Source organism: Lissotriton vulgaris, chromosome 9 (genome assembly GCF_964263255.1).
Source record: "Lissotriton vulgaris chromosome 9, aLisVul1.2, whole genome shotgun sequence".
Lineage (NCBI taxonomy): Eukaryota > Metazoa > Chordata > Amphibia > Caudata > Salamandridae > Lissotriton > Lissotriton vulgaris.
Genome location: NC_141697.1, coordinates 886,417,391 through 886,561,569, shown reverse-complemented (window position 1 = coordinate 886,561,569; position 144,179 = coordinate 886,417,391). Strand labels below are relative to the sequence as shown.

Genomic DNA, 144,179 nt, shown 5'->3' with positions numbered 1-144,179 from the left:
TTCGGCAGGTAAGTTATACCAGTAGTCAAAGACATAGGGGGAGTATCCTCAGCGTTACGATCTTGGGTATGGGTGGTGTGGAGATGACTCCTGGGTAGGCGTATTACTGTTGTCCAGAAGGATGCCTGAGTCACGATAAAGGATCAAAGGACTCAGAGGAATTTCAATTAGTTTGTATGGGGTTAGGGTGGGGTTAGTGACTGATTGAGATCTGTAATGATGGGTTTAGTCCTTGGGACTTCTGTGGGTTGTAGCGAAAGAGGATTGGGGGTAAGGTCGGATATGTAAATTGTTACCATGGCTATGTGGTTCAGCTGTGTTAGCCACTGGACTGGAGTGAGGTGGGAATGTGGTGAAGTATAGCAAGCGATTAGGGTTGACTCAGATCGCCTTGAAGGTGAATGCCTGTGGCATGACTGTTTATAGATGCCTTGAGAGGGGGAGGTGATATTCGTGGTTGCAACTTTTTTGATAAGGGGGAACATTTTCTCAAATAGCTCCAGGTTATGATCTGTGACTTGGTTGGTTGAGGATTGTCCCACTATTGTAGATGGATATGGTTGCTTCTGCTTTGTAGGCTGAAGAAAACAAGTTACTTACCTGTAACTTTGGTTCCCCAGTATTGGTAACTTTCATAGATTCCCATGCTTTGTATCATTCCCCGTCGTCGGACTGGGAGTCTCGGTAATAAAAAATATCATAGTAGTAGGTACAAAAGAGAAAGGAAAGGCCTAGGCCTCATTCCCTTTTGTAACATATCAGCCTCTTTTTGTAAAAGAGACCAAACTCTAGGCGTCAGCCAATCAGAAGAGCCTCACCCTTAGAACCTTCCTGAAGGAACCTCAGAGTCTCAGATTTTCGTAGCCGTAGAGTGCTAGACACCATACCTGCTGAAGGCTGAGCTTTCCCCGGGGAGGTGGGTGGGCGCATGGGAATCTATGAAAGTTACCAATACTGGGGAACCAAAGTTACAGGTAAGTAACTTGTTTTCTTGCCCCAGTATTGGAACTTTCATAGATTCCCATGCTTTGTATCAGAATAGCAAGCAGTAAAACATCATAAACACATTTTGTAAAGCAGTACATTATCACATTAGCAAGAAATTACAAAATGTGTCACCCATGGAAGGTGGGATAGAAAGGAAAGCTCACCCATCACTTGAAGAGGTTTCTCAGGACAGCTTGGCCCACAGCCGCATCATCCTGCTGCAAGGATTCTAAGCAATAATGCTTAGTGAACGTGTGTACGCTGCTCCAGGTAGCAGCCCTGCAGATGTCCTTGACATGTACCCCCGCAAAGAGGGCCGAAGAAGAAGCCACCGACCTTGTCGAGTGAGCGCGGATTTTGCCCACCAGAGGTTTTCCTGCTAACTGGTGGCAATGCAGAATGGCACTTGAAATCCATCTCGAGATCCCCTGTTTGGACAGAGGGAGACCCTTGTTTGGACCGCCGAAGGCAATGAATAATTGCGAAGATTTCCTAAAGTCCTTGGTGCGGTCTATGTAGAACTTTAGACATCGTTGCAAATCCAGAGTGTGCAATGTCTTTTCTGCTGGAGTGACTGGGTTCGGAAAAAACGTTTTAAGTATGACTGGTTCATTTAGATGAAAGTCAGTGGGGACTTTTGGAATGAACTTTGGGTTCGTCCTTAAGATGGTAGTGTTCTCTTTGAATTGCAAAAATGGTTCTTGGATAGTCAGGGCCTGTAGTTCCCCTACTCGCCTCGCTGACGTGAGGGCCAAGAGTAGAGCTAACTTCCACGATAAGAACTTTAGTTCTGAGCGGTGAATCGGCTCAAAAGGTCCTTTCATTAGCTGAGCCAGGACTGCGTTCAGATGCCACGTTGGAGGAGGAGATCGCACTGGTGGATAAACCCTGAACAGGCCTTTGAGGAACTGCTTGACAATTCTCGCAGACCACAAAGAAGGACCCGAGTCCGCCCTTCTGAATCTCGAAATCGCCGCTAAATGAACCTTGATGGTAGAATGGGACAGATTAGACTTAGCTAGCGAGAGCAGGTAAGGCAGGAGCTGATGAGGTTGTGACATGAAAGGATCAATCTTTTCTTTATTGCACCAAATACAAAATCTCTTCCACTTTAATCTGTATGTTTTGTTCGTGGACGGAGCCCTCGCCTGAGAGAGGATGTCTTTGACCTCCGTGGAAAGTGGGACATTCATGTATTCTCGCTGGTCAGGAGCCATGCGGTCAGGTGCAAAGACCTTGGGTCTGGATGCCAAACTTGTCCTCCGGACATTGCCAAGAGATCCGGAACGTCCTCTAGTGTTATCGGAGGTACCAGCGATAGCAGATGTAGTTCGGTGTACCAGAATTGTCTTGGCCATGCCGGGGCTATTAGGATGAGTCTGCATGGTTCCGTTTTCATCTTCCTGATGAGTCGAGGAAGCAGGGGGATCGGTGGGAATGCAAAGAGGAATCTCCCCGTCCAGGCTATCAACAGGGCATTGCCCAACGAGTCTTGGTGATGGAACCTGCTGGCGTAGGCTGGACACTTTCTGTTGGTTGGAGTTGCAAAAAGGTCCACCTCTGGTGTGCCCCATTGTTGAAAGATTAGATCCAGAACTTGTTGCTTCAGCTCCCACTCGTGAGTGACTGAGGTGAGTCTGCTCAGTCTGTCTGCGCCTTCGTTGAGCACTCCTGGTAAGTGCTCCGCCCTCAGAGAAATTCCGTGAAGAATCGTCCATTCCAGAATCTGCTGAGCCTCTCGTGACAAGGGAAGTGATCTGGTCCCTCCCTCCTTGTTCACATAATGCATAGCCGTGGTGTTGTCTGTCCTGACTAGCACCTGTGAACCCCGGAGACGTGGAAGAAAGGCTTGAAGGGCCAGCCTTATTGCTCTCAGCTCCAACAGGTTGATGTGTAGCTTTTGGTCGCTTGGGGACCAATTGCCGCTGACCTGCAGGTCCTGCATCACGGCTCCCCATCCCTTCAATGACGCATCCGTCGTCAGTACGTGAGGTGAAGGAACGCTTGCGAAGGATAGACCTCGGCATAAGTTTTGTTGATTTGACCACCAACGCACTGCATCTTTCATGTTTCGAGTGACCAGCACTTTGTCGTCGAACAATCCGTGCACTTGTTGCCACTGGAGGTCCAGTTGCTCCTGCAGGGGGCGCATCCGGAGCCTGCAGTGCGGGATCAGGGGGATACAGGATGACATTACCCCCAGCAGCGACTTGTAGCTGCGTACAGAAAGACACTTTTTTCTTTGAAGGTTTCCTGCTAGTGTCTGCAGTTTCTGGATTCTCTCTTGAGTCGGAAAGGCTTTGGAAAGCTGTGAATCCAGCATTGCTCCGAGGAACCGAGCTCTCTGTGACGGCAGCAGCGTGGACTTGTCTCTGTTCAAGGTGAGACCCAGATTGTGGAACAGAGTGGTGCAAGCCTGCACCGCGTCCTGCGCTAATGTTTCGGTTGGGGCCTTCAGTAACCAATCGTCCAGGTAAGGGAAGACCTGGAAGTGATGTTTTCGCAGGAATGCTGCGACAGGTGCCAGCACCTTCGTAAAAATCCTTGGAGCAGAGCGAAGGCCGAACGGCAAGACTCTGAATTGAAAATGGCTCTTGGCTACTGTGAAGCGCAGGAACCTTCTGTGCGCTGGGTGAATTGGGACATGGAAGTACGCGTCCTCCAGATCGAGTGTGGCCATATAATCCCCCGGGTTGATCATCTTCAAAACATCCTGCAGGGATACCATCCTGAAGGATAGGGAGATGAGATAGGCATTTAGCTCCCTGAGGTCGAGGATGGGACGCCATTTCTCTCGCGTTTTCCTCACCAGGAAGAACCTGGAGTAGAAGCCCTGGCCCCGTTGATTGGAGGGGACTGGTTCCACCGCTCCCTTGCGGAGCATCTGTTGAACCTCCAGTCGTAGGAGATGAAGATGACGCGATGGTATGGCTGATGGGGGTCTGGGTGGAGGGACTTCCGTAAACTCTAAAGTATGTCCTCGTTTGATTATGTTGAGCACCCAACGGTCCGATGTAATTTGGGACCAATTCAGAAGGAATTTTGACACCCTGCCTCCAACTGATGATCTCTTGGAGGAGGGAACAGTAGGCAGAGCCAGGAGGCCGCTATTGGCGTTTAGATGAGTCCCGTCCACGGGCAGCCTGCTTGCCCTTGTTGTATGGCCGTGTATAACCAGAAGACTGCCCCTGTCTCTGTTGGTAGGATTGGCGATTCGGTTGGTATCCAGAGCTGGTCGAAGAGTAGCGCTGTTGTTGGTATGCGCCTCTGTAAGTGCCACCTCTGCCTCTTGTGCCCCTAAAAGGAGTTTTGCGGTACTGGAGCGTTCCCAACGATCTAGCCGTCTCTGTGTCCTTTTTTATCTCCTGAAGTGTGTCGTCGATTAGTTTGCCGAAGAGTGCCTCGCCATCAAAAGGAAGATCCAGGACCTTATTTTGGATTTCTGGTCTAAACCACGTCGCTTTTAGCCACCCCTGGCGCCTTAACACTGCCGCTCCTGCCAAAGCTCTAAAGGACGTAGTGGCAATGTCCATGGCACAATCTATGATCTCCATGGAGACCGCTTCACCTTCTTGCAAGGTCTTCTTGGCTTCCAGCCCCGATTCTGGGGGAAGTTGATCCAAATAGGGAGCTATATCGCACCACAACTGGCGATAATATCGTCCCAGTATCGCCAAAGCATTGGCTGCGCGAACCAGAAGGCTAGCGATGGATGAAAATCTCTTGCCTGTGCTATCCAACCGACGTCCATCCTTATCAGGAGGGGCCGTTAAGGGTGCCGAAGGGTTCCGTGACTTCCTTTGCGCTGCCTGTGAGATTACAGAGTCCGGTCTGGGATGACCTGTCAGGGCAGCCGGTCCATCCTCCGGCGCTTTATACTTTTTGTCAAGGCGCGGTAGCACAGGGACTACCGTGGCTGGGTTCTTCATGGTCTTTAACCCTTCCTCCCATATATGGTCCACAATCGGAATGGACCTCGTAGACTTACGGTGAGTGTCTTTAAAGTCATACAAGAAACAATCCGTTGTTTGCGCAGGCAAGACCAACTTAAATCGGCCGGCTGCACGTTCCATCAGTTGGTGAAAACTACCAATGTCAGCAGGAGGAGAATCGCCTAGGTCCTGGTGTGGTGATGCCTGATCCGGGTGGACGTAATCATTGTATTCATCTCCATCCTGATCCGAGTCCGGACGATTATCGGAAGACACATCCGTGTCATTATTATGATCCCTATCCGGATCATCTGCTGGATCAGACGGAGTCTGGGGCAGTGGCCGCTGTGGTTGAAGAGGAGACTGCACCGGGTGCATAGGTGGGACAATTAAAGAGTGGTCCCTAACTGGAGTTGATGGAATAGATCTTCTCGGAGCTGGGCGCTCAGCCTTGGATTTATAGTCATGCAACATCTTGTGCAGGTCATGTAGGAAGGACGTCGGGACTGAAACCATGCCCTGTGATTCATATTCCCTTGGCTCATCAGTTTGTGGGTAGTAACCGCCACCCTGTTCATACGCTTCCTCCGAGTCAGTTTCTTGACTTTTAATGAGTAGTTGCGAAGGGCTATTCGCATAATCAAAGCCATCCTGACCGTCTCCCTCAGAGTCCTCCTGGTCTAGCAACAGTGTGGGAGGCAATGATGGCACTCTTCTTGGGGACGTCATTTCAGGCGTGATCCTCGTAAGAGAAATCGTTACCCTCCTTTCTGCAGCCAATATTGTAGGCTGCTCCGTCGGTGCCGGTGAAATCCTCGTCGACGAGATAGGAATGGAGGAAGTCGTCGTCGACGCCACCGACGACGAGCCCGCCGTCGATGTAGAAATCGTTGTCGTCGTTGAAGCACTCGTCGACGACATGACCGTCGTCGACACCACCGTCGACGGCGTCGTCGTCAATGTGCCCGTCGTCGACGATGTCGTCGTCGGTATCGCCGTCGTCGCCACCACCGTCGACGGCTTCTTCGTCGACGATGTCTTCACCTTCGTCGACGATGTCGTCGGCATACTGTCCGTCGACGCTGCAGTCGTCGAGGTCTTCTTCGACGACGACGGCGCCTTAGCCGTTGACGCTCCCGTCGACGAGCCCGTCGAGGGAACCAATTGGATCTTGGGCTTCATTTTCGTCGTCGACGGAGCCACCGTCGACGATGTCTTCGTCGTAGAGGACTTGGAACTCCTCTCAGAAGAATGTGAAGAGGGTTTCTTGAAGGCTGGGTCTGTCTTCTCACCCTTAGGAGGCGAAACCAATTCCGTCTTGCCCGACCCACTGCGGTGGGGGGAACCTCCTGAACCCCGGCCATCAGACTCACTGGGGGTCTTCCTTGAAGCCTTAGAGGGGCGCCCAGTAGAGGAAGAGGGGGAACCTCTACCCCTTTTCACTGACCTTTTAGAAGAAGCGCAGGACACTGATTCCTCCTCATCACTGGAAACTCCATGTTTCCTCTCCTTCTGCCTCTGCAACCATGTCAGAAGCCGTCCAGCACGATCTCTCAAGGTCTTGGTGGAGAGAGTGCGGCAAATTCGACAGTCCTCTGCCTTGTGATCAGGATACAGGCAGTAAATGCAATCCTTGTGTTTGTCTTCCACAAACAGCCTCTTCTTACCACAGGTGGAACAGGGTTTAAAAAGGGCTTTTTTCTTCTCAACTTCTGCCATCTTGATGAAGAAAGGTGTTTCCTGAAGAATCTGAAGAAAAATCTGTAGAAATATCTATATAAATGAGTTCAAAAGAGTAGAAATAGAGCAGAGCTCAATGGAGACTCCCTAGCACAACGTGCGGTAGAAAATCTGAGGCTCTGAGGTTCCTTCAGGAAGGTTCTAAGGGTGAGGCTCTTCTGATTGGCTGACGCCTAGAGTTTGGTCTCTTTTACAAAAAGAGGCTGATATGTTACAAAAGGGAATGAGGCCTAGGCCTTTCCTTTCTCTTTTGTACCTACTACTATGATATTTTTTATTACCGAGACTCCCAGTCCGACGACGGGGAATGATACAAAGCATGGGAATCTATGAAAGTTCCAATACTGGGGCAAGAGGGGGTTACGGATAATATTGAGCCATGGGTAGTTTTTCTGGTTGCAAATATCTGGAGAAGAGAAAGAAAGGCATTCCTCCACAGTGCCCTTCTTTTCGGATAGAGGTTGAGATCACATGTGATAGCACCTTTTTTATGCAGAAGTATGGATCGGAGATCAGGGTTTCAGGATAGGCTTTTAGAAGTCTGTGTATAAACTTCTTGACCACATTTTTAGTAAGGTTTGAGGGATAATTTATTTTCTAAACATGTTTGCCATATTTTACTAAGCTTGGGTCTATTGCTTTCCCTGGATCCATGACTGAAGGAGATGCGTAGGGCAGGTGTTTGAAGTTCTAGCGATTATATTCTGTTATCTGCTGATCCCCCTAATATATGGCATATGATTGCTGTCGTAACTTGCACGCCATATGTGTTCAATTCCAGAGAAAGCACATCAATCTAGCACAGGCCTATTGATGAAAATGAAAGATTACAGAAGTTTGGAGTGAGCACTTCGTCCTGTGGGTGGTGAGCTTGCACATAGACTAGAGGATATGTCTAAAGTGCTGCATCCAAACCTCAAGCAGTTACCAAATCTCTATCAAGTAACCACTGTACATTACTTTGACTTTGAATTGTGACACTTAGGACATCTGGCTTTGGACCACATCTCTGAACAACACTGATTCATGTACTGCATTAGGTGAAATGATCCCTTAATGCATAGGTCTTCAAACTGTGGGGCGCGCCTGCCTGGGGTGCGCCGCATCCCTTCAGGGGGGGCGCGCACTTCACACCACACTGTTGCTTCCAGGCGCAAGACGTGCCTCTCAGCCCGGGCTACTGCAGCTTCTGGGGGCTCGTCTGAGAGTGTCAAGAGTCACAGGTCTTTAACCCCTTCGATGCTCATGACGAGCTCAGCTCGTCATGCAGTACACTGGTCGCGTGCTCATGACGAGCTGAGCTCGTCATGAACAATGGGAATAAATCAGAAGTAGCACAGAGGGGGAATTGCTGCCGCACTGATGGTGTTAAAGGCCAGAGGCAGGCATGACGATTTCGGAGAGGGAGAGGGGGGGGCTAATTCTCATGGTCATGGAGATGCAGGGGCTCTAAAGTCTGGAAAACAACAAAGCCTCATTAACGCGTAAATGGGCTTTTAAAGACCTGTGAAGTACTTGGTGTGTCTGGCAGCTCCAAAACTGTCTGTGTGGATGCCCAGGAAGCTGCCTCAGCCGGGGCTGACACACACAACAAGTTGGGGGGGTTGGGGGAGAAGAGGAATGCTGAAGCCTTTTGAGCCCATGGGCGTTGTGCGCCTGGTAAAGACCATGGGGCTTATTTACAAGCCCTTGCGCCACTTTTTTGTCACTTTCAACATGGAAAAAGTGACGCAAAAATGTCGCAAGGGGCTTGTAAGCGTATTGACATACCTTTGTAAAATGATTAAAGAGGCTGTTTGTTTTCTGGTTTCAGTACTCCCTGTGCCCCCACTCTGCCTATTCCTTACATTTTACTTTTTACTGCCTTAATTTGAGAATGCATTTCATGAAAAGGAATATAAAGTAGGGTTACCAAAATAAAAATGCCAGCCATGTGCTGTTTAAAGAGCCTGCAAAGGCCTTGTCTTGACACTAAATAGGGTTATAAATAAAATAGTATGTATAATCCTTTGTAATGTGACGTTTCAATCTTTGTTCCCTTTAATTATAAGTCGTAGATCATTCCGGCAGTCTTAGAGCACAATTAGAAATGCTTTCTATGTACTTTTGCTGTTCCAAGTGTGCACCGATCAGTGCTGAAAATAGGCTTTAGGGGACTGCTTACTTTTGTACCTTCTGGGACATCAATATAATGAGCTGGCAACCCTAATCGCAAGACTGGAAGTTTATTGCAGGATGAGCACAATATTTATTTCCCCCACCCTCGATCCCTGGACCTAGCAATAGTTTAACCTATATCTGAAACCCTATGCCAGGCCTCAATAACATGCTGAGTAACTTCAACTGTGTCTGGGGATGCACCCTGCATTCAGACAACTCACTCCTCATTCTCGTCCTTCACTTTCACACTCACCCTGCACTCACTGGGATCACAATGTACTCACACTGATCACTATGCACTGAACCCACCCTCTCACCCTGTACTCACAGTGACCACACTGCACTTATGCCACCTCACCATGAACTTACACTTTTCTCCCTCCACCTACCCTGCGGTCACATGAGCATACCGCACACTCTGTACTCACAGTGATCACTCTGCTCTCACAATGCTCTTGCGCTGATTACCCTGTACCTCACCCTGCAGTCACACGAGTTCACCCTGTATCTCACCCTGCAGTCACACGAGCACACTACTCACCCTGCTCATGCAACACTTAACTCACCTGTCCCTCTCACGTGTGTGATCAGTGTTAGAGCCAGCCCTGGCTGGGAATCTTAGTCCCACACCGAATGTTCTGTCTAGTTGCACTCCATGTTGCTTCCCATGTCGGAAGTATGTTTCACTGCACTCTTACTTTATTTAATATTATTTGCCCTATACAACTTGGGCTCTGCAGGAGGGAATGGCCATCAATGATGCAGAGTACCAGCTTCCAGAACTTTTTTGTCAGGTGGTAGTGGCGGTGGGGGGGCTCGACGTGTAAAAAGGTTTAGATGGGGGGCTCGGCTGATTAAAGTTTGAAGACCTCTGCCTTAATGAGTATCATTAGGTTTGGCTTGGTTGCACGGCAGAGACTCACAGTGATCTTTATGAACGTTTTTCATAAAACCTCATGTAATCGGTCGAAGGCCTAAAAGGCTGCGCTTGCGCAGTCTTAGGCATGAGATTTAATGATTCTTAGTAGCGCAGAAGGTTCCGCCTCCATGCCCTCTCTCTCCTTCATTGGCTGGCTTCCTAAACGGAGGCCAGCCATTGGAGGAGAGAACGGTCACTTCAAACAAGCCCCGCCTTTTTCGGATTTGGGGGCGTGATTTTTTGCGTTCTTTAGACAGTGACGTTGTCTGTCACTCAGAACCACAAAACCACGCCCCCGAATCTGAAAAACACTGAAGCTGACTGCCGCCATTTTGGTTCCTTCGCAGTGAAGGTGAGCCGTTCCTCGCTGTCCTCCCTGATGGTTGCACTCGTGTTTTTCTTGGGTTTTTTAACTTTAGGGATTGCTAACGCCTTACATCTCAGACCGCATTCTTCCAGGCTTCAGGCAGGACCGAAGTGCAAACCAAAGCTGCTGAACTTCTCACCTTATACAAAGGATCAGATCGCGACCATTTTACAGGAGCGGCTGAAGCAGGTAAGGCTGTGTTCTGTAGTGGAGTTTCCTCCCATAACTCCCTCCCGTTCAACTGTACCCTCTCTTTGGGCCTGTCCTACCTCTGAGACCAACCCGGATTCTTCTTTGTGTTTCTAGGTGTCTGGCGTGCTCGACAACGCCGCTCTCCACTGCTACGGGCCCCGTCTCCGTGGAGGCCTCGCCGCGCCATGACCCTCTCACCGCCGGTGCCTGGCAGTGACTCACGTCTGCCCCACCACCGAAAGTTGAACAAATGGAGCTGGATAAAGACTTCCAATTATTTGCACGTAGGTGGAAAGTAAATAATACCCTTTAATGATTGCGGAAAGAAATCGCTGCCTTTTGGAAGATGAGCAGCGAATATCAAGTTACAGATGTTTGTGAATTGACCGTATACAATTGGAAATGCAGAAAGCATACGTTTCCGCCCGAGATGCATCTCTATTAATATGCGCGCAGCGTTGTCTGCCGGGGTAGCAGAACACAAGCATCCTGAGGTGCCTGCCCGCGGTGCCTGTCCGTGGTGCCTGTCCGTAGTGCCTTCTCGTGGTGCCTGCTCGCTGTGCCTGTCCGCGGTGTCTGCCCGCGGTGCCTGTCCATGGTGTCTGTCCATGGAGCGCAGGTGGCCCTGGTGATTTGAAAGGCTGCAAAACTCATCTTTTGCCTGTTTGCTTTGGAGACCAAACAATTGAGGTACATATGGTTTTGTTGTTATATACACAGTGAAGTGCACGGCGCTGGTAGTGATCGGCAGCTTCACACACGTTATAGAAGTCTGTGCACACACAGGACTGAAAGCTGTTGCCATCCTCAATTTAGCTTCAGATAATGGGTTCTGTGTTTGCAGGGGGAAAGCCGTTGGCATGTGGGCATTTTGAAATGGTTTATATCGCAGGCCCCAGGCCTTCCCCGAGTGTTCTGTTTCACTGAAAGTAAAGATGTGCTCAAAATGGCGAGTAGCTGGAATAATGTGTTTTTGATCCGGTGTTGTAATCGGTTACTATTCTACTATGTGTCGGGGTTGTTGTTGGCTTTAATCGGTAGTGGTCACTGTATATTTTAGGGCTGGTCACGCAAAAATATACTGCGCATGGCTGAACAGTCGTTTGTTGCGCTATGGGGACTTGTAATTTCTGCAGTGGCACCTCTTATTCTGGGTGGATCGTAGGTGTACGAGGTTGCTCGTGCTCAGTGCGCGTGGACAGATATGGAATGTGCAGAAGCTCTGCTGAAAGTGTGCCGAACTGGTATTAATGGGTGCTGAACGTGGTGGCGTAGTTCACTTGCCATGAAGGACTGTGCTGATGTTTTGGCTGCACGCCTGTCAGTTGGATTACTCCACGTGAGTAGTTGCCTGTTCAGTCAAGAGAGCTGATTTTTGGGTAGAAGGTATTGACATTTTTGTCATGTTGAAATGGGGATGGGTGAGGCGGTTATTGACCCAGACCCCAGTGAAAATGTGCAATTAGTATACTGCGTGATAGGTTTATTTGCATCTAGTAGTGCCTCACTTAAATGTCTTTTGGTGGCAATAAAATCAGAGCTAATTTCCGCTAGGTTTCAGTTCCAGAAAACTTTCATCTCGTGACTGTTTCAGTTTCATCATTTGGTTATTGACTGTCCATTGTGTGGCCAATAAGAATCAATTATTTCCATCCTAGATTTGGCAGCCTGTATGTACCCGAAGGGCCAAGTAGACATTTGCTTTCATGTGACTTTAATTAATTTGTTTATAGTTTTGTGATTTTTATTTATTTAAACTGGATTTGTCACTTATTTTTTGTGGTAGGAGAGCAGTTGAGATCGTCGAGTCGGATGGCCGAAGTCAGACGCTTCTGAAACCTCTCGTGGAATGTAAGTGATTCCCTCATGGCTGGTTGTTATTCCCCCCCCCCCCCCCGCCCGCTCAATCCCCCTTCCCATTGCTGACTGGAGCGGGGAAACGTGGTGGTTTCCTTGCCTCCTTCCTGCCCGGCTTTGCCAATGGTGTGTTCAAACACTAGCTGCAAAGCCACCTCCTGGGATGGTGAGTAACATTTGGCACCACGCTCTGGGGCCTGTGGACCATCAATTGAAAATCACACCCAAGCGCTGCCTGAGAGCCCTAATGATCTTTGCAGATGACTTGCTTTGGGTGTAAACAGCTGGGCCTACTCCAAACCAAGGTCGCTTCAGGGCTCGCTGCTGGTCCTTGGTATTGTAGGGGCGTCCTTCCCCTTTGCAGCTGCATCCTATAAATGGGCAGCATATCCTCATTTTGTGACCAGCCGAGTCTGCATTACTGAATGCATCTGCCAAATGTCTACGCTCGTTCGTTGTCCCGAGCAGCTGTCAAGCTGCAGTGCTCGGGAGGCCATGAATGACAGTCTGGATTGCACAGGATTTTGATCTCCTTGCATGCTTTGTGGTGCAGGTCCTGCCTACAGCTTTAATGGTGGAATTAGAGAATTATGTTTACCATCTTTAAAGCTGCTCAGATCTTTTGCACCTGTCCGGTACTGATTGGCATTGTAAAGAAGAACATCATTTATCCTCCGCTCTCCCTTTCTGTGCATTCTACACAAGTATGCAAATTTCTTCACATACTGATAACCTCTTAAATAAATCTAAACATGAGTCTTGATTTAGCATGCTCTCCTGTGAGAAGCAACAGTTGTAACACTACGGTTTGCTGTATGCAATCTCCTTTTAGAGAACTTTACATGTGGCTAAGAATTAACTTGTGTGCTGTATGTAGGTAGGACAAAAATACTGTTTCAGCATAAACCCTCGAATTTCATTTGGTGGTGTGGTAGATGTTCACACCAAAAGCTGTCCTGGATGTTACGGGTTATTTTATCTTGTTTGCTGCTGCTCGTAAGTGGCACTCCAGAGCCCACCAGTTGTTGTAGGGCAGTCTGTCCCTGGCATGTTGTCCTACAAAGAAAAGAGTCCCCGACTAAGTCTGCATGAAGACTAAGTTTCAATTCCCTGCAGTTGCATCTTTTGTGACGTAGAGCATACACTGATGCAACAGGCACATAAAGCGTGGGTGCTTACAGACTTATGTGATCGGCGGCAGCGTAGGCAGCCCCTGGATGTGACTGGCCAATGGTAACCAACTGAATGTCGATGCTTTTAAGGTGATACTGTACTAATATAGCGCAACTGTTGTAACTGAACCTTGTACTGTGCAGTATCCTCTGACAGGCTTTTGTACTCTTTCTTCTTGTGTTATTACTTTTAGGCAAATCGCCAACAAAGTCTCCGCAATTGTCTCAGGTTCCTAAACGAGTTAGTCTCCCCCAAATCTCTCGTGTGATCTCTGACGTCTATGGAGACCGAATTACTTCTGGTAACTCTGGGGGTGCAGACGATTCCTTCCCATTGCAACAGAAACTCCTCGTCTGCTCCCTGTTAATGATGACCCGACAGGCAAAAGTGAAGGAGGTGACCTTGGGAAAGGTAAGCAACCGTGTGTGATATGTGCAGTGATTGTGAACATCTAAAGTCTTACCATGTGGGCTTGCATGGATTTGGTTTCTCTAACTGACCGTCGGACATTCCAGTTAGATTTAGCAAGCACTTAATTTCTGTAGTTGTTGATTACGCTATTGGCATTGTAAATGACAATGCCATTTATTTATGATTTTAAAAAAAAGTCATGAGCAATGCCAATAGCTCTACCTTTAATAATGCCGAGACCATTGCATTGTAAATGCTTGTTAACCCTTGGGACGTGAATTGCTCTGATCTGAAGGTCTTTGGCCATTAGTCACTTCCAAATCATTTGAGCTTCAAGAGATAATATGTATTTTGTCGCTCCATGTTTGTTCAGGTAGCATATTGTTATGATATCACTCTGCACAAGCAAGGACTTTGGGTGTTATTTATTATTTGGCAGAGATAGTACTTTGCCACATGTGGCGGAGTTCACCGTTTACTAAACTGTTGGTTTGCCTGTTCTATTTACAGAGAGGAAAACCATCAAATTTCCTTCTGCAGGACCATGCTGACTTCGACCAGTGGTAACCTTACACTCAGAGTGCAATGGACTTTAGTCTAAGTTCCTACGGCATTTAGGAAAGTCATTGGCATACTTTTTTTCGCGTCCGGAAAAGCCTTCCAGTCCTGAACACAAAACAATAAGCGCGTGAACCACTGCATCCACTCAGCAAACTTCCATTGACTTTAGAGGAACTGCCACAACTGCAGCTTCTCTGAAGGCACAAATATCTCTGCCATGCAGAGTATACGCCTACACTGGCTTGGAGTTACAGAGACCAGCCTGCCAATTCCTAAATAACCCCTTTGTCCTAATTGCTGGGCAAAAAGACTTACGGGCCATGCAGGCTGCGGTATGACATCTCTTGAACTCCTAGATGAGCCATGTGTGCTCCCTAGCCCTTTAAAGATGCATCGTGATGATAGTCTGACTTAGAATGTATTGGTAAAAAGGAACCAGTTACCCAATATTCTTTGCCTTTGGTCACCACAGAAGTCACTGAATCTCAGGCTGAGTTATAATACGTCTGTGTTCCCAAGTTGTCTGAGTGTTGTTGCCATTGATCATTTAGGCCCTGATGAAGAGATATCAAGTGGAGCCAAGAATGAGGAAGATGCAAAAAGCAAAAGACCCTGCTAACGATAAGATCAGAAAAGCAGAGTATTCAGCATCACTCACATTTAGTGGATGGACTGCACTGGGATTGACATTGATTTTGCAGGCCCAGTCTGTTTAGAGGGACTAAAGTATTTTGGAAATGTAGCATATCGTCCTGGGGTTTTAAGACTTTGATCAACTTAGTCATATGTGAAGACACATTTTCTTGGTCTTCTCTGGTACGCTGCGATTACACAGACACAACTGAAGAATGTTCTTGGGGTGGATTTCAAACTGAACAGTGCATTGGACTGGTAGAGATATTTTCTCACAAAAACCTCATTAAACATTATGATTTTCTAATATTGGAATTTCCAAATATACATACTGAAGGTATGCAGAGCACATCCAGTACTCTAGATGGAGTTGAGGATTGGTCTGATGAGGTGCTAATATTCCCGTATTCTCGCTCTTTATGTATTTAATCACCAGCTTTAAGCTAAGCATGGTTCAGAATACATTCTTTGGTTCCATCTTTTGAAAGAAAATAAATCCGCTTTCCTTTTTGGGAAGGATGAAAACGTTTTGCAGCTTATTTCTCTAGAATGATGTTTCCTTTCTTCTGAGGCTTGTCCAGCTGTAATTAGCAAGTGTTCCTCGGTGGAATTGCTGGAGATTATATGAACTCAATTCCCAGCAATTTTGCACAATGTCCAATTGCAATCTGTTGCTTGTGATTTTTGCCACTCTTTGAGATGGTTTCTGGTACTTACCACTACCACAGTAGCTGACAGAAGAGGGAGAAGGACCGAGTTACTGTTTGCAAATGGCTGTCGTGTGGCTATAGATGGTTGCTGGCCTCCTCTCCTTTCTCTTGACTTCTTAAGTTGGTAATAATGTTTCTGATGCTACTGCTGGTATTGTTGTTGTCAATGAAGGGTTTGACCCTCTGTTTGGAAAAGGATGATCAAAGACTTTATTATGATGTTTAATTTTTTCTCTCTGCTCAAAGTCATAAGTGTTTCTAATTTTGTTTTCATTTGCTGCATTCCCTCATTAAAATGTGAACCAAACAGTGTGTTGCAAGAGAAGGTAGAGTTAAACATCCTTTGTTGACCTTTGGTTTTAAGGCCTGTAAGTCGAAGGCAGGAACCAAGCTGCATGGTAAAACAATTACATTAGCCATAACTTACCAGATCAGAAGAATCAGCATCAGCACATATTATATGCTATTACACCATCACTCCCTCATTAAAGACTTTTTGGAAGCCTATTTTATCGTAATAGGAAAGTTTCTTTGTGAAGTCTGCGTGAATGTATTAGGAATTGTTTCAGCATTGCAGGGTAGTAGCACGGGCAGCCTTCATGGCTGTTGCTAAAGTCCCAAAAGCTTTCCTCTACACCATATTCAACTTTTGACGCTCTTTCTTTAGAAGTAAACTGGAGACTGTAGATGTAACATGGTATTTACTTGTAGCTACATCTAGGATGTAGTCCGGTGGAGCTCAGACCAAAGAAACAGCAGCTTCTGCTCTGGGTAATTTATATTTCTTCAATAATCCAACTGGAGTAGGCTTAGTTGAAACATGAGTTGCAGGTTCCAATAAACCCAGCGCCAAAGGAAGTAATGATTGGTAGAAAGACCAATAATATAAGATTTTGAAGATGATGGAAGTTTATGCTGGTGGTGTCTATATTGGTATGGTAAACTTGGCTGCTGATCTGACAAGTACTTCAATAAATGTATTAATATCATTTGGACAACGACTGGAAGGTAGTGTTATGTAAGAGTAGGAGAGTAACTACAAACCAAAAAATATGAAGGACCTCTATAAGATCTAGTGTGAGATATTACATTTGAAGAATGCCTTATAGAATGCAGTGAAGAATGATGGTTTGCGAAGGACATGACCTTTGACTTTGAGAGCTTGATCATCTTAATACAATTCTCACTAGTGCTATTGGCAGTGGAAAAGTCACAGGTTGTAGTGTGGTTGTAGGCACAACAGGGTATATAGGAATAGAAGAGACAGGCACAGAAGATGCATGGTGGCTTTGAGATCTCATTCTCTCAAAGGCAGGGGATGAAGAGAAAGTTTTAACATATGTAAATACACAAGTTGGAAAATATGTTCTTGAGAGTCTTCTGCTCTGAAATCGTGGGCAATCTTTTTTCTTCAGCCTGTGCACCTGTGCTGCAGGTAAAGACACTTGCCCAAAGGCATGTCTTTCAACATCGAACGTGCTTTGACATCAACCTTTTTTAAAAAATATAAATGAACATGGGCCAAAATAGCATGTACTGGGCTGTCAAACTTAAAAAAAATTATTTTCATTTAAATTATATTTAAACAGTGCTTCAGGATACTGCACATGAGTGGCCAGTTAACAAACGAATTTTGATTATAAATGGAGAGCTCCTGAAGGAGAAAGAGAAGTACTGGATCCTCAAGACAGTTCAACATTTTCTCATAGAGCAATAAGAATTGACCGACCAGTGGAGGAGGAGCTATGCTAGCAAACAAGATGGTCGCGTAAGCTCCCGGCTCTGCAGACCTCCGACTCCTGCCAGATGATCCTGTCATTTATCCTGATTTTGCGCCCTGCCTCCGTGTGTATGAACCGAACTACAACTTAATGATGCAATCCCGAGATTTCTACTGGTTTGGTGGACGAAGTTACGTCGTGTGGCAGTTTGCGACCTAGACTAGCTTGGAAGCCGGGGTCTCGAGTTGAACAACATCGGCTGTTATCGTGGGACAGGGTCCGGTCTACCGAAGTGGAAGTTTTTTGGACCGAAGTTGACGGCGATTGGCTGAGTCAGTAACATCGCAGGAGGGGTGACGATGCACATCTGAAGCGGTAAGCGGGGTTCCTGGCCCGGTGGCTCGGTCTGGCCCCACCGGTGCTCGCTGGGTTGAGATCTCCGCCTGCGGTAGCTGAGTCCAGATTGATATTGAACCGATCGATAAGTCCCCCTCTACCGTTGTTCGTTCCACATTTATCTGTTCCCCCCGGGGAGACCGGGCTCTCTGGGGCTGTGAACATGACTGAGACCGGCCGAGGAGTGGTGGAGCGAACTGAGAGTGACCCGTCACTATGAACTGTGCTGGCAGCCATTGGGTCACTTCATGATCGTGTTGAAGCCCGCATCCACAAAATGATGGAGCGTTTGTCTGAAATCGGGCAGAGTGGACCGGACCCTACTCCACTACAAGCAATGAAACCACTCGGGACACCCAAGATGGCCACGTCGTTGGAAGAAGCAAACCCCGAACTGTGGGAAGTGTCGGAGCCTCAGACCAATGTTTTGGTTGATGGAAGCGTGCTCGATGCAGTGAATGGATTGTCTGGCCTACGATCGTTGCCGTTTAAGGAAGGACTGCTAGGTGCTCCCTTTCTAGAGTCTTTTGATGGGAACTGTTGTTGGTTGGAAACCGCGTCTCTCCCCCGTATATCGGTACCACTAAGATGGCGGACGAAACGAAGCTGGGAGTATTGTATTGTATTGTATTGTATATTGGATTTATATAGCTCTAAGCGCTTGCCTTGGGAACCCGTCCTGGCTTTTCCCTGTGAGATAGCCCCTACAGGGCATCCCCAAGGTGAAAGCCAGGCATCCCGCCGCGGGGGGGCCGTTGTGGAGAATAAGCAAGCTTAATGCCCAGAGTTGCAGAGTGTGAACCCATGATTAGGTCATGCACCGAAGCGAGAATTATCAAGTCCGTGGACATTTGAGCTCAAGACCCTGCCGCATCGGGAATTGAACCCTGGTCCCGGGTCTGACCTCTGCTTCAGGGTCTGCCTGCTCTAACCAGTGAGCCACACTTCTCCACAATGGCGAGGAGAGTTTCTGGACTTGATGGTGTTCTCAGTGTTTTCATCTCTCTGCTACATCTCGATTTGAACTTTGATACATATTTCTCAGGTTCTGACTATCCTGCAGAGCCGACAGTTTGTCCGGAAGGCGCTCGCACGTCTGATAGGATGGGTCAAAGATGAGACTGAGTGACTGGGTTTAGCATCGAGTCTTGCTGGACAAGGGGTTTGCTATCACGATGCGTTCGGGAGGTTGGGCGGTGTTTAAAGTTTCCTCTGTTGCGATACGTATATGCGGCTTAATAGACTTCTTGACCTTAGTTTGGGGATTCTTGGTTCTGGCGGGGAGGAGGGGGGACCGGGGGCACGTATGAATATGCCCTCCTCCACTTTCTCTTTCTACTTTTAGAACTTAGTTAGTTGGGGCGACAGGCACACTGCTAGTTGGGGTTAGGCAATAGCCATATGCAGGGGTGCAGGGTGGGGGGATGGGTTTTTTATTTTGTCTTTGGTTCTTGTTTTATGGTTTCTTTTTCTTCACTCTCTCTTCACTTTTCTTTAGAAGTATAGTTGGTGGAATATCCTGACTTCGATTGTCTTCTAATATCTGGTAATCATGCTTCTGTTATTATTCTGACTGTTTTGGGTAGACAAACTCTGAGGACTGGCGCTTAACGTGCATCATATATTGTACTATTGCGTATCCTGCTTCTCACACGTAAGCGTAGGCGTCTCAACTGTTTTTGCATTTGCTTGTATATATCCAGTTTTCTGCCTGTTTACCTCATTATTCCACCGGAATGTATGGTACCCGATATGTCTATTTCTTTTTTGTTTTTAAAATAATAAAAAGATTTACAAAAAAAGAATTGACCGACCAGTAAAGATGTGAAGAACTGATTTCCAGGAGTCAAACCCATGCTGTTTCCCTTTCTCCCTCTCTGGACTAAGGCCAGAAAAACTTAGTTTGTGAGGAGGTGATCGCTACTTGCCTGTGCAAATGCATCTACCAGGAGGCATGACCAACTATGATTGAGGAACTCAGCATAGCAGTGTGAAAAGGCTAATGTGTGTAACAGCCCAATACCAACAGTACAACGTCATTTGGCGTAGAAGAAGCCTATCACCTTCAACCGAATAATGAAAGGCATGTCTGCTTCAATCATGTGCCACTGGGAGCCTGTATCCTTCACTCATTGTTCTCCCTAATTTTGAGGTTTCTGCCACTTGAAACAGAAGGGGGATGGGAGCACGCTGCCTCACCTCCCAGCACAGTTTGCTCCTTAGCATTGTGGTAAATGCAGTTCACAGTCATTGCTTACTTGAATTTTAGCTGTAGTAGTTCACCAAAGTTGGTACAGGTTAGTGCTGTAAATCTCTACACACATGTGTTTCTGGATATTATCCTTCATCAGTAGAGATAACAAACTAAATTCATCTTGGGTTGCTGTGAAGGATGACACAGTCTCTCAGGTTTCAGTACCTCTCTGGTGCACAGGTGCATCTCTAAAAGCTCATCAGCTCAGTGACTCAAGGGAGCCTTTTCAAACAAAAGGAGGGTGGGAGCACACTGTCTCACCTCCCAGCACAGTTCGCTCCTTAGCATTATGGTAAATGCAGGTCACAGTGATTGCTTACTTAAATTTTAGCTGTAGTGGTTCACCAAAGTTGTTACAGGTTAGTGCTGTTAATCTCTAGACATGTGTTCCTGGATATTATCCTTCATCAGTAGAGATACAAAACAAAATGTATCTGGGGTTGCTGTGAAGGCTGCCACAGTCTCTCAGGTCTCAGTACTTCTCTCTGGCTCACATGTGCATTACCAAAAGCTCATCAGCTCAGAGCTCAAGGGAGCATTTTCAAACCAAAGGGGATGGGAGCACACTGTCTCACCTCCCAGCACAGTTCGCCCCTTAGCATTGTGGTAAATGCAGTTCACAGTAATTGCTTACTTGAATTTTAGCTGTAGTGGTTCACCAAAGTTGGTGCAGGTTAGTTCTGTAAATCTCTAGACACATGTGTTTCTGGATATTATCCTTCATCAGTAGAGAAAAAAACAAAATTTATCGGGGGTTGCTGTGAAGGCTGCAACAGTCTTTCAGGTCTCAGTACCTCTCTCTGGCACACAGGTGCATCTCTAAAAGCTCTACAGCTCAGTGGCTCAAGGGAACCTTTTCAAACCGAAGGGAGATGGGAGCACACTGCCTCACCTCCCAGCACACTTCACCCCTTAGCATTGTGGTAAATGCAGTTCACAGTGATTGCTTACTTGAATTTTAGCTGTAGTGGTTCACCAAAGTTGGTGCAGGTTAGTGCTGTAAATCTCTAGACATGTGTTTCTGGATATTATCTTTCATCAGTAGGGATAAAAAACAAAATTCATCTGGGGTTGCTCTGAAGGCTACCACTGTCTCTCAAGTCTCAGCACCTCTCTCTGGCGTACAGGTGCATCTCCAAAAGCTCGTCAGCTCAGAGGCTGAAGGGAGCCTTTTCAAACAGAAGGGGGATGAGAGTACACTGCCTCACCTCCCAGCACAGTTCACCCTTTAGCATTGTGGAAAAAGCAGTTCACAGTGATTGCTTACTTGAGTTTTAGCTGTAGTGGTTCACCAAAGTTGGTGCAAGCTAGTTCTGTAAATCTCTAGACACATGTGTTTCTGGATATCATCCTTCATCAATAGAGATAAACAACAAAATTAATCTGGTGAGCTCTTGGAGATGCGCCTGTGAGAGGTACTGAGACCTGAAAAGATTGTGGCAACTTGCTCAGCAACCGCAGATTATATTTGTTTTTATCTCTACTGATGAAGGATGATATCCAGAAACACATGTCTAGAGATTTACAGCACCAACCTGCACCAAATTTGGTGAACTACTTCAGTAAATATTCAAGTAAGCATCTACCATTAACTGCATTTACCATAATGCTAAGGGGTAAACTGTGCTGGGAGATGAAGCAGTGTGCTTCCACCCCTTTCCATTTCTTCCACTTCACTTTCTCACTTTGGGGGCGGGGAATAGAGGTGCTAGAGGCAGTTGCCATGATTCACCAAACACTGTAATTTTGTTCATAGCCACTGCTAACATACTCTTAGTTCATGTTTTGTTCATAGCCACTACTAGCATACTCTTAGTGCATGTTCCTGGAACTACGGGTGCCTGTATCATCATCAGAGCTCCTTGACCACAAAACAGGGCCCAAACCTGACCGTCATCAGTAAAGAGGTTTTCAGAGTAGCCCAAGCAATCTGAACAACTACAATGCTCAATGGATATTCCACAGGCTATTGAATTGTTCGACTCCAAATAAATCTGTCCCCTCTTTGGCCACAAGAAAAAATAATTGCATGAGGCATCACTAAAAGTCACCCAAATGAAACTGTTTTGTTTGCCAAGCTTAATAATTAGTTTATTTGAAAAGTTTTATATAGAGCGAATGTGACCCTATCACATTATAAGTAAATGGGGCATTAATATACAAATCTTTAAGCATAGTAAAAGTACATCCGGGATCAGAGAAAGAGGCAGAATTCTGATGATCCATACCAAAAATGGTTCATTAACAGGAGTTTGACTTTCTTCTTGAAGGAGGTAGTGGAGAGAGTCAGTCTTATTTCAGGTGGGAGAGAGTTCCAGATTCTGGGGCAATGCCAAAGAAAGCTCTGTTGTAGGTTTTCTTTCTGTTGATACATGGCTTTAGTGGTTCTAGAGGATCTAGAGCCCCCAGACAGCTCCAGCTTGTTGGCAAAGATAAATTGGGGTATTGAAATGCAAAGCTTTGTGCGTTATGCCTGTAATTTTTAGTTGAATTATTTCTTCATAAGGGAGACAGTTGATGGATTTCAGGTCAGGTGAGATGTGATTGAACCTTTTTGACCCCGTGATGAGTCTTGTCGCCGAGTTGAGTGAGGCCCTTAACGGGGCAATTGTCACTCTAGGCAGGCCTGAGGGAGGAGCGCTTTCATATTCCAGTCTGGAGATCACTAGGGTTTGCACGACTGACTTAAGTCACTTTGAGGAAAGAAAGGTTTTAGTTTTTGTAGTATGCTCCATTGTAGATTTACTCCTTTTTTGGTGGCCCTAATATGCTGCAGCATATTAAGGTTTTTGTTAAGGATTATTCCTAACGATCTTGTTGACTCAATGATTTGTGGGGAGAAATAAAATGTTGTTAATTGCTTCATTCAACAACTCATAGAGTGTATCAGGTTGGGTGGGGCGATAAGTAGGAATTCTGTTTTTTAGTGTTAAGTTTGATGTGAACCAATTTTGGATATTTTGAAGAATAGGATTGAGGGATCGGATTTTTTCAGGGGATGAGATTTTCAAGTACAATTGGATGTCGTCAGCGTAAAGATGATTATGAATGTTGGATGCCCGTAGCAATTCTGTTAGCGGTTCCATTAATAGGTTGAAGATAGTGGGGGTAGGAGAGGAGCCATGTGGGACCCCAAGTGTGACCGGCGCTGTCTTAGAAAGGGATTGATTTACCTTGACTTTTTGCGTACTGTTTTGCAGAAATTAAGTGAACCACTTTAAGACAGCTCCTTATATTTCCATCCTGTACTCTAGTAAATTGAGTAAGTAATCATGTTTTACTGAGTTAAAGGCCGGAGAGAAGTTTGAGAGGATTAGAAGACATGATTCGTTTCACTCCAGCATTTTTAGAGCATCGTCCACTATATGCATCAGGGCCGATTCAGTCCTGTGTACCGAGCGGAAACCAGACTAGAGCAAGTCAAAGAGGCCGAATTGGTCAATGTGGTTACAAAGTTGAACATGAACACATTTTTCAAGAACCTTAGCCCGTGTCGGGATGGTACAAATGGGGTGAAAATTGTTAAGGTTGGTTGGATCAGCCATTGTTTTTTTTTAAAATAGGGGTGACATATCCATATTTTATCCTGACGTAGTGAAGCATTTACAATCCCAGTCCAGAGTGGGAGAATAGAGATTTTGATATCATTGAAGAGGGTAGTGGTAAAGGGATCCCTAAAGTGATTTGAGGGTTTCAAGTCTGTACGCATTTTAAGAATTGTATTTTGCTCAATTGTTTCAAACGAACTCCAGAAGGCATTGGTTTTGAGAATGCATTCTGGAAGGTGCGCAAGATCACTTATACCAGTAGAGTGATTCTGGTGTTTAGTGATTGATGACGTTGATGTAGTGAAGTCTTAAGGTTAGCTTTCTGGTTATTAGCCTTTACTAGGAAGAAGGAGGCACATTCTTTACTGTTGGCAGTGGACTGGGTCCATTTGGGGCGAGATTGGGTAGGCCCTTAGATGGCTGCTTGACCAGGTCAAATAGTTGTTTTGGGCAATTTTTGGCTTGGTCCGGTTGGTTTCTGAAGAAATGCGCTTTGGCATTTATGAAGCTTTGTGATAAGTATTCGTGAGAGATCTTAGCTGTACGAGGTATTCCAAAGTTGGAGAGGCTTCCCACTTTCACTCAGCTAATAAGAGGTTGCGTCTTTCAGTATTGAGGCTATCATTGTATCATGGTTGTGAGTGTTTTGTGGGCAGTCTTTTTAGTTGAAATGGTGCGATTGAATCAAGAATATGCTTTATGGAGGTAGTATAGTGGTCCATGAGCTCTTGTACATCTACCAAATTTTCAGGGGTTATTATGATTTTATCACTGAGTGATGCCAGTTCAGTGGGATCGATGTTTCTCAAATTTCTTTTCCAAATTGTTGGTTTGAGTACTTGTGTGGTAGATGTTCTCAACAGAATAGTGATGTGGAAGCTGACCTGATGATGGTAAGACCAATCACAAGGGAAGATAGATTCCAATTGGGATGAGTTATCTTTTGCGATGATAAGATCTAGTATCTCCTCCTTGTCATGTGTGGGGCTATCACAAATTTGTACCTAGTTAAGATCAGTAAGTAAAGATTTGAGGCTATTGACTATAGGGTCATTCAGGGTGCTCCAGTTAAAATAAAAGTCTGTAAGGAAGATTTGAGTGCCATGTTGACCCTTGTTTGTTGTGATGATATCCATGATTTGTTCTATGAGGCAAGATTACCTGGTGGATGACAGAACGTGTGTAGTTTGCATAGGGGATTATTGGTGCAGGCAATTTCGATACATAGATATTCACATAATGCAAGAGCAGGGGACTGTAACTGTTTAACTACAAGGCTGTTAAGGTGAATACTAGCAATGCCACCCCCTAATCTTATAGGTCTATGTAGTCTGATGATATCGTAATTAGGAGGGACAAGAATGTCGAGGGCAGGACCCGGGGACACCTATAGCCAAGTTTCTGTCAAGATCAGAAGGTCTAGATACTTTGCTAGGATGAGATTTTCGAAGTCCACAGCGTGTCTAACCGCTGATCTACAATTGAAAAGAATGCATTAAAGAAAGGATTTAGGGATATCCTAAGAGGTCCGGGTAAGTGTAACTCTCCTGAGGTTATGCTTATTTATCATTCTATGATTCGGTTTTACTTCTCGGTGGGGGTTTGCAGAAATTGATTGGATTTGACTCTGATTGACAATTCTTTCATGGTGAAGAGAGTTGTAAGAAAATAGGAGTGATTCAATATCATAATCCGATAATGAGTTTTAATTTGATCTACAGGGTCTAGAGCAGAGGTCTTCAAACTTTTTGATGCCGAGACCCCCCTGTCAAAAAATGTTAGGCATAAGGACCCCCTCCGACAAAAAAATTCTAGAACTTGGTACTCATCATCATCGACAACCAAAAGCGCCCCCAATTACCACGGCAAATCATTTTACAGTGGGGAAATAGTATTAAACAGTGTTTAGCAAATCAAAGGTCAGTGCCCCTAGAAGTTCCCCCTCTATGCAGGCCAGACATTCAGTACAGTGGGAGGCTTAGTGTCTGGAAGGAGAATGGCACCCATTGTGAACACGTGTTCCCATGCATTTGGTGCAGGTGGAGGACAACATGTTGCACGGTCAGACTGGTTAAACTGAGCCTTTGCCTTGGAAATACCTTTGCAGGGTGAGGGTCAGAAGAGAGGTTGTGAAAGGTTGCAAAACACACTTGTCTAGAGATGGAAGCAAAAAGACACACGTTGTTTCTTTTTTGTGGGTGGAGTTCATTGTACCCAGAGGCCGGTAATCTAACAGACAGGTAAACTAGATCATTAAAGATCACACAGGCAGTCGGCAAGGAGCTGAGTGGCCTCCAAATTAGCACACAGAACCCATAAAGAATTAGTGGTGAATTAGTATAGTGAAAAAGGAAAGTAATTTGGAGTGGTGGATATGGTATTATATATTTGGATTGAGAAGGATAGTGGAGAGATGTTTTGGAGCTCATAGCAGTAGTAGGAGGCTTAGGGTGAGTAAAAAGGAGACAGAGGGGGAAGAGTCAGAGGGCAGGGTTTAGAAAGGCTTGTTTGGGGGGAGGGAACAGAATAGCAGAAGAGGTATGAAAAAGCTAAGAATTAACTAAATGGACATTTCAAGACTTAGTGCTTGGTCACGTTTGCTGAGTAATGCTTTGATTTTACTCATGAGAAGAAACTTATGCATTGAAACTGTAGTTGTATCTACATGGTTGACTAAATGTTCTGGCATATTCTTATGTTTTGCTGTATTACCACGAATATTACTTCCATTGCTTGTCATTTATAGACTCTTTCTTAATACATTTGAACTGCACAATTTAAATTACTCCATGTTTTGGAATCTTGTTTCTTTGCAAAAAACATGAAAAAGCCTAATTTTGTAATTACAAATGTCATAATTTTTCTAATGTGTATAGCACCAATATCTTTAAAATACATTTATTTTCAGGACACAATGATCTGTTTCTAGCCACAGCTGAAATTCAGAAGGCTATTTAGGTTTCCATGAGCCCATATTCACAGATCTAGTGATTAGCGCAGTTATAAACCACAACCAATGCCCTCCTTCAGGTGGAATCTATAAGTGGGTAGAACAACCTATGAATATTCTGACTGCATCAGGTGTTAGATCAAAACCTAGACAGTTGGTCCTGTATATATAAGAACCTGCTAATAGATTAGAACTGGGAACGTACATAGAATGTGGATTCAGTCTACATAGCCTTGACATCAGTGACATGAATTTGTGATCTCCTGTTTACATGTATGAAGATATGCAAGGATATTATAGATCAGCCATTGGCCGCATGTTTCTGCAATTTGCATCATGCACTGTTTTAAGAGTGTGATCACAAGCTCCATTCCAAATTGCAGAGTTAATTTCAAGGACTGCTTCCTTTTCCTGTGCCTTTAGAATTTTCTCTTGTCACTGCAACATTTGCACTAATATTTCATTGCACATCCTATTGAATTTAATATACGCTATTTTTCCTATTTAAAAAAACACTGCTACATGTAATAAAAAAAACCTGAGGCGGTATTGTGGCCACCAGTCTCATATATTGCGATTTTGGGAATATTTTCTATTTAGACCTTTTTGACAAAAAATGATGTCCTCAGATGAACTCTCCCAGACCAGTTTTAAATGATTCCACCACATGATACATTTTTTTGTACTACAAAAATCACTACATCAAGTAAGGTGCAATCATGGATGCTTTACACATGAACAAATAACCATCGCTTTTTTGGGGGAAAGTGTGGCAACTATAGTTGTTGGCCAGAAACATCATATTAATCTGCTGCTAAATAATAAAAGCGGAAAGAACACAGAAAATAAACATTTATATGTCACAAAAATGAATCTGTAACTGCAGCTACAAAAACAGAAAGTACACCAAAAATAAACACCATTCCACCGTCATAAAAATTAGCCTTTTTCCTGTTCCCCCCACCCCCCCCCCCCACCCACCCACCCACCTCAATCAAGGAAACCGATAAGAAAGAATCTGTGTGTGTTTTTTTGCGTGCATGCTAGACAGTTTCAGTGTATGTCTGCAGCTGAAAAGCCAGGACCTGGGGGATGAGAAGGGGGCTTAACTAATTATTCCTGGAAGCTTCGGGTTGCCATGGAAACCGGCCTGGAAGGAGATCCTAATGCCGAGGCAGCAATGAGCCACGGAGATGAGTTGAAAAAAAGAACTCGAGGTGAAAGCAGCACCCGCCAAGAAAGACAACTGGATCCAGTGAAAGGCAGCAGAACTCCGTGAAAATCCAGCCTGCATTATGAAAGCGCTGGTCCATGTACAAAGTTCGCGGGCATTTCCTTTTTTTTTTTTTTTTTTAATATATTTTTATTTTTCCCCCTTTTTCTTGTTAACTTGCACATTAGATTACAAAACAAATCAAAACTGAACATTTTTACATTTTACAGAGTATCACTGGTTTGACGCTTTTCAAATCAAAGACAAAATAAACATACATTTATAACACCAAATCGTATAGCAGAAAAACCTAGCCTTAAGTCTCCATCACTTACTATGCCATCCTCCCTTTCCATATGTTTATTGGTTCCCAAATTTTCAACCCCAGTCTCCTTCCCCTCTTCCCCTTCCGAGCATATATAGCTCTCTCAAGATTATAACTAGCTAGCAAATTTGATAGCCATACCTGTAAGTCAGGGGGTACCTTGTCCAACCATACTCTTGCAATTATTAATCTCAGTACTGACATTGCCACAAACATAAACTCCTTATAAACCAATCCAACTTGATTATCTACTCCAAACAGGATCATCCTAGGCGTTAGTTTAACTCTTATATCAAGAGTGCTATTAGTAAAATCTTCTATACTTTGAATCAAGGTATATAACTGAGGGCAAGTAGCAAACATATGGATAATGTCAGCAGCTGCTGCATTACACCGTGGACAAGTAACTCCAGTGGACCCTCCCCACTTAGCTAGCCTCGCTGGGGTGTAATAGAGTGAGTATAGCGTCTTATAATGTTGCGATTGCAAGGGTCCAGAGCGCAGGATGGTACATCCCAAATTTAAAGAATCTTGAAAACTTCCTGCATCCTCTCCCAACTTTCCAGCCCACTTAGTGCTAACTTTCTCCAGATCATCCAGCTTTCCTTTAGTTAGTATTGCATAGAAAGATCTAATTGTGCAATCCCCTCCTGTTTTTATCTTTTCCAAAAGATCATTTTTATTAAACCCCTCCCTGCCGCCTTTCTTGTGCAATAAAAAACTCCGTACCTGCAGGTATTTAAAGAAGTCCTTTCTCTCAATCCCATATTTAGCACAGAGATCTATGAACTGGATTACCCCATCCCCATCTATTATATCCCCAATCTGTTCTATCCCTTTCTGCATCCATCCCAACATTGTTAAGTCACCAAAAATTTCCATCGGAAAGGAACAGTTCTTGTAGAGCCTTATATACCTATTATATCTGCCCATTCCCATTCTTTTAAGAAATGTATTCCATATTCTAGTTGCTGCCATCATGGTCTTAAACCTTGTTCTTTTATAATATCCAAATTCTACTCTATTTAACAAGTTATTTTCTGCCTCTGCCCCCAATATAATGGCATACACTTCCGTAGACAATGTCCCAGCCCTTGCACCACTTCCTCCACCCCCAATTATTCCCTGCATGTATTGTAATGCAGCAGCCATCTGATACATCCGAAAGTCAGGGGCTCCCCATCCCCCTCTCTCTCTCGGTAGAGTCATGTACCTATACGCTCTACGGGTCTTTCCATGTGCCCAGATAAATCTGTTCAGAGTCCTTTCTATTAAATTAAACCATCTGGCTTCAAAAATTAATGGAATAGTGCGAAAAAAATATAGAAATTTTGGTAAAATTAACATTTTAACAACATTTGTACATCCCATAAGGGAAAGGTGCAGGTTATTCATTCTTTCAAGGTCTTTCTTAACTTTGCCTATTAGGGGATCCAAATTTAACTCTACAACTTTTTCCAAATTTGCGGTTAGTGTTACTCCTAAATATACTGCTGAGTCAACCACCCTAGTATCCACACACGGTGTATATCTATTTTTAATAATCTGGGTCTTAGTTCTATTTAAGCTATACCCTGATAGTTTCCCAAATTTCTGAGCCTCTAACTCTATCTCCTTTATAGCTAGAGTAGGGTTCGGAGTTAAAATTGCCACGTCGTCTGCGTAGGCTAAGGACTTTACCACATTTTCATTTCTTTTCATTGGAGGTATCCTTACGTTCTCCTCCAACCTACGTAGCAGGGGTTCCAGATATAGTGCGAACAATAGGGGAGAGGAAGGACATCCCTGTCTGGTCCCCCTAGCTATTTTTACTACATCTGAAAGCCCACCATTCACCCTTATCCTCGCTGCCGGATTCTTATATAATACCTGGATCGCTTTTATAAAGGATTCACCCAACCCACACCATCTCATTACACACCAAAGGTATTTCCAATCCACCCTATCGAATGCCTTCTCGGCATCGAGAAAAAGTGCTGCTACCGGATCTCCAAGTATTTCTGCGTGGTCAAATACTGTAATTACAGTTCTTACATGTTGCGTAGTCCCTTTCCCAGGTATGAAGCCATGCTGGATAGGGGTCACTAACTGCTCAATCACTCCTGCAAGTCTCTTCGCTAGAATCTTAGAATATATCTTAATATCCGAATTCATTAATGTTATTGGTCTGTATGATCCTGGCGTTTCTGGTGGCTTTCCTTTTTTCAAAATTACTATTATATTAGCCCCCCCCCATGACTCTGGGCTAGTGTCTCCTACCTGTGCTTGTTGTATAATTATGCACATGTCTGCTAATAGTTCATTTTTGAAAGTCTGATAAAATTCTAGCGGAATTTGGTCTGGCCCTGTAGCTTTACCTTTCGGCAGGCTGTCTAGAGCTTCCTCCACCTCTCCTAACAGTATTGGACTTTCCAGTGTTTCTTTATCCTCTTCTGAGATCGCCGAAGGGGATATGTTATCTAAATACTCCTCAATCTCCCCCAGGCTTGATGCCTCTTCTGGGGTATATAAATCTGCATAGAATTTCCTAAATACCTCTCTTACTGCATCTGTCTCCATAACCAAATTTCCCTGTATATCCCGTATTTCCTTTACTCCTGCTTCGGCTGCTCTCTGCCTAGTTCTGACTGCCAACACCCGCCCTACCTTTTCACTAAGCTCATATGTCTTTTCTTTGTTGGATAGAAACTTATCTACCGCCTGCCTAGCCAGACCTTCCACTGCCTCTGCTTTTAATGCTATTATTTTAAACAGACATTCCTCCAAAGGACTATTATCCCTTATTAACCTGCTTAGATTCTCCTCCTCCCTTAATAATTTGTGCTCTACCAATTCTCTCCTTACCCTTTCTCTTTTTTGTCTACTCAACACAAAGCTCAGTGTTTCACCCCTTATTCCTGCTTTAAATGTATCCCAGACTACTCCTACACCTGCCGTCCCCCTATTAGTATCCCAAAACCCTTTAATCCATTTTGACATGTGCTCCTTATATGCAATATCCCTTAAAAGTCCCCTCTCAAACGTCCATTGTGCAGTCGATCTTTGTAGGCAGTTATTTTCGATGGTAAGTATTACTGGACTATGATCTGAGACCACCCTTGGGAGTTTCTCAATCTGTGCCCCCGGTAGCAGACTACTAGTTATAAGAAAATAGTCCAGCCTAACCAATATTTTATGAGGGGCCGAGAAAAAGGTACTTCCATCAAGATGCGGGTGTAGCTTTATCCACGGATCAATCAAAGAATTATTCCTAACCATGTCCGCCAATGCCCTGAACACCTTCCTTTTCCTTCCTCTATAAATTGCATCTATCTGTGTAAATGAACTTTCTAGATCATGCAAATTGAAATCACCACAACAGATTATGGGTTCAGGCCACTGCGCCAGCTCCACATCAAGAAACTGAAATACCTCAGGATCATCTTCAGTGGATCCGTAGATAGTGGCTAATGTTATTTTCTGTCCCCGAAAGGAAATTTCCGCTATAGCCCACCTTCCCCATTTATCCTCCTTCTTTTTCCCCACTACCATATCCCTGTGTTTGCCCAAAATTGCCACTCCTCTAGTCCTAGTTTCTTGTTTAGAACTGGCCAATACCCTGAACCCAAGTTGTTCCATTAGGTACATCCTACTCGCCTCAATATGGGTTTCCTGCATACATATCAAGTCCAACCGCAAAGTTTTTAAATATGCAGCTACCTTCATTCTCTTATTCAAATCGTTTAGACCGCACACATTAATTGATGCTATCCTACATACCATTGCATTGACAAGTGTATATACCAGCTAAAACAGTCAATCCTTGTCAGCCTCAAACCACTCTGTGTATCTCCTCTATCTCCCACCACCATATCAATGTGCAAAATCATAAGTAACCAACTGTTATTCTCCCCCCCCACCCCCCCCCCCCTCCCCTACCGCCCCTGCTTTGCTCACCCCCCCCCATCCCCCCCCCCTTCACAGGCAAATAGGTCAGCCGACCTATGTGTGCCCGCCTTGTGTTGCGCAAATCGCTTCCCTCTCTCATCCAGCTATTTACTTTTTCATGTCACCCACTGATCCTTTTATATCCTATGCTCCCCCGGGCACTTATGCTCCCTTTTGTTTCTTCATTTCCTCTAGAAAGATTCCTGCTTTGATTTCTGAGTTAAACATCCAGGTTTTCCCTCTGACAATTACCTTCAATCTAGCAGGGTAGAGTAAATACGCCTCAGAACCAAGAGCCTGAAATGGTGCAATCAGTTGCCTCATCTTCCACCTCCTCTCTACAGTAAAATGACAAAAGTCGGGCCTGGCAAAAAAGGTACTATTCTCAAAAGTTCTCCTACTCTCTGGCCTTGCTTTGGCTAAGATTTCTTCCCTAAGCAGAAAATTCCCAACATAGACTAATATAGCCCTTGGCTGATTTTTTTGCCCACCTCTTCCTGCTCCCCCTACTTCTCCCCCCCTCCTTAATACAAAGGGGAACCTGTGTGCTCTTTGTATCTCTGTTTCCCACTGCCACTGAGACTCTGGGAATGCGCCCCTCAAAAGATTTATCACAAACTGCCTAACATCCTGCCCCTCAACCCCTTCCTCCACACCCAAAAGGCGGACATTGTTCCTTCTCTGCCGATTCTCAAAATCCTCCATCTTCCAGCGCATATCCTCCGTCATTTTCTCATGCTCAGTCTTAAACGTTTGCCAACTCCCCACGTCGTCCTCAAGCTTCCCTGTCCGCTCCTCCACCTCTGTGACTCTGTCAACCAGCTCATCGTACAGTTTATTAACCTTCCTTAGGCTATTCTGTATTTTCTTTGATGCCTGCCTTGCTCTGCGACTTTCTGTTCTTGCTTCGTGTTGCATCTGCCTTAGCGTTGAGAATAAAGTCTGGAAAGGGTCTTGTGGGGGAGGTAGATTGCCACTTGTGGTTCTCTCAGCTTTATTAGCATGCATATCTTCCTCCTGGTACACTTGGGAGGTTGCTGAATAATCCCATAGGAGACGTTTCTCTACTTTAGTGTGTTTCCTCTTTTTCATAGTAGACTCTTTACCAGAGGTGCTTATGCCTGACTCTGTGCCTTCGTCTTCCTCTGTACTTGACTCTGCCGATGACAGTGACTCAGAGTCTTCGTTTACAGAAAAGAACTCTCCCTCTCCTTCTAGGGATGTACATTCTCCCCCATGGGGCTGCTTAGTTACATTAGTCCCCTCCTCAAGGCTTGTTTTTGTGGAGCTTACTATACTTTCTCTGCTCCCCCAGGAACCAGTCACTTTACGGGACTCATTAATTTCTTTCTCTACCTGCATTAACGCTCCCAGCATATCTGCTGTAGTGTCTCCCCTGGCGTTTGTATTCTCTTTTCCAGCTTTCCCAGTTTTGCCACTGACTTTCGCCCCTTTACCTCTGTCTTCCGCTGGCATTTCATCCTCAGCGTGAGCTCCTGCATGTTCACCGTCCGTCTGCGGTGTTACAGCCTTCTGTGCCTCTCTCCGCGCTGCCTCGGCCCGTTGCCTAGCAACCAGCTTCGCGTCTTCCGCGTTTGAGTCAGTTGCGTCCTCGAGGACGTTTCCTGCAGCAGCCACAACATCGGGAGTATCGGCGTCCTGGTTTTGGGAGATGCTCGGGTTTCCTGCATCTACAGACTCTGATGCTGGCTCCAAGGATTTTCCCGCTAACATCTCTGCCACGGTGGGTTGGCGCATAACGATGTCCCGAGCCTTCTGCTCGTCTCCCTTCGCCGGCTGTGAGATGCTTTTACCCGCCATGCTAATTATTTTACCGATCATATTCGGTTTCCGCATTTCACTCTTCTTGCTTTTCTCTGCTGGCGGCGGAATTAGTTTCCTGATCGCTCCTGTACTCCTTGCTGGCAGGGGATCCCCTTTCCCACTACCAGCTCCCCCTGTCTTCGGAGTATCAGGGGGTTTTCTTGTTCTGTCATTTGCCGTTTCTTTTTCTTTATTGGCCATACGTGTAGGTGGTTTAGGAGCCATATGCCAATACCTTTTACTGAAGTGCAGCAGTCCTTCCTTCAGCAGTCTCCAGACCTGCCCAATCCGTAGCAGCTCCTTCTTAAGTAGTAATCTTTCAAACCAGCAGCGCCCGGTCTCCATTAGGTCCTTTCTTCATGGGTGGCATAGAATTATCTTCATTCCATTCTCAGAGAGAAGGAGAGTGCGACCTCTCAGCACAGCAGCCCGGCGGCCATCTTGCCTTCGCGGGCATTTCCTGGTGAGCTGCTGCAGTCTCTCTGATTGGAGGACAGGCATTGATGACGTAGCCACATTATGATTTGCCTATTTTGCCCTGTTCTCCAATCTGAGAGACTCCTGGGATGTAATTATTTCGAATACAAAACGAAACGAAAACGTTTTGGATTCGAAGCAGCAGTGAGGCAGGTGAATGCGCGACCCCCTGCCAATGACTCCACGCCCCCCCTGGGGGTCGCGCCCCATAGATTGAAGACCTATGGTCTAGAGGATGAGTTGGGGGAGGGACATGTTTTCCAACTCCACCCTGGGCTATTCGAGATTGCTTTTATGGATGTCTGTTATGACTCCAAATTAAGCTATATATGACTATGATAGGAAGGGTGTGGGGAGAGTGGGAGTTGTAGAAGGGGGGAGAGTGAGTTGTTCACAGTCAGGAAAAGTCTAACTGAATTTCTTACTTATCCCTTCTATGGTAATCACCTTAATGGTAAGATGTATAAGACTATGTAAGTCTTACTTCATTTGATGTCATGTTTGTATGATCTCATTCATCCTGTTCACTAGTATAATGTGTGAGGGTGGAGTGTAGGTTGAAGTAAGGGGAGACAGGGAGCTGGGGGTTGGATTCTGTGTTCGGCAGGTAAGTTATACCAGTAGTCAAAGACGTAGGGGGAGTATCCTCAGCGTTACGATCTTGGGTATGGGTGGTGTGGAGATGACTCCTGGGTAGGCGTATTACTGTTGTCCAGAAGGATGCCTGAGTCACGATAAAGGATCAAAGGACTCAGAGGACTTTCAATTATTTTGTATGGGGTTAGGGTGGGGTCAGTGACTGATTGAGATCTGTAATGATGGGTTTAGTCCTTGGGACTTCTGTGGGTTGTAGCGAAAGAGGATTCGGGGTAAGGTCGGATATGTAAATTGTTACCATGGCTATGTGGTTCAGCTGTGTTAGCCACTGGACTGGAGTGAGGTGGGAATGTGGTGAAGTATAGCAAGCGATTAGGGTTGACTCAGATCGCCTTGAAGGTGAATGCCTGTGGCATGACTGTTTATAGATGCCTTGAGAGGGGGAGGTGATATTCGTGGTTGCAACTTTTTTGATAAGGGGGAACATTTTCTCAAATAGCTCCAGGTTATGATCTGTGACTTGGTTGGTTGAGGATTGTCCCACTATTGTAGATGGATATGGTTGCTTCTGCTTTGTAGGCTGAAGAGGGGGTTACGGATAATATTGAGCCATGGGTAGTTTTTCTGGTTGCAAATATCTGGAGAAGAGAAAGAAAGGCATTCCTCCACAGTGCCCTTCTTTTCGGATAGAGGTTGAGATCACATGTGATAGCACCTTTGTTATGCAGAAGTATGGATCGGAGATCAGGGTTTCAGGATAGGCTTTTAGAAGTCTGTGTATAAACTTCTTGGCCACATTTTTAGTAAGGTTTGAGGGATAATTTATTTTCTAAACATGTTTGCCATATTTTACTAAGCTTGGGTCTATTGCTTTCCCTGGATCCATGACTGAAGGAGATGCGTAGGGCAGGTGTTTGAAGTTCTAGCGATTATATTCTGTTATCTGCTGATCCCCCTAATATATGGCATATGATTGCTGTCGTAACTTGCACGCCATATGTGTTCAATTCCAGAGAAAGCACATCAATCTAGCACAGGCCTATTGATGAAAATGAAAGATTACAGAACTTTGGAGTGAGCACTTCGTCCTGTGGGTGGTGAGCTTGCACATAGACTAGAGGATATGTCTAAAGTGCTGCATCCAAACCTCAAGCAGTTACCAAATCTCTATCAAGTAACCACTGTACATTACTTTGACTTTGAATTGTGACACTTAAGACATCTTGCTTTGGACCACATCTCTGAACAACACTGATTCATGTACTGCATTAGGTGAAATGATCCCTTAATGCATAGGTCTTCAAACTGTGGGGCGCGCCCGCCTGGGGTGCGCCGCATCCCTTCAGGGGGGGCGCGCACTTCACACCACACTGTTGCTTCCAGGCGCAAGACGTGCCTCTCAGCCCGGGCTACTGCAGCTTCTGGGGGCTCGTCTGAGAGTGTCAAGAGTCACAGGTCTTTAACCCCTTCGATGCTCATGACGAGCTCAGCTCGTCATGCAGTACACTGGTCGCGTGCTCATGACGAGCTGAGCTCGTCATGAACAATGGGAATAAATCAGAAGTAGCACAGAGGGGGAATTGCTGCAGCACTGATGGTGTTAAAGGCCAGAGGCAGGCATGACGATTTCGGAGAGGGAGAGGGGGGGCTAATTCTCATGGTCATGGAGATGCAGGGGCTCTAAAGTCTGGAAAACAACAAAGCCTCATTAACGCGTAAATGGGCTTTTAAAGACCTGTGAAGTACTCGGTGTGTCTGGCAGCTCCAAAACTGTCTGTGTGGATGCCCAGGAAGCTGCCTCAGCCGGGGCTGACACACACAACAAGTTGGGGGGGTTGGGGGAGAAGAGGAATGCTGAAGCCTTTTGAGCCCATGGGCGTTGTGCGCCTGGTAAAGACCATGGGGCTTATTTACAAGCCCTTGCGCCACTTTTTTGTCACTTTCAACATGGAAAAAGTGATGCAAAAATGGCGCAAGGGGCTTGTAAGCGTATTGACATACCTTTGTAAAATGATTAAAGAGGCTGTTTGTTTTCTGGTTTCAGTACTCCCTGTGCCCCCACTCTGCCTATTCCTTACATTTTACTTTTTACTGCCTTAATTTGAGAATGCATTTCATGAAAAGGAATATAAAGTAGGGTTACCAAAATAAAAATGCCAGCCATGTGCTGTTTAAAGAGCCTGCAAAGGCCTTGTCTTGACACTAAATAGGGTTATAAATAAAATAGTATGTATAATCCTTTGTAATGTGACGTTTCAATCTTTGTTCCCTTTAATTATAAGTCGTAGATCATTCCGGCAGTCTTAGAGCACAATTAGAAATGCTTTCTATGTACTTTTGCTGTTCCAAGTGTGCACCGATCAGTGCTGAAAATAGGCTTTAGGGGACTGCTTACTTTTGTACCTTCTGGGACATCAATATAATGAGCTGGCAACCCTAATCGCAAGACTGGAAGTTTATTGCAGGATGAGCACAATATTTATTTCCCCCACCCTCGATCCCTGGACCTAGCAATAGTTTAACTTATATCTGAAACCCTATGCCAGGCCTCAATAACATGCTGAGTAACTTCAACTGTGTCTGGGGATGCACCCTGCATTCAGACAACTCACTCCTCATTCTCGTCCTTCACTTTCACACTCACCCTGCACTCACTGGGATCACAATGTACTCACACTGATCACTATGCACTGAACCCACCCTCTCACCCTGTACTCACAGTGACCACACTGCACTTATGCCACCTCACCATGAACTTACACTTTTCTCCCTCCACCTACCCTGCGGTCACATGAGCATACCGCACACTCTGTACTCACAGTGATCACTCTGCTCTCACAATGCTCTTGCGCTGATTACCCTGTACCTCACCCTGCAGTCACACGAGTTCACCCTGTACCTCACCCTGCAGTCACACGAGCACACTACTCACCCTGCTCATGCGACACTTAACTCACCTGTCCCTCTCACGTGTGTGATCAGTGTTAGAGCCAGCCCTGGCTGGGAATCTTAGTCCCACCCCAAATGTTCTGTCTAGTTGCGCTGCATGTTGCTTCCCATGTCGGAAGTATGTTTCACTGCACTCTTACTTTATTTAATATTATTTGCCCTATACAACTTGGGCTCTGCAGGAGGGAATGGCCATCAATGAAGCAGAGTACCAGCTTCCAGAACTTTTTTGTCAGGTGGTAGTGGCGGTGGGGGGGCTCGACGTGTAAAAAGGTTTAGATGGAGGGGGCTCGGCTGACTAAAGTTTGAAGACCTCTGCCTTAATGAGTATCATTAGGTTTGGCTTGGTTGCACGGCAGAGACTCACAGTGATCTTTATGAACGTTTTTCATAAAACCTCATGTAATCGGTATTTCTTGTGCTTAGGAGCTAAGCTACTGTTTGGAGTTGGATCTCTAGCTAAGAAGGCAGCAGACATCTGGTTTGTTTTCAGTGCTTCCTAATTATGTGTGTAGAGGTCCATGATTATTCGTTTTGAAAGCCTTTTTTTAGGCAAAAGTAATGAACGGACTAAAAATTAACCTTAATAACTGTTGCCACTGTGAATATTCCATTCTGAGTGTCTAGCTCTAACTTTTCACAACCCCCTTGGATAAGCATTGGCTGCTCCACAAGGTACCACTGGGGAGTCGAGAGCTAAAGCATATTGAGTTTCAGCAAAGTGGTATTGCGGCATCAACTGACAAGTGATAAACAACCTCAACTGTTACAATACAGGCACAGTGATCAGGTCCCAAGAAAGGGTCCTGCAAATTACACTTATCTTTACTTCAATTTTTAAGGTAGCACACAGATGTACAGAAGCAGTATGGTTCCATTACCAAACATGTTTTTGAATTTAAAAAAACCCAAAAGGTAATAAATACACAGCCTTAGTCCTGGTATTTACAGATTGACAGCTTTGTTCCACTATACCTTACACATGAGGCGATCGTGTAGCCTTTTAAACAGAATACCAAAGGTCAAAACTGGAATATATCTTAGATCTCAGTGTATAGAAAACAAGGACTATAAAAGATGAAAGCTTACACATGCCCAACAAGGTAGACAGGTTCTTTACAAGGAGTGTGCAGGGAAGGCCAGAAAATATTAGCATTGGCAATGCCAATAGGACTGGCTTTAATGGAATGTTGTATGGTAATGTGAATCAATAATATTAATTAGCATGAGAATGGATATATATATATGTGTGGAAGCAAATAAATGTAGAACAATACTGGTTTAGGTTTAAATGTCAGGTGACAGTTGCACTGTCATGCCAGACCCAAACATCCAAGTAGGATATAGACTGCCATCCTTCTATCGTGAAAGGGGCACGGTGGCAGCTTCCTCCCGGATCGTTGTGTGTGGCTCGCTGGCTCCTAGGTGCCGCTGCTCAGTGCGCTGACCGCCAAAAAGCGAACTCTTAATTTGGTGAAAGTCATTTTAAAAGCTGATTTAATAGCGAACTTTTATCTTGTGGAAGTATTTTTAAAAAAAAGCTGATTTAGTTAATCATTCCTGGGGCGACTTGCAGTGTGTGCTGTTTACTGTGCATTCCCACTCGGTGGGGGTGTGAGGAATTGCTGGACACTTTTACTGGGGGCATTACATACTTACCCAGCGTGAGGTCTGTGCTCAGCCTTCTGTCCTTCCCGCCCGGGTCCGACGCGGTAGTTTACCGTTGCGTGGAGGGCGGGGTAGGTAGAGCCAGATACTTCCGCATTCCGCGGTTAGCGGTCTAGTGGTGGAGAGCTCCAGTATAAAACCATCATGCCTCAGCGTCCGCGCAGCGGGCGCGCCGGCGGCGCACCGACGGCGCGCCATAGTCAAGCCCGTCTGCGCCCGTCCGCGGCCAGTCGGGGCACGGGGACAGAACCCCTGGTGGATTCCAGGTAGTATTGCATTACACTAGGCAGGAACTGCTGGATATTTGTGTGGAAGTAGAGAGCTGCTGCAGGCACTCGGTGAATTTGGGAAAGCTGGAAGGCTATAAGGGCTGTAGACTCTACCCATTTACCATGAATCCCTCATTGAAGGCAAGGGGTGCTGAGCAGATTCTCAGTTGTGCTATGATCAACTGCAGATCCTTAAGAAAACATAAAAGGGAGATCTATTATTTTCTGGAGGATAGTCGAGTGGGAATCTTTTTTCTAACCGAGACCTGGCTCGATGAGGAGTCGGGCTCAGAGATTCTGGAAGCACTCCCAAGTGGCTACTCAATTTGTAGAGTGGATAGGGCTAAAGGGAGGGGAGGAGGGAGCGCTGTGATCCATAAGCAGAATATCCAGTGTAATATGGAATTAGCTGAGATCGCTAACTGCTTTTTTTGATAACAGTAGATAATAACTGTGTGATTAAAAGATATCTAGTTTATCGTCCTCCTTGAGGAGCCTCAGATTTTGTAGCTAGCCTTGTTCAAAGTCTCACACAGCCTGCGCTCAGATATGAAAAGCTGCTACTGTTGGGTGATTTGAACCTGCATTTCGAAGATGTGTCTGACAGGACAGCTCAGGGGCTCCGTCGGGAGCTGACAATTCTGCAGCTTGCCATTAAGTCTGAGCTCCCAACACACCAACTGGGCCACCTCTTAAATCCAATCTTTGGTAATTGGGATAACATTAGCATTGAACCCCGCTACCAGTAATATAGTCTGACCATTTTCTTATCCCCTTCCGGGTTAGCGGTTTTAAGGGAGGAAGTACCAGAGGAGACGGAAAGTAAGAACAGACAAAGGAAGTGGGCAGGATTCTCCTTTGGGAAATTTGAAAGGGCATTGATTCAGGGGGGGTTCTCTGAGGGAAGGCAATGTTGACTTAGCATGTGAAGCACTTGACAAGGGCATTATGGAATATAAATCTAGTCTTAAAGATTAACATGTTCTGAATCGGAAAACGCGTACCTCTTATTATACAGCGAGAATAGAGACAGCGGACAGCTCAGTGAAAGAGATGTTCCTTGCCTATAAAGAGATATCCTCACTATCCACGATTGAAGCGCCTACAGGTGGCTCTGTGGCTTCCTGTAATCAAATAGCCGAATTCTTTGCCAATAAGGTGGACCTAGCAGAGACTGAGGTGCAGATTTACAAGCCCCTTGCGCCTCTTTTGCACCGCTGTTGCGTCACTTTTGTGACGCAGCGGCGGCGCAAAAGATGCGCCATGTTGCGGGCTATTTACAACGTGACGCATCTGGGAGATGCGTCACGTTGTAAAGCCCTGCGCCTTAAGGAGGTATTCTGGTGCACGGGGGGCGTTGCGGCACAGGAACGCCTCCTAAAAGTGGCTGAGTGAAATCTACAAGATTTCACTCAGTCACTTTTGGGCCAATGCTACGTCAAAACCCTGCGCCTGCTTGAAGCTGGCGTAAGGCTTGACGCAGCATTAGTAGAATGGGCCCCCAGAGCATTGCTGGAGCTGCGTCGCACATGCGACGCAACTCCAGCAATGCGATACCTTTACGGTACAGATGCGTGACACATCTGTGCCGGTTTTGCCCCATGGTGCGCTGCATTGTAAATGCGGCGCATCATGGGTGGCAGAGGCATGGCGCACAATTACTGGTGCATCCCTGCTGATATGCAGGGATGTGCCAGTAATTGTAAATATTCCCCTGAATTTCTGACCAGGTTTGGGGTGCCAGCAGATGATATGCTGAACAAAATAGCTCTCAGCATAAAATCGGGTTCTCCCAAAGACCCTGCACCTGCTAGAATTTTGCGTGGGGGCAGTAAGATTCTGGTACCCTTTATGAGCCATGTGCTTGAGCTCTCATTCGGCTCAGGCAAGGTTCCTAAAACCTGGAAGGAGGCAGTGGTGCTCCCTTTAAAGAAAAAACCAAACATTAGCATAGAACGTCTTAATAATTTGAGACCGATTTCCCTCTTACCCTACTTTTCTAAGATTGCTGAGAAGGCGGTAAATGTACAGCTGACTACTCACATCGAAAAGAATAAACTGTTCCACCCCACACAATTGGGCTTTAGGGATGACCACTCCACGGAGTCTGCCTTACTTTTCTCTACAGAAAGCCTCCGGAGACATGTGGATGGAGGGCAGACAGCGGCACTTATTCTTTTGGACTTAAGTGCCGCTTTTGACACTGTGGCACATCACACCTTGCTGCAGTGTCTTAGTAGAGGGGGAGTGGTAGGCTTGGCGTCGAAATCGTTGGAGTCTTTTCTTCAAGAACGTAGCTTCCAAGTGGCTCAGGGGCCCTTTCGCTCAGATGCCATCGCCCTGAAGCAGGGGGTACCCCAGGGGTTGAGCCTCAGCCCTACTCTCTTCAATCTGTATGTGGCACAGTTGGCCACGGTCACTGGAAAATATGGTGCGGAGATGGTAACATACGCTGACGACACTCAGCTGGTTGTGGCTTTGACACAGCCAGCTGAGAGCGTGCAACTTTGCATCGTGCCTTCAAGAACTGGCGGTCTGGATGGCTGATAACTGCCACAGACTTAACGGTGATAAAACCGAGGTACTGATTGTGGGGAAAACTCCCTCCATCTGGACGTCGGCATGGTGGCCTCAGACTCTGGGGCCTATCCCTGTACCTAGTGATCAGGTGAGGAATCTTGGGGTCTGGATTGATTCCAGGATCTCGTTTGACTACCATACCAGCCGTGTGGCGGGCGCATGTTTTGGTATCCCAAGGGCCTCAGAAAGATTCTGGATCTACTTCCTTTAACAGCTAGGAAGTCATTGGTCCACGCTCTGGTTACCTCCAGATTAGATTATGGCAATGCCCTCTATCTGGGGGCGAACGTGAGATGTCTGAAAAGGCTGCAGCGGATTCAAAATGCGGCGGCAGGGCTGGACCTGGGGCTGCCTAGGAGAGCGTCTTCTCTTAGGGCTTTGGAGGCGTTACACTGGCTGCCTGTCACGAAACGGGTAGAGTTCAAGAGTCCCTCACTTTCTTCGAAATCTGTTAGTGCCACACATCCCGACGCGGCAATTGAGATCAAGTGGGGCGGGTCTTGTACAGGTACCCAAGGTCAAAAGAGCCAGAATGGGGGGGAGGTCATTCAGGTTCCTGGCTGCCCGACTGTGGAATGGATTGCCCAGTAAGCGGCACTTGGAAACCTCGGAAACGGCGTTTCGCAAAGAATTAAAAACTTACCTCCTCCCAAAAGGATGCCTTTAGAGTCAGAGCAGGTGGTGCTGTGCCGCCTAGGGTTGCATGTGAGTTTACATACTATGGCGGGGACACACTGTTAGTGTAACCAGGCGCTTTAGAAATTCAGTTTACTTACTTACTTACTTACTATCTGTTCTGCTGCCAGATAAAAACATCATAAATTATCAAGTACCAAAAACACTTTAAGAGCATTCAAGGGCACGTGTGTGCCCCTTGAAATATCAAGTTCAGGCAGAAAGATAAATAAGCAAAATGATTACAGCTGTGTGGATTTTGTTTGTGGAAACACACATCTTCTGCCCAATCAAAAAGTTTACACCAGGCTCCCAACATGTGGGCAGAGCCAAATCCCCTCTCTTGTGATGACCACATCATTGTCTGACGACAGCTGTGCTGTCAAGCCATACCACAAAAATGGAAAATGCAGGATACCATAAGAAATACAAAGACAATGTAGGTATGAGCAACAGAGGAAAAATATTGGGGAGTCAGTGGGTGCAGAAAGAGGCCAACAGAAGCATGTTATTTTGCAGTCAAAAATATTCTGGGACACTGTCATATAGCTAGGACATCCCATAGTATAATATTCAAAAGCTGAACAAGCTGTTGCTATGTTCAAGTGAAGAGCAGTGACTATTCTTCAGTGCAATATTCCCTATTTATTTGGTAGTCACAAATGACTCACAACTTGAAAAGACCTTCAACAGATGTGGACCATGAACATTGGAGGCCACAAATCAGGGATGCCCAACCAGCGGCCAGGAGGACTGGATTCACTCCAGATTTTCAGGCTTACCATCGACCATCTAAAAGACTTCCATCTACATGCACTGAATGAAAATCTGCCATGGTTTTGGCCCTCTTGGATCAATGGTGGATACAATTTCCATAAATCAATGCAAAGCTTAAATGATATCTTCCCATAGAAATTATCAGAGAAGTGTAATGAACTCGTGTATAGTGCTTTCCATGAAGCCTGCTTTTCCTTATAAATGCTTTGACTCAGAACCTAGAATATTTTTCACAGCTTGACCTTGCAAGCACCCAGCAACTGGCATTCGTGTAGCTCGACAGTCCATAAAATATTAGCCAGTCCGAAACAGTCACTGTACATTTAAATTAATTTTGCTTTATTAATAATAGGAAACAGTTAGTCCCCATGTACTGACTGCAGGTCATAGTAATCCAGGCAGAACTTTGTGCCTGCCACCAGTGATCCAGCGAGTTTGAGAGTGGAGACCCAAGAGGGCTCAATTAAATAGTTCTTCGAGGAGGTCAACCTGTATGGAAGAACAGAGTGCATACAATGAAAAGTGGAAAACAATTCTCCAAGATGGTCTTCATGAGAAAAGCTAATTTTATATATACACATCTATTCATGTAGACTCTTAACCATGCCTATTTTTAGCAGAAATGTACTAAAAGAAAAATGTTACTTACCTTTAGTAATAATATTTCCAAGTAAATACGTAAACTTCCAGCAGATTCCTCACCTCTGACTATCTTTTCTTGAGTCAGACTGGTCTGGAAAACTGTTGTAGGTGTCAAATAAATAACAGGAATCAGAGTATAAGTTGGTTGGTGTGTTTATTCACAGAGCAACGAGCCATGTTTATTCACAGAGCAACGAGCCACCGCACCATACACTGGCACAGGGAAACACCAACTGGCAATTTACAGAACTAGAACATCATAAGCCCCATGACAACAGGGAAGTTCCAAAGCAGGAACATAATAAGCACTAGCAAATACAACAAAAACCTTTTCCCATGAATAGCTCTCCATTGTTGATAGTCACTGCCATGTGGCTTCAACTGTGACACTGCATGCCGGACGTGACCTCACAGTACATTAGAGACCAACTGGCTACAGTTTCTGCCACTTTTCCCTCCTCACATTTCCGAAATGCAGAGAGGAACCTAGAGGGAATTATCAAAAATGACAATGACAGCATATAACTTGCCTGCATACCTTCGCATCTTAATATGCACATCCCAAACGTATCAGGAGATGAAAGTGTGATTTGTAGGAAGTCTATGTGTTCACCAGAAATATTTTTACTCCAAGTAAGTAACTTTTTCATACATATTCCAGCTGATTGCTAATATTTTGAATGAGCTTCAAAGCAATACCTCCTTTGGAGAAGGGATTGAGTAGTACCGGTTAACCAAGGAGGTCATGCAAAACAGACTTTGTAAAATATCTGTTTTTGCGTGCTTGGTCAACGAGGCAGTAATGTTTACCAAAAGTATGTAAGGATGGCCACCAGGCAAATGTCAACCAATAGAATGCCTCTGATGACATCCATGGAAGCAGCCAAGGCCACAATAATGGGTACAAATGTTCCCCAGAGGATCTTTCTTGGCTAGCACATAACATATCTTTATAAAGAAGATGACCCAACACAATATGGTGCATTTGATTACCGCGTTGCCCTTCTTAGTTCCAGCAAAGTCCACAAAGAGCTGATCAACCACTTTGTACAGTCAAGTTGATATAATAAGATTCCACACACCTAGGGTCCAATATATCCAGCTGCACGCCCTCTTTGGTAGTACGAGGAGGAGGGAAGAAGGATGGAAGAGTAATGGACTGCGTATATATTTTTTGTCTTATGTGTCTATACGCATCTCTCTACATTTATCACTTGTTTGCAGTGTAATCACCCGAGTACCAAGCTCTAAATTTTAATTAAACACTAACTCACCTTTATCGTTGCAAGAAAGTCTTAGTACAATATTTTAATTTGAATATGTAAAGTTTGGGCCTGGTTTAAAGGTTAGTGAGCAGAGTAGAGTCTGTTAGGGTGGTGGGGAACGTCACCTCCGTCCCCCTAACGGACTACGGATTGCCAAATTGAGGGATGATCGTCGACACTGCAGTCATCTCTGTAACATTAAAGGGAACTGCTGTCACAATAGTTCTTTTAAATGTACTGAATGTTTGGTGGATTGCCATGCACATTCTGAACAGGAAGCATTTTTAAAATATAATGGATAATGGTACAGGAACCAAGCATGAGCCAACCACACCTTGCTAGCACCAAGAGGTGGGGTAAGACTCACGGATCAATTGCTGGGGAGGGGTATACTGAAATAGGAGTTCTAACTTCAGGCCCAAAGTCATAAATGTCAAGATTTATTAGAACATCAACACCTGCATTTACCAGTGATCGCTGAAAAAAGTCAAGGCCAATATTCAAACCAGCAGTATAAAACAATTAGGCCAAACCGCAGATAGCTATGAAGGCTACAGCAAAAAAAAGATTGGCACATCAGTCAATAGTGTTGCGTGGGGCTGCAGGGACTGTGGCTAAGGCACTTATGGGACTCCTTAGAAAGCACCTTAGGCACAGTAAGGCTTCAGGGCAGGAAGAGAAAAGCTTGGATAAGAAGACATGTCTCAAGAATAACCTTGCCTGGCAACAATATTATTGGTGGGTTACTCTTGCTACACTCAGTTTGCACCGACGTTCCATCTTTGCACTTTTCTTGTTTCAGCCCTGGGTTGTTTATACATTTAGGGCTTTGCTGTTTCTTTCTCTACTGCTGCAGCTTCTTTCCTCAGCACCTCCTTGGCGGTGGTTGCCTTGCTGCTTCTGTTCGGCCAAGTTCATTTCAACATTGTGAATCCTCTTGTCAATGTACCGGCATTCTCAGGTAACTGGGGTTACCAGTTACTGAACTACCACAACTATGTCACGTATGAATTACCTTAACCAATTTCTGTTATCTTTATAACTAATTGCCCTCCATTCTCCAGGAGGATGACAAAACCTACACATCCTGGATGACTGTCTGCTATCACCATTCTTGAAGGCAGCAGCTGCAGCTGCCTATCTCTCTCCTACGTCTTCCTTACCCCTCTACCTCTCAAGTCGTCCCTTGGCCCTGAGATGGAAACGCATTTTAGACCACCCCAAGGAAAGAAAGTAGGATTCTCGTCTGCTGTTCAGAGACACCCTTGATCTACACTTAAACCTGGCAACAATAAGGTACACAGGGAGGCATTATAGGATTTGGTATATTGCGGAGAACTCATACCACCATACAGTTAGACAGACATCTATAAGTTATAAAATGTAACCTCATAGGTTAGGTAAGTGTGATTGTTGCAAAGTCATCCTGTGCCCTGGGCACCCCCCAACTTTTTGCTGACTGATACTGGTGGTAACTGACTCTGACTGACCCTGAGCTCTGTCTGACCATGCCCAGGGCCAGTGCTATGCTGAAAGAGACACATTAGAATACAGTTAAACACCTACACACACTAGGGTACCCAATGGTATGGTGGGGTACCCCTGTGATTGGCATGACCTACCCTATAGGCCCCTAGCATATAATAGGGCAGGGGGATTGAAACTACCTAGAAGTCCCTAGGTACCCTAGGGCATGGAAGTTTAGAGACCAGCAGCTCTTTTTGCACTTGCATGTGTGCACTGCTGACTCCTGAGGTCAGTTTAAAAGAAGCCCTGGGTACCCAAACCCGACTTTAGGGCACTTAAAATGGATAACCTAGAAAGTTTTGGCATATTAGGAACACCCAGTGTCTCCCCTAGGTGTCACAGGGGTGGGGGGGCAGATATGTATAAGGTACATCTTTATAAAATGATTTTTATATGCCCTAGGTTAAGTGAAATTTTACATTTCACTCCCAAAATTGTGGTAAAGTGCTGCTCAAATTCGACTGTGATGCTAGGAGCACTGTGGAGGGAGTATCTGCAATATATCTACAGATTCAGAACCCCTAAAGTCTCCCTTAGTTGCACATGGGGTGGGGTTCCTGTAGATATAGGAAAAGTACTTACAAAATAAGTCCTGGTGCTGGAAAAATGTCCCAAGTCATTTTTCCCATTGCAAATCCCCTGTTACATAGGTTAACATGGTAGGACGTTATTGATGAATAACTCTTGATAGGAGAGAGCTAGAAATGCCATTAAAAGACTTCCCAGAATGGTATTAATAAATCCAAAAATATCATATAGTTGAATTTCTCCAAAAGTGTACACACAAGAAGTTATAAGACTTTCTTGTTTGTACGTCCAAATTCAGCCTTCCAGTGGTCTGCCCTGATTGGTCAGAGATAGGTGGATTCACCAGGTTGCCTTATGGAGGTGATAAAGAGCTCCTGAGGTTAACGAGCTCTGCTGGCGGAGCGGTGTGCTGCTCCATAGGAATGACATGCCAGGGGAGTAGTAGTAAACTATGTTATTCAAAGAGGAGAGCAGAGAACAGTGTCATTTACAATTTAGAACTTCCCACCTTAGGTAGGTGGTAAGATTAAGGAAGGTATGAGTAAATGTGAGGGAGAGTCTAATTAAATTAGCCATTCTAGCTGGAAAATCAGCCATTATGAATTTGGAAGATTTGATGCACTCTGGACCAAAATAATGCCATACTCTACAGGATGTGGTCATATATTGGAGGAGTTACCCTGCTCCCATTGGTCAGAAGTGAACTCCTGCTTGACCCTGCAAACTTGGAATAAGTATCTGAGTGGGCCGGGCCCTCCAGGTCTGCTGCTTGAAACTTACTGAAGCAAGAAGTGCCCTGTTTAGAAGTTTTGTTGTGCAAAGATTTCTAAGACCTGACCTCTGAATACTGCACCATCTGCAACTACAGCCCCGTGGATTATCTTGTGGAAAAAGAACTAAAGAGTGGACTCCCTGAAAAGCTACAGGTTAAAAGAGCTCATCTGGAACATCACTAACTAAATCTACATCCTTGGAGAACAATCAGTGGATTTGTAAGGGTTTTGTACCAGTGGATTGTGGGAACTGAAGTCCTCAACTTTCAAGGATCATCTTGGAGGTTCCAGACCCTTGGAGTGGGTTTGAGACACTGTGACCCCTTGAAGCACTTCAGGAAGAAGTTCAAGAAGTTTGGAGAACTTTGGACCAACTTTGAAAAAAAGCTCCATAGAGGGACTGACTCCACCTGGCTAGTCAGTACGCCTGCCTTCAACCGCGAGCCGGCCAAGCCAACCAGGTTTGTCCCGCTAAAAGCTCCATCGCTCCAACTTCCAGAGATTGACCGAATCTGAAGCCGGTGAACCCTCACCGGATCCAGCATCAAGAGACCCCGCGAGAAAAAGCTCCAGAAAAGTTTCTAACTCTGCTCGTAGAAATGGTGACCAGGAGCAACTGTGAGAGCCAAGCCGCCTGCCTTCCATCTCGTGCCAGCCAGGATTCCTGGGTTGCCCCACTGAAGCGATCTTGAGAAATTTTCTAAGTCTGCTCCAGGGTAGTTGACCGGGACCTCGTCACAAGTCAAGCCAGGGAACCCTCACCAAATCCAGATTGGCTGGGAGCTTCGAGGGGCCTCGAGGAGAAAAGCTCCAGAAAAGTTTCTAAGTGTGAAGGTAGAAACTAAGCCGCTTAGGGCTCCATCGCGGCTGGCCTGAAACTTTGACTTTGGCCCTGTGTATCGCGGCCAGGTATCACAATATAGTGCTATAATCTTCTAAGTGTTATATGTTATTACATCTTTGAAAATTCATATCTCCGGTTCTCTACATTGGATTTATGTTGTTTTTGTGTCATTTTAAAGATAAAAATATCCACTAGTGTTATAAATTGGTGTTGGATTTTTATTATGTGTTGTTTCTTAAATATCTACTGAAATGGTGTTTTTAAATGCTTTACATACCTGTCTTTGAAGTTAAGCTTGTCTGCTCGCAGCCATGTTACCAAGGGTTGAGCATAGGAATAATTTTCTAAGACCTATGCTGAGTCCTATCATGTGTTAGTGGCCTTATTGCCAGTGACAGACCAACATTTTCCCCTACCAATAATCCACTTTCCAACAGTGATGAAATATGAGTATGGCTTATCTAAACATTTCCTACATTTTTATTATTGCTGAGCTATTCATAGTAGTTACAACCATGCTAATACTCATGAATTATACACAAACAGTGTTTAAAAATTAATGTGTAAATGTACGGGTTTCGGGGCTGGGTTCTGTATATAACACCTGGAGAAGACAGAATCTCTGAGATGTTTGTATAACTGCAAATTCCCCCTCCCCACTGCCAGACAATAATTCAACAGGGGAGGAGTGAAAGGACACCCCTACTTCTTATTGCCCCAAAAAAGGTCGTAGATACCTTTCGGGTATTAGATAACCTACCAGGACTAACCAAAATACATTGAGGGGAACATAACAAACCACTGATACTCTCATTAAATATTCCCAAGTGAACTACTGTTGCTTAATAGGATGATTATGCAAGGCACCTGGAGTTTATTGTCTCATTTTTAACAAATGAAACTGAAAGCATCTCCCATGGAACCATTCGGAGGGAAGGGTATGGCACAAAACCAAGAACACTTCCTGTTCTGGACAGTGGCAAAAATATTAATTTATTGAAACCCCAATCTGGGGAAGATTATCTCTGTACCTACAAGGTATAGTTCCCATTTGTAACTGTTTAGTGAGAAGAGACTGAGAGCATCCACACTCATGTTAAGAGAACCTTAGAGAGATGCCACTGAGCCAACTGCCACAGGCAAATCGGCTCCCAAAGCATCCACACCTCACAATGCCCTATCTCTTGACATCATCAATAGAGGTAGCATTGTCTGACTGAATCTGAATGGCACTCCCTGAGATGGATGGGGAAAATGCCTTAATGGCAAGGCGGACTGCCTGTTGTTCCAGCACATTTATGTGCAAATGCTGCTCTGGTGCAAACCAAAAGACTCGCAATATGATGTCACCCAGATGGGTACTCCGACCTAGTGGAGAGGTCTATATGAAAATGGCTTGAGTAGGAAGAATGGAGTATTGGACAAGCCTGGCCACCAGTGCAGATCCAGACGAGCTAATTTGGAACATACATCGGTAACTGAATTTAGAGATTCACTTGATACTAGAACCATTGTATTTGTTATCGGAACCACAAATTGAGAACTTTCATCCGCCATCTAGCATGTGATACCAGCAGGATGCATAAGGTCAAGCAGATGGAAGGTGTGTAGAACCTGAATACATGTCTGATTCACAAACAGCAGACTCAACTCATGAATATCAAAGATCCGAGGAAAAGCAAAAGCCTTCATGTCTGTTGTGTCCATCATCATTCTTAGAAATGTTAATCTCTGCCTTTGAGTGAGATGAGACTGTGGGTATTGATAGTAAAAGCCACATTGGTGACAAGAGTCACTGTGTGGCTAATTTGTATTGGTGAGTACCAGTGGGCTCTACCAGCACTTATTTTAGGGGACCGTCACTCCTACAGATGGTGTTCCGTAATGTGGGTGCATTCAAACTTTTTTCCTGGGATAGGTTAGGCTCCCAGGCATTTCATTCCACACAGCACACCATCTGGCAGTACTGCACTGCAATGGGGCCCGGTAGAAACACAGTGGTAGTCTGCTCCATGTATCTATAGGTCTAGCAGGAGCCCCCTCCTCCGAGCATTTTTTGTTGCCTGCTCTGCCTGCCTCGATCGGCATTTTACACGGGCTGGGAGTCTGGAACCCAGCAACCTACGCCTAGATTATGCAAGAGGTTTGTAAAGGCAATTTCTGATTTTAATTTGTTCTGTTCTATGTTGGAAAAAGGAAGTGAACCACTTAAGAACAGCTCCGTCAAAGCCAAAATGGTCTTTGAGTATGTTGGGTAGGGCAGCATGGTTAACAGTATCAAAGGCAGGGGAGAGGTCAAGAAGAATGAAAAGGGAGGATTCACCTTTGTCTAGGGAGCGATGGATGTCGTCAGTGATGTTGAGCATGGCTGTTTCAGTGCTACAGCCCTTTCAAAAACCTGATAGTGAGGCATCTAAGAGGTTGAATGAGTTGATGTGATTGCCCGGCTGGCGCAGGGCGCATTTTTCCAGGGCCTTAGATAAGAAAGGAAGGTTAGAGATAGGGCTTAGGTTATTTAAGTCATTGGGGTCAGCTGTAGCGTTTTTGATGATGAGGGTAACTTGGCCTAGTCGGAGGGATGCAGGAACCATACCAGTGGCAAGGGAGGAGTTGATGATAGAGGTCCAATATGGGGCGATGATGTGTTTTAGTTCTTGAACTAGATCGGCCGGGATAGGATCTCTCGAATGTGAGGATGGTTTCAACTTGGAGATGATGCTAAGGATATCACTTTCTGAGACAGGACAAAAGTTATTCCAAGAAGCATTGTTCTTTCGCAGGGGGACAGTGTGGTGAGGCATCGAGGGGGTGACAGCGAAGGCGAGTTGAGCAGAGTCCGAGGGAGGGATAGGAATGGCAGGAGATACGGGGAGAATGTTATGGAGGGGAGGTAGGTTATGTGGGGGGGTGGTACGGCGAAGGATAGGTCAATCTTGGTGATTTTGTCTAAGAAGAAGCTAGCGATTTCTTCAAATCTTTCAACCATAGCGGAAAGTTTAGGGGGGACTGAGGTAGTTTGGTTTTTAACAATGTTAAATAGTTCTCTACGTCGATTTTTTGCCCTGGTCAAGTAGTGAACGGAAGAAGGATGCTTTTTCATTAAAGATACATTTTTTTGTAGTTGGCCCTAGCGGCTCTGAAGAGGGCAAGATTTGAGGGGAGGGCTGTTGCCTCCAAGTTCGCTCAGTCTGTCTGAGGGCTCGCCTCTCATTGTTAAGGTCGGAATTGAACCAGGATTTGGATGGTTTGCTTTTTTGTAGTTTGAGTTTGGCTGGGGCCATTTGGTCAAGGACCTCAGCAATGGATCTGTTGTAATGTTCAGTAAGGTCATTAGTGCTGTGGGAGAGAGGAGTATGTCGTAGGTGGGCTTTGATTTTAGTCCCCAGCTCACCCGGGGGGATAAGGTGAAGATTTCTGGTTAGTTTCATTTGTTTAGTTATATTAGAGGAGGGGGGCGGGCATGGAGCTGTTGATCGTGAAGAGGATTAGGTGGTGATCGGACCAGTCAATGGGGATAATGTTGGAGAGAACAGCCAGGTCCTTGCTGGTGCTAACAGCATCAAGGGTGGCACCTTTGTCGTGTGTTGGAGATTTGCAAAGTTGCTTCAAGTTGCTGATATCAAATAGGTCATTAATAAGGTTGATCGAGGGGTCGTCAGTTTTATTCCAGTGGAGGTTGAAGTCCCCAAGAAAGAGGTTACTAGAGTTGGTAACCACTGATTGGATAAGACGACAGACAATTCTTCAACAAAGGAGAGAGGGTCACCAGGGGGATGGTAAATATTATGTAGACGAATCGGGGGTAAGCCCTGAACAGTGAGTTCAGAACCAAGATATTCAAAAGTAGCCAGGCCAGGGTGCAGAACAGGTGTGAGTAGGAGTTCATCTTTATGAATCATGGCAAGGCCCCCGCCATTTTTAATAAGCCTGTCTTTTCTGAGGATGGAGTAACCAGGGGGTGAGAGCAGGTCCAGGATTGATGCGGAGTGGTCATTGAGCCATGTTTCCGTCAAAAAGGCGATGTCAATGCTTTCACTGAGGATGGTCTCGGCGATTTCAGTTGCATGGCAGGAGGGTGAACGGCAGTTGACCAGCATGCAGTTGAGGGGTTTGGGGTCAGTCATTTTTGTGGGGGAACAGGAGTGGATAGTGGTGAGTTGTTGCAAAGGTCTGGGCGATGCAGGGGAGGATAAGGTCCTACTTGTTTCTAGGATCACAGGGATAGATGAATGTGGTGGGAGAGAATTTGTGGTCTGCATGGAGGCAAGGTAGTTTATATTGAGGCCAGGAATAACAGGGGGGAGATGGTTCTGTAAGTGGGGTGGTATTGGTGAGCATTTACTGCATGGCGACTCGGGTGAGGAGTTATAGATAGGGGGAGTAGTCCCTTGGATGTGGGGTGCAGGGTTCGTAGGTATGATGTCATGGGGATAGGTGTGACTGGAAGGATTCTTTGTGGAGAGGGAGTTTAAATTTTTGAGGGAGGAGAGTTCTAACACGAGGGTTGTGAGGTGGAGTTCTATATTTAGGAGAGTAATGGGGAGAGAGGGTAGGAGATCATGTGGGGGGGAGGAAATGGTCCCAGTTGATAAGAAATGGTGGATTGGGGTGTGTGATCAGGGGGAAATCAGGTGGAGGGAAGAGAGGAGTGTTAAGGTTGCAAGGAGGCAGTGGTGTAGGAGGGTGTGAGATGGAAATCCCAGGAGTCAATTGACAGAAATGAGAGGAGAGGGGGCATGAGGGGACTGCTGGGGGCTGTTAGCTAAATAATGGGTGGGATGGGTGATGGGAGATGGGATTGGAGTTATTAATGGAGCTGTTGGGGGGTCAAGGGGTTGAGTTAGATGGCGATGAGGAAGGCTTTCCTCCTGCACTGCAGGTGTACAACAAGCCCGAGAAGAACGATCTGCAACTGTGCAGTTGATCTGCTGCACTGGCCCTACTTGTACATGCAACTAGACATGCCTAAACCATGATGGCCTGTATTAGAGTCAGTTCCCGATTCCCAAAATGTGCCTACGCAGGCCCTGGATCCTTGACGTACACCAGCTGAGCACCTGTTAAGAAGAAATGTGAACTCTTTAAGTTTTGTGCTCTGCTGCCCACAACGGCCTTCAATGCGAAGCTCCAGTGAAGCAGACTCTTCGCGCTACACCGACCACCAGTAACAACCTCAACGTGAGATCTGCACTTCATGCTACAGCAAACTCAGCCAGCAACGATCACCAATACAAAGCTCCAGCAACGACCGTCTGCTACGCCCGACCGGATCTTCTCATAACAGTATTGACTGTCCGCAGTATTCGCCCATCTCTTCATGGCTTCCTCCACCTCAAATGGAACTGCTTGTGCTGAACTTTAACAAAGTAACTTTTTCAGCTGGTCTGACCTGGCCCCTGTATCCAGCCCACACTCCATCGTGGTAGGCCTGAATTGGTGAATTCCCCCCTTTTAACAAAACCAGATTACTGCAATTAGCGCTTTGTGCTTTTAGATGCTCTGTCTACTTAAACTTTTTACATTTAATATCTCCGGTTCTACTGATCGGATTTTTGTCATTCTGATATAATTTTAATTAGTAATTTCACCCTAGTGTGCTACAGTGCATTGGGATTTTTCATGTGTTGTTTTTTTACTTTATCACTGTGTGTCTGCTGCAGTAATATTTTACACTTTGCCTCTAAGTTAAGCCATACTGCTTTTGAACCAGTCTGCCAGAGGGTTAAGGACAGGTCACTGTACTCATTTTTGTGGTTTACCTTGACAGGGACTGTGGTAGGTTACCTGAGTGGGGCTTCCACCCTTCTCACACAATCAGCCAATTTCTTACACAAACCAACCTAGAATGAATAGAAGCGACTTCTGACTTGTTGCACTCTTGTTAGAAATTGTCAGAATGGGATAGCTGTGTCCAGAAACAAGGAAGCAGTAATGTAAGTCCAAAACAGTGTTTTTTGTTCTGCTTTAGGGCTCTGGTGCTGCAACCCTCTGAAATTCCTACATCTTTTCTGCAAAAAAAATGGATTTATTTAGAAATATGATCTATGGGGTGGATTTATCAAAATGAAACACAACAGCGCAGCAAGACACCTTGCTGCAGTGTGTGACAGGGAGAGGGCAGGAATGCTCCATATTTAATAGTTTTTGTCACATACTTGTCCTCTTCTTGCACTGTTGCACATGTGCTACCCAGTGCTAAGGCAGGGGTTCCTGCATTGCAGGCAGAATTGTTTTTTTGCAGGAAGGGACACCTTCCTACACACAAACAGTCCTTTGAGGCTAATTCCTCTATGTGTGCTGCAGAATGCAGTCCATATAGAAAGAGGAAAAAATTAGAAGAAATAAACAATGTTTTCCTTGTTGGGCCCTCCTGGGAAGGCGTAGTACTTTGACGTATTCCCAAGTCTACTGTTATATCTGGGAATAGCCCAAAATCCAAGGGTGGATGAATCGGAACACCCACTTCCACCCATGGAACACCTCCCTGGGGCAGAGTAACACAGAGCAGCAGCTTGTGCAGCCTTGCGTAACTCCAGATTTACCAATCCACACAGGGCCACACAAGGTGGCCTTGAATGACTTGGTATATCTCATTCTATGTTTTGCGCCACCCAGCTTCCCTTTACATGTGACGCCAGTGTGAGTTACTTATAGTACCTGTCAGTGGGCGGGCCACTCTGTAGAGCACACAGAGCAATAGTCATGTATTAGAGTTGCAACTGAAATTCTGTGTAAATGTGTGTGTAGGGGGTACACAGTTGTCAAAATACTAACAAGGCGAAAGTAAAAGAAAATAAAGTGATTGCATGTGCAGTGTATATTTTGGGGTGGTGAAGTGAAGAAGATAGGAAGAAGTGCATTCAGGGGAGAGTGAAAAGGAAGTACTGAAGAGGAAATAGTTATGTAGATGGGTGAGATGTGGTGAAAAAAATGGCATACATGTCTAACATAAAGTGTAGTTAACTGAAGGCTAATACTTCTTTCACAGACCTCAATAACATTCAATTCATAGTCCACAATTTCAGGACTGAAACAATCTACATGTTCATTATTTACACCAAAATGATTGTTGTTACTCATTTATCTTAAACAGCTAACAATAGTTGACAAAGCCAGTAGTCCTGGCAGGTTTTAGTTGTATCTCAGTTATTGTGTTATATATCTGGATGCAGGTACAGGAAACTCAGTAAAAAAACAAAATACTGGTAGGGTGGCACACTGTGGGAATCACAAAAATGTAGTTTACGTATTTAGGCCATGCCTCTTTTAGAGACCTCCAATTTATTCATCTTACTTAAAGCCCTGTCTATATGACTGATTACATTCAGCAATTGTGGGAGCTTCCTCAAGTCTGGTTAGACTATGTTGTTGTAAAGTGATGCTACACGCAGTGCAAGACACTGGACAAGCACACACTTTAAAGGGCTTTAAGTTGTTGCTTTGTACAGTTTGCACATATATAAATGCTGTAAGATATGGGACTGTTTTAATGTGTTTACATATTTCAAGACTGCACGTTCACAACTTCTTTACAAACCTTGTTTTCTCACTAAGAGCCAGATGTAGGTAATCCCAGATTACCGATTCTTAAATACCGAATCATACGGATTCGGTATTTAAGAACTGGCGATCGGGATGTAGGTAATTTTACCAATTTAATTACCGAATCGGTATGATTCGGTAATTACCGAATCGGTATTTACCGATTCGGTAATTGCCATTCATTCCTATGGGCCTGGGGCCCATAGGAATGAATGGCAATTACCGAATCGGTAAATACCGACTCGGTAATTGGGGGAAACATTGAGGGGTGGCAGGGTGTCACTTTACCACCCTGTTGCACCCCTCAATTGTGCATGGGTGCACATGTTGCAGACATACATGCTCTTAGGGCATGTATGTCTGCAACATTGCACTGTTTAAAAAGCAAAAGAAATGTTTTTTAAAGGATTTTCATTATTTACCACCAACTTCTAGTTGGTGGTAAATAACGACTTCTGAAACCCCTGTAGCACTGATTTAAGTGCTACCTACATGTCAAAATACAGATTCGGTAATTTTACAGAGTCGGTATTTTACTGAATCGGTAAAATTACCGAATCTGTATTTTAACATGCCCCTACATCCCAAAATCAAAATACCGGTCGATAACAGCCGAAATCGGCCGTTACCGACCGGTATTTGCCTTCCTACATCTGGCCCCTAATTCGAATATTAAAATTAGAATTCTAATGCACCATTTGCCAATCTTCTTAAGAAAAAAATCGGAGGGAGAACGCCCCCAAATCCCACGTTTCTCCATCAAGATTGCTTGTTTCACTTGCCAAATAAAAGTCATGTCCAACTTTTACACCCCACCACTTTCAAATGTCACCAGATGCCACTGGTCCAAACAATGTATTTTCAGGCTTAGAGCGTCGCATAAGTAATGCAAAAAAGAGAAGTAGGAACCCTGGGTAGCTCTCACGTGGGAACCCTTGGTAGTTCCCTGAAACCTGCAAACTAGCAAGGAACCCCTACATTGGCACTGACTGAGAAACCATTTGATAAAGTGGGATAGATATACTTACTGCATGAGTTAAGAAAATATCTTTGGTCCAAACTACAACAAAAGGATATAAATACCAATACTGAACCATATGGCATCGGTGTACACTAACTACAAAATATCAAACATGTGTCTTCGAAACCCTTGGAAGAATGCTTCCTTGATCAGCGAGTGGTACAGAGAGATAGATCACATGATGCCTGATTATGAGTCAGGCAGAATAGAATTACCTCTTGTAATTCTGCTATGTCTGCTTCCATGTGGTTGGTTTTTCCATACCTAGCTTATTCAGAGGCCAAGTCTCATTCCTGTTTCTCTTTACTGATGGCCTCTGCTAGAAAATACTTTGGCCTTTATTTACTTACTTCCCCGCGCCCGTCTTTCACACCTCATCCCACCCATAGGCACACACATACTTGTACTTGGTGCTCAGACCAGATAGTAAATGTATGTATCCAGTGACACCCCATGGATTGGCAAATTCTGTGTGAGTTTTATGGCTGGATACATCGTCCCCACATAGTAATTCCCCTTTTCAATGGGCTTTACTCATAGTTTCATGGTACTGGGGTGACATCACCGCAAGGTAATTGTAAAATCACATGTGATGTACCATTTCCCAAGTACCATGCAACTCATAATCGGGGTCATAGTCTTGTTTTATGTGGAAAATGTGTTAACAGACAAGGCACGCAGGCAGAACGGTGACACTGCTTCTGTTAATAGTGGAGTCATTTGGTGCAATCTCCAGCGTGAAAATAAATTGGGGCAAATCTTTATTACTTGCACTAAGTGACAGGCCAACAGGTTTCATCCCACAGCTCCTCCTCAGGTGGGAAACAAAGACTTTTAATTATTGTGAGGAGCACACACTGTACTAAATTAAGCCAAATTCTTAACATATAGAGACTGGTGGCTAGCTTGAAAAAGTTGCAGGACTTTAGGATGAAACTATCACTGACTTTGAAGAGCAGAGTATTGTGTAAAATGGCAGTCCTCCCCCGACGTGTGTGTGCGTGTTCCATGGATGCACATACCAATATCCCAAGACACTTTTTAAAGATCTAGATATACTGTTAATACATTTTTTCTAAGTGGTTACTAGTCTTGGCGGCAAAAGGGGACAGTGAAGTCAAGGACAAGGAAGTTGGACTATTACATAGCAGTGCAGTTACAATTTACAACGGTTGGTTTGCTGTGGGAAATGGGATTGAAGGCAAATAACTGGCTGCATTACAGGTTTCCTCCTATCTGGCCTAATTGGGAAGTACCATTCCTTGTGCAGTTAGGGTCTTAATGGTGGCACCAACTATCACAAAAATAAAAAGAGGAAAAAGAAAAAATATATAAAAAAGGCAACCCTCTTATGCTGAAACGGCCATGTTATGAAGACTATGGTTCTGATTTGAAGGATGGCGGTCTTTACTCTGTTGGAATGGGTGACAAAGGACATTACTCCCACCACACTGATGGACAGAAGACTGCCATATTTGAGTTCACCACTGGCCCGTCAGTGATTTCTGTACCTTTACACAAACCTTTATGTCACTGCGTTTCTCTCAAAGCTCTACAAGTTTGGTGAACGGCCACCATCTGCTGCCAAACATTTTTGTTTTTCCGAAATTCACTCCCAAAGAGGAGTATGTTTCTAAAAAAAAAATCCTAATCAGTCCCAAACCCTGGAAGTTTTCCATCAAGGTTTAGGGGTCTTTATTTTGTTTTCCGTCCGTGACCACCTGTTTTTTTCATGGCCGACAATAAAAAAAGACATGAGACTGTCTACATAAAATACGGTGGGCAGTCTGATATCCTTACTCTGAGGCCCCTTCTCCAACTCGATGAAAGGTAGGAGTAGTACGAAATTGGGGGATCTATTTATAAATATTACATTTATATCATTTGTGGAATCATAATTATAACATTCTTCACAAGCAATTGATACAGTGCAACAGAATGCTCAAAGCAACCAACGGTGCCTGCGACACATTCCCTGGCTGTCACCAGACGTCTGAAACACGAATGTCTGACATAATATCGAAAGACAGAATATCGACATGCAAAAATATCGGAGCAAAAATATCGACAGCAAAAATATCGGAATCCTATCTTCATTAAGGTAAGTACAAAAATATCGAAAAAATAATATCGAAGTACAAAAATATCGGAATCAAAAATATCGTTTTTTTAAATGTATTTAATAATAATGTAAAAATAATATTTAAATACATATAATTTTACAAGTATTAAATAAAAATATTAAAACAAAATTAAAACTAATACATATACATTTAAAATAAATAAAACACTTAAAAATTTAAAGTAATTTTAATTTTTTTCATCTAATTTATTTGATGTAATGTAATATTTTTTTGTTTTTACCCTGTACGCCTGTACCCCAAAAACCCAAAACTGACCCTGAACCCTAAAAATATCCCTGTACCCCAAAAACCCAAAACTGACCCTAAACCCTAAAAATACCCCTTTACTCAAAAACTGAAAACTGACCCTGAACCCTAAAAATACCCCTTTACCCAAAAACTGAAAACTGACCCTAAACTCTAAAAATACCCCTTTACCCAAAAACTGAAAACTGACCCTGAACCCTAAAAATACCCCTTTACCCAAAAACTGAAAACTGACCCTAAACCCTAAAAATACCCCTTTACCCAAAAACTGAAAACTGACCCTGAACCCTAAAAATACCCCTTTACCCAAAAACTGAAAACTGACCCTGAACCCTAAAAATACCCCTTTACCCAAAAACTGAAAACTGACCCTAAACCCTAAAAATACCCCTTTACCCAAAAACTGAAAACTGACCCTGAACCCTAAAAATACCCCTTTACCCAAAAACTGAAAACTGACCCTAAACCCTAAAAATACCCCTTTACCCAGAAACTGAAAACTGACCCTGAACCCTAAAAATACCCCTTTACCCAAAAACTGAAAACTGACCCCAAACCCTAAAAATACCCCTTTACCCAAAAACTGAAAACTGACCCTGAACCCTAAAAATACCCCTTTACCCATGAACTGAAAACTGACCCAGAACCCTAAAAATACCCCTTTACCCAAAAACTGAAAACTGACCCTGAACCCTAAAAATATCCCTGTACCCCAAAAACCCAAAACTGACCCTAAACCCTAAAAATACCCCTTTACCCAAAAACTGAAAACTGACCCTGAACCCTAAAAATATCCCTGTACCCCAAAAACCCAAAACTGACCCTAAACCCTAAAAATACCCCTTTACCCAAAAACTGAAAACTGACCCTGAACCCTAAAAATACCCCTTTACCCAAAAAACTGAAAACTGACCCTAAACCCTAAAAATACCCCTTTACCCAAAAACTGAAAACTGACCCTGAACCCTAAAAATACACCTTTACCCATGAACTGAAAACTGACCCAGAACCCTAAAAATACCCCTTTACCCAAAAACTGAAAACTGACATTGAACCCTAAAAATACCTCTTTATCCAAAAACTGAAAACTGACCCTGAACCCTAAAAATACCCCTTTACCCAAAAACTGAAAACTGACCCTAAACCCTAAAAATACCCCTTTACCCAAAAACTGAAAACTGACCCTGAACCCTAAAAATACCCCTTTACCCAAAAACTGAAAACTGACCCTGAACCCTAAAAATACCCCTTTACCCAAAAACTGAAAACTGACCCTAAACCCTAAAAATACCCCTTTACCCAAAAACTGAAAACTGACCCTGAACCCTAAAAATACCCCTTTACCCAAAAACTGAAAACTGACCCTGAACCCTAAAAATACCCCTTTACCCGAAAACTGAAAACTGACCCTAAACCCTAAAAATACCCCTTTACCCAAAAACTGAAAACTGACCCTGAACCCTAAAAATACCCCTTTACCCAAAAACTGAAAACTGACCCTAAACCCTAAAAATACCCCTTTACCCAAAAACTGAAAACTGACCCTGAACCCTAAAAATACCCCTTTACCCAAAAACTGAAAACTGACCGTAAACCCTAAAAATACCCCTTTACCCAAAAACTGAAAACTGACCCTAAACCCTAAAAATACCCCTTTACCCAAAAACTGAAAAGTGACCCTGAACCCTAAAAATACCCCTTTACCCAAAAACTGAAAACTGACCCTGAACCCTAAAAATATCCCTGTACCCCAAAAACCCAAAACTGACCCTAAACCCTAAAAATACCCCTTTACCCAAAAACTGAAAACTGACCCTGAACCCTAAAAATACCCCTTTACCCAAAAACTGAAAACTGACCCTAAACCCTAAAAATACCCCTTTACCCAAAAACTGAAAACTGACCCTGAACCCTAAAAATACCCCTTTACCCAAAAACTGAAAACTGACCCTAAACCCTAAAAATACCCCTTTACCCAAAAACTGAAAACTGACCCTGAACCCTAAAAATACCCCTTTACCCATGAACTGAAAACTGACCCAGAACCCTAAAAATACCCCTTTACCCAAAAACTGAAAACTGACATTGAACCCTAAAAATACCTCTTTACCCAAAAACTGAAAACTGACCCTGAACCCTAAAAATACCCCTTTACCGAAAAACTGAAAACTGACCCTAAACCCTAAAAATACCCCTTTACCCAAAAACTGAAAACTGACCCTGAACCCTAAAAATACCCCTTTACCCAAAAACTGAAAACTGACCCTAAACCCTAAAAATACCCCTTTACCCAAAAACTGAAAACTGACCCTGAACCCTAAAAATGCCCCTTTACCCATGAACTGAAAACTGACCCAGAACCCTAAAAATACCCCTTTACCCAAAAACTGAAAACTGACCCTGAACCCTAAAAATACCCCTTTACCCAAAAACTGAAAACTGACCCTGAACCCTAAAAATACCCCTTTACCCATGAACTGAAAACTGACCCTGAACCCTAAAAATACCCCTGTACCCAAAATTAATTAATATTATTTATTACCAATTAATTATTAATTAACAATAACAATAAATTAAATATAGTAGCACATTTGCTGTAATTATTTAATTTAATAATTAATATTATTTTGCCCAATTAATTAATTAAGAATAACAATAAATTATATATAAAAAAATTACTATAATTAATGTAATAAAATAATCATTAATAATTAATTACCAACTAATTAATAATTATAAATATGTAAAAAATTATAATAATTAATTAACTAATTAATATAAATTAATTACCAATTAATTATTAATTAAAATATGTACAAACATATATCAATTAATTAATTATTATTAAATTACTTCCCACCCTATTCCCCTATAAACCCATAACCCGCTACAGAACATATTTATCAATTAATCAATTAATTAAAAATAATTAAAAATTAATTCTCAATTAATTAATTAATAATTCCTACTAATTAATAATTAATTTAACATAATTAAATTACTTCCCACCCTATTCCCCTATAAACCCACAACCCGCTACAGTAGTAAGAGACAATATTTAATTAAATTACATTAAAAATAAATAATAAAACATAATAAATACAATATAATATACACTAAATTTATTTAAAAATTGATATTAGTAACATCAAAGTTATTAATTTCGATATTGTTAACATCGATATTTACAACTTCGATATTACTGATATCATACCAATATCGATATTTAGACTGTCGATATTACTTACCTTCGATATTTTTGTATATCGATATTTAAACTTCGATATTTTGGTATATCGATATTTAAAACTCGATATTTTGTCTGTGTACCCTGAAACACAGTAGGGTTAGTCGAGAAAAGGGGAAGGGTGTAGTATCAAGATTGTATGTAATGACACTGTCAAAACCAAGTGATGTTCAACGCCACAGATGAGATGGATCACAGGGGGTGAGAGGTACTGCCAGATCGGGAATGGTCCAAATTATTTAAACAAATAACAAAAGCAACCAGGAACACGAGATTTAAACAGATTCGATCCAATGTCCAGTACTGAACCTACATCACAGCCACCATGCACAAAATAAACCAGAAGACTAGTAGCATATGGGTTACTTAATGCCAAAATGTCAAACCCATACAGGGACATACATAAGCATGGTATGTAACTATCTTACAGATAGTGATTGCTGTAAGAAAATCATTAATACAATATCAACAAACACTGGAATGCCCATATGGAAAACTGTTGTCAACTAATAGTAAAATTAAAACAATGCAGTGAAAATGAAAATCACACCAGTAGGAAGGTGCATGGACATAAAATGAAAGAGCCTTCACCTACTGGTGGTCATGGATTGACTGAGGTATTTGGAAGACTGGGTGAGGGGTAAGGTAATGTTCAGGTAAACGATGAGAGAGAATCACAAACTACAGAAAGACTTGAGAGACCGAAAGAAGTTTAAGTTGGCCATGCTACTCACATAGTACATAGACCCACCATGGTCCATGACCCCCAATAATAAGCGATAAATAGAAACTATTAAAACATAATGGAGTGGGAGAAGGGTTAGAACATACTTATGGGAGAAGGATTATATACAGACATTGGCAATGCTGTATGACATAAAACCTGCATTTCCTTGTTTGTTCTTATTTTTCATAGATGGTTGTTTCTTTCTAAGCCACAACTGTTTTTTCATTGTTTTTAAAGTACTGTTTTTCTTTTCATACATATGTGTCAGAGCCCTTTAAAGGGCACATTACAGGCAGGGACTACTGTGTGAATTAGGCTGTTTATCCTGGAGGCCATCCTACTATGGACCGGCAAACTTGGCCAAGCACAACCGTTTCTGCACTTGAATATCAAGATAGAGAAGGCAGTCAGACACAAGCTTCTTTTGGAGGTAGTGTTGGCGGCAAGAGCTTAGAACTTAATCAGTCACGACACAATATTTTAATATCCAGAGCCATACTTTGCTTTTACATCTGTGTGCTGTAATACTTTTGCTTTAAGCAAAAAAATACAACATAATTCCGTATGTAAGTTATACAGGTTTACCAAAGTTGCAACCTAACAGTGAGGCACTACATCTCCCTCCTTCCTGTTAATCATCTCCCCCTCCATAGGGTCAGGTGCTCCCCTAACAATGTCTCTACCCCTCTGTGGGATTAAACAACATTAGTCTCAGGTGTATATGCCTCAAAACGGTATCACTGTTTCTCTAACCATTGTTTTACACATAGTCTCAGGAGGGTATGTCAGGGTCGCCTGTGAGCCTGAGTCTCTTGTCCATTTGTGTAGGCTAATTCCCGTGGGGTTTCTGTGTTTGTTTGCAGTGATTCAGGCTTTGTGGAGGACGCGACAGGTCACACACACACACTCCCATGGCTCTTCTTCCAGAGGAAGCTACTCTTTTCAGTACCAGGTTTGCAGATCAGGAAGAGGGAGTTGTAGAGAAATGGCAAGCACAGCAGCATCTGTCCTTGGCAGCATGGTTCTACAGGGCAGCTGCAGTGTGGTGCTATTCAATAGCAGTTCAAGCAACTGACTGAGTTTCTTGCAAAGATGACTGCTAAAATCTGCTGCATACAGGCTGATCTGAATCCCCCCCTGCCATTCTGCCTTGCCAAGCTGCTACTTTCAGTGGTAGCAGTATCCCGTCTCTTGAGCCCATGCTAGACTGTAGGACTATACGCTAGTTAACCGACTTGGTACTGTTTACCCATGAACTGCACAAAAGACACCAGGAGGCCCCCTTTACAGCACGGGCATTTCTGGGATCGCTCTCATGAGTCATCAGGTTCCTCTGGGCCTCCTCAGGCCCGAAGCACAATGGGGTTCTTCTTGTGGACAGCTTCTTCTACTACAGCGCCAGAGACACTTTTTCCCTCGATCACCAGGCATACAGTGAGGTGTCTAGGCTCTATTGGTAGACCCTCAGCTCATTCAGCATAAAGTATTGACTTCAGGGGATGCCCCCTCACCTCAGAGAAAACACCAGCCCTGGATGCACAGAATCTCTCCTGAGCACCCCGTTCCATGGCCAAGAACAAATTGGACCTAGAACAAGATGTTATGGTTTAGATCCCATGTTTACACATATTTTATAGACATGGGGTGTGGCTACACTATCTCAAGCTTCAGAAACAGTCTGGGGTTGTTATTTTTGAATTGTCATTTCCAGGCTGCTCTCCAGACACAACCTTTGTGCACAGTGGTGGCTCACACAGCAGAGAGCAATGAGGAGGCTCCAAACAAAGGCATCCACAACAAGGGTACAGTGAAGTGAAAACACTGCATCTGGCTGCCATTAGCCAGTTTTTGTGGAGTAGTAATCATTTTCTGTGGGCTATGTGGGCAGGCCTGCAGAGGTGGTCTTTGTGTGGCATTTAGGGAGGCGAGAAGTCTGAAGTTCGTCCTTCATGGGGACAACTTGTTTTTGGTGGGCCACTAGATGCTGGTTTATATTGTTCTAGGTCTATGTGTTTTATCTTTTCTGAGTGTTTCTTTTTTAGAGGGTAAATAATCCACATTGCTTTTCATGTGTGTTGTGGTATTCGTTTTTTAAATTCTGGTAAAGACAACTTTCATTGTTACCATAGTTCATGCCAACAACACAACAAAGCCAACAGTTCTCATCATTCACTGTCTTTACTCAACCTTTTGCCTTGCCAGTGGTTTTTGCTGACGCTGTTCCACATCAGCAGAAAAAACAGCATCTTCAAAAATATGAAAAAGCTGCTTCATCATGATGACACATTCACACAAATGTATCACCAGGCATTTGTTGTGATGCAGCTACCTTGTTTTTCAACATTTGTGAGGATTTGGGTATATTATATGGTATGGTTGTGAGACTTGCAAAAACTGTCTTGGGTTCAGTCAGACTTGCTTGCAGAACCTCTAGCTCAACCCTTGGTAGCTGTGGCTTTGAGCAGTAAGGCTTAAATAAAAGAACTAGTGTGAAGCATTTGACAGCACCAAACAGAATAAGACAGTCACACAAATCCAACACCATTTTATAAAAAAAGATTCGATTTTTATGAAGTTTTAGAGTTCAAGATGAAAAAAAATCAGTGGAGGGTTCCAGAGATATCGATTTTTAAAGAAAATATAAAAGTCAGTTGAATGGCAAAAAAGCCTGGGAAATTGTACCGTTTGTAAACTTTTGAAAAGTTTATAAGAGTTGTATTTAGCTACTCCGGCCCAATTGGGGCAACCAAATCCGACAGGGAGAACATCAGGGGGGACAACAAAGGAGGATTTGGACAGTTACCTGGCCTCCAAAGCGTTCTCCAGTCCACTTCTGAACTTTACTGCAGGACCACCATAGATTCAATTGAGTGATCCTGATGCTGCAGATGCAGGAGATGGAGGATGCTCAAGGATGCTCCAGATGCTTTGCGGTTGACAGGGATGTCTTTGCGATTACTGCTGGAATCACGTGGGGTGACTTTGGCCACAGAAGTTGGGGTCCCTTTGAGTCCTCTTTGAGCAAGCAAAAGGCCACCTGCTGCTGGGCTACCGGTTTCTGTTCACAGTGGTCCAAGAAGTATCTTTTGCTGGAGGCTGGTGTCCCTCTTGGGCGACCAATCTGGAGTCAGGCAAACTCTCGGGCCCAGCGGGGTCAGGTGCAACTTTTGGCTATGGCGGATCGGTCTCTTGGGGCACCCAGCGGCGGTTAGTTGGTACTGACTTTCAGAAATGGATTACTTCAGTTTGATTGTCCTGGTGCTGGTTCCACCGGGTCAGAGGACTGACCTTTGTAGTCACTTCTTTGGTCTGGGGTTTAGGGTGACTTTTCCTAAAGCCAGGTCCCATAGGCACAGTCCTCATTTTGGTAGCCCAAGGTGTGGCAGGTGCAGTCCGGCAGGTAGTGCAGCCTCTCTTTGCCAACCCCAGGGGTCAGCAGGGCAGCACTTCTTCAGTTTTTACTCCTGCTCCGTCGGGATATGAGTTTCAGGGTGCCATATTTATTCCCAGGAAGTGCCCTGGGGGATGATGCAGTCATTAGCCAATAAGCTACCAGGATCCCTCCTATTTTGTAATCATGTCTGGCTATATGGAGGCTATATGGAGGATCTAGCAATCCCAGAGTGCACTATTCTGCCCTCTCTCAAGATGTTTTAACACTTCCCCCACCCTAGTGGGCTACACATCCATGGGAAACCGGTTTGGGCAGTGGTCTCCCCCCTCTGTTCCTCTCACCAGCCTGTCTGGCTAAATAAAGGGACAACCTACCAGGAGTGTGATCGTCATTTGCCCACCAGAGGGGGCTTCGCCTTTGAGGCTCACCTGTGATTTATTTATTTACAGGGTTTATAGAGTGCTTTGTCACTGACTGGCATCCTGACGCTAGCCACTAAAATGGAGAGACATGAAAGCTAGAAGTTTGAAATAGCCGTAGAACATGGAAGTTAACAGATCAAAAAATCAGTGTCAAGACCAAAACTCAAGTTACTTAAGAAAAAGCCAGGCCATAAGGGGATTCCTTAACTGCAATAGATCAGTTGAGGACCTCAGCAAAGCTGGGAGTTGATTCCAGAGATTAGCTGCCCTGACCATGGCGACTTGATTTCCTAAATATCAGGTTAGCTGAAGAAGAGTGAAGAGATATTCTGTGGATGTATCTTCTTAGCCCCTTTTGTAATGGAACTCGACCAACACCCTGAGTGACTTCCTCCAGCGGGAGCTTAACACCGCTCCCTGTAGAAGGCTGCTATTGTTCCTGAGACTGGGAGTAATTCACACTACACCCAAAGAAGGCAGAAATCTGTCTGATGGCCAGTGACCGTATGAGGCCACTGGACAAACTAGGTCACAGAGTGCCTACTTTCTAAAAGTTGTGTTTCCATTAAAAGTGGCTTTAAATTGACGTGGGCATCAATTCAAAGTTTAATGCCACGATTAATTTGATACGCAGAAATACTCATCTTAGTATTCCCTTTGTTAGCATGGCTGAATGGTCAGCTGGTAACTCTGTGGTAACCAATGGGGCTACTAACTCTTCACTCCAAAATCAACAATTTGGGATCTTTGTTGATAGGCTATATATGAAAAAAATACACTCTCCACTTATTAATGTACAGCTCCCTGCCTTAAGGCCGTACACCTTTCTTATGGAAGAAAATATATTGCTAAGAGAAGTGGGGGCTTTGTCATTATTTTGAACTTTGTTGATAGGCTATATATGAAAAAAATACACTGTCCACTTATTAATGTACACCTCCCTGCCTTAAGGCCGTACACCTTTCTTATGGAAGAAAATATATTGCTAAGAGAAGTGGGGGCTTTGTCATTATTTTGAACTAGTAGTTTTAACTGCCCTTCACTTCTACAGTGGCAGGCTGGGAGCCATTTTGTACTTTGTCACAAAACAAGGTTGCACACATAGTGCTACAGCCCTGGGTTGACACTGCCTTACATAACCAGGGTACCATATACTAGGGACTTATAAATAAGTCAGTCTCTGCCAATTGGGAATACCCAATTCAACATACACTTTGTAATGAATTAGAACACTGACACTGAGGTCTGGTTAGCAGGCCTCAGTGTGCTCTCAGAGTCGAAAAACCAGCAGCATCAGTCCAAAACTGTGGGGGTGAACATGCAAAAAAGAGGCATTTCCTTACGAAAATTAATTTACAGTTCCTGGACAGCAGACGCCAATTTCCCTATTCAAACTACTGGTCAGCATAGACTGTGCTCACGTCCATGGAGCATGCAGATCACTCTACTCTATCTTCCTCACTGGATGGACCCTTACATTCTAGGGTTGACTCACCCAAGACAAGAACAATAGTTACTTACCTGTAATCTGTGGTTCTCCAGCATTGGTGTCTTTCATAGATTCACATGCCTGAATCATTCCCCGTCGTCAGAGTGGGAGTCTCATGGTATATAAAAAGCAGTAATATGCAATAATATCCTTAGGAAAACTTGGTAATAACCAACCAGGAAGTTAAGTAGCCCAAGCTACAAGAGTAAAAACTATCCTAGTCATTTTGTATAGTCCAAACTGCAGCCAATCAGGCGACAGCACCCACCAGAATGTTCTCCCTAGAGGCTCAGGCTCTCAGATTTTCTCGTACAGGAGTGAAGCTAAAAACATCCTAGCCTAAGAGCCTCTGAGGGGAGGTGGGCTTGTTGCATGTGAATCTATGAAATGCAAAAACTATGAAAGACACCAATGCTGGAGAACCACAGATTACAGGTAAGTAACTATTGTTCTTCTCCAGTACTAGGGTGTCTTTCATAGAATCACTTGCCTGAATCAGAGTAGATAGCAGTACCAAAATAATGCTTGGAAGACGCTATTTGTAACATCTGTTTGTACATATCAAAAATATACATTCACATACTACAATGCCAACATTTATGTATGCATGAAAAAACTTGCAATCACATGAGAAAGCACTCAATATTAGGCATGGAATAAGCATCTGGAAAGCAGTACAGAGGAGGAGGGAACCGAGGCTCACCTTATCTGAAAAGTTTACGTTGAACCGCTTGACCCACTGACGTATAAGTCTCGCTGGCAGCATCCAAACAATAATGTTTGGTGAAAGTATGTCTGCTGGACCAAGTCGCTGCTCTGCAGATTTGCTGAAGAGGAACTCCAGCGAAGAGAGCAGTCGAGGAAGAAACAGCTCTTGTAGAGTGAGCTCTTGGAGTTATCTGTAAAAGCCTTCCCGCTTGTATATGGCAAAAGTCAATAGCTGCAGATATCCATCTAGCTATGGTTTGTTCAGACACTGCTTGTCCTTGTCGCATCTTTTCATAGATTACAAACAGTTGATCGGATTTGCGGATGGCAGCTGTCCTTTGCAAATAGAATTTTAAGCATCTTCTGATGTCAAGGGTATGCAAAGCCCTCTCCACAGGGGATTGTGGATTAGGAAAGAATGTCTTTAAGATGACTGGTTTGTTCAGGTGGAAATCCGAAGGCACTTTAGGCATAAACTTTGGGTTTGTACGGAGCACCACCAAATTGGACGTGAATTGTAAGAAAGACGAATTGACAGTGAAAGCTTGAACATCACTGACTCTGCTAGATGAAGTCAATGCCAGCAAAAGAGAAACCTTCCATGTTAGGAATTTAAAATCCACTCTGTGAATTGGCTTAAATGGATGGCGCATGAGCTGCGCTAACACTACATTAAGATGCCACGATGGAGGCGGACGACGTATAGGAGGAAACATTCTGAATAGTCCCTTAAAGAACTGCTGTATTATTCTTGAAGAATATAGAGAAGTGGACCCATTCTGATGTTATCTTGAAATAGCTGCCAGAAAGACCTTCAAGGTTGCATGAGATAAACCTGATCTAGCTAGGTGTAAGAAAAAAGGCAATATCTGATCCGGAGTTGCCTGAAAAGGGTGAATCCCAGCAGATTGACACCAAATGCAGAATATTTTCCATTTATGTCTGTATGTCTTTATTATTGCAGGAGCTTGTGCGTTAGCTAGTACCTCCTTACAATCCGGAGAGATATTCAGATGTGCGAATTAAAGGTGTTCAGGCACCAAGCTGCTAATTTTAGAGAGGCCAGATCCGGATGGCAAATCTGACCATTCTGAATTGAGAGGAGATTCGGTATTGGTTGAAACTGTATTTGATCGCACTCTGAGAGGAGAAGTTCGGTGAACCAGTACTGGTGAGGCCACCTGGGAGCGATGGGAATCAGGCGACACAGCTCTCTCTTCATCTTCCGGAGAACTCTGGGAACCAACAGTGTCAGAGGAAAAGCGTAAGCATATATTTGAGACCAGTTGATCGAAAAAGCATTCCCCTGAGAGTCTCTGTGGGTATGCCAGCTTGCAAAGAACAGGCATTTGCTGTTCTTCTTGGTCGCATATAGGTCAAGATCGGGATGAGCCCACTGCTGGAAGATTCGATCCGCTGTTGCTTGATGGAGCTCCCATTCGTGGGTGGACACCGTTGATCTGCTGAGGGTGTCCGCCAGCACATTTGCAATTCCCGGCACATGAACAGCCAAGAAGTTGATCCTGTGATGTATCACCCACGCCCATATCTCCTGGGCTTCCTGAGATAGAAGATCCAACCTCGTTCCTCCCTGTTTGTTTAAGTAGTGCATACTTGTAGTATTGTCTGTGCGCACCAATACTGTGGCTCCTTGAATTATTGGATGAAAAGACTTGATGGCTAAGAAGATGGCTCTTAGCTCTCGCAGATTGATGTGCCAGGCCTTTTGTTGAGGGCTCCATCTCCCGCTGACTTTCAGCCCTTGAAGATGTGCTCCCCAACCGTCGAGAGATAGGTCTGTGGTGATTGTGTAACTCGGCGCGTCTTGAAGGAACGCGCACCCCTTCTGTAGATTTTTGTCTTGGATCCACCAGAGAAAAGCCTTTTGTATTCGAGGAGTGATGTGAATGAGATCTTTGAGTGAACCGGAGACTTGCAGCCATTGAAGGTTGAGTTCTTCCTGCAGAGGCCTCATTCTGAGGCAGCAATTTGGTATCAATGGAATGCAAGAAGAAGCCATTCCCAGAAAAGATTTGAACTGTCGGACTGAAACTGACCTTTTTGATAGTAACATCTGAGCCATGTCTTGTATCCTTTCTTGCCTCTGCTCTGATATGAAAGCTCGGACCAGTTGTGTGTCCAAGGTTGCTCTCAAGAACGTTTGTCTTTGGGAAGGAACAAGGTGTGACTTGCTGAGATTGATAGAGAGTCCCAACGACTGGAAGAGAGACAGACGTACGTAGATGTTCGTTTTTGAGAAGGAACTCGCCTTGATAAGGCAATCGTCCAAGTAAGGAAATATTTGAACTCCCTCCAGCCGGAGGTATGCAGCTACCGGAGATAGGACCTTTGTAAACACTCTGGGTGCCGACCGTGGTCCAAAGGGGAGGACCCTGAACTGAAAATCCCTGCCAGCCACTCTGAAACGCAGGAACCTCCTGTGACGAGGTTAAATGGGAACGTGGAAATACGCATCTTGAAGGTCCAGGGTGGCCATGTATTCCCCTGCTGAGAGAAGATACAGTATTTCCTGAAGCGACGTCATCCGAAACGATAGCTTCTTCAAATACTTGTTGAGGGAACGAAGGTCTAGAATTGGACGCCATTCTCTGGATTTTTTCCTTATGAGAAAGAATCTTGAATAGAATCCTGTTTCTCTCTGCCCTTGAGGGACTTTTTCGATTGCTCATTTTTGTAACATCAGATTGATTTGGGAAAACAGCTCTTTGAGGTGAGCTGGAGGTGGACCTTTTCGGAGGGACGTTTGGGGGACATTTTTCGAATTTGAGAGCATGGCCTCTGGTCACAATGTCTAGGACCCACCTGTCCGACATTATTGAGGACCAGTTTGAGTAAAATTTTGGGATTCTCCCTCCAATTTTTACATGGGATTGTGGCATTAGCGGTGGCAGGTGGTGACACTCATTGTCTTTTATTGGAATCTTTTACACGGTAGGCAGTCTTTTTCTTATTCTGGGAATAGGTGGTGTTGCGCTGGCCATAAGGTTGGTAACGTTGGGACTGGTAGCGCTGGTTCCCTTGATAAGATATGTAGGAAGATTGTTGGCCATAACCTCCTCTATTTGAGGATGATCCACGTCCTCTCGCACCCCGAAAGGGTGGCTTTCGAAACTGCAAGGTGCCAAGGGATCTGGCTGTTTCAGTGTACTTCTTAATTGTTTGTAAGGCTTCTTCTACCTGTGGGCCAAATAAAAACTCCCAATCGAAGGGCATGTCTAGAACTTTAGCTTGCACCTCTTGACGGAACGAAGTCGCCTTAAGCCAGCCCTGTCGTCTTAGGACAGCAGCCCCCGCAAGCTGTCAGAACCCTGTAGAATATGAATGAGGAAGGGTGTTGCACTCAAGTTAAAATGCGTGTTCTCAGTATTTCGACGATACGTGTGCTGTACCAGATTAGTGCCTGCCTACTATGTGAAACAATGTATAAGGCCTAGTGTTGTGAGTCACTAGGACTCTGGTACGCACAACAAATTCAAATTTTTCTTTTATACCATTCAATTTATTTTGAATCAATGTCTCTAGACCATCAAATGTGTAGCATTCACATATTATTTATCATACATTTCTTTTCGTGGAACAATAATATAACTCATGTTAATTGGTGCATATAAGTAACAAAAGCAACATTTAAACGACAGTCCAAATTAACAGAAAAGAAAAAACCCAATGCATTTCGGGGCTTGAGTTGCCCCTTCGTCGGGGGTCTAAAGAAAAGAAATACAAACAAGGAGGGCGTTATTCGATTATTTTGGAACGTTAGATATTGATCTTACATATATTATTATATTAAGCTGCTGCTTACCTAAAAAACGTGGACTGTTATACAGCCTATGTGGGATGGGTTTTACCTATTATACAAGTTCTGAAACATCAAAACAAAATGAATATTCATATTAAGTCATATGCACAATCTGCTAAGCTTACAGAGTGTTTGGAGGCTTATAGCCAAAACAAATTTAGGTTACCTGTGCTATAAACAGTATATCATCTGTGAATGGGAAAAAAGCAAAGCCTTAGTTATTTAACGAAATGTTGGAAATTTTTAAAGCCAAGAAACACCTGGCTTGGATATTTATTGAGGGCTCACCTGTATTATGCGGATTTCGTAAAATTAGACGGCAACCTGTTTAAAATAAATTGCTTCTATCACTAAGTTGTTACGTTTAGATATAGTACAAAAGAAGCGGTAAAGTTTAATGTAGCATAACGCCATTACCTGCGAGTCTACTTGAAGGAACGTCGATCTCGCTATCGTTCCCGTGTTTGATTCTACAATGGTAAATAAACGGAGCTTGTAAGCACTGCCTTATTATTATTTAAGATCTCTGAAGATATACAAAGTCATTATTCGGCTTACCGTTCGAGGAACGAAAAAACTCTGCTACGGAAAAGTTAACCGCCGCCTTCTTCACCAGCAAGCTCCGGTGTTTGCTTATAGTCCTATGCCTATTTTAACTATTGGACCTCCAGTAGTAAACAGAGATAACAGGCTAAGGTTTACTACATCCGTTTTTTTTCTTTCTACCATGATAAGCTTTATTTATTTAGTAGCCTCTCACACGAGTTACTTAGTATCATTGCTGACATGTTGAAGCGAATGGACGAAATGAAACAGAATATTCATTGCGTGCCTAACAATAACATAAATGGCTCATTACACGATCGTGTTAGTATATTTCTAAACGAAAAAGAGTATTTAAACAGATGAATGTATTCTGACTGATGCTTTAATGCACCACGTGTGTAGATTCACTGTGTCCGTTTTTTTCTTTAAACAGCAGTAAGCTTAATTTATTTACCGGCGTCGAACAACAAAATTCTTCATTTCTTTACTCTCGTATTTTTAATTTGAACAGGATATTATTTTTCCATGCGCATGATATTAACCTACATGACTCCAAATACGATCTCAAAAATATGTATATGGACGACAAAATGATATTTGGTCCGAAATATATGTTTTATGTTCTGACTCGGACTTTTTAATAGCGCTTCTTTTATAGAATAAGCACTAAATATTCGAAGAGTCAAACATTATTCCTTTTCAATTAGGACCACATGATTCAGATTCTATTTTGCTGTCGCTGGATATGTGAAAACGTCAAGTTTTGAGAAAAAGATGTTGAAACACCAGCTATTGAATAAGCTTTAAATGAATGGCGAATCAATCGATATGCGTTTCTTAACTTAGACATCTAATCTAGTGGTTGAATGTTATGTAGTATGATTCGGGCCATAATACTGTTTGAATAATGAAAATTAAAAGTGAACTGTGGCTTGAATCCATATGTATTTCGAACAAATTAACTTAATTTATCCTGCCTATTTACAATCTATTCAATAGTATTGAATCCCTGTGGTTCAGAAAACCTGCCTATTTACAATCTACCCAGTAGTGCTGAATACACAACCGTGTATATGTATCATTTTTCATCATCAATCCAACTTTAAACAATACATATTCTGAATTCCTGGGAGAGGGAGTGTGTATAACCTCTGTGTGTAGAACCCTGATGTAGTTGAATTTTTCAATTTTTACAGGAAGCATGTCATTTCAAGTTTGTCATTTAATCCAAAAGGGATCATTGTCTGTAGTTTCCGAATCCAGTAGGTTTCTCTTTGCAGTAATATCTTTGCATTGTCTATTCCTAGTCTCTGTGGTACAAGTTCTATGACTTGAAAACGTAGCTGTGCTATATTGTGATTTTTCTCAATCCAATGCTGCGACAATGGGGACGTTAAGCTTTTATTGCGTATGCGGCTTTTGTGTTCGGAAAGTCTAATTTTTATCTTCCTGTCCGTTTTGCCAATATATAGTAGCCCACATGGGCATTTTATAGAGTAGACCACATGCTCTGCCTCACAATTCGTAGAATGTCTTAGCATTATTTTTTCTCCAGTGCGTGGATGTTGTAAGGTGTTCCCAATGATTACATTGTTACAGTTTTCAGCATCACAGTTCATGAGGATCAAGCGTATATCTTCTGACACAGAGCAATGTGACAAAAGTCTGGATGATCAAAAGCAGAGATATCTCGACAGGGGTTATCCGAAAAAACTGCTAGAAGCGCATCTAGAAAAAATCAAAACAATACCAAGAGCGGAACTCCTTAAAAAAATACCAAAAACTTCTACCACTAGAATGGTGTTTGTTTCTAAGTATTCAACTGCATCAAGGGATATAAAGAGAACAATATCTAGGAGATGGGAGATTCTGCTGGCAGAAAAAGACTTTGGAACGTTGTTTAAAGAACGACCATTGTTCGCATATAAGAGAGCCCAAAATCTTAAGGAGTTACTCAGTAAACCCTCAGCATTGCAACAGGAACAGGTCTACAAAGGAACCATGAGGTGTTACAACTGTAAAAACTGTAACAATGTAATCATTGGGAACACCTTACAACATCCACGCACTGGAGAAAAAATAATGCTAAGACATTCTACGAATTGTGACGCAGAGCATGTGGTCTACTCTATAAAATGCCCATGTGGGCTACTATATATTGGCAAAACGGACAGGAAGATAAAAATTAGACTTTCCGAACACAAAAGCCGCATACGCAATAAAAGCTTAACGTCCCCATTGTCGCAGCATTGGATTGAGAAAAATCACAATATAGCACAGCTACGTTTTCAAGTCATAGAACTTGTACCACAGAGACTAGGAATGGACAATGCAAAGATATTACTGCAAAGAGAAACCTACTGGATTCGGAAACTACAGACAATGATCCCTTTTGGATTAAATGACAAACTTGAAATGACATGCTTCCTGTAAAAATTGAAAAATTCAACTACATCAGGGTTCTACACACAGAGGTTATACACACTCCCTCTACCAGGAATTCAGAATATGTATTGTTTATAGTTGGATTGATGATGAAAAATGATACATATACACGGTTGTGTATTCAGCACTACTGGGTCAATACTATTGAATAGATTGTAAATAGGCAGGATAAATTAAGTTAATTTGTTTGAAATACATATGGATTCAAGCCACTGTTCACTTTTCATTTTCATTATTCAAACAGTATTATGGCCCGAATCATACTACATAACATTCAACCACTAGATTAGATGTCTAAGTTAAGAAACGCATATCGATTGATTCGCCATTCATTTAAAGCTTATTCAATAGCTGGTGTTTCAACATCTTTTTCGCAAAACTTGACGTTTTCACATATCCAGCGACAGCAAAATAGAATCTGAATCATGTGGTCCTAATTGAAAAGGAATAATGTTTGACTCTTCGAATATTTAGTGCTTATTCTATAAAAGAAGCGCTATTAAAAAGTCCGAGTCAGAACATAAAACATATATTTCGGACCAAATATCATTTTGTCGTCCATATACATATTTTTGAGATCGTATTTGGAGTCATGTAGGTTAATATCATGCGCATGGAAAAATAATATCCTGTTCAAATTAAAAATACGAGAGTAAAGAAATGAAGAATTTTGTTGTTCGACGCCGGTAAATAAATTAAGCTTACTGCTGTTTAAAGAAAAAAACGGACACAGTGAATCTACACACGTGGTGCATTAAAGCATCAGTCAGAATACATTCATCTGTTTAAATACTCTTTTTCGTTTAGAAATATACTAACACAATCGTGTAATGAGCCATTTATGTTATTGTTAGGCACGCAATGAATATTCTGTTTCATTTCGTCCATTCGCTTCAACATGTCAGCAATGATACTAAGTAACTCGTGTGAGAGGCTACTAAATAAATAAAGCTTATCATGGTAGAAAGAAAAAAAACGGATGTAGTAAACCTTAGCCTGTTATCTCTGTTTACTACTGGAGGTCCAATAGTTAAAATAGGCATACGACTATAAGCAAACACCGGAGCTTGCTGGTGAAGAAGGCGGCGGTTAACTTTTCCGTAGCAGAGTTTTTTCGTTCCTCGAACGGTAAGCCGAATAATGACTTTGTATATCTTCAGAGATCTTAAATAATAATAAGGCAGTGCTTACAAGCTCCGTTTATTTACCATTGTAGAATCAAACACGGGAACAATAGCGAGATCGACGTTCCTTCAAGTAGACTCGCAGGTAATGGCGTTATGCTACATTAAACTTTACCGCTTCTTTTGTACTATATCTAAACGTAACAACTTAGTGATAGAAGCAATTTATTTTAAACAGGTTGCCGTCTAATTTTACGAAATCCGCATAATACAGGTGAGCCCTCAATAAATATCCAAGCCAGGTGTTTCTTGGCTTTAAAAATTTCCAACATTTCGTTAAATAACTAAGGCTTTGCTTTTTTCCCATTCACAGATGATATACTGTTTATAGCACAGGTAACCTAAATTTGTTTTGGCTATAAGCCTCCAAACACTCTGTAAGCTTAGCAGATTGTGCATATGACTTAATATGAATATTCGTTTTGTTTTGATGTTTCAGAACTTGTATAATAGGTAAAACACATCCCACATAGGCTGTATAACAGTCCACGTTTTTTAGGTAAGCAGCAGCTTAATATAATAATATATGTAAGATCAATATCTAACGTTCCAAAATAATCGAATAACGCCCTCCTTGTTTGTATTTCTTTTCTTTAGACCCCCGACGAAGGGGCAACTCAAGCCCCGAAATGCATTGGGTTTTTTCTTTTCTGTTAATTTGGACTGTCGTTTAAATGTTGCTTTTGTTACTTATATGCACCAATTAACATGAGTTATATTATTGTTCCACGAAAAGAAATGTATGATAAATAATATGTGAATGCTACACATTTGATGGTCTAGAGACATTGATTCAAAATAAATTGAATGTTATAAAAGAAAAATTTGAATTTGTTGTGCGTACCAGAGTCCTAGTGACTCACAACACTAGGCCATATACATTATTAGAACCCTGTAGAAGCCACATCCACTGCGCAGTCTATAATCTCGGCTGAGATTCTCTCTCTTTCCTGCAGAATCTTTAGAGCTTCCGATTTCACAGGTTCTGGAAGCATGTCAATGTACGGTGAGATGTCCGACCACATTTGCCGGTCGTACCGACCCAGAATGGCCAAAGAGTTGGCCGCACGAACCGTTGTCGCTGCCATCGTAGATACTCGCTTTCCAATAGAATCTAGACGCCTGCCGTCCCTATCAGGCGGGGCTGTAATCGGTGACGAAGGATTCCTGGACCGTTTTTGTGCAGCCTGTGCCATCACCGAATCTGTCCTTGGATGACTTATAAGGCAAGTTGGTGTTTTTTCAGTTGCCTTATACTTCTTATCTATACGTGGCAGTGCTGGCGGGATAGATGCAGGAGTAGACATCACTTTAAGACATTCTTTCCATATGAAATCAATAATTGGAATTGTCCGAATCTGTTTCCTTGGCTGGTCCTTGAAGTCATAGAGGGAACATTCCTCCTTCGCAGTTTCCATAGGAATAAGGAAACTTTGTGTTGCTCTCTCCATGAGAAGGTGAAAACCTCCAATGTCTACTGGAGGCAAATCGACAGTAATCGGAGGTGAAGGAGAAGGCGTCTGGATCTGATAGTCATCCCACTCTGACATCAAGGATCTGTCAGCAACTTCACCTTCCTCTCTTTCTTCATCCTCCGATGAATGTCTTTCCTCATGCTGATGAGAAGCTACTGGCGAAGGAGGCCTTGGAGATCTGAATTCAGAAGTGGAAGCCTGTACCTCAGGTGTAGGAGGTACCAAATCCGCTGAGTCAGATGGCGGGAAACGCCGGTAATAATCTTATAACATATGTTGGAGATTAGTAAACAACGCCACAGGCATCTGGGCTGTTGGAACACTAGTGACGGGTGATGTCACCTTTTCAGTCGAAGGTTGATCCTCCTGATCGTCTTCTTGATATTTGATGAGCAGCTCTGAAGGACTTGTTGCTGCTCTAAACCTACCATCCAATACAGAGTCATCATCGCTATCCTCTGAGTCCAGTAATTTTTCAGGAACCTGTAAAGGCACCGTACGAGGTGACAGGTGTAGTGGAGATAAAGGTTCCAGACCAGAACCAGGCTTCTGTAACAAGGAAGGCTTTGCCGTAGACGGCGTAGAAGTAAAGGCCGTAGATGGTGACCAAACTTGAATTGTCGTACATGAAGACAGTTTTGGCGTCGACGGAGGAACCGTCGACGAGCGGCCGGATAGGTCCAGAAGATAATAACGCTGATGATGGCGCCATCGACGATAAAGTCTTTGTTGACGATTTGGCCGTCTAAGATGCAAGTTTCGTCGACGAGCTCATCAACAACGCGAAGGCCGTTGTCGATGATGAAGTGACTGTCTACGGTGGTGTCGACGATGGAGCCGTCGTCAACTGAACTTTCTTAGACTTGGACGTCGACAGGGCGCCGACGATAACAGATGTAGATTCCTTCATCGACGAGATAGGCTTCACTGAGACAAAGACCAACGTCGACGGAGGAGACGCCGACGACATGATCATCTCAGGTTTAGGTGAAGAAAAGGTTACCGTAGATGTAGAAGTTGTGTCGACGGAGAACTTCTTCGACGAAGGGGTCGTCGACGGTGTTGTCAACAACAGGGTCTTCTTCTGAGGCAAAGTGTTTTCAGAAGTTGGTTTTTGAGGTAAAACTTTAGTGGATCTTCTCGGGGCGTGGATGGCAAAGGTTTGCTCTTACCAGGGGGAGTAGCCTTAGAAGAGGAAGGCCTCTCTGACCCCTTAGATGGTTGCTGTCTCTTCACAACCTTGGCCCCAGGAGAAGTTAATACCCCCTCAGCGGCTCTCTTCCTAGAAGTTACAGTAGACCCAGAGGCAATACTGCCTACCTCAGAGAGTGGGGTATCTTGATCCTTGACCTTCTGTAGCCACAGAAGTAAGCGGCCCTCTCTGTCCCTGAGGGTTTTTTGAGGGAAGGTCCTACAAATCTGGCAGTCCTTCACTTGATGGTCTGGATACGGCAATAAATGCATTTCTTGTGGGGATCTTCTGAGAAAAGCCGGAGCTTACCACAAGAATCACAAGGCCTGAATGGAGATTTCTTTGAGGAAGACATCCTAAAATCAAGAAATCTTGAAGAAATTTGAGAAGAACTGAGCAGAGCTCAGGGAGACTCCCTTCACACGATGTGCGGTAGAAAATCTAAGCCTCTGGGGAGAACATTCTGGTGGGTGTAGTCACCTGATTGGCTGCAGTTTGGACTATACAAAATGACTAGGATAGTCATGAGTGTGGAAGTTTTTACTCTTGTAGCTTGGGCTACTTTACTTCCTGGTTGGTTATTACCAAGTTTTTCTAAGGATATTATTGCATATTATTGCTTTTTATATACTGTGAGACTCCCACTCCAACGACGGGGAATGATTCAGGCATGCGAATCTATGAAAGACACCCTAATACTGGAGAATCATAATTCCTGTAGGATTATCAGGCTCCTTCCTTTTCTCAAGAAGTCAGTTTGGTTTCCATGGGCTTCTGGATTGGAGAATAATTTCATCCTTTCAGCTAAGCCTCCAGGGGATGTCCCCTCACCTCTGGGAAGCAGTGTGTCAGACAGGCAGCAGCTCTATTTGCACAGCAGTCCTGTGAGTACTCTGCAGAGTACTACATTCCTTGGTCAAAGAGATCTTGGAACTGAAACAACAAGTAAGTCTGCAGCTCCTACTTTTATAGTCAAAGCAGACAGGGATGTGGATTCTCAATCTGAACTTTCAGAATTGACTTTCAGTAGTTCTTTTTTCATATGGCCTCTCCAGGTGGTTCGCCAGATACAGGCTTTGCAGAATGATGCACATCCAAGATATGTGATCTCCAGCCTGGAGTACACAGGAAAGAGGCACAAAGAGGTGTGAGCTTTCTGGATATAATTATACTCAGCTTCACTGAACAGTAATAATGAAAGAGAAAAAATAAAGACCTCATCTGAAAGTACTTTCTTACCCCAAACAACACAGACTGCAGTCCCACTCTTCATCCTCACCATATAACAGGGGCAGTTTTCAGGAAAAGTACTCAGCTGCTCCTCTCAACACAAAGGACCTTATCAAATTTTTACATGAACTCTGTCTCCTCTTTCCCCATAGAAGTGTCTAGGTAGCCTCCCTCCATCTTCAGGAATGTCAACAATACACAGCTATTGTCTCTTTCATCTTGTGCACAGGAATAGGCCAAGGGCTTCTGAAATGGAACTCATACACACAACGCATGTACCACAAAGGCTGTATACATACACATTCATAACATAAACCTGAGATGTTAGTGCTAGGATCTGGGTTAGAACTTTACATGAGCAGACCTGTAGGCCCCCACTCTAGAAACATAGATAAAACGGTCTGGTTACCGTTCTTGATTCACAAAGAACACAATACTTACCTTTGGTAACACATTATCTGGTAGAGACAATATCTAGCTGCAGATTCCTTACCTTTAAATTCCCCAGGCAACAGGCTGGATCCGAAAACGTTTGTGTGAGCTGTACGCCTGCGCACTGTCGGGTGGCTCTATTTGGCTCCATGTGACGTGGTCATCATCATTAGCTTCGTTGATGACATTTGCGTCACCTATATAGGCACCACCATGGCAAGTGGACGACAGCAATTTTTCTTTAGCAGAAGCTCAGAGCAGTGAAGTGACTGACTTTAGTGTGTCATAACTAGGGTCTTGAAAAAAAAGAACAACCTTAACCCTAACAAATGAGTCCGCAGAGTGGGGAGGCATGTGTGTGTCTGTAAGGAATCTGCAACTAAATATTGTCTCTACCAGATAATGTATTACTAAAGGTAAGAAACTTGTTAATCTGATAGAGACTTTTAGAGGCAGATTCCTTACCTTTGAATAGAAACCTAAGCCATACCATCCTGGGGTTGGGCTGTGGACAGATTTCTTACATTAAGAAGTCCTGCAGAACCAAACGGGCAAAATGTCTGTTCCTGCGGACATGAATATTAAGGCAGTAGTGCATGGCAAACGTGTGCAAATATGCCCACATTGCTGCCCAACAGATATCCAGGCCTGGGACACTGCAAGGCAACGCTGTGGTCACAGCCCTTCCCTTGGTGGAATGAACTTGCAAGCCCTTAGAGAGCTGCTTTTTAGCCAGGGCATAGCAGACCTTAATGCAGAGACAGACCTAGCAAGAAATGGTCCATTTCTGTACTGCCAACCTTTTTTTAGCCTCCACGTAACCCACAAACAGTTGGTCGTCCACCTGGAACTCTTTTGTGTGGTCAAGGTAGAACGACAATGCCCTTTTTGGGTAAAGATGGTGGAGACGTTCCTCCGCCTTAGAGGGATGTGGGGGAGCAAAAAAGGTGGATAGTGTGACAATTTGACCCAGATGGAAAGGAATCACCACTTTTTGTAAAAATGATGTTCGGTTGAGAAGCACCACCTTGTCAACAAATGTCATCAGGTAAGGAGGCTTGCTTGACAATGCCTGTAACGGACTCACCCTCCGGGCAGATGTTATCACCACCTGAAAGGCTGTCTTGATGGTAAGAAGCCAAAGGGGACAATTGTGCAAAGGTTCAAAAGGAGTGCACATAAGAAATGTGAGAACTAAATTAAGGTCCCTCTGTGGCATGACAAAGGGCATGGGTAAAAACGTATTTACAAGTCCTTTTAAGAATCTATTTGCAATAGGACAGTTAAACATGGAGAATTGGTCCGGCAGCCGCAAGAAAGTGGACAAAGCAGAAAGATAACTCTTTAGAGTACCCAACGCAGAGCTCTGCTCGGCAAGGGTAAGAAGGAAAAGAAGTATAGTAGATGCAGAGGCAGAAAGAGAGTCAATTGACCTTTCTGTATAATATATATATTTTATTGCCAAATGGCAGGCATATACCATTTTAGTGAAGGGTCACCTGGCTGACGAAATAACATTACAAACTTCTGGAGGAAGGTGGAAAGCTATCAACTGTCGCAGCTCAATCTCCACACATGGAGGTGGAGAGTTGAAAGGTTCGGGAGGAGGACCTGCTTGTGGCAATACCACATGGCATTTGTGTTGTCAATGAACATCTACACTAACTTCCTCTTGACAGAGAGAAGAAAAGCTTATAATGCCAACCGGATCGCCTGAAGCTCCAACAATTTGCTGTTAAGCCCGTTCCCGCCGGAGACCAGTGTACCTCTAATCTCCCACATGGCCGCCCCATCCTAGGAGTGACGCATGTGTTACTACTGTGAGATCTGGTTGGGGAAGAGAGAAGGGTTTCTACCGCACGTTGTGCTAAGAGAGTCTCCTCTGAGCTCTGCTCAGATTTTTCTTCACACCCGGTTTCCAGAGTTCTTTGATATCCTATCCTGTTTCTTCTGTGACTGCTGATACTATCATGGCTGACACACCAAAAAAGGGTCTTTTTGGATCCTGTGGTTCATGTGGAAAGAAAGGGCTACATGTTGATGACCAGCATAAAGACTGCCTATATTGCCTGTATCCGGACAATTCTTCTAAAGACTGCAAGGTATGCCGTACTTTTTCCACTAAAAGCCTGAAAGACCGTGAAGGACGCCTTTTAATCTGGCTCCAGATGCTGAAAGACAGGGACCACCTTGAATCTTCTGAGGAAAGTGAAGGTTCTTCAGTCTCTTCAAGATCTTCGCTAAAGAGACCAAGGGTGGCTTCTCCTAGCCCTACTGCTCCTCCTCAAAAGAAGACATCAAAGAAGTCTTCAGAGGTTCTATCCAAGGCAACTTCTGTGAAGGTTTCCTCTCGGGAAGTTCATGCCTTCAAAAAGCCTCCTTTAACACTGTCGACGACTGCATAGTCGACGACATCTTCATCATCGAGAAAAGCTGTGTCTACTGCTTCACATGTATCTACATCGACGACGACTGTTTCTACGGCGACGGCATCGTCGTCGTTATCCTCGTCGACGACTACGACCCCATCGTCGACGGCAGGTAAGACTTTGTCGTTGACGATAGCCATCAAGAAAACACCGTCGATGTCGAAGACACCGTCGACGCTGACCTCGCCGACGACAGGATCGGCGATGACCTCGACGACAAAGCCAATACCGTCGACGTCGGCACCATCGACAAAAACATTGTCGCCGAAGGGCTTGTCGACGAAGGCACGGTCAACGAAGATACCGTCGACGAAGACATCGTCGACGACAAGGATGTCTCTACCGTTGACGGCGGCCCCGTCGACGATGACTTCACCTTCTACAACACCCATCGACGTTCCACCGTCAACGACCGTGCCGTCGGGGGCCTCGTCGACGACCTCGTCGACGATGATGGATTCTGGCCTTCAAACCACATGTGTACGCCTAAGAATCACGAAAAAGGCACTTACGCCGGCTTTAACTTCGCCAAGCAGAGTTCAACCACTGCCTCCAGCATGTCTTCTTCAAGAGGAGGATTCAGATGAAGGGGACATGTTTCAGACGGCAACAAGTCCTTCGGAACTTAATGTAAAATGCCAAAGTTCGGATGAAGATGAGGATCAGGAGGAGGAATATCATCCGACACCTTGACCTATGGTTTGCCTGCCAGCCTCTTTATTTACTGACTTAAGGTACCTCATTCAAGACTACAAGCAGAGGGTTTCCAGAGTAACCTGCTCCACCACCTACCACACTATCTCCTTCACCAAGACCACGGCCTCCAGCTTTAAATATTCAGCCTGAGAGGTTTGATCTGCCACATCCTTCGACTTCTGATGAGGAAGAGGAAGAACAGCAGGAAGAGGGAAAACTGCAAGATGCCCAATCTATGCATGATGACTGGAATGACTATGTCATTCCCTCTCCCACGTCTCCAGTGCCTGCGCCCTCAGATTCTCCACCAGACGACATTGGAGGGTTCCATAACGTAGTTGAGAGGGCGGCTCAACGTTTTAAAATAGCAATGGTCTCTGAAGAACAAGACTGTTTCTTGTATGATTTTAAAGAACCTCTCAAAAAAGCAGTGAGATCAATACCCATTATTGATTATTTATGGACTCAGGGTGTTACAGTCATACAGAACCCTTCCTCCGTACCTCCGGTGGTTCCTCGATTGGATAAAAAGTATAGAGCACCTGATACTGCACCGGCTTGTTTGATAGGACTCCCCAAACCGGACTCAGGGGTGGGGCAGGCGACACAGAAGAATTCCAGAAATCCTTCTGCCCCATTATCGGCACCTCCGGATAAGGAAGGCAGGAGGTTAGACAACATTGGGAAGAGGTTCTCCTCAATGTCTGCAATGATGGTGAAGGCAGTCCTGCCAAGCTTCACGCAACAGGTGTGACGCTCACGCATTCAAGTGCAGTGATCCGCATTTACCGCACTGAAATGCATTGTCACGCATTTTCCACCTGTGCCAGGGCGCTCCTGTGCCCGGGCTCTGAGCCTCTCTCTGCTGTTCTGAGAGAGGTGCTGCTCAGCCCGGGTCGAGTGCCTAAACAGTTAATCAGACTGCCGCAGCTCTCAGCTCTGTAGTGGCTGAGAGCGGCGCGCTACAATGTATCAGTCTCTGCCAGCCTGGAGCTGCCTGGTCCGACTCCTGTTGCCCTGGAAAGTAGATCAGAGCTGTCAATCACCGTGTGGCCGGGATTAAATCCGGATGTGCCGGCCGCGGTAGTGCAGGTCACGTCCGGAGGAACAGGAAGAAGTGCAGAAGCGGCGCGGGGATTAGAAAGTGCAGGCTGCAGACGCTTTCTCTCTCAGCTTTGGCCCCCCCGCCGCGGCCGCCTGCGCCCGGCCCCGCTAAAACACTGCAGCTGCGGCAAGCTGCAGCCAGCTGCACCAATGTCACCTCCTGGCAACTCAGCTGAGCCCACGAGTCAGCTCTCTGGCCAACAGGGGACTGTGAGTGCAGCCACGCCGGGCCCCGGGGGCCTGGCCGGCGGCGGCCGAGGGGTACAGTCAGTCGTGGGAGCGTCGAGGAGAGTGGACAGAGCTGAGAAGCCTCCTGGATGAAGACAGGAGCCGGCACCACTGGCAGTGTGTCAGAGTCAGGGCCAGTGCACATGATCGTGGGCCGCCGGGGGTCATCATAGGCAGCCGCAGGCAGCAGCAGGTCGACACTTCACTAACAAGTGTCAGTCACTGTCAGTGTCCAAGCTGCGCACGCGGCGCCGGCCGGTGTCACTGGGTTTAAATTATGTTATGCGTCACGCCGACAGTTACCCCGGGGTGTCAGAGCGCTTCACAATAGGAACAGACAGTACTGATACATGAGGAGAAAATTATTTATGAGACAACACATTACAAAAACCAAACGTAAAGTTACATGAGGCAAAAGTGACAATCGTGAGCAAACAAAATACAAGAGATAGCAAACGGTGCATTACAGGAAGAAAGAACAAACGCTACATAGGCAATGGTGGCACTGATGCAAGTGTCTAAAGCAAACAATATGTAGGAGGTAGCAACCAGTGTGTTAGAAGACAAAAGTGAAACTCCGCAACTTAAGAGCTCAGAGCTGTTAACTTCTTATTGTAGCCGCTTGCCTATGACGACTCAGACTCCTCGAGGCCCAGACCAGGGGTCCCCATCTTGTTGCTAAGCAATGACACCTGTTTTAACTTCTGCTCACAGATCCTGGGGCATGGACGGTCTCAGACACCACATGAGAGAGGCCTTGGGGTCAAGTTTCTAAGCAATAGCCCGGCCGCATGATCATTTAAAGTGAGGAGGAGAGGCCCTACCTGCCCCCACCAGCACAACGCAGATAGCCGCCCAGGCAGGTTCGCTTTCAGTTCAGCCTGCCCAGCCTCTCTCACATCCTGTTTAAGCTGGTGGGTCAACTCCCACCACATGAGAGACTCGAGGCCCTGAAGTGATGGTGCATGACCATGCTTCAACTGCTGCATCATTAGGAAGGAGGAGCCAGAGGCCTTACCCTTTCCTTACAGTACAGTCATGTTACAGGAGGGAGCACTAGGGTTAGTGCCCTTCCATTTCTGGTGCTCTGCAGCAGTTTCAAGAACTTCTTGGAGTTTCTTGTTGCTCATATGGCTGTAATTTCTGATATTTAGAAGTTTCCCTAATCTTTATTGGATTATTTCAGCTCCCGAGAAAGTGTCACTCATAGTTGTTGAAATGTCACTCATAATTTCACTGAAATTATGAAAATGTCACACATGGCAATCTGAAACCTTGTCAGCTATGTGAAGGCAGCCAATGCCTTAGCGCTCTTGGGACACTACAATAGACAATTATGGGCGAATATAGCTCCATATCTATCGGAATTACCATATACATCCAAAGAGGAGGTAAAGAAAATTTTACTAGAGGGTGAAACCTCAGCGTCAGAAATATTAGACTCTGCGATGGATATCGCTACAACTGGTTTCCGACGGCTGGCTGGAGCAGCAGTCTTGCGATGGCAAGGGTGGCTAAGAGCAACTTCCTTTCGTCCCGAGGTGCCAATGAAAATATTGGATATGCCCTATGATGGCCAATCGCTCTTCGGCTCCAAAATTGATGAAGCGCTACGGAATATAAAGAAGGACACGGACACTGCTAGGTCTCTGGGTACTCTCCAGTACAAGAACCAGTCCTTTCGTGGGTCTAGAGGAAGAGGACAGTCCTCTTATAGAAGAAACTATCAATAAAGGTCTTCATACTCTTCAGGCCAGAGTCGACCCCAATATCCGCAACGCCAGCAACTTGGACAACAATCTTCTTATGGCCAGTCGCCCCTTCGTGGTAAAGGACAGTGGAAAAACAATGGGCGTAGAGAATGACATGTCTCTTCAGCCAGTCCCAGATTCGTTTCCCTCATCAAAAATTGCAGGAAGGATTTCCCATTTCTTAACAAATTGGAGAAAGATTACCACGGACCGTTGGGTCCTTCAATTGATTCAATTCGGCCATTCTCTGGAATTCACGCTTCTTCCACCGCTAACTCCTCCCCGCCCAATGAATCACAAAAATCTACGGCTGCTTCTCTGAGAAGTCTCTCTTATGCTCCAGAAAGGAGCAATAGAAAAGGTACCTCCGTCTCAACAAGGAAGGGGATTTTACTCTAGCTTCTTTCTAATTTGGAAAAAAGAGAAGAAGTGGAGACCAATTTTGGAACTCAGGGCCTCCAACAAATTCCTGAAGAAACAGTTGTTTAGCATAGTGACGATCCAGGAGGTCTTACAACTGCTGGAAGAGGAAGATTTTGTGAAGTCCCTGGACCTTCAGGATGCTTACTTTCATATCCCGATTCACAGAAATCACAAAAAATATTTAAGGTTTGCAGTGGCAGACCGACATTTTCAATTTTGCGTCCTGCCCTTCGGGCTCAAGAATGCACCTCGCATCTTCACGAAATGTCTTTCCCCAGTTGCTGCATTTCTCAGGCAGCGCCATCATCAAGTCTTTCCGTATCTGGACGACTGGCTGATCAAGGCTCCATCTTTAGAAGGCGTGTCCAGGTCTTCCACGCTTGTCTGCAACTTTTCAATCATTTAGGACTCACACTCAATCGGGAGAAATCAGTCCTTCTACCTTCTCAGCGCATCAATTTCCTAGGTGCAACTCTCGACAAACGACTAAAGAAAGCCTTCCCATCTCAAGAGAGAAAGAACACGTTTTTAACACTGGCTATGCTCGTGACTTCAAAGAAGACCTTTACAGTCCGACTTTTCAAATCCCTTCTGGGAATGATGTCGTCATGTATCCTCTTGTACCTCACTGCAGGCTACACATGCGCCCCCTCCAGGAGGCACTCACAAAACAATGGGTCCAATGCACAGGGTCTTTCGACGATCGCATAAAGGTCACTCCTCAAATGGTCAAGGCCCTTCAAAGGTGGATATTGGTTCGAAACCTATCTCAAGGCTTACCATTCCTGGTTTCGGCTACACCACATGTCATCACGACAGACACCTCCTTGGAAGGTTGGGGAGCTTTGCTCCAAGAGCTACAGATAAGCGGGAAGTGGCCCCCCTCAGAAAAGGGGCTCCATATCAGTCTCCTGGAACTACGAGCAGTCTTCCTTGCCCTGCAAGCTTTCCTTCCAAGAATCAAAAATTCCCTAGTGCTCCCCTGTACAGAACACTATGACGATGCACTACCTCAGCAAACAAGGATGGACTCGCTCAATGACACTCTCCCACGAATCTCGGAAAATTTGGAACTGGGTAATCGGACACAAAATACATCTCTTCGGGCAGAGTATGTTCCAGGCATGGACAATGTGCTCGCCGATTCACTAAGCAGACAGAGAACAACGTCTCACGAGTGGGAACTGGATCAAGGAATCCTCAATCAAATTTTCTCAAGATGGGGTACACTTCAGATCGACCTGTTCGCCACAAGGTCCAACAACAAATGCCCACACTTCGCAAGTTGGCATCCCCAGAAAGGGTCCCTAGGGAATGTATTTTCGATCGCATGGTGCAACATCTTTGCGTACCTACCTAGATGCGTCACTTTGTAAATATGGCGCAACAAGGCGCATTTTTTATGCCACTTGTGCGTCACAAAAAGTGACGCACCAGCGGCGTAAAAGTGACGCACAGCCTCATAAATGAGGCCCAAGGTATACATCCTTTCTCTTCCTCTCCGGAACAAATATTGCCTTATCTTCTCCATCTGGCGAACTCAGGCCTGGCTCATGCGTCCATCAGCGTCCATTTCGCGGCAATATCCCGTTACAGAAGATCTCCTACTGGCCCTTCTCTGTGGTCTACCAGATTGGTCAAACAGTTTTTAAAAGGACTCTACAGGACCTTTCCCCCTGTGAGAATTTTGCCACCTACCTGACACCTCAACACAGTCCTTAACCAGCTTATAAAGCATCCCTTTGAACCGGTACACAGGGCTGACCTGAAATACCTTTCTTGGAAGACAGCCCTTCTACTTACTCTCACCTCCGCAAGACGGGTGAGTGAGCTTCAAGCTTTATCAATACAAGAGCCTTTCCTGCAATTCAAGCAGGATAGAGTAATCTTGTGGACAAACCCAAAGTTTATTCCAAAAGTCCCGTCGGACTTCCATCTCAACGAGCCGGTGGTCTTACGCTCTTTCTTCCCGAATCCCACGACAGCAGCGGAAAGGTCGTTGCACTCTCTAGATCTTAAGCGCTGCCTTAAATTCTATATTGAAAAGACAAAAACCTTCAGTAAGTCTCATCAGCTATTTGTAGCTTACAGTAGGCCCAAGAAGGGCTTCCACTCACCAAACAAAGTATTTCCCGCTGGATTTCGGCAGCTATTTCATTTTGTCATGAACAGGCAGGGCAACCCCTGCAATCTAAAGTGAGAGCCCACTCTACCAGGGCAATATCTACATCCATGGCGCTTTTTGCAGGAGTGCCGGTTATAGACATTTGTAGAGCGGCAACATGGAAGTCGCCACATACCTTCAGTAGGCATTACTGCCTGGATACAGAACTCATGAAAGATGCTGCAGTGGGACAAGCAGTACTCTGTCATCTGTTTCAGTAGAGCTGAGTCTTCTTTTCATCCCTCCATCCTTCTCATGTATGCACATTTCTCAGTTGTATAATTTGGTGGTATTTCTTGCTTGCGAATGCATGTTTCCATTAGTCGTTTGATATGTTGTTATCTAATGACTTGTATATCCTATACCATCCGAAATGTGCTGTGTTCATTGCTTGCTACTCTGATTCAGGCATGTGAATCTATGAAAGACACCCCTAATACTGGATAATAAATGCATTACTTATCTGTAACTGCAGTTATCCAGTATTGGTGTCTTTCATAGATTCACATGCAACGCTCTAGCCTCCCCTGGAAGGGCTCACCTACTTCTCTCAGTAATACGCCTACTTAGCGTTGTGCGTACGAAAATCTGAGGGACTGAGGCTCCTTCCAGGAGGGTTCTAGAGGGAGGTGACAGCTGATTGGCTCTTTTCTAGAGTTTGGTCCTTTTTACAAAAGGACAGGGATAGGTTACTAATGTGAGGCCTTTAGGCCTATTTATCTATATGTCTATGGGACATTACTTTATTTATATACCGGGGAGTCCCATTCCGACGACGGGGAAGGATTCAGACATGTGAATCTATGAAAGACATCCCTAAAACTGGATGACAACACTGTGTCCAGAACAGCTCCAATGAAAGGGAGCATCTGAGAATGAATCGGTGTGACTTTGGCACATTTCTAGACAACCTCGGCGAATGCAAGAGGTTTGCTGTAGTCTGGAAATGGGAAACAACAGCTTGGGGTGAGGATGCCTTCAACAACCAGTTTTGATTTTAGAGGCAGACTGAAATCCCCAACCTGCGCAGATGAGCTGCTACCACCACCATCACCTTGGTGAACACCTGAGGCTCACTGGTAAGGCCAGAAGGTAGCACTGTAACTGAAAGTGCTTGTGGCCTACCTTGAATCGCAGGAAATGTCTGTGGCCTGGCAGGATGGGGATGTGAAAATATGCTTCCTGCAAGTCCAATGCTGCCATCCAGTCTGCATGGTCTAGGGCAGACAAAACCTGAGCCAACATGAGCATCTTGAACTTCTCCTTTTTGAGGAAGAGTGTGACGGTCCGAAGATCTAAAATGGGTAGCAACCATTTGTTCTTTTTCAGAATCAGAAAGAAGTTGCAATAGCAACCACTTCCTACTTCTGAAATCGGAACCCTCTCTATGGCTCCCTTGGCCAGAAGACCTTTAACTTCCTCTGGGAGTAAAGTTATATGATTATACTCAATCAGCCATTCTTGAATTCGTGGAATAGAAGGAGGAAAAGAAAGGCAAGGCAGAGAATGGTCACCCTAAATGATCTGAAAGACACATTTGTCCGATGTTATGGACGTGCAGCGAAGGAGATTGTGATGAATTCTCCCTCCAACTGGAGTGGAATGGTCTTGCATTCTCAAACTAGGAGTTATTGGAGGCTGCAGCTGCTGATGGCTGGGTGACCGACACCAACTGGCTACCATTCCGAGTTCGAAATGAGCCACCTCCACATGCTCGCACAACTTGGGGAGTCTGTGCAGCACGGTGACTGGGGCACAGTTGACACGGTTGAAAACCCCTGCCATTGCCATGAAAGGGGCAAAAACTAGACTGGCCACAAGATGTAACTGAGAGGCCCAAGGATCAGGCCGTAGCATGAGAATTCTTGAAGCACTCCAAGGACAAGTCAGACTTCTCACTAAAGAGACGAGATCCTTCAAAGGGCCTTTCCATGGGATTAACCTGGACATCACCCAAGAAGGAAGATGTTCTGAGCCAGGCGTGGCATTGTAAGGCCACCTTTGACTAAACCGCTCTGCACAGTGAGTCCGTTGAGTCTAAGCCACACCTAATGGTGAATTTTGAAGCATCTCTCCCATCCTTAACTGCCTGGGAGAATACTGCCCGGGTCTCCTCTGGTCCAGCACTTGCACAAACATCTCCCAAATGTTGTAGGAGAAATGCCCCATTAAGCATGCAGTATTGACCAACTGCAATGCCATGCTGATAGAAGAAAACATTTTCTTTGCAAGTATGTCCAGTCTCCTGTATTCTCTATCCAGAGGAGCAGATGGGAATTTGCCATGGTACGTCGAAACCTGCATCTCTAAGCTCTCAGAGGTAGAGTGTTGGCTGAGGAACATTGGGTTGCCCGGAGCAGGGCGATGGTGGCATGCAAATGATTATCCATAGGAGCCCCTGTGCTAGGCTTGGACCACGTGCCTAGAAAGACATCCATCAGTGCTTCCTTAAAGTGCAATAGGGGTTCAGAGGTGGAAGCCCCTGGCTAAAGCACTTCGGTCAAGAGATTAGTCCTGCTCTACACGGAGGGCAGCTTCAGTCCAAGGACCTCTGCAGTCCTCTTTACCACCTTGGCATAAGAAGCCGCCTCTTCCATAATCATAGTCAGTGGAGAGAGTATGCCAGTATCTGGGGATGTGTCCAGCCCACTGGCCTCCCAAGGTTCCTCATAACAGTCCATCTGTTCCACCGGAACATCTATTAAATGTTCTTAAGGGTCCAAATACCCCTACAAATCCTCAGCCATGCCTGAAACATCCTCAAAATGGCCAGTCAATGCCATAGAACCTCTGCATTCTGCTGGCGCCAGAGTCGACGTCTTGCAACACCGGCCCGACTCCAAGTCATCGGGAATAAGGAATGAGCTGGCATGGTCGGTGGACACCCATGTCACTGAAGGCATCAGCTTTGGGTTCAACACCGGGGAATGCTGCATTGGCACAACCGGCGTTGACCCGGATCCATAGATGGATCCACGAGGCTCCATTCGCGCCATGGTTGTAGCCAACAACATCGAATCCAATGGGCCCCCCTCCAACCCCGTGGGCCCGAAGGCTCACCAGAAGAGTTGGCCTGCTCAAATATATGGCGCATGGCCTCATAAAATCCCTTTACTTGAACAGGGGTTGATTCAACTCCCAGAAACAGGGGGAGGCAAGAAGTCGAACTTGGCTCTAGCTCCGCAGAACCGTGCCTAGAGCGTAGGTGCCCCCTACCTCTCTCGACAACAGATGACAGATAAGGGAAAATGCCTGCTTGGACTTCTACTTCTTCTTGTGCCTCTTCCCTGAGTCTGTGTACGTAAGACCTCGAGTGGAAGGAAGAGAATGTGGGGCTCCTGGAGCGGCCCGCGACCTCGGCTTCTTCGAACTGGACTAGGATTTCAATGGAGTCTCGCTGGCCGGTGTCGACTGCTGGGCCGCAAGGAGCTTCAAAGCTCACTCCCTCAAATTTGACACCTTCTGACAAATGTCACAGTCTTTGATGTAGCGGTTATCTGGAAGACAAACCACACTTGCATTGTCACTCTCTTTCCCATATGTGTTTCATAACAATCTGGGTGTCTGTTAAGAAGAGCAGGCAATAGAGAGATGAGCACCCCCAAGTAAAGTCAAATAAAATAAAAAAAGACAGTTTTCTTCCTCAAAAGAAGTTTGAAAGGCGACTTCCTGAAATGTGTAGTGAAAGCAAAACTCCCTCAAACTTTTGTGATATTTTGTGATATTTGTGAGGGTATTTCTAGAGCGCAACGTTCGCTCCGGAGGGAGCATCTTGGCGCTTGAAGATCCTGGATGACCAGTCCTAAGGGGGTTAGATGGCTGCTTTGGAGTAGTCGTCAGAAAGATTAAAGATCCAGGTCTTTAGGAGCTTTCTGAAGGGTTTTTCAAGGGTCTGTTGTCTGAGAGTTTTTGGTAGGTTATTCCAAGCTTTTGTGGCAAGGAAACTTAGGGTTTTCCCACCCTTCGTTTTCAAATTGTATTTAGCAGGTAGGATGAGATTGTCATGGGTCGAACGAAGGGTGCGACTGGGGGTGTAGTGGGGAAAACGCCTGGAGAGGTATTTAGGGCCTGTTTTATTGAAGGCACGGAAGGCTATGATCAAAATTTTAAAGAGAATTCTTTTGTGAAGGGGCAGCCAATGTAGGGATCGAAGAGCTGCAGTGATGGAAGCTCTGCGGGGCAGTCTGAGGACCAAACGCGCGGCTGTGTGAAGCACACTTTGTAGTTTCGATAGCGTGTTCTTTTTTGCCCCTGCGAGGAGGCCGTTGCAATAATCCAGGCGTGAGATTATGAGCGCTACTGTCACAGTTTTTCTGGCATCGATAGGAAGAAAATTGAAAAACTTTCTAAGGGATTTGATTATTCCGAAACATTTGCCGGCGACGGTTCTGGCATGCTGATCAAAGAAGAGGTCGGAATCAAAGATTACGCCAAGATTCCTGGCCGGTGTAACTGTCTGAGGGGGGGCAACTGAATTGTCTGGCCACCAAAGGGCTGTACAGAAGGAGGTGTTTTTTCCGATCGGAAGGATCTCCGTTTTACTCGAGTTGCATTTTAAGTGGTTGTTGTCCATCCATGGGAAGACTTCGGTTAGGCAGTGTTTGAGGTTGAGCTCAGCTTCAGTGGAGTTGCCCTCTAGTGGCACGATGAGTTGTGTATCATCGGCATACGAGGTGACAGGTATGCGGAATGATTCGATCAGGGACAGGAGTGGAATGAGGTAAATGTTAAAAAGGAGAGGGCTCAGGATGGACCCCTGCGGGACACCTGAGGAGACCGTCTTTTCTTTGGAGTGAAAGGGGCCCAGAGCGACAGTTTGTGATCGATCGGTGAGAAAAGACTTTATCCAGGATAAGGCGGAATCAGAGATACCAATGTCCATTAGTCTGCTGATAAGGATGGAATGGGAGATGGTGTCAAACGCCGCCGTTAAGTCGAGAAGGATGAGAATGGAGTTTTTCCTCTGATCTTGTAACGTTTTAATGGTGTCAGACAGTTCAATTAGTGCAGTTTCGGTCGAATGTTTAGGCCGGAAACCCGATTGTTGGGGGTGGAGAATGTTGTTATCTTCCAAGTAGCGTTTTAGCTCTCTATGAACTAGTTATTTTTCCCAAGGCCGGGAGCAGCGAAATCGGGCGAAGGTTGGTCGGGTCAGTCGGGGATTTGTTTGCCTTTTTCATAAGGGGTTTGACAATTCCCTTTTTCCAACGGCAGGGGACTAATCCTGTGATGAGCGATGAATTGATTATGTTATTGACAGTAGGATTCACCACATCAATTAGTTGGTGAAGTATTTTAGGGGGACAGGGATCAGATGGGGAGCCCGTTTAGTGTTAATAGCGAACAATAGATCACTTGAAACCAGAACTGTATTTAGGTCTTTCTCACACATTGGGGCAAACAAAAGCATGCTGAATACAATGGGATAGTGCAGCATTCTAGAGTTCTTAAAGGAGCAGGGTCAATTTGTACATGTTTGCCTTTACATTATAGCATCATTTCCTGCTATAATTTTTACTTTTTTACTTTGTGCACCGGGAACCAGACATAATAATGGAGATATCTAAATCCAGCAACAGAGAAAGAGCCAACACTCTTCAAAACCTATATTAGAGCCTCTGGCAAAAAGAAATAAAAAATACAAAGGCATTAGGCCAGTTTTTGTTGCCTTATATCACAATGTTTGTTAAATAAAAGATTACATTTATAGGTTACAGAACTCTCTGGTTCAAAGATCTCAACTGGTAGACAAAAAGATTAAAGGCCTGACAGTCTCTTACAGAACTGAAAGCATAGGTATCAGAGTGGCGACCCTGTCAAAAGAGGGCTGTATGTAGAGGAATATAGTTATCTTTTCCCAGTTATGTGCTGTAAATAAATGTACTAATAGCATAACGCTAGAAAGACTTTCAAGGTGACCTTCACTTATTTTGTGATTTCTACTGATTCTTCTGGCTTTTTTCAGGAAAGGCTTATACCACCTTCATGTCTTTGGTGAATGAAAAAAATGTCAAAAGGCCTGTCATGCCAGCCTGGCATTACTGTTGTGTTTTGCCCAAGTGAATCCCACCCCTATGGGGGATCCTACTTTGCCTTCCTACAGTGGCATCAAGGACTTAAAAGATCTTTTATGAAGACAAAACACTTTGATAACTGTGTCGCTGGAAATACTGTCCTTAAAACCAACATCCTTTAAGTTAGCATGTATGAGGTGAAATTATGGCACAGGGCAGCCTCCATGTTTTGATGTCATATTGTTGTCATCCAAGATTAGGAGAGGCCATCTGCGTAAACTGTTATACATCTGAATCTTGAAAGGTTGTGAGGAGTGTTTCACATGTTCTCTGACTAACTTCCGGTACATATTCATAAAACTAGTTATAGAGAATGCAAACTGTAACTGTATTTAGTTGACTGGGGGGTCAGCAACGGTGAAGCAGCAACCACGATGTTTGTCAGGCTAAGGCATAATCAAACCCCAAATTAACCTGTGCTCAATCCCCAGGTGGGTTGGATCAGAGCAGTCAGGCCTAATTTAGAGGCAATGTGTAAAGAATGTGTGCAGCACTTCAGCCAGCATCACAGTAAAAGCACACAACAAAAGTGTCCCACAATAGTATTAGAACAAATAGAGTGATTTTTAATATATAAAACAAAACCAAAATGACAAAGTCCTAATCAGTATACCCGGAGGTATTACATTTGAAAGATTTCAGATTATAGTTTCAAAAAGTGTAAAGTGCAACATGTGGATATCTAGTTGCGTTGGACCAGGACAGAGTAACAAGATGAAACCCACTGCAATGGAGCGTTGGCCAGCTACAGGGACTCAGTTAGGTCCACTAAACAAAGTACCTTAAATCCTGGTTGCAGAGCGTTGCGTGGATCCATGTCGAAGATGCACCATGCAGCCGAAGCGATGCATTGGTTACAAGATGCGACAACGCTGCGGGGGTGGTTTCTGTTGCATCAACTTTGATGTGAAGTCTGATGTCTGCGGTGCGGCCCACAGTTGGGCGATGCATAGGTTCCAAAGAGCTGCAAAGCTGTAATGCGGAGTCCATTGTTGAGGCTGCAGTCGACGAGAGATGCAGGGGCCTGCGCTTATGGATGTGTCGCTCATCAGTAGCTCCAAAGGCAATGCAGGTTGCGGCGGTGATGCAAGTCTATGTAACCGGTTCAATCCCTGCAGGAGTCAGTTCTGTTAAGGGCTACCCTCAGCAAAGATGAGTCCGTTCCGCTGGATCCACAGAGGCTGGCAAAGAACCGTAAGCCCACTTCCTAGGGCCCAGGACTGAAGTGGCACCACTTGGCAGGTTAAACACACAGATGGAAGAGTCCAATTGCAGATGCAAGGTTCTTGGAAGCCTGTTATGTCCCTGAGGCTCCTGATCTGGAGGCGAGCCAACCAGCCCTTGGAGTCACACTGGGTTCTGGGGTTAAGAGATGCAGGTCCAGTCCTTGTGACCTAGGCAAGAGGGCAGCTGGCAACTAGTCAGCACAGCAAAGCAGGAGTCAAGCAGAGTGGGAGTCCCTCAGCAGCACAACAGCCCTTCTTCCTTGCAGAGTATCCACAGGTCTAGTAGTGTACTGAAGTGGTGGTGTCTGAGATCCAGTATTTATTTAGAGTTATGCCTTTGAAGTGGGGGAGAAGCTTTTATGGGTTATCCTTTAAAGTCCCCCTGGTATCCCGCTTTCCGTACCTTTACTCAAAACTAACTACATGGGGCATGCAGCCCTTTGTGTGGAGACAGGACACAGCCTACTCAGGTGTAAGTGGGGTTGGGCCCAGCTTCTCCCTCCCATCCTGTCAGTGATGGCCCCTCCAGTCACACTTAATCTCCTATTGTGTGTGGCTGTCTTGGAGGAATACACAAAGCTCAACAGCAAGCTACACATTTTCAGAATGGCAAATTAAATTCTGACTTCACCATAAGTTAGGTGTCTAAATTGTGATTCCAGAGACACAAAACTTGAACTGAATATCTATTCCCATTTGGAATTTACTCTTAAAAAAGTAATGAGCAACTCCAATGTTATCCTATGGAAGAGATAGGCCTTGCAGTACTGAAAAAAGAATTTGGGAGTTTTTCACTACCAGGACATGTAAAACCTAAACATATATGTCCTAATTTATAAATACATTGCACTCTGACCTCTGGGCTGCCCAGGGCCTACCATAGGGGTGAATTATATGTATTAAGTGGAAGGTTTGAGGCCAGATCCGGACTGGGAATCCAAACCAGCCGTAAAAATCTGGTCAGTCCAGCCCCCATACAAAGCATAGTGAGCGAGAGCAGCAGGCGAGCCTGACCACTACAAAAAGGACTTGGGTAGAGGGTTCTCTCCCCCAATAACATATGGGAAAATGGCAAACCATGCACATTCTACAACACATATTTCATTATACATCCAATTGCATTCGTTTTCAAAGCATATTAGAATATTAGAATGTTGAGCACTCCATTGCAGACAATGGAGTGCTCCGGGTTGAAGCCCGCAGAGCAACATTCTAATGTTTTTTTTTTTCATTCACAGCTGCTTCTGTGAACAAAAGCCTCTCGGAGCCCAAGTGGATTTAAATCCCCTCAGGCCCTGAGAGGCCTTTGTTTTATTTCAATGATTTCCTCACTATCACCTTTCGACAGTGCATCTCATCTAACCATAACCCCTATCTCACTTGTATTTCATTTATTTTATAATGTCTCTCATACCAGTGTAGAGTGTAAGAGCACTTTAGATGACACTCATATACACAGACAATGAATAAAATGTGTGTACATCAGTATATAGAAAATGCTACATATGAAAATGGGGACTACAAGGTGTAAGATTCACATCAACTATACTTGTAGGCATTTTTTGGAGCATTTGGTCTGGAGAAGCCAAAATTCAGGATTCAGAAAACAGTGGCTAGGTTTGGGTTTACTAATATGAATTGATTTCTACCCAAACAAACCCATTTTTAGCATCATTAGGTTACTGAAATACTGGATAAAAAATACTTTCTAACCTGTACCAGTCCGTGCAGTTTGCATCCAACTCTTGGCTGGCACTTCATAGCTCACTGTACTAGAATATGACTGTAACTTATGAATTACACAGTAACAAAAGGACTTCTGTGACAAACGCAGTTACATACTGAGCTACGCACTTAAAATATAGTTCTGTGAACTGTATAGCACACCTTCTTTGCAGCAGGAACATTAACCATCTGAGCTACATATGATGAGTCAAACCTGCCAATAGAAAACATCTAATCTCTCTCCAGCAAGAAGCTTATTCACCAGAGATATCTTGACACTTTCACTGTTGCCTGAAAACTGCTGGATGCAAGGAGCTCCGCAGCAGGTGCTTTTAAAATCACTTTACTGCTAGAAAACTAGCCCACAGTAACAAGACCAGCCCCTCACCCTTCCAGTCTCCTGGGGAAACACTTAATGCCCGGTACGGCCAGTCCGTCCTTGTTTAGGGCCTGGCAAAAAATGTACTTTGCCAGGTCGAAATGGCAATTTAAAACTGCACACAGAGAGGCTGCAATGGCAGGCCTGAGACGGGATTAAAGGGCTGCTTCAGTGGGTGACATGATCAGTGCTGCAGGCCCATTTGAGCATTTAATTTACAGGTCCTGGGTACTTCCAGTACCATTTTACTAGGGACGTATAAGAAGATTAAAAATGCCAATTGGGTATAAGCCAATGTTGCCACGCTTAGAGGAGCGAGCACAAGCACTTTAGCACTTGTTAGCAGTGATAAAGTGTACAGAGTCCTAAAGCCAGCAAAAACGAATTCAGTAATTAAACAGGGGGAAGAAGGCAAAAAGTCTGGGGAACACTGCACGAAGAGTCAATTCAAACTCCAACCATAAGGGATGTGCTCTTTGAAACATTGGCAGCAGGAGCCACATGTTGCTAAAGGGAATTCCACTGCGCAAAGTGTCAGGTTTTGCACATGCAAAACCTCAAAATGTGATGATCTTAAGTGCACTATTAGCTCAAATGGGGAAATCTTTTTGTAAATGATTATTGAAACACAATATTTTTGTCGGGCAATATTTTGTCCAAGATTTTCTGATGCAATAATGTGCTAGGCTCAGGACCATTAATTTTGAGGAACAGTGCACACACTGCAGGGCCTTGTGAGTCAAAATGGGAGTTGGTGGCAAAGGAGCACACCCTTCGTGGTGGTTCACTAGTAAATGTATCATTGTGCTTGCACAAAGATTGCCAGGGGAGTTGGTAAGCATTCACAATGGGGAAGAGGGCTAGCCAGATGTATTTCGATGTGAGATAGATAACTGTTCATACCAGGGGAGACATCACTAATCTCATGTGCTGCTGATATTAATTCATAATGTGCGATTTTTTTTTACAATGCTACCTCTAGCCCTTAAACGGTCAATGACTGTAATGTGGCTGCAATGCTACAACACTGCAAAAGTGAAATACAGAAATGTATGTTAGCTCTCTTTTGCATGCCGAAGTCTGAATTCACTGGGTTCGCAAGGGGAAATTGAAAGATTCACTCCTCATGATGGCTAAATACATCGGTAATACACACACTATCTCCCCCATGGTGTGGAAATTCACAAAATTGATGTACATAAGCGGCGTTCATTTGCCTTTTTCCATTCCCCTCCCTGTACGCACCACGAATGTCGTGAGACGTTGACCGCATCACTCCGCCAGTAAAGGTCCGTGCCCGCATGTACCTGACAGCCATTTTAGGCACCATGGCCTCTTTGCCCGCTCATTGAAATCCCCGGCTTCCCTCCTGCGCACATTTGAACACCCCCCCACTCTCATGTGCATAGACCATAAAACCCTCTCCCTCTGCGCGACCCTGCTTTGAAAAGTAATCTTCCTGCCTGACCCACACACCCCCCCATTTTCCTCTCGAAGAAGCATCCTTCGTCTCAGCTGACATAACCCCCCCAGCTGTACCTGACTGCCCCCGTTCTCTCATGTACGGGTCATAAGGCCTCTCTCTCTATGCGACTCTGTCCCTGAGCGCACCCTGGCTCCCCCCTCCTCCCTCACATGGGCAAGTCATAAACCTTCTCCTTCTGCAAGACTCTGTCCTTGGGAGTCACGGCCGTGCCTGACCAACACCTCCTTTCCTTTCATGAATAACCCCTCTGTTGGTAAACCCTACACAGGTCCGAGGCCATCGTCTAAGCCGGGAGATACTGTTTACTGCCCCTTTCTGTATGAAGTCATTCCTCTTCAAAGGGCCCACTATTGATCCTGGCCTCCCCACCCCCTGGGATACGATCAGGCGCACACATCCAAAGAATCGGCGGAACACTCAGCTGCGTGGTTGCCCCCCTCCTCTTATCGGCAGGCTAAGGGCCTCTATTGTGGATGTATGTGGGGTGGGATTGGCACGAAGATTATGGGGATGTCTTTTCCTTGATTCACAATGTCGTTATTGTAATAAGGAATGTTTTGTAAGGTATAAAAGGCGATGTCTCAGAGAACTTGTTAGAGCACCTCCCGAAAGACACTGTGTTTCGTGTCCGAAATGACAGGCTCTCCTCATGAGTAATAAATCCTGTTCTTGTGATTCCTGCTTCCAGCGCCCGTCTCTTTATTTGGTAACTATTCAGAATGGGAACTAAGAGGCGACTTGCGCCAGCAGCCCAGGCATCGATAGTAATATGGGCTCACTTTCGACAATGGTGACTGAATACCAGTGGCAGCTCCTCCAAAAAGGCGGAGGAGCATTGCCCGACTGATCAAAAGGAAAAATAAAATGATAACAACGTTACACTAATATCATTTTATTTTCCTATTGCAGTCAATGGTGGGGCTTGGCTGGCCAGAGCAGGGAGAGGAGTGGTTTGCACTCCCTAAGTGCTCATGACTGTTTGGCCGGCCCTATTAGGCCAGCCAAACAATCACGCCCACTTTACATGTTCCCCACCAGGCTTTATTACACAGCTTTGTGAGGAACTCGCACAGGCTACCTGTCCCAGTCTGAGCGCCAAACCTCGAGGCTCAGATCAATCACAACGCTGCACTGCAGCATTGCGAATGACTCAGGGACTCCTGTGTGCCCTGGTGCTTCATGCTGCTGGCCGAGACATGAAGAAGGAAGATGAAGAGGCCGGAGGAGAGGCGGCAGCCGGCGTTCCAGGTAAGTTCTTTTTTTTTATTCACTTGCCCCCCCCCCCTACCGCCTCACTACCCCGTCCAGAATACATCTGCAATACACACAAAACTAAGAGTACAGGTCTAAAAAATGCTTATCTTTTGTAACAGATAAGTCTGCGGAGCCTTTTGGAAAACTGGTGGTGTTTGGGTTTGACAAATCTCTAAAGGTGAGGAATTCCAGGAAGAGGGCAGAAAATTGGGCCTAATGAGCCTCAAAAGCCCTCTAATTTCACATCATGGTACACGTTGATTGTGAAGGACTGTATGTAGTTTTAGTTCTAGAGGTCCCATGTTATGAAGAGCTACTGAATTTTCTCAGTCAAACAAGTAGGTGCCACATTTTTAGGGGACCAAAAAAGCAAGACATCCAATTTTATACTGAATTTTATTTCTAACAAGCCATTGGCTAGGAAGTAAAGTTGAAAGATGATGGCTGTCCCCACGAACACAACCTGATAAGGTGGATCATAAAACAAGCATTTGCAATGCAATAGGTCTCGCAGCATTAAAGTTTGAGCTATTAGCATTGTATATAACAATGTGTTGCATAAATTTGTTATGAAAGTCTGTATTGTTTTAGGAAGATTTTTTGGTAGCTGTTAGTTGTTGCTGAAGGTGGTGGAAGAAAGAGGCATGCGGTAAAATCAATATTCGTCAATCTCGGTATTCCGGAACACAGCATTTGGCGGTAGCAGTGGGTTCCTAAGAAAGCCTTTGGGCCCGCCATCTTTTGTCTACTGAAGCACGATACACTGGTGTTTAAATGCACACTACCATTAGAAACCCAAGTTCTATCACAGAGTGCGTCAGACTCGCCACTTCAAACACCTGGTACAAAAAGCTACAGAAAAACAGAAGCCTGTTCGATCCAGCTGCAAAGGGCCACATGCGCGTTCCATAATGTAATCAGGCCTAACCCCAGATGGGGATTGGCAGCCCATGATCTGACTCTCACAAAAACAGGAGCCTAGGGGGAAACAGAGACAGGCCGCCCCCCACTCAAAAATCTCTCTTACAGCAATGGCCTGCTCTTGAACAGCTCAACGGCTAAACAGAATGAAAAAAGTTTTTGTTCATGGGGTAGAGAGAATATCTAACTTCTACCCCCAGTGTTACACTACGTTGTAATTGTTAATCTGGCAGTGATGCCCAGGTATGTGTATGTGTATCAGTGTCCACCGCCACTACATATGCATCCTCCCTTCCATACGTGAAAAAAAAAAAAAAAAAAAAAAAAGGGGAGGGGAGGTTGACAGTGCCTCACGGAAGCAACACCAAGGGGAGAACTATATCAGACTGGTACTCGCCTGATTCCTCACTTCTCATCATCGGCTACTGTCAACCTTAGAAATAAAAGGGAGAAAACAAACATAAAGACAGTGCATACAAGACCAACAACCATGAGTTTGTGAGTGCTGAGAACCCAATGTGATATTTCTGTGCCCAAATCAGTGAAAAAACAAAATATCACCTTAAAAAGAGCGTAACTAACTGGCAACTCATGTCTTTATTCTGTGCTGTTAGCTCGCTCTGATTAAAAGTCAACCGACATGTTTCATCACTATATTTTCAGTGATTTCTTCAGGGTTTTGATGGTGGGTCAGCGTTTAGCATGCACCTTTCAGAATCTTCCCTTATTGTACCAGGTGGCCTGTTGTGATGAGCCTACCCGGCCCCCGTGGAAGATTGCGTCACGAGTATCGGTCCCTGTCTGTGTACTGGGACGCTTTGAACCGCCAATCGGTCGGTATCGCGTAGGTGTGCTGGTGTGGTCTCGGCTCACCCCTCGTGTGAAGTTAGATATTCTCTCTACCCCATGAACAAAAACTTTTTTCATTCTGTTTAGCCGTTGAGCTGTTCAAGAGCAGGCCATTGCTGTAAGAGAGCCCATGATCTGACACCTATTGATCACCTGTTAGTACCTGCCGGGCCTCTCAGCCTGACCCTGAGGGGCAGGAGAGAGATCCAGTCAGCGTCCACTAATGGGATTGCTGCCTGGTACATTAGAGGCTGTTGGAGTCTTTCTCCTCACAGCCCTGTCAACGCGCATTTGCTCATAACCCCATTATTTGTTAGCGCCCATAGAAGACACTTACATCCTACATCCTTTGTTTGCTTGGCACGTTAAAAGGTGGAGTAGCGCCTTTCTCTATTAATCTAATGCACTAATTTATCGGCATCTTTACCTCGGCGTTGAACCCACCAAGCTCTCTCAGAGCCTGCATGGGGGCCCTCATAGCAATATTCCAGTATACCATCAGGGTCAAGGGTCCCTTTATATATTTTGTTTGGCACTGTTAATCTTGGTATGTTTTGTGGTTCTTCATGCTGATATCTATTCGTATTTTGTTTTAATTTCTTTTGAATTGTTAGGTGCCTGTCTCTGTCATTGTCTAGACTTCTTTCTGACAGAATATTGGCAGAGTTTTCTCGACTTGTCTGAACAGGAATGATTTAGGGCATGTATGAAGGAGAGTGAAGTGAGACTGACTCCGGGTGCTGATCAGATGCATGCCGGGGTTTTAAAGGTAATGCTTGCAAACTGTAAGCTCGGTGCTGCTGGTTTAAAAGCCAGTACTAGGGGGTGGCGATGCTCAGGTCACAAGGCCAGTTGTTGGACACTCTTGGAATTGGCCTTGGTGGATGCACAGTTGTTCTGCTGCTTTGTTTTGTCACTGCTGGCCTTCCGTTCACGTGCGGTTTATCACAGCATTCCACTAACACATCCTTTATCTGTACACGGAAGCCGAGGTCCCTTGCAATATCCTTATTATGTACAGTATGGGATCCCTCTCACATAGATGGACAGAGGCGGCACTGTGTGCAGAACCCTGGCACTTTTGTCCTGCCACATCTCCAAGGAATACGCTCCCAAGAGAAACGGATCCAGTTCAGTTGTGAGGCATAGTTACAATGGGTGCAGCAGGTGCAGTAACACCAGGGCCACCGAACCCTGAAAATGCAGTGTTTTATGAATCCAGCGTCAGCCAAACGGGTGGTGACACCCTTGCTACCTACTGAAGGGTCCCACTCCAGAAACCAAACAACTTGGGGGCGAGGAAGGAAGCAGATTGTTACCTCCAGCGCTCATGTTTTGTGTGATAAGGAAATATCCGATCGAGTGCCCCCCTCCCCCCTTTGCATTACTTTGCGTGTGAAACGAATAGTGTCCCAGAGTGAATTTTACGAGCCAGCAGTCCACCCTCGCGAATAAATAAGAAATAATTTGTAGTTCTGAATGCTGTAGCGTGGGGTTGCTGCTGGGGTCAGAGCTAAGAGCCTTGAAGCCCGGATTAGCGCAGATGCGCCGTGAAGTCTTCTCATACTAAACTGCAGGGATGAGCTGGGTTTTAAAGCTGCGTCTCTTCGTTAATCACTGTTCCCCCTCCGCGCGCACTGGACAATGAGCGAAAACGAAACCTGTCGTGGGGCGGGACTTCCGTCTTGGGAAGCCCGCGCCCACGGAGTGCCTGGCCAGGAGAGGAGCAGTGGAGACACGGGGCTCCCATGCCCGAGGGAGAGCCCCGCGGTGGCGGCTGAAGTCCGGAGTGGCGGTTAAGTGGGCCTTAGTTGTAGGAGGGGGAGGGGGTCTTGGTGCACTCGTGTGTATGTGTGCGACGGCGGGGGGGGGCGCTCGGTGCACTGGTGTGTGTGTGTGTGCGCGCGTGTGTGTATGTGTGCGACGGGGGAGGTGTGTCTCAGTATGTATGTGTGCGTGCGTGCGTGCATGGGCGCTCGTGTGTGTGTCTCTGTGTGTGCGCATGCCTGTGTGTTGGAGCTTCCCAGGAGACAGGAGATGGCCAGCGAGATTGTTCGCGCGCGCGTGGCCCGCTCCGATCGCCATGCGTGTGGCCAGGTCCTGTCTCCTGGAAAGCTGCGTCGGTAACAATAGGTCTTTGGCGAGACCGCGCTTTCGCGCGGTTAACGCAACGACACCTAAAAAAGATATGTCTTAGTTTGCTTAACTTATGGAAGTAGCTACCTAAGTTGATGCCAATTTGAGCATTTCATGAGAGGTCCCTATTGACCTAGAAACCTACATGGTTTTAGGTCTCGCCTATTATACCCTACAGGGATTAATAGGTGACTATATAGTAGCAAAACAAAATCCCTACCAAGTGAGGATAACGTCCAGTTCATGTGATGCACTCGTGTGAGACGCGCATGCACGTCAAACCCATCAGCCTCACACCCATTTGCTCCCCGAGCCAGGCATCAGAAGCATCAGACTTCAGAGGAATCCCTTCCGCTCCCCTGCCCCCCGCTACACCAGCCATGTAACAAACCACCATTTGTCACATCATTGCATCATCATTGCAATGCCGAGAGCTTCAGACTTCCGCGCTTCACCGCTCCCCTGCTCCTTCGCCCCCCCGCCAAGCAATGCCGAGAGCTTGTGAGCTTTTGTTTTTTCACAGTCAACTCCTATGGATGACAACCCGAAGGGCAAAATACTTAGTTGCAATGGACATGATGAGCTTTTGGCAATTATGAGAGTTTGCTTATAACTGTCAGCATACATCTGCGGACTATTAAGGCAGACAGCCTTGCACATTTGGAAGCAGAAGATGGCGGGTTACTGAGACAAAGAATCTTAGTAGTCTATAAACCTAAAGGCTGTGAACAGTGGCGGCAGCCTAAAGGAAAGTATATTTAAACACAGACTGTGTCCAAGGTTGTAGGAGACATTAACATTTTTCAGTGTCTCATTTAAATTCATTAGATTACGCCGCTTCCCTGCTCCCCGCCCCGCCACGCAATTTTGAGAGTTGTTTAATCGAATGTTTTTTTAATCTGTGCTTCGCCGCTCCCTACTCCCCCCCCCCCTCCCCCCAATGCCGAGAGCTTGTGAGCTTTTGTTTTTTCACAGTCAACTCCTATGGATGACAACCCGAAGGGCAAAATACTTCGTTGCAATGGACATGATGAGCTTTTGGCAATTATGAGAGTTTGCTTATAACTGTCAGCATACATCTGCGGACCATTAAGGCAAACAGCCTTGCACATTTGGAAGCAGAAGATGGCGGGTTACTGAGACAAAGAATCTAAGTAGTCTATAAACCTAAAGGCTGTGAACAGTGGCGGCAGCCTAAAGGAAAGTATATTTAAACACAGACTGTGTCCAAGGTTGTAGCAGACATTAACATTTTTCAGTGTCTCATTTAAATTCATTAGATTACGCCGCTTCCCTGCTCCCCGCCCCCGCCAAGCAATTTTGAGAGTTTGTTAATCAAATGTTTTTTTAATCTGTGCTTCGCCGCTCCCTACTCCCCCCCCTCCCCCCGCCACGCAATGCCGAGAGCTTGTGAGCTTTTGTTTTTTCACAGTCAACTCCTATGGATGACAACCCGAAGAGCAAAATACTTAGTTGCAATGGACATGATGAGCTTTTGGCCATTATGAGAGTTTGCTTATAACTGTCAGCATACATCTGCAGACTATTAAGGCAGACAGCCTTGCACATTTGGAAACAGAAGATAGTGGGTTACTCAGACAAAGAATCTAAGTAGTCTATAAACCTAAAGGCTGTGAACAGTGGTGACAGCCTAAAGGAAAGTACATTTAAACACAGACTGTGTCCAAGGTTGTAGGAGGCATTAACATTTTTCAGTTTCTCATTTAAATTCATTAGATTAGTGACATCTATTGAAAATAATTTTTTAAAAACTATTAAACATTCAAGATAAGGAACATGGCTGCGGTCTGACGAAATTGCCATTAGTTACTCAAAATGTGTTAGTTTGTTATGGTCTCTCTTTATATGGCTTAAGTTTATGTTATTATTGATTGTGAAGCATGGTTATTTTATATCAGCCAAATAGAAGTCCGTTTTTTGTAGAGCGCAGATCCTATACTAAACTGAGCTATTAAACTTGAATGGTCAAGGAATATCATACAGTGAAGTAAAACAATGCGCCATGGACCACACAATTTGGTCAGGTGCAGAGGCTGGGATTTGACTGCATTACCGCACATTCTGAAGTTCGGAGACTGTAGGGTACATCATTCTCTCTTCTGTTTAACACCAAAGATAAGTGCTTTGGTTTCAGTTATTTAATTATTGATATTCAATTAGTTTTAGTGAATGGAGCAAGTACATCTATTGCACCTTAAATCAAACTTGCAGTCTACAATTGTTTACATGTGTGTAGTCGTAAGACTTAAAGGTGTGCTTTTCTACGTGGAATATACTCACAGACAGTGAAGATCGAAAACAGTTTGTTTTACTTTAAATAAAGACAGATTTCCCCCTTGATGCTTTGAAGGTATATTTGATTTCTGCTGGTGAGGCAGACCCTGGCACCCCGGGCCATTATCTTCATTGGACACCCGCGCTGCTCCGGTCCCTCGTCCGGCTTCCGGCCCCCTAGTGCTGCTCTCGTACTGCTCCCGCCCCCTCGTGCTGCTTGCGGCCTTGCTGCTCTTCAGGAGGACGCAAGGCCGTTGAAAGGTTGCAGTCACCGCGATAAGATGTATATCCTGTGCACTGCATCTCTACTGGAGGAACCCACGCCGAGGGCGGTGTCTATCCTTTATACACTACCTCCTTCTCCAGACCCTCTTCCTTCTTCCCTTGTTTACTAACTTCGCCACCTCTTTTTCTTCTTCACTTACTCCCATCCACGCTTCTATCCTTCCATCTTTGCCTTGTACCCACACACGGCAAACATAGTCAGGCTTGGCATAAAGACAGCAGCGCCATGTGAAATCTCTACCTCTCGAGCTGGCACCGCCACCTCAGCCACCATCAGGTCCATGAAGGGGCATCTCCTGTCTTCTTTCCTTCCTCACCTCTCCAGTTCCCTTCTTTCATTCCATGATCCCTTGCTTCCTCCCATCGCACTCCATTGCGAAGGCCTGACTGCTTTTCTAAAATGTACCAGCACCCTCACTTGTATTGCCAGCACTCGGTACGCGCTCCTCCAGCATGCTCTGCTGTGCTAGGGTATTGTGGTGCCACCCTTGATACACCGTGGCACAGAACATTTTGTTCTTTGTTAGTTTGTTTATTGATTTCTTTCTTTCTTATTTTATCTCCCTCTTTCTGTTTTTAGGTCTCGCTGAAGCAATGCGTAAGATGTTTTTTTGTTCGGCGAGATTATAGTAAGCTGATTTCAAAACTCATACAGTTCATGTGAGAGCCAGCCACGTGCACTGCAATTCACTCCCCTACCCCTCCCACAAAGCAAGACAAGAACATCAAAGCCATTTGCCAGCAGCCACTTCGCGCACTCGGCAGGTCATAAACAGGACCATCTGCTTGTGAATCGGAATGCTGGCATGGTTGCCCAGCCCCCCTACCAGCGCTGCCTTGAAGGCTTTCCCCACATGCAGGAGACAAGGAGAAGAAAACAAGTTACTTACCTGTAACTTAGTTATCCAGTATTGGTATCTTTCATAGATTCACATGCCTGAATCATTCCCTGTCGTCGAGGCGGGAGTCCCACGGTAAATGAAAAAGCAGTGCCAAAAGCACTTTGTAGTAGTAGGCCCTAGAAAAAGGCCTGAGGCCTATATTATAGTAGCCTATCTACATCATTATGCTAAAAGAACCAAAGTCTTTGCTCCAACCAATCAGCTCACAGCACCCTCTAGAACCTTCCCTGCAGAGCCAGCTCTCCTCAGATTTTCGTAGCACAAGTGGGAACAAGTATCCCAAACTTAGAGAACTGACTCGCCGGGGAGGAGGGTGGGTGCATGTGAATCTATGAAAGATACCAATACTGGATAACTGAAGTTACAGGTAAGTAACTTGTTTTCTTATCCAGTATTGGGGTATCTTTCATAGATTCACATGCCTGAATCAGAATAGCAAGCAGTAAGCCAGGCAAAGTCGGTTGCGGATGGTGGGAGACTTATTACAGTGCACCCCCATGAATGTATCGTCAACAACCAACAAACGCCTAGAGATTGATCTATTAATAAATCATGTTCAAATTCAACATTGAAATTATGCATTTTCTTTCTGGAAAGAAATCTTAAGCATCATACAAAAATACACAACATGTTAGCATATGTCTGCATATTTAAAAACAATCTATTGAATTGCATGTACTTTATATGAAATAAGTGAACATCAGTACCTGAACATACTCCTTATGGAAACTGGTGACGTAAAACAGCTTGGCCCACTGCCGCATCATCCTGATTTGCTGATTGCAGGCAGTAATGTCTTGTAAACATGTGGACATTCTTCCATGTCGCAGCACGGCAAATGTTCTCAAGCGTCACTCCTGCAAACAAAGCCGCAGTCGCTGCCACAGCTCTTGTGGAGTGAGATCGAACAGATCTTGTCAATGGTCGATTAGCCTTGACGTGGCAGAATTGAATAGCGGATGCGATCCATCTTGAAATCGTGGCTTTAGTAACCGCTTTCCCCAATGTAGTCTGGCCATAAGCTACAAACAGGTGATCTGACTTTCTCAAAGTCTTGGTTCTCTGAAGATAGAATTTTAAGCATTGTTTGATGTCCAAAGAATGCAATGTTTTTTCAGCCGGGGTTGACGGGTTTGGAAAGAAAACTTTCAGCTTGACAGGTTCATTTAGATGTAACTGGGAAGGCACTTTCGGTATGAACGTTGGATTTGTTCGCAAAGTGACATAGTCCTGGGAGAAATGTAAAAAGGGCTCCTTTATGGTGAAAGCTTGAATTTCTCCCACTCTTCTTGCGGAAGTTAGCGCCAGTAATAAAGCAATCTTCCATGTCAAGAACTTTAGGTCGGCTCTATGGATAGGCTCGAACGGATGCTTCATCAGCTGTGATAGAACCGTGTTGAGCTCCCATTCCGGTGGTGAGGGCTTCACTGGGGGATAAGCCCGGAACTGACCCCTCATAAATTGCTTGATTAGCGATGAAGAGCAGAGTGATTGAGTGTTAGTCATCTTTCTGTACCTGGATAAGGCCGCTAAGTGGACCTTTATTGATGAAAAAGAAAGACCAGATTGCGCTAAATGCAATAAATAGGGTAATATCTTTTCTGCTGGCGCCTCTATAGGGTGTAAAGCACTAGAGATGCACCATGCGCAAAAACGCTTCCACTTGAGACGATAAGTTTTTAATGTACTCTGGGCTCTTGCCTTCTCTAAAATGTCTCGGCAGTCCTGAGGAATTTGAAGATGTTCGAATTCTAGGAAGTTAGGAGCCATGCGTGCAATTTCAGCGATTGAGGATCTGGGTGAAGTACCTGACCCTCGTTGCGTGACAGTAACTTCGGAGTTACACGCAGTTTGATTGGTGGTTCCTGTGAAAGTAGCATGAGTTCCTGAAACCAATATTGGCGAGGCCACTTGGGAGCAATGAGGAGAAGGCGACAACTCTCCATTTTCATTTTGCGCACCACTCGTGGAATCAGAGGGATCGGAGGAAAAGCGGATGCATAGGTCCCTGACCATCGCATCGAAAGGGCATTCCCCCTTGACCCCTGTTGAGGATATCTGCTGGCGTAGTACCGGCATTTCTTGTTCTGTTGGGTCGCAAATAGGTCCAACCTGGGTTTGCCCCATCTCTGAAACACATAGTTCAACTGGTCGTTGTCCAGTTCCCACTCGTGGCAATCTGACAATGTTCTGCTCAGTTTGTCTGCCAAGGTGTTGTAGAGGCCTCTGACGTGCTCCACTTTGAGAGTTATGTTGTGAACTGTTAACCATTTCCATAACTCTTGGGCTTGTTTGGATAACGTTGCTGATCTCGTTCCTCCCTGCTTGTTGATATAAAACATGCTTGTGGTGTTGTCCGTTCTGACTAGAACCGAGGATCCTACTATCCTGAGGAGGAACGCTTGAAGAGACAGACAAATGGCTTTCAACTCTAGACTGTTGATGTGGCATTTCTTGTGTTGCTGAGACCATTTTCCTTGCACTTGCAGGTCCTGGAGATGACCACCCCAGCCCTCCATGGACGCATCCGTCGTCAGAATAAAATCCGGAGGATTCTGCAAGAATGAGAGCCCCTGTTCCAGATTGCTGATCTGAGACCACCATTGGAGTGCATGCACCATCCTGTTGGTGATTGTGATGGTGTCCTCGAATGAACCTGTCGCTTGATGCCATTGACAGTTTAGCTCCTCTTGCAGTGGCCGCATCTTTAGACGTGCCAATGGAATGAGGTTGATGGCTGAAGAACACATCCCCAGAAGTGATGCAAATAGGCGAACTGAAAGTGACCTTCTTCTTGCCAGTTTTTTGGCCAACGCCTGCAGTCGGAGCTGTCTCTCTCGAGATAAGGATGCCTTGCATTCCACTGTGTCCAAGCAAGCTCCTAGGAACAACAGGTTTTGTTTTGGATCCATTTGAGATTTGGTTTTGTTGATTGTGAGGCCTAGCAATGCGAAGAGATTGCGGCATACTGTAATGTCGGATCTTACTTTGGCCTCTGATGGATCTTTGACTAGCCAATCGTCCAAATACGGGAAGACCTGCACTTTTGCTGCCCGAAGAGCTGCTGCCACAGGGGCCAGGCACTTCGTGAAAATCCTTGGGGCCAACTTGAGGCCAAATGGGAGAACTTTGAATTGATAATGGGCGCCGGCCACCGTGAAACGGAGGTACTTCCAATGGTTTGGGTGGATTGGGATGTGGAAGTATGCGTCTTCCATGTCCAAGGAAGGCATGTAATCTCCCTTGTTGAGGCAACTGAGAATGTCCGAGAGGGTGACCATTCGAAATCCCTGCTACTTGAGATATTTGTTCAGATTGCGTAGGTCTAGGATCGGTCGCCATTCCCCTGTTTTCTTTTTTATGAGGAAAAAACGGGAATAAAAACCTGCCCGTCTCTGATGATTTGGAACTTTCTCTATTGCGTTTTTGAGAAGCATAGCTTGCACTTCCTTGAACAATAAGTGAAGACGAGGGGGAGGGGGACCCCTGGGCGGAGTTGGTGGAGGTTTGGTGATGAACTCTAGGGTGTGACCAAGTTGGATCAAGTCTAACACCCACCGATCCGTTGTTATATTCTGCCATTGCTGTTGGAAAGCAGATATCTTCGCGCCCATGGGAAGGTAAGGGATTGGAGGTGGTGTCCAATTGCTCTCACTGTTTCTTGTGACTGTCTCGTCCTTGGTTGTTTGCGCGCCTTCTTCCTCCTTGGCGAGAGAAACCAGCCGATCCAGATTGTCTATAAGAGGACTGATAGTTTAGGCGGTATTGTAGTTGATATTGCCTGCCTTGCTGGTAATAACTTCCTCTGGACGAATAACCTCGTCCTCTAGCTCCTCTGAACGATTCTCTTTTATATTGCAATGATCCTAGTTACTTTGCAGTATCTGTGTCAGTTTTAATCGTTTGGAGAGCCTCATCGACATGCTTCCCAAAGAGGGACTCTCCGTCATATGCCATGTCCAGTATTTTCAATTGAACTTCCGGACGAAATGTAGTGGCTTTTAACCACTCTTGACGTCTCAGGACAGCTGCCCCAGCCAACTGTCTGAAATTCGTATTTGCCATATCTAGAGCGCAGTCGATGGATTCTTCCGCTGCCCGCTCTCCTTCCATTAGAACTTTCCTGGCTTCTTGTCTTTTGTCCTCTGGCAACAGCTTAATGAAGCTAGCCATCTCTGACCACATTTGGCGATCGTAGCGCCCAATAATCGCCATTGAATTTGCTATCCTGATGGATGCTGCAGCCATAGTGGAAAACTTCTTCCCAATAAGGTCTAATCATCGCCCCTCTTTATCTGGTGGAGTAGAAATAGGGGTAGCTGGGTTCTTTGACCTTTGTTGCGCCGCCTGAGAGATTACCGAATCCGGGCGTGGATGACCAATAAGGCACGCCGGACTAGAGAGCGGAGCACGATATTTCTTTTCTATTCTGGGTAACACAGCAGGCACAGATGCAGGGTTTTTCATTATTTTTATGCCTTCCTTCCAAATATACTCAATAATGGGAATGGCTCTAGATATCTTTCTTGTTTCCTCTTTAAAGTCATGGAGAAAACACTCCGTTTGCTCCACTGTAACCGGGAGATTAAACCTGGTTGATGCCCTCTGCATCAGGTTGTGAAAACCACCTACATCTTCAGGCGGTGAATCTGAAGGTTGTGGAGTTGGAGGGGACGGCATGGGTATAACATATTCATCCCATGGGTCTGATGAAGGTATGTTAGGCAACTCTTCATCTTCTACCTCCTCTTCTGATGACGTATCCGGAGTTTGTAGAGGCAAGTCCGGTTGCGGAGTTTCCACAGTTGGAGAAACCGGTGGATGTTGCAGAGGAGGAACTGCAGTATCAGATCGAGGTACTTGCGGTGGAAAACGCTGCTTGTAATCCGCCAGCATAGCCTGTAAGTCTTGTATCAAATTAGGCGGCAACTGAGTGACTTCCGGGACTCTAGGCCGTCTCTGATGTTCCAATGAATGAGGCACTATGATATCCTCCTGGTAGTAGTGTTCAGCGTAGGAATCGTCTTCATCATCATCTTGGCACTTGATGACAAGCTCGGATGGGTGACGTGCCACACCAAAAGCACCCTCATCATCATCATCTTCAAAGTCATCTTCTTCATCATCAGCATAAGTTTCTAGAAGATGAGAAGGCATAAGTGGTGATATATATGAACCCTGTTGTCTCTTATGAGACACGAGTTGAAAGTTCTTTGTCGCTATTGGCGTACAAAAGGCCTGATTCCCAGTGGTAGGTCTTAGTAAAGCTGATCCCATCGATCTTGATGGCCCCGGTGACCAAGGTGCATCCACCTGCTGAAAGGATGCCGTTGTCAACGGGTTTATCGTCGACGAGATCGACGACGAGGGCATCGTCGACGATAGACTTGCCGTCGACGGGACCATCGTCGATGGGCTCGACGTCGACGGGACAGTCGTCGATGGACTCGACGTCGATGGAGCCACCGTCGACGGGACGGTCGTCGACGGGGTAACCGAAGACGGGCTCGTCGTCGACGGGATAGACGTCGATGCTTTCTTCGTCGACGGCTTCGTCGACGGGCTCTTCTTGGATGAAGAATTTTTTGTTGATGATGGCGTCTTCGTCGACGAGTCGTCCACAAGAGTTCTTTTTGTCACAATACAAATTTTTGTAGACACAATCGGAGTAGTAACAGATGTAGTGGATATCATATCCATAGAAGAAGAGGTTGAAGTAGAGACAGTGGTCACTGGAGAAGAGACAGTAGAAGTCTTACTCACAGTTTTCTTTGCTGGATCGTTGGTGGCTGAGGCTCCAGAGAAAGAATGTTTGGATCTCTGTGAAGAGCCTGAAGTAGAGTGGGAGGTCTTAGCATGCTTTCTCCCCTCACTTGTCTTATCCTCTTGAGACCTCGCCCTCTTGCTAGAGGTAGAGGCTCTGTCGTCATCATCCGTGGAAGAGGATTTAAGCCACAAAAGGACTCTGGCCTCCCTATCCCTTAAGGTCTTGGAAGGGAAGGTAAGGCATATCTTACAGCTTTTTGCCTCATGCTTGGGATACAGGCAATAAATGCAGTCCTTGTGCTGGTCATCCACATGGACCCTCTTCTTCTCGCATGTTCTGCAGGGTCTAAACAAGGCCTTCTTGTCAGACATCTTGAAGCTCTGAAGAAAAAACTGAGTTAAGACTCAGGGAGACTCCCTTCCACACGACGTGCGGTGAAAATCTGAGGAGAGCTGGCTCTGCAGGGAAGGTTCTAGAGGGTGATGTGAGCTGATTGGTTGGAGCAAAGACTTTGGTTCTTTTAGCATAATGATGTAGATAGGCTACTATAATATAGGCCTCAGGCCTTTTTCTAGGGCCTACTACTACAAAGTGCTTTTGGCACTGCTTTTTTATTTACCGTGGGACTCCCGCCTCGACGACGGGGAATGATTCAGGCATGTGAATCTATGAAAGATACCCCAATACTGGATAACACATTTTCTTATGACTTAAAGCAGACCAGACATTTACAAACTTTACATTCACTTAATGCACCTCTTTAAGGCAATTTACAAATTTAGCCAAACACATGCAATTTATGCCAGACACAATCGTTGCCCCTCCATATTCATCTTCTAGTTATTGATGACACTTTTTGTATAGCTGATAATTATATACTTTTGACAAAAAAAGTCCAACTTGCCATCACTGGTTTTGCCTGAACTAGGTATTAGTTTCACCCTGCAGGCTAATCTTTCTTGTCGTTCTGGTGCTTCTTTAGCTTTGTGTTCTCTTTACTATTCACTCACTCTTACACTCACACTCACACCCTCACCCACTCACCCTCACAACCCTCTCACCCTCACACCCCCTCACCCTCACCCTCACACACACACTCACCCTCACACCCCCTCACCCTCACACCCCCTCACCCTCACCCTCACACACACCCTCACCCCCTCACACCCCCATCCCCTCACATCCATTCACCTCACACACCCTCACCCTCACACCCCTTCACCCTCACACACACCCTCACCCCCTCACACCCCCACACCCTCACACCCCCTCACCCTCACACACACCCTCACCCTCACACAACCCTCACCCTCACACCCCCTCACCCTCACACACACCCTCACTCTCAGACCCCCTCACCCTCACACCCCCTCACCCTCACACACACACACCCTCACTCACACCCCCCTCACCCTCATACCCCCTCACCCTCACACACGCCCACACCCTCACACACTCACACCCTCACCCCACAATGCTCTCACCCTCATCCCCTCACACCCCCACACACTCACATCCTCACCCCCTCACCCTCACAACCCTCTCACCCTCACTCACCATCACACCCCCACACCCTCACACCCTCACTCACCCTCACCCCCCCACACCCTCACACCCCCACACCCCCACACCCTCACACCCCCTCACCCTCACACACCCCCTCACCCTCACACACCCCCTCACACACCTCCTCACCCTCACACACACCCTTACCCATACACCCCTCACCCTCACCCTCACCCCACCCCCTCACACCCCCACACACCGACACCCCCTCACACCCTCACTCTACCACCCTCACTCTACTGCCCTCACTCTACCGCCCTCACTCTACCGCCCTCACTCTATCACTCTACCGCCCTCACTCACTCTTATCACCCTCACTCACTCTTATCGCCCTCACTCACTCTATCTCCATCACTCACTCTATCGCCCTCCCTCACTCTATCTATCTATCTATCACCCTCCCTCACTCTATCTATCTATCGCCCTCCCTCTATCACGGTCCCTCTATCTATCTCCCTCCCTCTATCTATCTATCGCACTCCCTCTATCTATCTATCGCCCTACCTCTATCTATCTATCGCCCTCACTCTATTGCCCTCCCTCCCTCTATCTATCGCCTTCCCTCTATTCCACCCACCTCCTTCTCTAACTCCCTGTTCTCTTCTCCCGTGCTGATCTGCTGCTCTCTTCCACCCTGCCTCCTTCTCTTAACTACTATCTCTTCTCTTCTCCTGTGCTGATCTGTTGCTCTCTTCCACCCCGCCTCCTTCTTTAACTCCCTGTTTTCTTCTCCTGTGCTAATCTGCTGTTCTCTTCCATCCGCCTCTTTCTCTAACTCCCTGTTCTCTTCTCCTGTGCTGATCTGCTGCTCTCTTCCATCCGCCTCCTTCTTTAACTCCATGTTCTCTTCTGCTGATATGCTGCTCTCTTCCACCTCGCCTCCTTCTCTAACTCCCTGTTCTCTTCTTTTCTCCCTCTGCTGATCTGCTGCTCTCTTCCACCCGCCTCCTTCTTTAACTCCCTATTCTCTTCTGCTGATATGCTGCTCTCTTCCACCTCGCCTCCTTCTCTAACTCCCTATTCTCTTCTCCTTTGCTAATTTGCTGCTCTCTTCCACCACACCTCCATCTTTAACTCCCTGTTCTCTTCTGCTGTGCTGATCTGCTCCTCTCTTCCACCCACCTCCTTCTCTAATTCCCGGTTCTCTTCTCTTCTCCCGTACTGATCTGCTGCTCTCTTCCACCGCCTCCTTCTCTAACTCCCTGTTCTCTTCTCCTGTGCTAATCTGCTGTTCTCTTCCACCCGCCTCTTTCTCTAAATCCCTGTTCTCTTCTCCTGTGTGGATCTGCTCTTTTCTTCCACCCGCCTCCTTCTTTAACTCCTTGTTCTTTTATCCCGTGCTGATCTGCTGCTCTCTTCCACCCCACCCCCTTCTCCAACTCCCTGTTCACTTCTCCCGTGCTGATCTGCTGTTCCCTTCCACCGCCTCCTTCTCTAACTCCCTGTTTTCTTCTCACGTGCTGATCTGCTGCTCTCTTCCACCCACCTCTTTCTCTAACTCCCTGTTCTCTTCTGCTGTGCTGATCTTCTGCTATCTTCCACATACATCCTTCTCTAACCGCACACACACATACAGACAACCATGCACACACACACATACAACCACACACACACAACCACACAAACACACACAACCACACCAAACACACAATCGCACACACAACCACACAGACAACCACACAATCACACCCAACCACACACACAACCACAGATACAACCACACACACACAACCACACTCACAACCACACACACAACCACACACAACCACACACACACAACCACACACGCACAACCTCATACACACACACAACCGCACACACAACCACACACATCTATCTATCGCCCTCACTCTATCTATCTATCACCCTCACTCTATCTATCTGTCGCCCTCACTCTATCTATATATCTGTCGCCCTCACTCTATCTATCTATCGCCCTCACTCTATCTATCGCCCTCACTCTGTCTATCTATCTATTGCCCTCACTCTATCTATCGCCCTCACTCACTCTCTATTTATCAATATATCTATCTATCTATCTATCTATCTATCTATCTATCTATCTATCTATCTGACTCACTCTATCTATCTATTGACCTCACTCTATCTATCGCCCTCACTTTATCTATCGCCCTCACTCTATCTATCGCCCTCACTTTATCTATCTATCGCCCTCACTTTATCTATCGCCCTCACTCTATCTATCTATCTATCTATCTATCTATCTATCTATCTATCTATCTATCTATCTATCTATCTATCTATCTATCTATCTATCTATCTATCTATCTATCTATCTATCTATGTATCTAATCTATCTATCTCCCTCTATCTATCGCCCTCACTTTATCTATCGCCCTCACTCTATCGCCCTCTATCTATCGCCCTCTATCTATATATCACCCTCACTCTATCTATTGCCCTAACTCTATCTATCTATCACCCTCACTCTATCTATCTATCTATCTATCACCCTTACTCTATCTATCTATCTACCTATCTATCGCCCTCACTATCTATCTATCAACCTCACTCTATCTATCTAACTCCCTCACTCTATCTATCGCCTTCACTCTATCTATCGCCCTCACTCTATCTATCTGTTTATCTCCCTCACTCTATCACCCTCACTCTGTCTATCTATCGCTCTCACTCTATCCATCTATCGCCCCTCACTCTATCTATCTGTCTATCGCCCTCACTCTGTCTATCGCCATCATATTATCTATCTATCGCCCTCACTCTATTTATCTATCTATCTATCGCCCTCACTCTATCTATCTTTCGCCCTCCCTCTAGCTATCTATCGCCCTCAGTATATCTATCTATCGCACCACCACAGCATCACTCAGGGGCACCACAACATCACTATGCGCTACTACAGCATCACTGAATGCCACAGCATCACTTGTCGCCACCAAAACATCACTCGTTGCCACCACAACATCACTCAGAGCCACCACAGCATCAATCTGTGCAACTATTCAACAACAACTGGTTCAAATATGTTCTCTCAATGTTTCAAGCTTTATCACAAATGTCACAAAAATATGTTAATATTTCACTTCTGTTCTTGGATTTTCGTCACAATAAAATACACTGAACATAATCTTCACAAAGGTAATTTACTAAATTTTAAGCTATTGCCATTATAAATGACAATAACTTTTATTTAAGTATTAATTATTCAAAAAAACTAAAAGCCATTGTTATTTGTAATATCAATACATCTAAGTCACGTAAATACAAAACATGTTGCATTACAAATGCTATAGGTGTCACATTTGCAAAAATTAAAAGTATTGGCATTGTAAATGACAAAGCTATTCATTTCGCTATTTTTAAAACTGACCCATAAATAAAATAATTGTCATTTACAAGACCAATAGCTCAAACTTTCCTAATGCTAGACCTATTGCATTGCAAATGCTTGTTTACATTAGCTGACAGTGCAATGTGCTGGTCGAACAATCAGGGCATTCAGGTGTGATTTCTGGAAGAGTGTTGTAGTTCACAGCGCAAAGGCCATTAACATTTACAACATCACTGACAAACACTTGTCCACCTGGTGAACTGGACAGTCCATTTAGGGGCGGATCCTGATGCACTTGCAAATGCTTGGCCCCTGTGTATTGTGGCATAGGGAGTCAAAAGTGATACAATGAAATTCAATCCAGAGTAATCATCAGTGGCTACAATAAATTCAACCATTTGATCTATAAGTGTTCGGTCTTCTCTATGTGGGAGGGTCTGCCCCGACATGCATCCTGTAACTCGCAGTGCCATAGGACTCAACCTTTACCTCACTGATGTGACCAAACAAGGACAAAGTATGTTTAGGAGTGCTTATATATCAATTTAGTAGGAGCAGGGTCTAGAAGTTTGATTCAGACTTTCCCTTTTGGACCTATCAAGGCTGATTTGCACATGGTTGGACTCTATTTAAAGTGAAAGAGCAAGCTAAGAATGATGAACCAAATCCAAGTATAAGCAATTACAAGTGATTGATATTAATTCAAGCATGTCATCCATCACTTTTTTCCTTTCTCATTATTGGTAATGTAGCTCTGCTGATAAACTTTAGTCTCACTTTTCAGTTATGCAAGTACTCTGATGAATCTTGGAGAAGTGTGGCTCACTGGTTAGAGGAGGCAGACCTGGAAGCAGAGGTCAGCCCGGGACCAGGGTTCAATTCCCGGCTCGGCGGGGTCTTGAGTCCTAAAATGTCAACGGACTCGACAATTCTCGCTCCGGTGCCTACTCGATTTACGGGTTCACACTCTGCGACTCTGGGCAATTGCTTGCTTAATCTCCACATCGTCCCCTCGCGGTGGGATGCCTGGCTTTCACCTTGTGGATACCCTGCCGGGGTTATCTCACAGGGGAATACCAGGACGGGTTCCCTAAGCAAGCGCTTAGATACCGGGTCGGTGATTTGCGCTATATAAATACATGTACATTTACATTTACATTTACATTTACAATCTAACCCCGCCAATCAAACAGATACAAGAAATAAGCAGCAGTAAAACCTTTTCCTACTTTGTCTGGCAAACTCGGACATTTTGCATTGGGAAAAACAGACTAAGTGTTCAAACCTGCATGACAGTGTTGTTTTCTATCACAGGATATCCCATCTGGGAAAGGGAAGCCTCCTGCGACTGACGACAGCTGGAGACATGAAGGATTGGCATTTGACTGGACAGGTGACATGGCAGGGCTTGGGCTTTGGCAGGGTTGCTGAAGCTATGAAGCTATATGTGGGATGTAGGAGTGAGGAATGGCTCTTGCGGAATTCAGCTTGTGAGTACTGTGGCCAGGGACAAAAAGATGGGTTGGAGAAGGGCTTGCTACATTCTGGGGTTGTATTCAGACAAGGGGGTGGTGATGAACAGAGTGTCTGAATTAAGCAGACCACTCTTACCCAGTCCAAAGATCAGGGCTTGATCCATCACCGTTTTTTAGCTCACTGCACCATCCCAGCTCAGAACTTGGCTATATGCAAGTTAGTCTGACCCTGGCCCAGTGCATCATGGGAACAGGGCAGACAAACTACCAAGCCAATTCTCATACTGGGAAGGAAACAAGCTTCCGGGGACCGGTTTCTGGCATTTCAGCCGTCTTCGGCGCAGCTTGCATGAATCCTGATGGTGCAATGAGCAAGGCACTCACATCTGAGTATACCCTTCCACGCTTATGGTGGACAAAAATGATTCAGAAAAGGGGGTGGTGATGAACAGAGTGTCTGAATTAAGCAGACCACTCTTACCCAGTCCAAAGATCAGGGCTTGATCCATCACCTTTTTTTAGCTCACTGCACCATCCCAGCTCAGAACTTGGCTATATGCAAATTAGTCTGACCCTGGCCCAGTGCATCATGGGAACAGGGCAGACCAAACTACCAAGCCAATTCTTATACTGGGAAGGAAACAAGCTTCCGGGGACCGGTTTCTGGCATTTCAGCCGTCTTCAGCCCGGCTTGCTTGAATCCTGATGGTGCAATGAGCAAGGGACTCACATCTGAGTATACCCTTCCACGCTTATGGTGGACAAAAATGATTCAGAAAAGGGGGTGGTGATGAACAGAGTGTCTGAATTAAGCAGACCACTCTTACCCAGTCCAAAGATCAGGGCATGATCCATCACCGTTTTTTAGCTCACTGCACCATCCCAGCTCAGAACTTGGCTATATGCAAATTAGTCTGACCCTGGCCCAGTGCATCATGGGAACAGGGCAGACCAAACTACCAAGCCAATTCTTATACTGGGAAGGAAACAAGCTTCCGGGGACCGGTTTCTGGCATTTCAGCCGTCTTCGGCCCGGCTTGCTTGAATCCTGATGGTGCAATGAGCAAGGGACTCACATCTGAGTATACCCTTCCACGCTTATGGTGGACAAAAATGATTCAGAAAAGGGGGTGGTGATGAACAGAGTGTCTGAATTAAGCAGACCACTCTTACCCAGTCCAAAGATCAGGGCTTGATCCATCACCGTTTTTTAGCTCACTGCACCATCCCAGCTCAGAACTTGGCTATATGCAAATTAGTCTGACCCTGGCCCAGTGCATCATGGGAACAGGGCAGACCAAACTACCAAGCCAATTCTTATACTGGGAAGGAAACAAGCTTCTGGGGACCGGTTTCTCGCATTTGAGCCGTCTTCGGCCCGGCTTGCCTGACCCCTGATGGTGCAATGAGCAAGGGACTCACATCTGAGTATACCCTTCCACGCTTACGGTGGACAAAAATGATTCAGAAAAGGGGGTGGTGATGAACAGAGTGTCTGAATAAAGCAGACCACTCTTACCCAGTCCAAAGATCAGGGCTTGATGAATCACCGTTTTTTAGCTCACTGCACCATCCCAGCTCAGAACTTGGCTATATGCAAATTGGTCTGACCCTGGCCCAGTGCATCATGGGAACAGGGCAGACCAAACTACCAAGCCAATTCTTATACTGGGAAGGAAACAAGCTTCCGGGGACCGGTTTCTGGCATTTCAGCCGTCTTCAGGCCGGCTTGCTTGAATCCTGATGGTGCAATGAGCAAGGGACTCACATCTGAGTATACCCTTCCACGCTTATGGTGGACAAAAATGATTCAGAAAAGGGGGTGGTGATGAACAGAGTGTCTGAATTAAGCAGACCACTCTTACCCATTCCAAAGATCAGGGCTTGATCCATCACCGTTTTTTAGCTCACTGCACCATCCCAGCTCAGAACTTGGCTATATGCAAATTAGTCTGACCCTGGCCCAGTGCATCATGGGAACAGGGCAGACAAACTACGAAGCCAATTCTCATACTGGGAAGGAAACAAGCTTCCGGGGACCGGTTTCTGGCATTTCAGCCGTCTTCGGTGCGGCTTGCATGAATCCTGATGGTGCAATGAGCAAGGCACTCACATCTGAGTATACCCTTCCACGCTTATGGTGGACACAAATGATTCAGAAAAGGGGGTGGTGATGAACAGAGTGTCTGAATTAAGCAGACCACTCTTACCCAGTCCAAAGACCAGGGCTTGATCCATCATCGTTTTTTAGGTCACTGCACCATCCCAGCTCAGAACTTGGCTATATGCAAATTAGTCTGACCCTGGCCCAGTGCATCATGGGAACAGGGCAGACCAAACTACCAAGCCAATTCTTATACTGGGAAGGAAACAAGCTTCCGGGGACCGGTTTCTGGCATTGCAGCCGTCTTCGGCCCGGCTTGCTTGAATCCTGATGGTGCAATGAGCAAGGCACTCACATCTGAGTATACCCTTCCACGCTTATGGTGGACAAAAATGATTCAGAAAAGGGGGTGGTGATGAACAGAGTGTCTGAATTAAGCAGACCACTCTTACCCAGTCCAAAGATCAGGGCTTGATCCATCACCGTTTTTTAGCTCACTGCACCATCCCAGCTCAAAACTTGGCTATATGCAAATTAGTCTGACCCTGGCCCAGTGCATCATGGGAACAGGGCAGACCAAACTACCAAGCCAATTCTTATACTGGGAAGGAAACAAGCTTCCGGGGACCGGTTTCTGGCATTTCAGCCGTCTTCGGCCCGGCTTGCTTGAATCCTGATGGTGCAATGAGCAAGGGACTCACATCTGAGTATACCCTTCCACGCTTATGGTGGACAAAAATGATTCAGAAAAGGGGGTGGTGATGAACAGAGTGTCTGAATTAAGCAGACCACTCTTACCCAGTCCAAAGATCAGGGCTTGATCCATCACCGTTTTTTTAGCTCGGTGCACCATCCCAGCTCAGAACTTGACTATATGCAAATTAGTCTGACCCTGGCCCAGTGCATCATGGGAACAGGGCAGACCAAACTACCAAGCCAATTCTTATACTGGGAAGGAAACAAGCTTCCAGGGACCGGTTTCTGGCATTTCAGCCGTCTTCGGCCCAGCTTGCTTGAATCCTGATGGTGCAATGAGCAAGGGACTCACATCTGAGTATACCCTTCCACGCTTATGGTGGACAAAAATGATTCAGAAAAGGGGGTGGTGATGAACAGAGTGTCTGAATTAAGCAGACCACTCTTACCCAGTCCAAAGATCAGGGCTTGATCCATCACCGTTTTTTAGCTCACTGCACCATCCCAGCTCAGAACTTGGCTATATGCAAGTTAGTCTGACCCTGGCCCAGTGCATCATGGGAACAGGGCAGACAAACTACCAAGCCAATTCTCATACTGGGAAGGAAACAAGCTTCCGGGGACCGGTTTCTGGCATTTCAGCCGTCTTCGGCGCAGCTTGCATGAATCCTGATGGTGCAATGAGCAAGGCACTCACATCTGAGTATACCCTTCCACGCTTATGGTGGACAAAAATGATTCAGAAAAGGGGGTGGTGATGAACAGAGTGTCTGAATTAAGCAGACCACTCTTACCCAGTCCAAAGACCAGGGCTTGATCCATCATCGTTTTTTAGGTCACTGCACCATCCCAGCTCAGAACTTGGCTATATGCAAATTAGTCTGACCCTGGCCCAGTGCATCATGGGAACAGGGCAGACCAAACTACCAAGCCAATTCTTATACTGGGAAGGAAACAAGCTTCCGGGGACCGGTTTCTGGCATTGCAGCCGTCTTCGGCCCGGCTTGGTTGAATCCTGATGGTGCAATGAGCAAGGCACTCACATCTGAGTATACCCTTCCACGCTTATGGTGGACAAAAATGATTCAGAAAAGGGGGTGGTGATGAACAGAGTGTCTGAATTAAGCAGACCACTCTTACCCAGTCCAAAGATCAGGGCTTGATCCATCACCGTTTTTTAGCTCACTGCACCATCCCAGCTCAAAACTTGGCTATATGCAAATTAGTCTGACCCTGGCCCAGTGCATCATGGGAACAGGACAGACAAACTACCAAGCCAATTCTTATACTGGGAAGGAAACAAGCTTCCGGGGACCGGTTTCTGGCATTTCAGCCGTCTTCGGCCCGGCTTGCTTGAATCCTGATGGTGCAATGAGCAAGGGACTCACATCTGAGTATACCCTTCCACGCTTATGGTGGACAAAAATGATTCAGAAAAGGGGGTGGTGATGAACAGAGTGTCTGAATTAAGCAGACCACTCTTACCCAGTCCAAAGATCAGGGCTTGATCCATCACCGTTTTTTTAGCTCGGTGCACCATCCCAGCTCAGAACTTGGCTATATGCAAATTAGTCTGACCCTGGCCCAGTGCATCATGGGAACAGGGCAGACCAAACTACCAAGCCAATTCTTATACTGGGAAGGAAACAAGCTTCCAGGGACCGGTTTCTGGCATTTCAGCCGTCTTCGGCCCAGCTTGCTTGAATCCTGATGGTGCAATGAGCAAGGGACTCACATCTGAGTATACCCTTCCACGCTTATGGTGGACAAAAATGATTCAGAAAAGGGGGTGGTGATGAACAGAGTGTCTGAATTAAGCAGACCACTCTTACCCAGTCCAAAGATCAGGGCTTAATCCATCACCGTTTTTTAGCTCACTGCACCATCCCAGCTCAGAACTTGGCTATATGCAAATTAGTCTGACCCTGGCCCAGTGCATCATGGGAACAGGGCAGACAAACTACCAAGCCAATTCTTATACTGGGAAGGAAACAAGCTTCCGGGGACCGGTTTCTGGCATTTCAGCCGTCTTCGGCCCGGCTTGCTTGAATCCTGATGGTGCAATGAGCAAGGGACTCACATCTGAGTATACCCTTCCACGCTTATGGTGGACAAAAATGATTCAGAAAAGGGGGTGGTGATGAACAGAGTGTCTGAATTAAGCAGACCACTCTTACCCAGTCCAAAGATCAGGGCTTAATCCATCACCGTTTTTTAGGTCACTGCACCATCGCAGCTCAGAACTTGGCTATATGCAAATTAGTCTGACCCTGACCCAGTGCATCATGGGAACAGGGCAGACCACACTACCAAGCCAATTCTTATACTGGGAAGGAAACAAGCTTCCGGGGACCGGTTTCTGGCATTTCAGCCGTCTTCGGCCCGGCTTGCTTGAATCCTGATGGTGCAATGAGCAAGGGACTCACATCTGAGTATACCCTTCCACGCTTATGGTGGACACAAATGATTCAGAAAAGGGGGTGGTGATGAACAGAGTGTCTGAATTAAGCAGACCACTCTTACCCAGTCCAAAGATCAGGGCTTGATCCATCACCGTTTTTTAGCTCACTGCACCATCCCAGCTCAGAACTTGGCTATATGCAAATTAGTCTGACCCTGGCCCAGTGCATCATGGGAACAGGGCAGACCAAACTACCAAGCCAATTCTTAAACTGGGAAGGAAACAAGCTTCCGGGGACCGGTTTCTGGCATTTCAGCCGTCTTCGGCCCGGTTTGCTTGAATCCTGATGGTGCAATGAGCAAGGGACTCACATCTGAGTATACCCTTCCACGCTTATGGTGGACAAAAATGATTCAGAAAAGGGGGTGGTGATGAACAGAGTGTCTGAATTAAGCAGACCACTCTTACCCAGTCCAAAGATCAGGGCTTGATCCATCACCGTTTTTTAGCTCACTGCACCATCCCAGCTCAGAACTTGGCTATATGCAAATTAGTCTGACCCTGGCCCAGTGCATCATGGGAACAGGGCAGACCAAACTACCAAGCCAATTCTTATACTGGGAAGGAAACAAGCTTCCGGAGACGGGTTTCTGGCATTTCAGCCGTCTTCGGCCCGGCTTGCTTGAATCCTGATGGTGCAATGAGCAAGGGACTCACATCTGAGTATACCCTTCCACGCTAATGGTGGACAAAAATGATTCAGAAAAGGGGCTGGTGATGAACAGAGTGTCTGAATTAAGCAGACCACTCTTACCCAGTCCAAAGATCAGGGCTTGATCCATCACCATTTTTTTAGCTCACTGCACCATCCCAGCTCAGAACTTGGCTATATGCGAATTAGTCTGACGCTGGCCCAGTGCATCATGGGAACAGGGCAGACCAAACTACCAAGCCAATTCTTATACTGGGAAGGAAACAAGCTTCCGGGGACCGGTTTCTGGCATTTCAGCCGTCTTCGGCCCGGCTTGCTTGAATCCTGATGGTGCAATGAGCAAGGGATTGCACCATCAGGATTCAAGCAAGCCGGGCCGACGACGGCTGAAATGCCAGAGACCGGTCCCCGGTAGCTTGTCTCCTTTCTGGTGAAGAATTGGCTTGGTAGTTTAGTCTGCCCTGTTCCCATGATGCACTGGGCCAGGGACAGACTGATTTGCATATAGCCAGGTTCTGAGCTGGGATGGTGCAGTGAGCTAAATAACGGTGATGGATCAAGCCCTGATCTTTGGACTGGGTAAGAGTGGTCTGCTTAATTCAGACACTCTGTTCATCACCACCCCCTTTTCTGAATCGTTTTTGGCCACTATAGGTGTGGCAGGGTATACTCAGACGTGAGTCCCTTGCTCACTGCACCATCAGGATTCAAGCAAGCTGGGCCGACGACGGCTGAAATGCCAGAAACCGGTCCCCGGTAGCTTGTCTCCTTTCTGGTGAAGAATTGGCTTGGTAGTTTGGTCTGCCCTGTTGCCATGATGCACTGGGCCAGGGACAGACTGATTTGCACATAGCCAGGTTCTGAGCTGGGATGGTGCAGTGAGCTAAATAACGGTGATGGATCAAGCCCTGATCTTTGGACTGGGTAAGAGTGGTCTGCTTAATTCAGACACTCTGTTCATCACCACCCCCTTTTCTGAATCATTTTTGGCCACTATAGGTGTGGCAGGGTTACTCAGACATGAGTCCCTTGCTCACTGCACCATCAGGATTCAAGCAAGCCGGGCCGACGGCGGCTGAAATGCCAGAAACCGGTCCCCTGTAGCTTGTCTCCTTTCTGGTGAAGAATTGGCTTGGTAGTTTAGTCTGCCCTGTTCCCATGATGCACTGGGCCAGGGACAGACTGATTTGCATATAGCCAGGTTCTGAGCTGGGATGGTGCAGTGAGCTAAATAACGGTGATGGATCAAGCCCTGATCTTTGGACTGGGTAAGAGTGGTCTGCTTAATTCAGACACTCTATTCATCACCACCCCCTTTTCTGAAACATTCTGGGGTTTGGCATCTAACAAGAATCTACACTCTGCATTCTGTCCATCAACTGTTGTTTTTGCATTTGTCACCCTGAGTGGGACAGGTATGCTCAGACGCGAGTCCCGTGCTCTCCACGCCACTGGAGTCAAGCTATCCTGGCTGAAGACAGCTGATAGCCAGAAACCGGTCCTAGGATGCTTGATTCTGGTCCGGGGAAGACATGGCTTGGCAGTTCGGGCTGGAGTGTTCCCTTGAGGCACAGGGTCAGGCTGATTTGCATATGGCCATGTCTGAACTGGGGTGGTGTGGTGAGCAAAGAAACGATGGATTTAGGCCCAGATCTCTGTACTGGGGTGAATGTATGACATTGTTCTGCATTCTGTCCATCAACTGTTGTTTTTGCATTTGTCACCCAGAGTGGGACGGGAATGCTCAGACGTGAGTCCTGTAATCTCCAGGCCACTGGAGTCAAGCTATCCTGGCTGAAGATGGCTGATAGCCAGAAAACTGTCTTAGGATGCTTGATTCCGGTCCATGGAAGATATGGCTTGGCAGTTCGGGCTGGACTGTTCCCATGAGGCACAGGGTCAAGGCTGATTTGCATATGGCCATGTCTGACCTGGGGTGGGGTAGGGTGGGGAGCAAAAAAACGATGGATTCAGGTCCAGATCTCTGTACTGGGGTGAATGTATGACATTGTTCTGCATTCTGCCCATCAACTGTTGTTTTTGCATTGGACAGGTGACAGGGCAGGGATTGGGCTTTGGCAGGGTTGCAGAAGCTATGAAGCCATATGTGGGATGTAGGAGTGAGGGATGGCTCTTGTGGACTTCAGCTTGAGAGTACTGTGGCCAGGGACAAACATAGGGGTTGGAGATGGGCTTGGGACATTCTGGGGTTTGGGCTCCAACAGGGATCTACACTCCGCCATCAAACATGCAGGAAGGGTCTCCCACTGATGCACAGGGCCTCTGATACTATCTTTACGTGTTCTTTGACACTCCATGAGCTTTGCATTTTGAAAAACAAATGACATTTACAAAGTTGCAAGTCAAAGTATATTGCAACTTACACACTCACAAAAGAAACCTATGTGTAGAGAAAGAAGGCAGGGCTGTGCTGCAGAGAACTAGCTGACCTCAATGTAGGATTCAAAACAAAAGACCACTCTAAGAAGAGCGTGTGGAGAAGACATATCTAGGAACTGTACTTGCCCACTACCCACAAATGTCACTTACCACTTATCTACATTTACCGGCAGCCTCCTCTCAGTCTGGTTAATGCTGAGGCACTTGTTTGGACAGGAGCTGTCCACCTGGAAAGATGGCCAGAGTCCAGTGGGCAGAACCTTCTCTGAAATCCTTTTTGCCTCCTGGTCTGTTTCAGTTTGGGATGTGGAAATAGCAGAGGAAGCTTCACCTAGAATTCCTTCAGCTTTTGTTTCTTGTGAAGCTTGAATAAGTTCTCCTTCTTTCTTCTCCTTTGTCTTCTTTAGTTGTTTGTTTTCAGGTTGGGAGGGCAGGTTAGCTTTTTCCTGGGACAGGTGAGCAGAATTTGTAGTTCGCTTTTGCTGGCTCTGAGATCGGAACGGGGGTTTGGAAGTGGCCCTCGCTGTACTCTGACCTTTCACTTTCAACTTGGTTTGGGATGTAGCCTTGGTGAGGTCACCCTGAACCTTGGGATGGTTAGGTTTGTCCACTAATGGAGCCACTAGTGGTGGGACAGATCCAGTGTTTGAGACTACAACTTCAGACAATTCTTTACCAAGAATAGCAGATGGAAGAATTGTGTTTGTGGGAGAGGTAGGCTCCTTTTTCCCTGGTGTGGTTTGAGGATGTGCCTGGCCCCTCATTATACTTTGTGGCATGTTATCTTTGATGGTTACATTAATTTTTAAATCGACTGGATGGGGGACGGTGGACTTTCTCAGCTTAGCAGGTGATCCACAGCAGGGAGCTACAGAGAGAGAAAAGGTTTGGGGATCCTTGTGTGCCAGAGGTGTATTTGGTAGTATCTTACCATGTACTTGATTTGGCAACAAAGGTGATTGCTTTGTTTTTAAATCCTGCTCGGGGAGCCCTGATTTGTGAAGACCTTGTTGTGGGAATCTTTGTAAACTATGCAGACCTTCCTTAGCCTGGGCTGTCAGATTCTCTTGACATTTGCTTGTAGTCTGGACCACCAGGGATTCGCTTACAATGAACCCATTCTGAGAAGACGATATGGTCTCATTGTGCACCAATGAGTCAGGCATGTTTTTGTTTTCCTCAGCTTTTGTGATGCTACTGAACTGGAAATGGTTATTAAGCACGTTCTGGCTACTCCAATCAAATGAGGGCTTTGCACCAGTGAAGTTAAAGGAAGCCTGCTGAGTTGAGGTTCCTGGTGTCTGCATGATTTTGGGTGTCTTATTGTTTTGGTGGTCTTGCCTTTCGGGTTGTGCAACAGGAATGAGAGGACACTGTGACTCTGAAATCTTTGCAGCTGGGCTCAGGACACCACCCTCACTTGTCCTTGGGAGCCTTGATTGCTGTACCGGCTGTTTTGACTGTGATATTGTAACTGCTTCTTGCAGCATCTGCTCTTGTCTTGCCTGTTTTATAGTATTTACCTCATGCAGCAGAAGCTTCACTCTCTGCTTATGGGGTTTTACTGATTTGACCGGTGTTTGAAGGCTTATCCCTTGAAGGGATTCCTGTACATGTGGTCCTACTTTTGACTGTGTTAGGGGATCTGCCTCCTGCAGCAGTTGCGTTTCCGGTTGCTGTGCCGTCTGCTTTAAGGCAGTTGCTTCCTGTGGCAGATGTTGTGCCATCTGATGCACATGTGGCATTATCTGATTATTCACCTGCTCTTGGGGCTGTGTCTTTTGCTGTAGTTTATCGTCTGTTCGGGCCCTTTTCTTGGGCAGCTGATCCTGCTGCTGAGTGGTCTGCTTTGAAGAAGTTTCCTTCTGTAGATGTTGTGCCTTCTGCAGCACTTGTGCCTGGTTTTGAGTACTGCCATCATGCAGTGGAGGTTGTGCCTTTTGCTGTTTCACCTGTGTTAGGGTCCTTGTCTTAGGAAGCAGACCCATGACCTCCTGCTGTTTGGCCTGAGTTTGGGTAGAAATCTCATGCACCTGATGTTGGGCGTCGTGCACATATCGTTGTTTCGCTTGTGCTGTGCAGCCCGCCTGTTGCTGTTGGCACTGGGTCGGCGGGATTTCTCCAGGTGACAGAAGCCTTGGCTCATGCATTAAGGACTGTACCTTTTGCTGCACTTTTAATTGTGATAAAGTACTTGTCTCATGTAACGTGGGCTGAACATTTTGCTGTACTATCTGTTTTACTGCATTTTCGTCCAAAGGTGGCTGGTGTGCATTTTGCTGCATTTTTGCCTGTGACTGTGGCACCATTGGGTGCAATGTATTCTTTGCCTTCTGCTGTGATTTTGATTGCATTACACTACTTGCCTCGTGTATCTGTCGCTGGGCCTGGCGGTGTTTTGCCAGTGTCAAATGACCTCCCTCATTGCAAAGGTATTGCACCTGCTGCTGCTGCTGTACATGCTTTGACATATTTGCCTCCTGCGATGGATGATGGACTTTTGGCTGCACTTTTACCTGAGAATGGACATTAACATCATGCAGCCCAGGGTGGGTATTCTGCTGAGATTTTGCTTGCATTGAGATTCTCGTTTCAGGTAGATGTCGTTGAACCTGCTGTGGTTTTGTCTGTGTTAGAGTGCTCGACTCGCTGTGCTGGCGCTGGGTTTGTTTGGTCTGTGCAGCCAAACTTGTCTCATGCAGCACGTGCTGACCCTGATGGTGTTTGGTTTCCCTTAACGTACTGGCCTCACGCAGCAAATGTTGAGACTTATGTTGGGACTTTCTCTGTCTTGGGGTACTTGTCTCTTGCTTTCCAGGCTGAGTCTGATGTGATTGATGCTTAGAATATTTTGAAGGGCTGTTCTCAATGACTTTCTCTTTATCTTTGTTTAACTTCTTTTTCAGTTGCTCATACAGCATGTCCCTCATCTGTTCAGCACTTGAAGGTGCCATGGTGGACGCTGTGAATCTATCATCCAATTTCGCTGGAGCAGACTTTTTGTTCCCGTAGGTGGTGTTCAGGGCTATGGGTTGCTCTGAAATCATCTGAGCAGACCTTTGCTGAGATTTTTGTTTTAAGGCATCTGCATAAGACACCCCAGAAGAAAATTGAATGTTTCCCCTTTGCTGAGCCGCCTCAGTACTAGAAAGCCCTTGAGTGAGCACTTCTTCTGTGTTTTGCTGATTGCTCACATCTTGCTGAAGGAAAGGCTTTCTCCCTTCCACCATGGGACTGGTAGTGGCTACCACAGAGGCATAGTTTTTTAAGCTTTCGTTTGTCTCATGCTGTTCCAGGTTCTTAATAGGGGGCATGAGCTGCAGTTCAGTGACGGTGGGTGCTTGAGAGCTATCATCTGACAACTTTGGGTCCCCTCCCTCCAGTGCTCCATCTCCATGCCCCCCAGCAGGTTCCTTACAATTCTTTCGCTGGTTATAGTTTTCTTCCTCGCTGCTATGACCTTCTCCTAACAGACTAAATTTGTCGTGTGCCTCTAAATACGATTGGTCCTCCATGTCATTCTGAGTAAAAGATATCGGAAATGGGGTTGCTGGTCTTGGGTAGGGTATACTGGTACCCTTCACTCGGAACAGTGCGTCTGCCACACCATCATAGTTCTGTTTTTTAGTCAAAAGAAGAGGTTCTTGTGATTTATTTTTTTTCAGTGACCCTTTTTGCTTGTCTCCCTGACTCTCCTTGCTCATTGTGTGACTTGCATGAGTGTGAAACTGTTGATTTTTGCTTCCTGGGTGGTGTATCTTTTCACTGGAAACTGAGTTACACTGTACATTTTGTCTGCGGTCCAAATTGGTGAGCAGACTTTGACTGTGAGCTATTTGGGTCTGTGGTTTCTCACTGCTGGTCGCGTGTTTGTGTGCGTTTTCGCTGTGGGCTATGTGGCTAGGCACACTCTGACAGTGGGTTACATGGTTTTGTAGGTTTTCACTGTGTGCAGGATGGCTATGACTCTGTGCTGCTTGGATGTTCACACTCTGAGTGTGCACACTGTGGATTTGACCATTTTCCCTGCTTGCTGCTTGGCTATCAACATTCGAGGAAGAAGCTGCTTGGGTGTGACTGCTTTGACTTTGAGCAGCTTCACTATTTACATTCTGACTACTGCGTCCTGCCGGGCTGTGCAGTTTCTGGCTGCTTGTTCCTTGGCTGTTCATGCTATGACTTTGGCCTGAGTGTTTTTGGACATTTTGACAGTGTGTCTTTGGTACTGATGTCAGCCCTTCTAAGGGTGTGCTATTTTTTGTTGGATTGGAAAATTGTGCTACTCTGGGCAATCTCATCCCCAATGGATCTTGTGGCTTTGACAATGAACTTGCCTCGCCTTTTGGTGTCAAGTTTAACTGTCCTCTCTGGTGTTCTGTAGAACTGCTGGACCCCTTGACCTTTTCATTAGGCACAGCTTTCTTAGTTTTCAAGTTATCATGGGTGGGAACTTTAAGGCTAGTCTTCAGAAGACTGAGGTTTGTGTTCTGCTTGTTTGACTCAGTACTGGCGGCTGGGGGATCTACAGATTCACCCTCAGAGAGTCGACTTCCTAGACAACCTTGGGCAGTCAAGATGGCCTGTGCATTAGGTGGCGTTGTTTTTAATCCAGTCTCTTTGGGAGAATTTGCTGTTCCTTTCATAGTAGTGGCAGTAGTCATGACGCTAGGCATTTTCCCTACACTGGAGCTCCACCTTTTGGTAACCTTCCAGGACATATTCTTGCTGCACTTGCCTCCCATGTCTGTAGTTTCTTCCTTGGGCTGTCCTAGCCTGGATTCTCTATTTAGATGCCCAACGTCTTTGGATACATACTTCTCTGCGTCATCACAAGTTCTACTTTCAACTTCATATTTGATTTTGTCGATAGTATGTGGTCTGTTAGTTTTCTCTAAAAGTTGCACATCACTCTTCTCTTCAATCTGGGTAGGGGAGGCCGCTTGTGGTGTTTCAGATTGCACATTCCCCATTCTTGCTGCTCATCTTCTCAGGAAACTATCCTTGAGACAAAAGAGAGCAGGGTAGTCAGGCAGACATTTCACGACAGACAACACATTTGCTGAGTTCAATCAATCTACCTATTCAATAACAATTATATATATAGGGTGTTACTCTGCTTAGAACATCTGCACTTCTGCAACATAACACTGCTTTAACCACCAATCCACATTTGCTTTTCCCACAAAGGTATTTTAGGTCTGTTCTCAAATACAAATAAGGTGAGAAAACACAAGAAGTTAAATAAAAGGCAAAGCACAACTACAGATGCATGGGAAAACCTGGGACGAAGTGGGTCATCCTAGAAGTATATCACTGAAATGCGGGGAAATGGAAGCTCTTTCTCCACATGAACTTTAGGCTGCCAATAGAGTGTGTGTTATGTTATGCAGATTTGTAGAGTACACTAACTCCAGGAACGGTATCCTGTCAATGAGCATGATTGAGCCTAGCCAAACCTAGAGCCTACTGGGACTGCTCGTAAAGCCAGGTCTTCAGCTCCGTGTGGAATTCAAGATGTGAGGAGGAGGCTCTTATGTGTAATGGCAAGCTGTTCCAAGCTTTAGGCACGATGTAAGTGAAGCTTTTCCTCCCAATCAGATTTTCCGTAAGACATGAGATGTGAGAAAGAAGGAGTTCAGAAGAGCAGAGGTGTCTGGAAGGTTTGTGAAAGCAGAAGCTATTGTTGAGGTATACTCAGCCAGTGTTATGTAGTGCCTTGAATGTGTGGGTGAGAAGTATGAATTGTGCTCATATGTGTATGGGGAGGCAGTGAGCTTCTTCAGGTGTGGTGTGATGTTATCATAACATGAGATGTTGAGAGTGATTCTGGCTGCCAAATTCTAAGTGGTCTGCAGCATTCTGTTGAGTTTTGTGTTGGTCCCACCATAGAGGGCATTCCCGTAGTCAAGCATGCTTGTGACCAATATGACAGTTTTCCAGGAGCTGCTTTAGAGCCATTGGAAAATCTTTCTCAGCATCTTCAGGGTATGGAAGCACGTGGCAGTGACTGATTTGACTTGGGCGGTGGTTCCACATTTTCAATGAGACACCGAGTACCTATGGCATCAAGACTGGCAATTCAGCTAATGGCATTGCAGGTTCCTAAAGTTTTTCTTACAGCCTACCACTGGAGCTGCCGAACTTTTCAGTGTTGCTGAATACCAGTGCAGCCTACTCTAGATTACTTCCATCTCATGCCTTTCTTGTACCACCATACATTTCAGCCTCTTTATCTTACACTAGCAGGCTTTTCCTCTCTGGCTCACTCATTTCAATTAATCTTTCTATGCCTCATTCTTTCTCAATTTCCTGGTATGAGGTGAAAAGACTTATAATCAAAATTATGCCCAAGTCTGTAAAAATGAGTCCAATTACCTTCACAAATTAAATACTGTCTATAAATTCCTTTTGTTACGACAAAGAAAATATTTAATTGTGAGTGCTTTTCTGTGGATACCTTTACACAGGCTGATTGCAGATCCTGCACTTCTAAGGTAAAGCCCCTATCTATTTAACAAAAAGCAAAAGTCAGTGCTTGAAAAGCTTCACATACATCTTTACAATGAATGGCGTGTCAGCAAATAAAACAAAAGTGCAGGATATTGTGACAGCACCTTCATATTTTGGCTGAAGTAAGAAACCTCTGGGGAATTGTGGACTAGTGTGGCTGTTCATAACTAAACTTAAATAACCACAGAGGTCTACAAATACTTAAAACATTGACTACAAACACAAAGACTTCACAATCAAATTCACACAATATGTATTTGTACATATGCTCATTGAATCCATTTATATCTATTTGATTCACATCAATGAAGATGTTACTTGTTTCCCTTGAACATTAAGTCTTAATTCAATGCATTTTCTGTGAAAATACCTATAGCCAGGATTATAAACCATAAATACATTTACATATATTTGTCAGAGGAGCAAAAAAATGAACAATTTATCAAATAAAATAAAGGTAATAAAATCAATTTTTACAGCAAAAAGTCAATGTGTACAGGAGGAACCATCCTCATTAGATGTGTTTGTACCTCTATCCATTTTAAACACAAAAAGCGCTGTAACTTACCTAGTACTATGATAGTTCTACAATACTAAGTGAATCCCACAAACAAATTCTAGGCCAATTCATTAATATAATACCTAACAGAGGATAGTGTTTAAAGGTTGCAACCAAAACATCTCTCTCTGAAGAAGTGTATCCTGTTCATTCTCCAAAACATTAGAAATAGCAGTATCCCAATTCTGCATCTCATTTAATGTATACTGTGGAGGTTCTTTAAACAATGTGAAGCCAAAGGTAAATTAATGTTCTTATTCCTGGTGTTGCCCAAATATTCTGACAACCTCATTTTAGGCAAAGTCTTTCCTATGCATAATCTGACAAAGACATTTAATTGACTATACACATCTCTTTATATGTTGCATAAGAAATGTGGAGTTATTTATATGTTGGTGGCATGTATATACATTCCACCTACATGAAGGTACGCCCGCCTGATTTAACTGCAGGAGGACCTTACGTTTTGTCATAGAAGAGACTACTCTCCTATGGCCCCTGGGACTAAGGGCCATCAAATAAATGGCTACCTGTCCGCCCGTCCAGGTTAGATGGGCAGACTTGTAGTGATTGTTTACTGTTTCTGATTAAACCTGGCGATAAGGAACAGTAAAAACATTATATTGCTATCTCTGCCATGGGAGCATTGTATATAACTTTACATAACGAAAAATCCTGTTTCAGGACTTCCTTTTTGTAAAGAAAAACCATTACTCTGTGTCACAGGGTTGCTTTCTGCTGACATAGCCCTATAGGAAAGAGTAAAATGCACTGACAGGAACCCCTGTGATGGTGCTTCCTGCCAATGCTTTTATAAATGACTGCCTGCTTGGCCATTATTTATAAAATAGGTGGGCAGTTCCACTGTCATGGGAACGGAGTAATTGACTTTGTCCCATTGGTGGAATGGTGGTCCGCCCGTATATATATATATATATAAATATCCTACCAAAGTGCCTCTGAACACAAGGACGCCACTCCGCTGGTGCAGTTTTACAAAACGATTTCTTTTCAAGGCTGCACAATGAATTTTAAAGGCATTTGAAGTATGGCACATTACGGACCCCACTGAAGGGCAAAAATCGGACTACAGCCCCCAGCATACCTCACCAGGGAGAGTATGCATTTGTTTGGATAAAACAGACAGCTGTAGTTAATTCCGTCACGTGCTGCCTATGACCCCATGAGGAAGAAGCAGCAGCTTTGAAACGCGTCGGGGAGATGAAAAGAACCGGACACATTGTGCAGCCTTGAAAATAAATAGTTTTGTAAAACTGCACCAGCGGAGTGGCATCCTTGTGTTCAGAGGCACTTTGGTAGGATGATTTCCGCGGCGGCCTCAGCCACGGAGGATGCACCACCTGGCAGAACTTTCCATAACGGGACTGAATGGCGGGGGTTTCTCTGCCTGAAATCAGCGCTGGTGTTTTATTATTGAGGGCTGCATCGTGTGCCTGGAGCCCACTGGAGTGCGAAAATGAATTTTAAAGGCATTTGAATTATGGCACATTACGGACCCCACTGAAGGGCAAGAATCGGACTACAGCCCCCAGCATACCTCACCAGGGAGAGTATGCATTTGTTTGGATAAAAGAGACAGCTGTACTTAATTCCATCACATGCTGCCTATGACCCCATGAGGAAGAAGCAGGAGCTTTGTAACGCGTCGGGGGAGATGAAAAGAACCGGACACATTGTGCAGCCTTGAAAATAAATAGTTTTGTAAAACTGCACCAGCGTAGGAAGAAGATCCCTAATCCTATCTAAAAATACTGTAAAGGGGGACATCCAGCATCTAAATTCTATACAAATTCTATGCCCCCTTCCATCACTAATTCTGCGCTAACCAAACCCAACCAAGTTAAATGGGGAACCATAATGACTGACCCTAGCGACTCTCATAGAACAAAACCAGACTAGTTGACCATATGGAAAAACCGTTCCACCAAAGAAATAACCCCCTCACTGGTACAATGTCGCTACTGGATTGCCAATATGACCCCCTGGACCCCGGCCAAAATTGATAAACTAGGCCTCCACCCTTCTGACACCTGCTAGAGTTGCAAGAAGGAAACACTAGACTGAGACACATGCTTTGGGAATGCTCCTTCACTAAAATGTTCTGGCTGGATATCAGTGACACCATATCACACATTCTTCACACAAATTAGACTTTATACTTTGTACCCATTACACTAGGTATACTTCCACCAGAAGTAAAACAAACACTGATCAAAGATGAACAAATCTTATGGGATGTACTAGTCACAACCGGTATCAAAGTCCTCCTCACTGAGTGGAAGCACTCCTCCAAACTGTCCTCCAGCATGTGGTGGGAATGAGTTAAATTTACAGAGGTGCAATTAACCCATATCTTGAATCCTCACCATAGATTAAGGGGAGAATCTGGACTAAACTGGATAACTATATATAGAATCATCCCGATCTCCTAAGCTAGGGGTTACTCCCACCCACTCCTCATTCTCCCCCTCCCTCACCCTATCTCCACCCCTCAAATACTTCACTCCCCTACACCCCAGTTCCTCACCCTTCATCACTGACACCTTCTGACACTTCCTGTTGCTCACCTTTCACTATCTCCATCTCTTCGATCTACCTGTCTCTCTATTTTCTATCACTCCACATCCACCAACATACAAATAAGCTACTGTTCAGTCATCTATTAGCTACCAACCAAACTCACTACCACGCCAACATTAATCAACCAAACATCACACCAATACACTCACTCCTCCTACCCACTGATATGTACTTCGTATAGTTTATGAGCTATTCTGTAGTCTTTCATTCAGCTTATTGGTATCACTCCTTGGGTCAAATACTTTATATGTACTTTTTTCATGTATTTCCTGTATGTATAAAACCTAATAAAATTGTTCTGAAACAAAAGATGCTACACCTATTAATTTCATTTTTTATAATGTTATCTAAACTGTCATGAATATGTACTTTATGTGTAATGTATTTTAAAAAAAATTATATGACAACTTTATGTGTAATGTTTTAAACAATTATATAGCAAGTATCAATTGTATGCCCTGGTATGTTACATGCAGATACACAGACTAATGTAAAGCATCTCGCTTCAATTTTTGTATGTCTTCTACACATCATTAGTGTTGTAAAGAAGACTAATAACTATTTCTGTGTAAGTATGTTGTTAACTCATGACATCACTGTTGTAGTCACACCTCTCTGAAGACTACGAAGAGGTATGGATAGGGCCTTAGGATAAAGGAAATGTTACCACTAAAACTTGTGTTGTTGTCACAGAACATAGTGAAAGTAGCTCACACACAATTTGTACAAATAGATTATTTGTATTTACCCAGTAAATTTGTTCTGAATGTTACAATGACCTGTACAAAAAAGTAATTTTGCCACACACTTCAGTAGCCATATAAAACATGTTTTTGCCCTGACATAGCAGTCTGTAGGTGTACTGCTTTTTGACTATTTAGTAAATAAATATAACAACATGGAGTGCTCCAGTTTTGCAGTAAACTAGAACAACTACCCCCTGAGTGGTCAATTAGTACAAGTTCAATAATTTTGTTTTTATAAAAAATTAAATCTCTCTCTCTATCTGCCAAACAAACACGTTACTTACCTTCGGTAACGCTTTTTCTGGTAGATACTATATCTGCCTGTGGATTCCTCACCTTGTGAATATCCCCTTGCGTCAGCAACATTCGGAAATTCTTTTTGTAGCCTCGCGCCGACGTGGACTTGGACGTCATAGAGACACAGCATCGCACGCGACTCCGCTGACGTCACCGACGCCTACAATAGGCCCACGCCGGCGTGATGACATCAGTTCCGCCCTTTTTTCCGTGCCATCGAGGCACACGGACGGACCAATGACAGTAGAAATATACATAATATACACAGTACACAAAAGCTAAGGAGAAACACACAGTGTGAAGCAAATGCAAGAAAGCAATGGAAACTCCTCCTTAACATCACAATTTATATACAATACATTACAGTAACTCTGGCATAGAAGAGTGGACAACGGGGAGTTGGGCGGGTCAGTGAGGAATACACAGGCAGATATAGTATCTACTAGAAAAAGCATTACCGAAGGTAAGTAACTTGTTCTTCTGATAGATACATCTGCCGTGTGGATTCCTCACCTTGTGAATAGAGTCCCACAACAGTCCCCACTCCCGGAGGAGGGTGTCCACTCTTCTAAACCAGGAAATCCTGAAGGACAGAGCGAGCAAAGTGGCCGTCCCTCCTCACCTCGGAATCCAAGCAGTAATGCTTCGCGAACGTGTGGAGGGAAGACCAAGTTGCCACCCTACAAATGTCCTCTACAGGAACACCTTTAGCCAATGCTGAGGTTGACGACTTAGCTCTAGTAGAATGAGCCCTTATACCCTCTGGAGGTTCCTTACCGGCCAAAGAGTAGCAGATCTTTATACATAGTACGATCCATATTGACAATGTTCTTTTATGGACCGCTCTTCCTCTTTTGCAGCCAGCAAACCCAACGAAGAGCTGGTCATCCAAACGACAGTCTTTAGTTCTGTCCAAGTAAAAAGACACCGCCCTCTTAGGGTCCAGACGGTGTAACCTCTCCTCCTCCTTGGAAGGATGTGGGGGAGGATAAAAGGTAGGGAGGGTAATGGATTGACCAAGGTGGAAAGGAGTAACCACCTAAGGAAGAAAAGCAGCCCTGGTCCTAAGAACCATTCGATCAGCATGAATAGTCAAGAAAGGGGGCTTCGAACTAAGAGCTTGAAGCTCACTAACCCTCCCTGCAGAGGTTATTGCAACGAGGAAGACTGCCTTAAGAGTCAAAAGCCTCATAGGACATTTATGAAGAGGCTCAAAGGGAGCACCCATCAGAAAGGTCAAGACAAGATTTAAGTCCCACTGAGGCACAATAAAAGGAGTAGGAGGGAACTTATTTGTGAGGCCCTTCAAAAACCTTAAAACTACAGTAGACTTAAAAAGAGATGGCTGGTCAGGCAAACAGCGAAAAGCCGACAGCGCAGAAAGGTAGCCCTTAACCGTGGCAACAGCAAGCCCTTGCTGCTCCAGAGAAAGGGCAAACTGGAGAACATCAGACAAATGGGCTCTCCAAGGGTCAATAGAATTCCCACCACACCAAGTGACAAATTTTGACCATCTATATGAATAGACGGACTTAGTGGAGTCACGCCTGGCTGACAAGATGACATCCACCACGTCAGGCGGGAGAGAAAAGGAATTCAGGTTGCCCCGTTCAACCTCCAGGCATGAAGGTGCAATGTCTGGAGGTGGGGGTGTAGAACCTGCCCCTCCATCTGAGAGAGGAGGTCTGCCCTGAGAGGGAGACGGAGCGGCGGGTGAGAGGAGAGGTGGAGAAGATCTGTATACCACACCCTTCTTGGCCAGTCCGGGGCGACCAATATGACTTGGGCCCGGTCTTGGCGTATCTTCCTCAGAACCCGAGGAATCAAAGGTATGGGAGGAAACGCATAAAGGAGCCGTCTTTCCCAACTCAACTGAAATGTGTCCCCCAAGGCTCCTTGCAACGGATACTGGAGACTGCAGAAAGACGCACGCACGTTCAGAACTCCGGCCAGATGATTTGCCATCAGACAAATCTGGTGGTCCTGAACCCAGGACCAGAGTCGCAGAGCCTCTCTGCAGAGACACTGCAACCCCACTCCTCCCTGCTTGTTGATGTACCACATCGCGGT

The 144,179-nt window shown here is 45.1% G+C and overlaps 1 protein-coding gene across 1 annotated transcript; it reads right to left on the bottom strand.

The window, feature by feature from the left end:
• Positions 1-44,151: 44,151 nt before the first annotated feature.
• Positions 44,152-136,366, bottom strand: LOC147692437 (uncharacterized). Its single transcript, XM_086936790.1, has 2 exons — positions 131,547-136,366; positions 44,152-44,281 (listed from the first exon to the last, which is right to left on the bottom strand). The coding sequence occupies exons 1-2, from the start codon at positions 136,364-136,366 to the stop codon at positions 44,152-44,154; spliced, it is 4,950 nt and encodes a 1,649-aa protein (XP_086792916.1).
• Positions 136,367-144,179: the final 7,813 nt, after the last annotated feature.

Coding starts and splice junctions, on each gene's coding strand:
- LOC147692437 (XM_086936790.1), bottom strand. CDS start 136,366: ATGGGGAATGTGCAATCTGAAACACCACAAGCGGCCTCCCCTACCCAG. Junction 44,282..131,546: donor CCGGTAAATGTAGATAAGTG/GTAAGTGACATT, acceptor TCTTCCATACAG/GTTGACCTCCTCGAAGAACT.